The sequence below is a fragment of the Lynx rufus genome, unplaced genomic scaffold, assembly GCF_022079265.1.
Source record: "Lynx rufus isolate CCGP_SWC_20201006 ecotype Redwood Valley unplaced genomic scaffold, mLynRuf1.p SCAF_8, whole genome shotgun sequence".
In the NCBI taxonomy this organism is placed as follows: domain Eukaryota; kingdom Metazoa; phylum Chordata; class Mammalia; order Carnivora; family Felidae; genus Lynx; species Lynx rufus.
In genome coordinates this window covers 132,969,366-133,081,221 of record NW_025814896.1, presented here as the reverse complement: position 1 = coordinate 133,081,221, position 111,856 = coordinate 132,969,366, and the positions used below count along the sequence as shown (strand labels likewise).

Here is a 111,856-nt window from a genome sequence, read left to right as displayed (position 1 = left end):
AGAGAGAGAGAGAGAGAGAGAGAGAGAGAGAATCCCAAGCAGGATCTGCACTCAGCGCAGAGTCCGATGCAGGGCTTGAACCCACGGACTGTGAGGTCATGACCTGAGCTGAAATCAAGAGCTGAACGAGCAACTGGCTGAGCCCCCCAGGGGCCCCCAAAGTGTAATAGTATGTGAAACGCCTGTATATATCACCCAGCTTCAACAACACACACATGACCCATCATGTTTCATTTACACCCTCACCACTCCCTCATCCTTGGGTGATTTTGAATAATTTTGAAGCAATTCTGTGGCAATTATCTCTGCGGGCTCTAAAGTACTTGTCTGACCACCCCCTCCATCTAGACCTGGTGGCAACCCTGAGCCTTAATTCATCTCTGGGTTCTCTGGGCCCAAACCAATGCCTAGTAGGTGGCACGCTTTCAATAAGTATTCCTTAATAAAAATGAATCGATTAATTTATCACTGCTCATCCTGACCCAAAGTCCTAATTCTTTGATCCTTACATCTTGGCCTTTGGTAATATTAAAAACAGCAGATCTCTATTCCAGATGATTATGGTTTCAAACACATCCATTTAAACATCTTGTGTCTCGGAGAGCCTGGGTGGCTCAGTCGGTTGAGTGTCCAGCTTCGCCTCAGGTCCTGATCTCACGGTTTGTGGGTTCGAGCCCCACGTCGGGCTCTGTGCTGACAGCTCGGAGCCTGGAGCCTGTTTCGGATTCTGTGTCTCCCTCTCTCTCTGCTCCTCCCCCACTCGTGCTCTGTCTCTCTCTCTCTCTCTCTCTCTCTCGAAAATAAATTAAAAAACATTAAACATCTTGTGTCTCTAACAAGAAATGTCGGAGCTTAGAGTCAGGAGCCACACGCGAGGGAACACAGTGTTTTCTGCAACATAAAACAAGGTGTTCTTGGTCCTCAGTGCCAAGACCGCTCCTTCCCCACAGTCACTGGCCTGAGGGTTTGACCTGCACACTCTAGGGTTGTTTTCCACTGAGAACAGAAGGGCAAAGCTCGGTGCAGTTTCTCTGGTGTTTCTAGGATCATCTATAACACAAACACTCGGTTCCTGGGATGTGATGAATTTTGAATGAAGTGCTTATTAGATGCCTTTGCTTGGAGCTAAGAGAACGGACTCTAGAGCCAGATTGCCCGGGTCCAAATCCTGATTCTACCACTGGCTACCCAGAGAGAGCCTTGATACAGAGAGTTAATCTAATCTCTCTCTACCTCTGTTTCCCCATTTGAAAAATGAGGATAATATTAGAACCTACAGGGGCGCCTGGGTGGCTCAGTTGGTTAGGCAGCCAACTTCGGCTCAGGTCATGATCTCACAGTGTGTGAGCTCGAGCCCCACGTCGGGCTCTGTGCTGACAGCTCAGAGCCTGGAGCCTGCTTCATTTTCTGTGTCTCCCCCTCTCTCTACCCCTCCCCTGCTCACGCTCTATGTCTCTCTGTCTTTCAATAATAAATAAACGTCAAAAAAAAGTAAAGAAAAATATTAGAACCTACATCAGAGGGCTGTCGTAAAGATGAAACGAGCATAAGCCACAAATCATTGAGTCCAGGACCTCTATTTTTTACATCCTTGAAATCAGTGTGTTTTGTGTGTCATGCGTGTTTAGTTGACAGTGTTTTTTCCTCTAGTGATGCTTGAGGTAATGGTGCATCTTATCGCTAATGGGTTTTCAGATTCAATAAAATACAATACAGATAAAGCACTTGGAACAGCGCCTGACATTGTAAAAACTATGCATTAGTTATTATTACTTAGCCCTGGGAACCAAAATATTTAGAACTGTTTAAGAAAAAAGGAGCCGGGGCGCCTGGGTGGCTCAGTCGGTTGAGCGGCCGACTTCGGCTCAGGTCACGATCTCGCGGTCCGTGAGTTCAAGCCCCGCGTCGGGCTCTGTGTTGGCAGCTCGGAGCCTGGAGCCTGTTTCAGATTCTGTGTCTCCCTCTCTCTGACCCTCCCCCGTTCATGCTCTGTCTCTCTCTGTCTCAAAAATAAATAGATGTTAAAAAAATTTTTTAAAAAGAAAAATGGAGCCAAATTTAGGCTCCAAATAACTTACATGTCCTGTTATTCGTTGCCATTTCAGAAACTTGCAAGTAACGTTCAAGATCCCTCTCTCAATCTTTGCCTCCACGCCCAATCGATCCCCAAATCCTTTCCATTCTACTTGTCAGATGTCAGACCCATTCTTCTCTACTCCCACTGTTGTTGTAGGAGTTCAAACCTTCATCCTCTCTCACCTGGCCCATCGTAACCCTTTTTTCTGGTCTCTGTCTCCCACGGGAGACAAAATCATCTCTAACAGGAGAATCGGATCATACCACACTCCAACTCAGAACTCTTCAATTCTTCCCAAACCTAGAAGAACACATCTGCACACCTCTGCTGGCCTCTCTGGCCTTCCTATCGCCATACGTCATACTGCCCCTCCCCAGCCCCTCTCCCACCCAGCCCCTCACCCACTGCACTCCCCAAGCTGAATTACTTACGGCTTGAAAAGTACAAGACCCCCCCACCTCTTTATGCCTCCACATCTACTCTTCTGACTTCTTTCAACTCCCTCCCTCTACAAACCTCAGTAACTCCCATTCATTCTTCTCCATCCCCAGGAGGTCTTCAAATATCTAAGTTTCTCATCGAACATTGTATATAATCTCACTGCAGTGTTTCTTAAACCGGGGCTTACAGTTGTATTCTCAAAGAAATAGAGGGGTTTGTATTTCAATGACGGTCTTTTTAACAGCCCGACATGAGCGTATCTGATTATCTGCTTGGCCATCTCCTGAGAGTACTACCATTCAGTGTCAATGCCAAGTTTGCATTTAAGTTTACAGTTCACTGGTGCCACGTGTCACTCCTTTTATTGTCTTGCCTCAGTGATTAGAAGGGGAGGTGGCTGGTATGAAGTAACATGATAGGGACAAGTTTGAGCCAAGCAGAAGTCCGACGATGCCATGGCCTGCCGTGGGAAAGAAGGTGTTACGGTCGTTCAAACAGAGAACGGCGATGGAAAAAATCGAATCAACTCCATCAGGTAGCGGCCCGGAATGCAAAAGAATTCATGCAGCGCTACGTATTCATTTAGCAAAGTGGCAGATGGCTTTCATCAAAATGGTATCAACCACCATGTTAAATTAATTTGAATTACACTGGTGTGAACTTTTAACGTCTTGCTTGAAAATAATGCGGAAGTTTGCTTTGCTGGGTAGTGACACGAGAACTAAAACCACGATAAACTTTAGCCGGGTTTACTTGTACGTGTTCAAGCAAGACATTAAGAAGAATTACGTCTTAAATGCAACGCGGTGTCCTGCTTTGGTTCCTGGAACAGGAAGAGGGCGTTAATGGAAGAATTAGCAAAATCTGAATAAAATCTGTAGCTTAGCAAATAGTATCGTACCACGTGTTAACTTCTTAGTTTTTTTTTAAGTTTATTCATTTTTGAGAGAGAGAGACAAAGTATGAGCAGGGGAGGGGTAGAGAGAGAGGGAGACATAGAATCCAAAGCAGGCTCCAGGCTCTGAGCTGTCAGCACGGAGCCCGACGCGGGGCTCGAACTCACAAAGTGTGAGATCATGACCTGAGCTGAAGTCGGACGCTCAACCGACTGCGCCACCCAGGCGCCCATTAACTTCTTACTTTTGATGAATGTGTCGTGGCTGAGGAAGATGGTAAGAGTAGGGGGAGCTGGAGAAAGTGTATGTGGGAACTCTCTGTGGCGTATTTCCAACTTTTCCGTACACCTGACATTATTTCCAAATAAAATGTTTGTTCAGAATAACCTACGCCAAAATTGAGAGTGAGATGTCTTTTCCCCTTACCTCAATGAACATTATTTAAGGGTGAAGAATTTGTAATTTTTCATTTACTTATTCATATCTCCATAGATTCCTAAACTGCAAGACAGAGCCTCAGGTCCCTGATCCACGGAAAATGTCTCAGTTCGTGTAGATGCTACTAAGCATAGGTTGTGAGAATTAATAAGAGTAAAATCCCCATGGGGCGCCTGGCTGGCGCAGTCGGTTAAGCGGCCGACTTCAGCCAGGTCACGATCTCGCGGTCCGTGAGTTCGAGCCCCGCGTCAGGCTCTGGGCTGATGGTTCAGAGCCTGGAGCCTGTTTCTGATTCTGTGTCTCCCTCTCTCTCTGACCCTCTCCCATTCATGCTCTGTCTCTCTCTGTCTCAAAAATAAATAAACGTTAAAAAAAAATTAAAAAAAAAAAAAAGAATAAAATCCCCAAGTTCACTGCGTGGACAGGAAGTGTTCTAATTTAATATTTTACCCAAGTTTCCTCTTTTAATCTTTATCAGCACCTTATGGTGGGGGGAGGAGGGGTGGTGCCTGGGTGGCTCATTCAGTTAAGCGTCCTACCTTGGATCAGGTCAGAATCTCACGGTTTGTGGGTTTGAGCCCCGCATCAGGCTCCGTGCTGATAGCGAAGAGCCTGGAGCCTGTTTCAGATTCTGTGTCTCTCTCTGCTCCTCACCTGCTCTCACTCTCTCTCTCTCTGAAAACTAAATAAACCTTAAAAATTAAAAAAAAAAACACCTTATGGCGGAGGCAGTATAAATTTTCCAATATTACAGGGGTGCCTGGGTGGCTCAGCCGGTTGAGCTTCTGATTTCAGCTAGGGTCATGATCTCGCGGTTTGTGGGTTCAAGCCCCACATCAGGCTCTGTGCTGACAGCTCAGAGCCTGGAGCCTGCTTTGGATTCTATGTCTCTCTCTCTCTCTCTCTGCCCCTCCCCTGCTCTCACTCTCTCTCCCTCTCTCTCAAAAATAAACATTAAGAAAAAAAATTTTTTTTTAAATTTTTTCCAATATCACAAATGAAGAAGACGAGACTTAGGTTTGCAAAAAAGAAATTTACCCAAAGGTGTTAACAATTGTTCATCTCTGGAATGGGTATGTGAGTTGTTGAAAATACTGTTTTCTCAACTTTTCTGTATGTAGTATGTAGTATAAGAACAGGTGGGGGGGGGAATGGGAGAGATAGATAAATAATTCAAGATGAGAATTTTTTGTGAAGATGTCAACTCTCATCACAATAATCTATAGATTCAATGAAAGCCTAATCAAAATCCCAGCGGAGTCTTTGGGTTTGGGGTTTTGTTTTTTTCATGTTCGTTTTTGTTTTTTTTTTTAGTGGAAATTGACAACCCGATTGCAAAATATGTAAAATGTGTAGAAGTGCAGTGTTTTCTTCAAAAGACTTTGGGGAAAGGAGTGCCTGGGTGGCTCAGTCGGTTGAGCGTCTGACTCTCAATTTTGACTCAGGTCATGATCTCACAGCTCATGGGACCAAGTCCCGTGTCAGGCTCCACGATGACGGTGCAGAGCCTGCTTGTGATTCTTTCTCTCTCCCTCCTTCTCCCCCCACTCACGCTCCCTTGCTCTCCAAATAAATAAATAAGCATTTTAAAAAAGGACTTTGGGGGGAAACCACAGAGATGGCGGACTTGTACTACCTCATCTCAGGATGTACCATAGTAATCAAGATAGTTCCTAGAGTAAGAATCAGCAAACAGATCATGGAAAAGAACAGAAAACCCACTAATAAGCCCTGATTTATAGAATCGTCTGATTTTCAACAATGGCACCAAAACAAGCCAATGAGGAGAGGGAATCTTTTCAACAAACAGTGTTGGGGTAACTGGATCTCCACATGGGGAAAAATGGACTTTGAGTCCTACTTCATACCATACACATCATACAAAAGATATGAATTCAAAATAGATCATATAGCTAAACATCAAAGTTAAAACATTAGGATTTTAAAAGGAAACACAGGAGGATATCTTGTGACCTGGGGGATAGGCAGAGCTCTCTTAGGCCACAAAAAAATCTGTAATCATAAAAGAAAAGTTGATAAGTTAGACATCATCAAAACTAGAAAGTTCTGGTCGTCAAAAGACATAGTTGAAATGAATAAGCAAAATACAAGTTCGGAGGAAATGTTCACAACACATTTACCAAAAAGGATGGGTATCTAGTATATTTATGGAGCTCCTAAAATTCAATAATGAAAAAAATCTAATAAAAATATATTAGTAATGACCGATAAGCACATGAAAGTGTCCTCTATATATCTATTCCTCAGAGAAATGCAGGTTAAAACCACAATGAGCTGTCCTCCTACACATATCCAAATGGCTAAAACTAAAAATTCTGACAATACTCACTGACAAGTATCAGTGAGAATGTGGAACCACAGGAAGTTTCACACGTTGCTGGGGGGCAGGGCGGGGGAGGTGGGAATTAGTGCAATCACTTTGGGAACACCATCTAGAATTATCTACATAAGTTGAACCCGTGTAAACCCGAGGACCCAGCAATTTCACTCCTAGACACATACTCGATGCAATGTGTGCAATGTGGGGACCAAAAGACACTTACAAGAATGTTCACATCAGCATTCTTCATAATAACCCCAAATCTGAAACGAGGTCACCGGCACGCGATGTCTATGACTGACAATGAATACAGTCAATTGAGACGAACAAACCATCGCTACGCCCAAGAACACAGAATCTCACAAGCATGTAGGATGGTTCAAGGAGCATGTGAGGATAAGGAAAGGTGGGGGGAGGCAACTGATGGGGGAGATGGTCTGTCACTGTGGGCAGGTGGTGGCACTGGCCTCCGAGAGGAGGGACCTGTCACATCCTCGGAGACAAGAAAAAACAGGCGGGGGTGGGAGCAAGGGGTGTGCAGGGTGAAACATCCACAGGCTGGGAGAATTAGAAGGGATAGGTCACTTTTCTTGAAGTAAGAGGCAAGGTCATGTACACAACGAAGGCTGCAAAGCCCAAGGGAGGGATTCCCGGAGAGCGCAGATCCTAGCCTGGCTGAATCTCCTTGACAATTATGTATCGATTTACTGTCTCCCCCCCCAAGCGGGTAAGGTCCCTGAGAGCAGGGACCCGGCCTGTCTTGTTGACGACTCGGTCCCCAGCACCTGTCCTGGCCCGTGGTAGGTGCTCGGTGCATAGCTGTGGAATAAATGAAGGGGCCAGCCAGCCGAGGAAAACGTCAGGTGCCAAAGGCAGCGCGGGTCAGATTTGTGTGGCCCCTTCCAGCGCCACCTAGCGGCCAGGTGGAGATGGTGAAGAAGTTAGAGAGGAGCAAGGCAAGGGTTTGCTGAGCACCCGGGGAAGGGGGGAGAAGGAGGGGGTGATCCATGGCAAGAGCAGAGCAGGAGGGAACGAGGGTGCAGACGTGACGGAAGTTCAGACAGTCAGGCCTGGCAGGAAAAGAAGCAAAACAAGAAGGTGACAGCGCAGGAGAAGGCGGAGGTGTGCGTGTGAGCACATGTGTGTGCATGTGAGCGTGCCCGCGTGCGCGTGCCGTGCGACACGCAGTGGGAGCCGGGCAGGGGAGCGGGGAGGACCGTAGGCTGTGCTGTGTGGGCCAGTGGTATCTAAGATTTCAGAGGTGGGGCAGTTTCAGGTGATGACAAGGGGCGGGGTGTGGCCACAGGAGTGGGAGCTGAAAGACACAAAGGGAAGAGCCTTGGGGTGGGGGAGCTCCAGGAGCCTAGACGCAGGGGGTGGACGTTGTCCCTGGGGACACTCAAGCCACCCTGTCTTGGGCTGGAGAGAAATACTGCACCAAAGTCAGATGCCTGAGTTTTCTCGGAGGCAGAGGCAGGGGCCAGATGATGACGTTTCCCTTGCTCATCACTCATCACATTTCATTCATTCATTCATTCACTCATTCATTTGGGAAATACTGCTGGTTAGCCTCACCCTGCAGTGAAGCACGCAGACAAGGGTCTTTGCCTGGTGGATCTCGTCATCCCTGAGCACCTATCATAGGACACATGTCTGCTTTCTCTCGTCCCTTCCTAGGAAGGGCGGGGGGGGGGTGGTCAGCCGGATGTCAGGGTAGAGGGGCTTCTCCGCGGTCACAGTCTTGGAAGCATCTGGTGTGGCAGCAGCAGTTCCCCCACGAATGTTTTCAGGGGAGGGCCCCGGAGGGAGAACGAGGATGGTTGACATGCGGCTTGTCTACTTGCCTTGGAAGATGGCTCCCAGGATCCCTGACGCTTCAGGACCAGAGGGAGGACGCAGAGCATTCTGGAAAGAACAGAGAGAGGAGAGCAGGGTGGGAGAAAGCAGGGATGACCAGGAAGTTTGCAGGGTGCGACGGGGCTGGTCAAAGAAATGAGGGTCCCCAAGGGCCTCTCCAAGCCCATGGACACGGGGCTCAGGCTCCTACCCAGCCTGGACCACAAGGGCTTTGCCTAGAGATTTCACCCCTAGTTTTACTAACACCTTGCAAGCCCCACTTTGTAAGTTGGTGTGTGACTGTGAAGCGTTTTACTTTGCGCAGGGCTTCGGCAGGCTTCCATAAAGCAGAGACTTGTGGAAATTTCCTGCTGCTCCTCCATGCCCGTGGAGAGTCATTGTTCCTTTAGAACGTGCTCATTCAAAATTCCCCAGGATCGGGGCACCTGGGTGGCTCAGTCAGTTAAGCGTCCGACTTCGGCTCAGGGCATCATCTCGTGCTTCGCGGGTTCGAGCCCTGTGTCAGGCTCTGTGCTGACCGCTCAGAACCTGGAGCCTGCTTCCGATTCCGTGTCTCCCTCTCTCTCCACCCTGCTCCCGCCCTGCCTCTCAAAAATAAATCAACGTTAAAAAAATTTTTTTTTTATTTAAAAAGATCAAATGAAAAATTCCCTAGGGTGGTGCTGCTCAGTTTCCAAAGGAACACACCTTAAAAACCGTGACGTGTTTTAAAAAGGCGGCACGTTAGTTCATTCTATTTTATCAAATGTTGGCCGTGCGATGTTGAGATCAAGAGAGAGGTCAAGCATCCCAAGCCTGACATCCCTGACCCCGGAAGTTGAGCGCAGCGTGCATCTCGGAATGATAGTTCCGGCAATGTGTATCAACTGTGTACGAATCGAGGCTGTGTGATTCGCGGCAAGTGAACAATATATGTGTATCAAATAATTAACTATCTGATCGATAGACTTATGAAATGTAATGTTTTTCAAGAGAAACTACGAGAATCCACTTTTACGAAACAAACATTTACTGGCAACCCACTCTGTGCCAGGCACCGTGCTGGGTGTTGTTGACCCACAGAAGAGTGAGGAGTGATTCATGGCCTCCGGGGGCTCACAGCGCAGCCTTGGGGACACGTGAGTAACCAAGGGCCACAGCCTCATGCGCTGCAAACCGTCACAGAGGGATGAGAAATACCAGGCAGTATGGAAACCCAAACAGGGACCTGGAAGGGTGTCACGGGCAGGTCATGCTTGAGCAGGCTTGTTTGTTTTTAGGCTACCTTTTTTAGCATGTGGTATTTGCAGCTGCTTTATTATTTTTTTAATAGCATTATTGAAATATAATTCACATACCATACAATTCACCAGTTAAACTGTACAATTCACTGCGGTTTTTTTTTCTTTCAGTATATTCATAGAGTTGTGCAATCATCACCACAATTGGTTTACCTTTTCATCACCCCAAAAGGAAACTCCATATCCATTGTCCCTTTCCATTTTTCCCCAACCCGTCTCACCCCGCCCCTCGCCTCCCCCCTCCCCCAGCTCTAGGCAACTTCTAACCTCCTTTCTGCCCAATGGACTGGCCTACTCTAGATATTTCATATAAAGGGAATCATTTAATGCACTTTTTTTTGTGTGTGTGACTGGCTTCCTTCACTTAGCGTCATGTTTCCAAGGTCACCCACAATGAAGCCTGTGTCAACACCATATTCCTTTTCACTGCTGAATAGTACTGCACGGCATGGATATACTACATGTTGCTTTTCTCTTCATCAGCTGAGGGACACCTGGGTTCTTTCCACTTTGGGGCTATTGTGAATAATACTGTTATTAACACATATGGCCAAGTGTTTGTGTGGTCACGTGTTTTCGCTTCTTTGATATGTACATAGGGGTGGAATTGCTGAGTCATCTGGTAACTGTTCAATGTTTAAGGAGTTGCCAAACTGTTTTCCAAACTGACTGCACCTTTTTGTATTCCCGCCAGCAGTGTATGAGGGTTCCAGCTCATCTACATACTCACCAACACCAGTTTTCTTCCTTCCTCCTTCCTTCCTTTCTTTCCTTCTTTCTTTCTTTTCTTTCTTTCTTTTCTTTCTTTCTTTCTTTTTTCTTTCTTTCTTTTTTCTTTCTTTCTTTCTTTCTTTCTTTCCTTCTTCCTTTTTTCTTTCTTTCCTTCTTTCTTTCCTTCTTTCTTTTTTCTTTCTTTCTTTCTTTCCTTCTTCCTTTTTTCTTTCTTTCCTTCTTTCCTTCTTTCTTCCTTTTTTCTTTCTTTCTTTCCTTCTTTCTTTCCTTCTTTCTTCTTTCTTTCTTTCTTTCACTCTTTCTTTCTTTTTTATAACAGCCGTGGGTATGAAGTGGTACCTCATAGTGATTTTTTTTTTTGTATTTCTTTAATGACTAGTGATACTGAATACCTTTTAATATGCTCATTGGCCTTCTGTATATCTCCTTCGGAGGATGTCTACTCAGATCCATTGCCCATGGTTGTCTTTTTATCATTGCGTTCAGAAGAGCCCTTTATAAATTCTAGACACAAGTTCCCTATCGAGTATGTTTTGCAAATATTTTCTGTTGTTCTGTGGGTTGTCTTTCCATTTTCTAATGACATCCTTTGAAGCACAGAGGTTATTTTTATTTTTACTTCTCCAATTTATTTTTCTTCTGTTATTTGTGATTTTGGTGTCATATCTAAGAAACTTTTTCTTAAGCCAAGATCACAAAGATTTACTGCTATGTTTTCTTCTGAAGATTTTATGGCTTCGGCATATTCATTTAGGTCTATGATCCATTTCGAGTTAATTTCTGTAGCTGGTAATGGGGGCTTGTGGAGGCTGTCTTTTGATGCTTTTCCCTTTCTCAGAGAATTAGCAAAGTTCTCTGCTGAGGGTGGAGATGGGGGGAAGGGAAGTTGAACATAGGCGGAGAGGAGAGTTTGAATAGGTGTCTGGAAGAATGGGAGACAAAATGGATCAAGGGAGTATAGTAAATGACGGACTAGGTGTCATAAGCGGTGAAGAAGCAACCAGGAAGAGAAGGGTTAGTTTAAGTAGCTTGTTGGTACAGGTTTCTTGGCTCCCAGCTCTCTGTCTCTGATGATAAGAATATCTTCCCTTCCTCCTGATACAGGGAGGGCACCTTTCACAAGGGAGTTTTCTCACCTGTTTTTAGGAAGAAGAAGAAGAAGGGTCATAGTGTCTTTCCTGCGCCTGCTGTTTCTTAAGTCCCGTTAATTCAAAACGGTCAATAAGCCAAGTGGCATATCTTGGGGTGACATGTTCTGGGTTTCCTTCAAGATCAATCAGTGTGGTCCTGTGTTTTTCTCCAGCCACATACTGCTGTAGGATACAGGCACAGGGCTGGTGCAGAGGTAGATTTTCCCAGGGTTGGATTTGGGGCCATCAAATAAAACACAGCAAGGAAGTGTCAAGAGCACGGAGAGGGTGAGCAAGGGGGTAGATACTATATGGACTGTAAAGTTTAAGGAGGGAAGTGAGGGCATGACCGGGGGTGGGGGGTGATAGGCAATGGCGGGACCGATGGATTTTGGTCCCTGTGGGGTGGACAGGTAGGGTACTAGGAAAATAGGGTAGTAGTGTTGGGGGGGGGCAATAATCCACCTGGTAACTGAGGTAGCCATCTGTGTTCTTAACTGCCTTTATCCAAAGGAAAAAAATAAAACTGCTCATATTTCTATGACAAGCAGCAACAGAAAGGTATCTTGATATTTACATTCCAAAGAGGTGGCTCCTAAAGCCTTAAGAAAAGCCTCTCCGGGTGCTAATGTTGGCCAGAGGCTTCTGTAGCTTTAAACAGGATTTATATACGTGTCAAAAGGATAGAGGTAGGGTTTACACACACACTTTTCTCCAGCAAATGCTCTAATAGAAGGAAAGGGAGGGAGGCCGGGAAAGATTTCTTTCTCTTTGGGCAATAGGAAAAGTTCAGACCCTTTATCGTTGGCTTTTACAGTGGTCAGAGAGTGGGACACAGGGTGTTGAGACCAGTGAGGGGTCCCAGTCAGTGGTAATGACAAAGGCTAAAGACCTCAGGAGTAAAAGGCAGGAGTAAAAGGCTCCTCATGGAGTAAAAGTTGATGGCATGGACACCATCAACTGAAGGAGAAGAGTTCAAAGAAACAGGAGACTAGGGTGTGGCCAGAATCATTTCAGTATATGGTGGCCTCACGAGGTGTTAAGACATGAGTAGAGATGGAGAGAATAGGGGAGGAACTGAACGCTTCAGGAAGTAAGAGGATGTGCCTTGGGGGTCTGTAGATCATCACGGTAAGTGGAAGCGGGAGGTACGTCTAAGCTGCACTGTCCAATATGGCGGACACCCTCCATGTGTCACTGTTTAACTTAAAATTAACCCAAATTAAATAAAATGTAAAATTCCAGTCCTTAGTATAAGTAGCCACATTTCAAGTGCCCAACAGACACAGGGCTAGTGGCTACCACCTAGGGAAGGCAGCACAGTTAGAAAATGTTTCTATTCCATTGGACGCAGAAAAATTCCATTGGATGAGGCACCCAGAGATTCAAAGCTGGGGAGAGGTGTGGGGGGGGGGGGGATCGAGGAAGAAGCAGCTGGAAGTGGCAAGAAGGAGCAGAGAGGATACTTCCCACTAGAGACCCCGTGCTAGCAGGTGTGGGGTCAAAAAGAAGCCTCCACTTGAGAGAGCTCTGAGGAAAACAGCGGCCTCAGGGGAAGCCAGGTTGAGGGCAGCATAAGAAAGTGAGGGAGACGGAAAGGAGTCGGAACACCAAGGGTTTGCTGATGAGGGATGTGAGTTTCTGGGGGCACAGGTACAGGGGCTGAGCCCTTGAAGAGGGATAAGAAGATGGACAGAAGGAGGGGTGAGAAGGGAACGTTGACCTGGGGGTCTCTGGCTTCCTGTGGTGACCCAATGAACAGGGATAGAGGGATAGTGGCCTCAGGGCACAGAGTAGGGCCAGGCTGTGAGTAGAGGTGGGGAACAGGACCTCTCTCTTCACTTCCACCGACTGGAGACCTGGAGGCCTGCAAAGGGAGATTTTCTTTTTATTGTAATACAGTTTCAAAATGATAGAATAGCCCACGGAATCTCCATAGATGTAGCTATATGGTGAGACTATATGTAAAAAAAAAGAGATATACCTTTATCTGTATATATAATATATATGTTATTATTACTTTGAAGAGTTTGAGAGTAAGTTGAAGATGTTATGTCCCTTTGCTGCCCCCCATTCCAGCTCTGGAATCACCCATTCCTCCCCGGTTCCCCGCTTCCTTTTCACGGACAACGGTATTTAGAAGCCAAGGTTTGGACTATTGATGTTTTCAGTGCTTCTAGGCTCTCTCAATGAACAGAGCTAGGAAAGAATCTGTCTGTCTGTCTATCTGTCTATCTATCCATCCATCCATCCATTCATCCATCCATCCACCTTACAATCTAGGAGCTCATTACTGACACTTCCAGTCCCAATTCAGCAACACAGGGTTTCTTCTAGTTTTCTCCTTTTCCATATTTATAACTTTTTCCTTCTGTATGAGAAACGGGGTTTTGGAGTTTAAGAGCAATGGGAAGCGGTTGGAGGATTTTGAGCAGAGATGTGATGATGTGATCTGATACGTGTTATGAACCACAGCTCTGGGCTCTAAGGGGATGTGTTCATTTCCTAGGGCTGCCTTAGCAAAGTGCGACAAACTGGGGGGCTTAACACAACAGGGATTTGTTGTCTCAAGTTCTGGAACCTAGAAGCTCCAAACCAAGGTGTGAGCAGAGTCGTGCTCCCTCTGAAGTCTCTAGGGTGGACCTTGCCTTGCCTCTCCCTGCTTCTGGTGGCCCCGGCAATCCTCAGTCTCCCTTGGCTTGTAGTTGTATCACTCTAATCTCTGCCTTTGTCTTTGCCTGGTTCTCTTCCCTGTGTCTCTGTCTCCTCCCCTCTTCTTATAAGGACCCCGGTCGTTGCATTTAGAGCCGACCCTAAATCCAATATGATATCATTTTGATATCCTTAACGAATCACATCTGTGAATACATCTGCGAAGGCCCCTTTTCCAAATCAGGTCCATTCTGGGGTTCTGGGTGGACACATTTGGGAGACAAGTGTGATTCAACCACTACAGGAGACGGGAGTAAAGGGGATGAGAGCCCAGAACAGGGAGATGACAAGAAGAAAAGAGGTCAGGTGCAAGGTGCACTCTGGAGGTAGAACCTGGAGGGCACGCCTTGGACTGGTGGTGAGAAAGCTGCTTAAAGGAAGGGTTGAAGAACAGAACAGATGGAAATATTCTGCCTCGTGTTTTTAAAGATTGTAGCAAAGCTGGGAGCACCTTTTTTGGTGATAACAAATACTTGCTTAACAAGCTTTCAATGTTTATTATATGCCAGGCCTTTACTAATTTCCTCAGAGAGGTGAAAGACAATAAAATAAAATAAAATAAAATTCAATTTTTAAAAGTCGGGAAAAGGTAATTCAGGGCACATAAACTTTAGCTCTCAAGAGATAAATACGTAACTAATCATAATAAAAGGTTTAATAATACTACTACTACTAATAATAAACAAAACAATGTAGCTGATAAAAATTGCCTAAATGCCCGGCCTCCCGGAATCAAATGTGGATCACGCACTGCATTTCCAAGAACAGAGGATGGGAATCTTCAGGGGCGCCTGGGTGGCTCAGTCGGTTAAGCGTCCGACTTCGGCTCAGGTCGTGATCTCAGAGTTTGTGAGTTCAAGCCCTGCATCGGGCTCTGTGCTGACAGCTTGGAGCCTGGGGCCTGCTTCGGATTCTGTGTCTCCCTCTCTCTCTGCCCTCCCCCCCTGCTCATGCTCTGTCTCTGTCTCTCAAAAATAAACTAAAAAAAAAGTTAAAAAAATTTTAAAAGATAGGATGGGAATATTCAGATGCCCAAAAGAATATTACGAGGATCAGGAGAAAGAAATAGAAAAAGAAGGCAGTCTCTCTCTGACTTTCTGAGCTGAAGAGTTGGGCAGGGACGGGACAGGATGGGAGATTTCAGAGCTCGGAACAGGAGGCAGAAAATGTGGAGACATTATTGCGCTTTAGTAATTGATGTCTGGTGGGGTGGATGGCTGCGCATTCACCCCGATATCATTCAGGATTGTTCTTGAGTTTAAAAATGGTGTGTTTACTATTAAAAAGTTGAAAATACAAAGGTCAAAGGAAAAGAGACACATTCCTCTAATGTGTTCCTCTAATAAACACATTAGAGGAAATGTGTTTATTTCCTCTAAAAAGGGATATATATACACATGCGTGGTATTTGTCGTATTATCTCTTACAAAGTTGGAATCTTGACTACGTCGCTCACTGTCCTCTAAAACATTTTCAATGGCAGCACGATCAGACCATTATTGGTTTGCCCACCCCAACCCTCTTTGCTGGGCATCTCTGTTGTCTCCAATTTTCAATCTTGTGAGTATGATTAAATGACGGTGGAGGTCATCATGCTTTAGTGTTTGTGCTGCCGAACGAAGCAAGCACGACGTCACTCACGTTTGACATACATAGCCACTGCGTCCTCACGGCGTTATCTCTTCGTGACCTTTTCCAACCATTTAAAATTTCTAAAACAGCATAGATTTAAGAAGAGGAAAAACAACTCTCATTCAGCTTCCCCCGATCGTCCAAGCAGTCTCTGGCATTTAAGCTCCGTGCTCTAGGTGATCGAAAAAATATTCCCTGAGCATCTACTCAGCACTAAGAACGTTAAAAAAAAAAAAAAAAAAAGTGTATTTAGTTTTGAGAGAGAGACAGAGCGCGCGTGAGCAGGGGAGGGGCCGAGAGAGAGTGGGGACAGAGGATCTGAAGCGGGCTCTGCGCTGACAGCAGAGAGCCTCGAGCGGGGCTCGAACTCACAAACCATGAGATCATGACCTGAGCCCAAGTCGGAGGCCTAACGAATGACTGAGGCACCCAGGTGCCACCATTCCATTTTTATTATAACTCTCTAACTAGACCTTGGAGCCCCCATTTTATAGCAGAGGAAACTGGAGTTCGGGAAGATGGGGTACTCGGCAAGGGCACAGCTAATACACACCAGAACTGGGAGGTGAGGTCAGATCCTCTCAATTCCACAGCCAGAGCCCCACCCCCTGCGTGGCTCTTTGCTGTAGCCTCGTCCCGGAGCACTTGCTGTGCTCTGCTTCCTCCAAGGCTAACTACATCAAAGACATGTTTGAAGTGACTGAACGCATGAGTGACAAATGAGCCATGTGTTTACAAGAGGGCAGAATCGGTATCTTGCAAAAGAACCCTGTGAGGGGAAAAAGGAACTTGGAAAGGAGAGACAAAGGAAGGAAAAGACACAGAGAGTGTTGGCCGTGGCTAATACCCATGGCAACCTCGACCAATTACTTAATAGGGGCCGGTCACTGTGCCATATCATGGAGTCCCCAGGAAAACCTTAGGGGACAGGTTCCGTTTTTATCCCTGTTTTGCAGCCCACCAGAGTCAAGTTCACTCAGCTAATGAGTAGAACCGCCAGGAACATAGTCACAGATGGAATGCTAGTGACTGGTTCTTGGGACAGGGCAGTGGAGGGTGGCATAGACCTTGTTGAGCAATATGCACTCAGGGGTAGAAGAATGAAGTTCAAGTTCCAGGTCTACCATTAACTGGGCTCTTGATTAGATCACTTAACCTCCCTGGGCCTGTTTCTTCATCTGTGAAACGAGGATCATGGCATTCTTGAACGCTCATACCTCATTTTTATGCATGTATCACATCCTGCCCAGAGCTTCGTATTCAGACCGTAGGGAGCTGGGACTACTCAAACTTCTGCTTACCAAGCTGGTTTTTCTCCATCGCTGGACTGAAAACTCTCATGTATGTTTGCGCTCCCCTCACTGCCTTGCAGACACTGAAAACAACAATAACAACCGGTTAAATGGGCAAAGGAAGACTGGCGTTCTCCTTAATCGTGTGCACTTGGGCAAAGAGACCGTGAGAATTCACGGCCTTAGTTTATCCAGTGAAAGAGTGAAAGCCGTCCTGATGGCTGTCCTTGAATCACAAGGGTATTGGCTGGACGGAAGACGTAGATGAGCCCATGGGGAAATATGCTGGGCATCGCTGAGCCACTGGTATAATCGCCCACACTTAGGGTATAAAGACCTATGGGACATCTAAGACAACAGAGGGAGAGGGAAGTCAAGGGAACATTCGCTGAGCACACCACAGCTTCCAAGCCCCCTCTTTGGTGCCCCAGGCTCTCCCTCACCCACAGGACGAGCCTGAAAGGTGGACATCATTACGCACCCCCGCTCCCTGTTTTCAGATGGGAAGCCAGCAGTCGATCAAGGCTAACTAAGTAACTTACCCAATTGCCCAATTCCAAAGCCTAATCTGTTTCTCCAACACGGTACTGACGCAACAGGCTGTTCTACTTACCTTTGTCTCCACCAGAGAGCTGTCCTTCTAGAAAAACTTCCCTGCGTTCTTCTCAGAAAAGCCTAGAAAAGTCCACCTGAGCCACCTGCAGGTGGAATGGTGTGTCTGTGCTAATGGTAAGAGCATCCTATGAGGGCTGTGTCCACACTAGGCAATAAAGAGATCCCAAGGCCATCATTTGGGAGAGGCTAGAGGACAGCAGCCCAACTAGGCCAGCCTGGTCCTTCTGGTTCCCAAACTTGATGGGACTGTTCCCCCTTGTACAGACTCCAGCTGGCTCAATGCGTAACCAGTGCCAACTGCAGAAACCTTTCTGGACTAGGTAGCCAAAGCCAAATTCATAATTAGCTTGAGATTATGCCAGGCTGATAGTATTTCCTCCCTCGGCTTTATTCCCAGGAAGAGAGAGTATTCTTTATAACCTGGGTTCTTTCGGGAGTCTGTCTATGAAGCACTTTTCGTAACCAGGGGGTATTTTAAAAGCAGTGGTCAAGGCACATAAACTTGCAATCGCTTAGCTGTAGATTTCAGAGACTTTGGGAGTGTGGGGACAGGCGGAGGAACCGAACACGGGTTGTTAAATGCTGTTTCAGGCTGATGTATGGAAGGGAACGACTTTCCTTAGTGGGAGTGCTGTTGTACAGTGCTTTTGGTGGATTTCTCCTTATTTTTCTGTGTTAAAGACTGATTATAGGGAACTTGAGAGAATAACACAAGTCCATTCAAAACTGATGAGTACAGATGTTGCCTTTGAAAGCTGCAAATCAAAAGATCCCCCCCTGGGGCAACATACTGTTGTTTTCATCTCTCTCTCTCTCTCTCTCTCCCTCTTCATTCTCTCTGTTCTTTTTTTTTTTTTCCTTTTCTTTAAGATGTAAGTTGTCCAACCAGATTTCTATTTACCTTTGAAATCCAATGCATCTGACTCAAATTCTGAGCTGTAGTAAATTGCTGATGACATTGGATTATCCTTCGCTGATAAGATAGGTTTGATAATTTTTTGATCTTTAAAAAACAATCAACAGAAGGGTGCCGACCCTTATGTATAATATGTAATCTCAGTCATGCCAAAAAGTCTATGCCTGTATTTACGAATATGCATTAAAAAATAACAAAGGGGGGGGTGCTTGAGTGGCTCGGTCAGTTAAGCGTCCAACTCTTGATCTCAGCTCAGGTCTGGAGCTCAGGGTCGTGAGTTCAAGCCCCACGATGGGCTCCATGCTGGGAGGTAGTGAAGACTACCTAAAAAGAAAAAAAAAAAGGAAGAAAAAGAAGTAACAAAGAGAATGTTAACAGTGGTTATTTTGAGATCATGGAAACATAGGCAATTTTTTACTTTCTTCTTTATACTTTTCTGGTTTCCAAATCCTCTATATGCAGGATAGAATTACCTTGAGAAGCAGAAAAAAGTTAGTTGAAAAAAGTCATGCTATCTCTAGAACAGTAGTCATCAACCATTACAACTTCCGATGTTTAACAAGAAGCCCAAGCAAGATGTACAATAACCAGAAAGATTTTAGATTTTGAGTAGGAAGATTTTAAGTCAGACAAGGAACACTGGAGGCCCTCAATATTTTCTTTATCAGACGTCCGGGAGTTATTTTGTGTCTGACGTGTCTTTTATTCCACGAAACAAGCTCGTTAGAGGAAACCATACTTACAGAGAGAATGGTTCCATGAGCAAAAGTTGGGAACACCTCTAAATGTGTTGCCCAGTCTCTAAGAAGCCAGGTCAGTGGCTCTGAATGTTATCTGAAATGGAAAACATGCTTTCTTCCCCAGAGTTACAACCCCGTCCTGCAGGCTTGCTGGGAGCAAGGCAAAGGACCCTCATGCAACTGGTGGGGCAACCTTACTCTTCTCTGTACTTAGGGTTTGCCCCCAGCTCTACAATTCTGTTTTGCCTAGCTGGAAAGAATGGCATCACGGGGTCAAGTCCAAGATTGGAGACCCCAGGTTCGATGTGCAACCAGGCCACTCCTTCGCTTGGAATCACCATTTAACCTCCCTGTGCCCATGGCGTTTCCTCATCCCTTGGTTTCAGGTGTCCACCCTCGGGAAGATGTTGCAAGGACTGACTAATGCACACGAGTGTCCCAATAACGATGATGCACGGCACAGGTGTTGGGAGTTCCGAACTGCCGGTTCCAAACCCACAACAGGATTGCAGTGCGAGCATGTTGTGATCTTAGAAACCACCTTTCTGTTCCGCATCTGGGGCTTCTCGTGCCAGCATCTGGAGTGACACCTTCCCTTCCCTTCCGAAGACCCGAAAGCATTCTCGGCAATAGGATGACGGTCCCCCTAGTTTTATCTAGGAAGGCACAGTTCATTCTCCAGGAAGCCACCAAACCTTCTTCAACACCCGCCCCCCCTCCCAAAAAAAAAAAAAAAAAAAAAACCTCATTCTGAGATTTTTATCTTTCCCAGAAACCACCAAAAACATCGCCCACAGGGAAGGCTACACTAAAGTTTCCTCCATCTTGTTTTGTTTAACATTCAGACGTTAATTTCCGGGGGGGGGTCCCTTGTCTTGTTTCAAACAGCACGGATCACGACCCCACATCCTGGTACTCAGACTCTGAGTTTTAAACCCCTCCAATATCCAGGGCAGCTTTGAAGGGGGTAAGGTGAGGTGGGCGCGCCTGGCAGTGGGGAGTTTCCCTGGCAACCAGCGGCAAGCTCACGCCCACAAGCCCAGGAAGGTCTGGGCCTCTGTCCAGGTGTGCTCCAGAACACACGTGGACCTGTGGCGTTTCTTCCCACAGATCAGGCCTCTTCGCCGCGGGATTCCCGAGCCCCCGTGCTCGGTCATCGCCGGGTGGGGGCGGGAGTCCCGAGTACCTCGCGCCACCTGCTTCGCTCGGTCTGGCACGTCCCGCGCGCTCTGCTACGTTGTGCACTGCAGACCCCGCCCGAGGCTCCCCCCGGATCCCGCCCCGACCCACCTGGGCGGGGTGGGGGGCGGGGGGCGACCCAGGGCCCGGGCGGCCCGGGACGCGCGCGGGCCGCAGCCGGGCCCCCGCGGGAGGCGGGCGGCCGGGTATGCAAATGCCCGAGGGGCGGGCGGGGGCCGCCTCCCGCTCCGGATAAAAGCTCGGGGCGGGGCGCCGCGCAGAAGCCGCTGCCTCCCGGGAGCCGGCCGTGCGCTCCGGACCCGTGCCCGTCCCCAGCACGCCCGCGCGGCCGCCGGCTCCCGGTAAGAGGACGCGCGGCGGGTCGGGGACGCGGGGCGGCGGCGGGAGAGGCGGCGCCGAGACCCGGGGGACCGGGGCGGGCCGCCCCGCGCACGCGGGTCCGCCGTCCCGGGCCGCGCTTTCCCGGCGGGAGCCAGAGAACCAGCGCCTCCGCGGCGCCCTCCCCGGGGCCGGGCAGGTGGCATCTCCCCAGCTTCTGCGCCGGGCCAGTTTGTCCCCAGGCCATCGGCGGTCAAGACCGAGAGGAACTGCGTCCGTTGTGCGCGGAGTTAGGAGGGACCGGGGGGGGGGGGGGTACCTTGGAGTGGAGTGAGATGAGGGTCAAAAGGAAAAACTTTCAGGCCGGGGATCTGGCTGGCTGTCGCCTGTTTCTCCCTAGCCTTCCGGAGACGCTTCGCGAGGCGATGGGAAGGGAGGCACGGGCCGAGGGGACAGAGGTGTGGGCGTGTGCACGTTTGAATGAGCAGAACGAATCGACTTTGCGAGCGGCAGGCGCTGGACAGAAACTGCCAGGCGCTGGACAGAAACTGCCAGGCCCAGCACGATGCCCGCCTCTGCAGAGTGCACACCTGGGCTGGTGGAAGACGACTTTAGTCGTCCCCCCCGCCCCCCGCCTTTTTTTGCTTCTTATTTGAGAACGAGGGGAGCTCTTCTGAAGTCTTACTTTTAGTTTTAAGGCTAGCACCATTCTGAAGGCCGGTCAGTAAACGATCTGGGGTTTGCCCAGGCTCCTGTTGTGAAAACGCCACCTTGTCTCATTCCTGCCTTCGCTTCATCCCAGAAAGTACAATGTGGAAAGGAGGAAACCATTTCAGAAGGCCCCAGCCTGGCTGGCTGGCTGTCCACCCCCTCACCCCCCGTTTGTATTCTGATGTCAGGAGAGAGGGGAGTAAAAGGACCGGGAATCTTGCTGTCCCCATCCCTCCCCCCAACCCTTAAAACCAGTCAGAGCCACCCTAGGGATGGTTTGGGAGTCTTTGTGGAGACCTGAGGGCTTTCCAACTGAAGACTTTGCGGTCTTTCCAAGTGAAGATAAGAGCACTGCAGATCAGCAAGCACATGGGTGTCCTTGGAACTAGAGAATCTGAATTGGAAGGTCGCGGGGTGGGGGGGGGGGGACACAGAATGGGATATAGTAAAAGCAACACCTCCTGGAGAGGATTAATTCTGAGGGAAGGGAAGTGGTGAAGGAGTAGAGATATTTGACACTTCTCTCCTCCTGTTTCTGTTTGTTCATGTTGCTGTGGTTCTGGTCAGTAACTGGATAAAAGAAGTCTGGAAGCCATGTCGGAGTTTTGGTTAATTTCTGCCCCCGGCGACAAGGAAAACTTACAAGCCCTGGAGAGGATGAACACGGTAACCTCCAAGTCCAACCTGTCTTATAACACCAAATTCCCGATTCCTGACTTCAAGGTAAAGTTCCTGGGGACAGAGGAAGGACATGATGGTTTGGGGTGGGTGGGTGTCTCCTGGGAAGCCAAGGAGAAAATAAGAGGTCAAAGGCAGCAACGCTGAGGATAAGCCTGGGGGGGGGGACGATGCACAGGGAAGTCAGTGGTCTGGATGGGACTTTGTGCCACAGCCCAGAGTTAATTGTGGTTCCTATGGACTCAAAAACACAGGACAGAATGAACAGGGAGAGAAGGGTGTGGGTAGCAGTGTCTTCAAAAAAAAAAAAAGAAAAATGGGGAGAGTGTTTTCCACACCTAGGCTCTTGTGAGTTGTTGTTCTAGGATTCTTCCTGTTTTGTCTTCGACATCCAAGAAGCCCCACAATACAGTTGAAATGTACAGGCGTGGAGAGCTTCGGTCTTGATTGTGCTCTTGAACTGGAAGCAGGGTGGGAGATTCAGATGGAATCTGATGGAGAGGCAGGAAGGGAACTTAATGGTAACCGGGCCGATGGCAGAAAGACACGAGGCAGGGAAGTCTAAGGGTTCTTGCTGTGGAGAACAAAGTTAGAATCAAACAAATGTGAGAGAGGAACGAGGTGTGCAGTCTTTTTACTTCCGAAGAGTAGCCTTGTTGCAGTCCTTCCTGAGATTGTAAGCTTCCAGAGAGAAGAGGCTTGAGGCATTTTTCAATGACAGCTATGCAGATGCACTGTGGGTGCTGGAGGGATGGCCCTAACTGCCCAGCGGTAGCCGTTCTAGAAAACTGCCCTGTCCTCTTTTTCAAACCTCAGTCAGCCAGTCTACCAAAAGGGCTGCACCGTCAGCATCATTGGTGATGCGACCCTATTTGCTAGCGTTTATCGAGCAGTATGTTGGGGGCCAGGCACTTGGAACACACCATCTGGAATGTTCACAAGGCCCACGTTATAGATCAGGAAGGGCGGGGAAGGGAGACGAGGGTGGTAAATCTGGTAAGTGGCGGCACTGATTTCAGAATCCGTATGTTGCTGCCACTGTTTGCCTGGTGACCGGCGCTGTGGAGGTCGGGGAATTCAGCATCCGCTCGCCGCTTACTCTTTGTAAGGCAATGTGTTAGACTGGAGGGAACAAAGACAAGAGGCAGGACCTCTGCCAAATATGGCTTAACATCAGGTCGCTTGAAAGAGAAGCAAACTGCACTTACTAGAGGTAGCTGTGCTTCATCATTTCCTAACTGCCTTTCTTAAGGTATTTCTCAAAGTATTTTTTTTATATTAAAGTATACTTGACACGCAGTGTTAATCTTAATTGCTTTTTTTTTTTCTAAATTTTTTTTTTCCAACGTTTATTTATTTTGGGGACAGAGAGAGACAGAGCATGAACGGGGGAGGGGCAGAGAGAGAGGGAGACACAGAATCGGAAACAGGCTCCAGGCTCTGAGCCATCAGCCCAGAGCCCGACGCGGGGCTCGAACTCCCGGACTGCGAGATCGTGACCTGGCTGAAGTCGGACGCTTAACCGACTGCGCCACCCAGGCGCCCCAATCTTAATTGCTTTTTAATGTCCGATGGGGGATTGGTAATCTGAACACAGAGTCTCTCCTTCTGATTCCGGGAAGAGACCTTTCAATACAGTTTTGGGCTGCGTAATAATTTTCACATTAAGAAATAGATCTTTATAAGTAATCTGAAAAGAGAAAGACTTGCAGGAATGATGAGGCGGGGGGAGGGGAGGAAGCTGCCGCCCCCCCCCTCCCCCGCAAGATCATTGTTAATAACAGCAAAGCAGAACAGAGACAGGGATTGGTTGGACATCTTGGAGAAGAAAAGCGTTTAGAAATGGTGACTTCTTGGGGCACCTGGGTGGCTCAGTCAGTTAAGCATCCGATGTTTGATTTCAGCTCAGGTCATGATCTCAGGGTCATGAGATCGAGGCCCGTGTTGGGCTCTGCGCTGACAGCACAGAGCCTGCTTGGGATTCTCTCGCTCTCTCCACCCCTCCCCTGCTCACCCGTGTGCATTCTTTCTCTCTCTCTTAAAAAATAAATAAATAAAAACTAAAAAAAAAAAATGGTAACTTCTTTAACTTGCTTTCTGGTACATTTCCTCCTCAGCGATGGGGATTGATCATGTGACCAGCAGACTGCCACTTTAAGAAGATAATGAGCTGGGGTCCCACAATGATACAGAAGTTGCTCCTTCCTGTGGCAGGAATGTAACAGTTCATCCTGTTGGCAGTAATAATAATAATAGCTAAACTTTAAAAATGAGAAAATATCCCCAATCCGCTGATTTCTCTTAAGAGCTCTTCCCAATTTCCAGTTTGGCCGTTGACCCAGAATAACTAAGGCAAGACAGAAGTCACAGAAGTCCCTGCACTGTTGTTGAAAGTGACCTACACCTTCCCTGCCATAAAGCGCGAGCCGCTAACGTCTTTGCAACCTTTCTAGGTGGGGACCTTGGATTCCCTTGTTGGCCTCTCTGATGAGCTGGGGAAACTCGATACCTTTGCTGAAAGGTAAACAATTTCTTATTTACTGCATACAAGTGAGAATTTGATGGTGTTGTCAAAGGACACAGCGCTCTGGCTTTGCCTGAACCCGTGCTTGTCCAAACCCGATCCTAGAGGTCACATGAAGAACCAGTGTGGAGATGCCTGGGTGGCTCAGTCGGTTGAGCGTCAGACTCTTGATTTCGGCTCAGGTCATGATCTCATGGTTTGTGAGTTCGAGACCCGCAGGGGGCTCTGTGCTGGCAGTTGGGATTCTGTCTCCCGTTCTCTCTGCCCCTACCCCACTAGCTCTCTTTCTCTCTTGCAAATAAAAATAAACTTAAAAAAAATTATAAAAAAAGAGCCAGCGTGACTCTGCATGAGGGCCCCAGGTCAACAGCAACACTTGGGGTCCCTTGAATGATTGTGTTTTTTTTTTCCTGGAGGCAGCAATACTGGGGGGCTGCCTTCAAAAGGAAGAGGCTTATGACATAAGGTGCTGAAACCTTTAGAAAAATAATTGATGCGGTTTCCCCTGCGGCTTTTCCATTTTAAAGTTTTTTTGTTTGGTTTTGTTTTTGTGGTAATATTTGCTCAAAGTAAAAGATTCAAAGTACACAAGGAAGGCTATCCAATTACATTAAGCTTTCCTCTCATCTGGTTTCCTCTTTCCTGTTTCCCTCATTTCCTTCTTTTGAGGCAACATTATTATAATCTTTAGGAGCACCTTCTGGAGACAGCCTGTACATGTGCAAATACCAAAAACAGTTTTACACAAATGATAGCATATATCCTGCACCTTGCTTTTCTCACTTAATCACGTATCTTAGAGATAGAGGTGTTTTGTGTTTTTTTTAATGTTTCTTTATTTTTGAGAGAGAGAGACACAGTGTGAGCTGGGGAGGGGCAGAGAGAGAGGGAGACACAGAATCCGAAGCAGGCTTCAGACTCTGAGCCATTAGCACAGAGCCCGATGTGGGGCTCAAACCTACGAACTGCGAGATCACGACCTGAGCCGAAGTCGGACGTTTAACCGACTAAGCCACCCAGGCGCCCCGCTTAGAGATAGGTTCATGTCAGTCCACAGCTGGGTTTTTCTACTGGCTGTATTAGCATGAATAGACGTGCCCTAATTTACTTGTATTTCCCTATTGATGGAGTCTTCTGGTCTTTTGCTATTACAACCAATGCCGTCTTGATGGTCCTTTTGTCTACTTCTTTGCGCACCCGTGGGAGTGGGTCATTACAAGTTGAAATGCCGGGTCAAAGAGTATTTGCATGTTGGGGCGCCTGGGTGGCTCAGTCGGTTAAGCGTCCGACTTCGGCTCAGGTCATGATCTCACGGTCCATGAGTTCAAGCCCCGCATCAGGCTCTGTGCTGACGGCTCAGAGCCTGGAGCCTGTTTCAGATTCTGTGTCTCCCTCTCTCTCTGACCCTCCCCCGTTCATGCTCTGTCTCTCTCTGTCTCAAAAATAAATAAACGGTAAAAAAAATTAAAAAAAAAAAAGAGTATTTGCATGCAACGTTGTACACATATGCCCACATCCCTTCTCCAAGGAATTGTTCCCTATCCACACTCCCACCAAAAGTACATGAAGATATTTTAAAGTCTTCAAGGCATTTATTTATTTATTTCTGAATTGCTACAAACCCGGTACATAAGCATTAGAAAATATATATGGATCACAGAAAAGTGTGAAAACAAAAATACAGATCACCAGGAGTTATGCCATTCAGAGAAAACCACTGTGATGTTATATCGTATTTGCAGTGGGTACATCCAGTTTTTTTCTACCCGTATTATTTACGCATGCATATATGTAACAGTGACATCATGTTATATGTGTTTGTAACTTGCTCTTCTCTTCATATCTTAAACTTTGTTTGTTTTTTTTTAATTTTCTTAATGTTTATTTTTGAGACAGACAGACAGACAGATTCTAAGCAGGGGAGAGGCAGACACAGAATCCGAAGCAGGCTCCAGGCTTTGAGCTGTCGGCATGGAGTCTGATGCAGGACTCGAACTCGAAGCCACCCAGGCGCCCCATTCACATCTTATACTTTGGCTCTCGCCATTAACTCTTCCACTGTAGTGTTACGTCATCATAGAGATTTGCCATAGTTTGTTTATTTGGGTGTTTTAAAATAATAAGGGGCGCCTGGGTGGCGCAGTCGGTTAAGCGTCCGACTTCAGCCAGGTCACGATCTCGCGGTCCGTGAGTTCGAGCCCCGCGTCAGGCTCTGGGCTGATGGCTCAGAGCCTGGAGCCTGTTTCCGATTCTGTGTCTCCCTCTCTCTCTGCCCCTCCCCCGTTCATGCTCTGTCTCTCTCTGTCCCAAAAATAAATAAACGTTGAAAAAAAATAAATAAAAAAAAAATAAAATAATAATAATCCCTCGTTTGGGTGAAACTGAAAACATGTTGCTTACCAGAGGTTCTCATTTAATTGAAAAAGAATGCAGGGCCGCCGGGGTGGCTCAGTCAGTTAGTTGAGAGAACGACTCTTGATTTCGGCTCAGGTCATATCCCAGTGTTGTGGGATCAAGCCCCATGTGTGGCTCTGTGCTGAGTGTGGAGTCTGCTTAAGGTTCTCTCTCTCTCTCTCTCTCTCTCTCTCTCTCTCTCTTTCTCTCTCCCTCTCCCCCCTCTCCACTTCCCAGCTTGCATGTTCTCTCTCTCTCCCTAAAAAAAAAAAGGAAGACAAGAAAAAGAATACAGATGGAGTAGATGAGGAAAATGGTCCATGACGGCCAGGTCCTGACTAGGACACAGACCCAGAGCCAGCCCCCCACTGGATCTCACCACCTCCACGGAGGGTTTCAGATCCTCAGGGCCTGTCAACATTGCTGTTTTGTCTTTTCAGTGCAACGGTGATGTGACATGTCACCGCTTTGTTTTAACACGTTGAAAAAAAAAAATTGTTTAATTTATTTTGAGAGCAAGAGAGGCAGAGAGGGAATTCCAAGCAGGTTCCATGCTGTCCGCGCACAGCCGGACGCGGGGCTCGATCCTGTGAATGGTGAGATCGTGACCCGAGCCGGAATCGAGTCGGATGCTTAACCGACTGAGCCCCCCGGGCGCCCCGCTCCGCATTTTTATAGGAGCCCTACTGATCTTTGAGGAGTCTCAATCCGCAGATTGGTGCCGTGAGGTAGAAGTTAGGTTTTCTGCCTCTGTTGCGGCTCGTCCACGCCTTGCCTGAGAATGGAAATCAGCCTTTGTTGGTAACGGCCGCCCTTGTCCCCAAGTAGTTTGCAGCACAGAGTCTTTGAAGAAGAAAACAAACCTTTGGCTTTCTCATCTGTAAGATGGGATAGTACGGAACCTCTCTGCTTCCATAGAAGAATGAAAGGGAGTAAAATCATGTTAAATCAAATACTGTCAAATCCCAGGACAGGTTCTATGAAAAATGGACACCCCCCCCCCCCGAAAGTGGCTTGATCCCTAAATATCAACTCCTTTCTTAGGCTGCTCTCCATAGGGAGGTGGGTCTGACAGACACCATGGAGGCCAGCCCACTGCCCTAGGCTGGCCATTGCTTTCAGTTTTCTCAGCAGCCCTGACAAACCACTTCATGAGGTCCTATAGTGAGAAGTGGCAATATTGCCTTTAAGAAGAGAATTGTTTCCAGGCCTCCTGCAGAAGTGACAGCTAGTCAACATTTTTACCTTTCTAGACTTTTCTAGACCCTTCTAGATCTTTCTTTGCTACCAATTATCTGCCCTAGTGCAGGTCCTTAGCCTGTTTCTTACTCCCCAAAGCCTCCTCTAGCTCTAAAATTCTGTGATGCTGGATTTTCATTTCCACCTTCATTTCCTTTGTGTTTTGCTTTGTTTTTATTCGTGTTCTGTTCCACACCAACTGGTTGCACGGCTTGTTTGTGCGGGTGGCACAGCGTGTGTTGAAGAAATAATATGAAAGTATGTGAGCAGGCAAGGTTAAGGCTATCATCGGGAACCAGAACCTATGTGAATTAAGATGTTTTCTAAAAACAGGGCTAGGTGTGGTGAGAATTGACCACACTGTGTGTTGTTTCAGTCTTTTTCATTGTGGGTACATGTTCTCAGGAGCCTTCCTACCGGCGAGAAAGGAAAATGGTGTGATCTGAGCCCCCTTTATTTCTAGCATTTATCTGGCCCGGGGGCCAAGGTACTTTGTCTCCGGAGTTAATACTGGAGCTTGGAGTCCAATAATGGGATATACTAACTGACAGGCTTCGGGGCTTTGAAATGCCCTACCTGATTCTTTAAAGAGTCCTCGAGTGTTATTAGCTAAATAAATGCTAGCTGGGTTTGTAGCTCAGGCAGCACAAACCTGTCGGCACTGCTTCTGGCCAGGAGAACAGAGGAGGGACAAGAGTTTTCAGGGTGTATTGTTTCCATATCCTTTTATTATTTATTTACTCGGGGCACTAGAGTGTTTTTCCATGTAGCTGGAAGGCAGGTTTCACTTCCTGGCTTTTCTCTCTCCCTCTCTCCTTTTGTTTTGTTTTGTTTGTTTGTTTGATTTATTCCTCCCTGGTGACTTTGTTAATTTACTCTGTATTTACCCTGTAATTCGCAAACATTTGAGAAACCAAATGATTCCATCTTGAAAAAGGCGCCCCCCCACCCCCCATTAGCAGTTGTTTAGAGTTCTTCCCAGTGTCTTAGCTTGCTTCCCGATGCTGATTGAAATATTGCATTTCACAGATGCTTAGACGCCGTATATACCTCCTGGGTTTCTGTGGTACATTGGTGACTGTCATTCGCCACCGAGCACAGTACCTACCTGTGGTATAGCTGGTGGCTTCTCTTTACCCGTGTGGTTCCATGAAGTTGGCTGAGGGTCAGCTCAAAGATGTGGATCAAAGATTACGTATCTGAGTGTGGATGTCTGCTGAATGATGCAGATCTTAAGGAGTGGGTTCTTCTAAGGGCATTCTAGAAAGCTGGTTTTTTTTTTTGTTTTTTTTTTAACATTTATTTATTTTTGAGACAGGGAGAGACAGAGCATGAGCGGGGGAGGGTCAGAGAGAGAGGGAGACACAGAATCCGAAACAGGCTCCAGGCTCTGAGCCGTCAGCACAGAGCCCGACGCGGGGCTCGAACTCATGGACCGTGAGATCATGACTTGAGCCGAAGTCGGACGCTTAACCGACTGAGCCACCCAGGCGCCCTTGAGGGCATTCTACAGAGAAGCAAGGGGCACCTGGGTGGCTCAGTTGGTTAAGTGTCTGACTCTAGATTTCAGCTCAGGTCATAATCTCACGGTGTGCAAGTTCGAGCCCTGTGTCAGGCTCTGCGTTGACAGCTGCGAAGCCTACCTGGGATTCTGTCTCTCTCTCTCTCTCTCTCTTCTCTCTGCCCCTCCCCACTCATGCTCGCTCTCTCTCTCTCTCTCAAAATAAATAAACTTAGAAAAAAAAAACTATTTTTTAAATAAAGAGAAGCAAAATATAAGTTAAAAAATTACCCTGGCCGCATGACATTTCTTCAAATCACTGGACAAATATCAACTGAACACCTTTTAATGATCTGGACTCCTCTAGGTGTCACAGTCCTAACCGGATGTGTTCACTGTTCAGCTCTTAATGACTGTTTCCGACCTCCTCCCCCTCCTTGTAAACCCCCAGTAGTACCCACTTTTGCTGCTCAGCTCCCCCAGACTCTCCTCCCCACCCCTGCTTTCAGACGTGCTGATCTACCCTATCCTAATACAACCAGGCTCACCCCTGCGTCACAGCACTTAACCACAGCGCGCTATAACGTCCCTGAGGCTGGTCACTGGTACACGTAGCTCCCTGCACCTGTAACGTTCTAGGCCCTCAAAACCAGCTGAATGAATGAATGGAAGAAAGAATCCTGAAATATTAGAGCTGCACGGAGACCCCGAGAGAGCTAATCTAACCCCTTCATGTTCCAGATGAGGCAACGTGCCCAGAAAGATGCTCTTAGAAAGAGCTTGGATGGGCTCAGGGCAGCAGAGAAGGAATAGAGCCTTGACCCAGATTCACCAGTCAATCATCATGATGTTTTTTAAATACAACATTTAAAAATGTCTTACTCATTGACATTTCACAAAGTATTATATTTACACATTTAAAAAAATGAGGGGGCGCCTGGGTGGCTCAGTCGGTTAAGCGTCCAACTTCCGCTCAGGTCGTGATCTCATGGTTTATGGGTTCGAGCCCCACATCGGGCTCTGTGCTGACAGCTCAGAGCCTGGAGCCTGCTTCGGATTCTGTGTCTTCTTCTCTCTCTGCCCCTCCCTCGCTCATTCTCTTTCTCTCTCTCAAAAATTAACATTAATTTTTTTTTTAAATCGAATGATATAGAAAGGTACAAAAAGAAAATTCCAGTTTACCCCTGTCCTTCTCCCCAGAGGCAATCATTATGAGGATTTTGTATGGTTCCTTCCTTGGTAAAACAAAACAAAAAATACACATACGTTCATGCTCTAGCCCTAATATTTGTAAACTTTGAAGACCTTATTTTGAGGTATCTATTAAGTACAGGTTTTTAAACTTAGATATGTCCCAAGCATTTAGGACAGAACCTATCACATGGTTAGTGCAACAATCCTACTGATAATTTATTTAAGATTACGCTGAGGGGCACCTGGGTGGCTTAGTTGGTGAAGCGTCTGACTTCGGCTCAGGTCATGATCTCACGGTCCGTGGGTTCCAGCCCTGCGTGGGCTCTGTGCTGAGAGCTCAGAGCCTGGAGCCTGCTTTGGATTCTGTGTCTCCTTCTCTCTCTCTCTCTGCCCCTCTCCCCGCTTGTGCTCTGTCTCTCTCTCTCTCAAAAATAAATATTAAAAAAATTTTTTTTTAATGATAAAAAAAGAGATTACACTGAAATTATGGGAGATTAACATTCTTATCATTTTGTGTACTTCTGTGAGCACAGTACATCTTTCAATTGACTGAACTCCTTTTCTTTCGTCCTCTAGTAGAGAACTTTCATGTTTCATTCAATAAAATTCCTGCACAGTATCTCATTGATTACTTTCCTCCAAGTTTTGTTTTTTATTTAGTTCCTATTAGAAATGAAATCTTTTCTCTAAATGTTTACGATTTATAAATTGGGATTTTCATGTATTAATTTTATGGCCCACAAATGCCCTGAACTTCCTTATTGAAAGCTAAGGTAAGGTGCAAAGGAGTCTAGCTCCAGAATCCTCAATTTAAAAAAAAATTTTTTTTAATGTTATTTACTTTTGAGAGAGAGACAGAAAGACAGAGAACGAGTGGGGGAGGGGCAGAGAGAGAGGGAGACACAGAATCCAAAGCAGGCTCCAGGCTCAGCACGGCGCCTGACGCGGGGCTCGAACCCACGAACTGCGAGATCATGACCTGAGCTGAAGTTGGACGCTTAACCGACTGAGCCACCCAGGAGCCCCCAGAATCCCCCGTTTTTTTTAAAAAAAAGTTTACTTTATTTTTGAGAGAGGGAGAGACAGGCAGAGAGAGAGAGAGAGGGGCAGAGAGAGAGAATCCCAAGCCGGCTTCATGCTTGGGAAGGAGGAGTCAGTGAGGAGCCCAACACGAGGCTCGAACTCACGACCCTGGGATCATGACCTAAGCTGAAATGAAGAATCGGGCGCTCAATTGATGGTGCCCCCAGAGTCCTCATTTTTAACACAAAATTAAGATTGGTCTATTGTGTGACAGCACAGAATCACAAAGCCACATTACTGTCGGAATGATGATGGCTCCGTAAAAAGAATTCGGAAGAGTTCTCTGTTCTCCATCCTCACTACACTGTACACGTGGGGCCTTGAGCTCTTGAGAGGTGGCTAGTTTGGAATGAGATGGGTAAAGTATAAAACATCAGATTTCAAAGACTTAGTACCAAAAAAAACAAAAGGAAAATCTGAATAAACATTTTATGCTGGTTACCTGTTGAGACAACCATGTTTGGGACAGCGGGTTCCATTAAATATATTATTAAAATTAGTTTCACTGTTATTTTTTTAACACGGCTACTGGAAGATTTTAAATTACATACGTGGCTCCATTATATTTCTATTAGACAGCATTGGGCTAGAATTCTAGACAGTGCTTCTCAAACACACAGGTGAATGCCCTGGGGATCTTGGGAAAATGCAGATTCTGACTCAGTGGGTCTGGGCTGAGCCTGGGATTTAGCATTTCTTTCTTTCTTTCTTTCTTTCTTTCTTTCTTTCTTTCTTTCTTTCTATGTTTATTTTTCAGAGAGAGAGAGAGAGAGAGACAGAGTACAAGCAGAGGGGTGCAGAGAGAGGGAGATACAGAATCCTAAGCAGTCTCCAGGCTCTGAGCTGTCAGCACAGAGCCCAACACAGGGATCGAACTCACGAACCGTGAGATCATGACCCGAGCTGAAGTCGGATGCTTAACCGACTGAGCCGCCCAGGAGCCCCTGGGATTCAACATTTCTTACAAGCTCTGCAGTCATACTGTGCTGCTGGGTTGCAGACCACACTTGGCATGTCACTTCCAGACACTGAAATCAGTGGCTCTTAAACCGTCGGGTGCGTCAGACTCATCTGGAAAGTTTGCTAAGAGATAGATTCCTGGGGGCGCCTGGGCGGCTCGGCCAGTTAAGCATTCGACTTCAGCTGTAGTCATGACCTCACGGTTTGTGGGTTCAAGCCCTGCATCGGGCTCTGGGCTGACAGCTCAGAGCCTGGAGCCTGCTTCGGATTCTGTGTGTCCCTCTCTCTCTGCCCCTCCCCCACTTGCAGTCTGCCTCTCTCTCTGTCAAAAATAAACATTAAAAAGAAAGGAAGGAAGAAAGGAAGGAAGAAAGGAAGGAAGGAAGGAAAGAAGGAAGAAAGAAAGAAATAGATGACTGACTCCTCCAGAATTTCTGAGTCAGTAGGTCTAGGTGGGGCCCGAAAATCTGCATTTTCAGTGTGAAGTCAGTGCTGTTTCCATCTTCGGACATTCGAAGTGCTCTTGTGACCTCATATCTTGCTGCTTTTTCTGAGCGTTCCGCGGTTGCCTGGTTCTCTTGTTCTCATTGTATCGAGAGCACCGGGCTGAGCCTGGGATTCAGGCTCAACGTACGTGTGTGTAGAAACGACAGTTATCAATGATTTTCATACCTGCTGTGTCCACGTGTTGATACAGGGCGCGGTTTGCCGTTCTTGCCGGATGCAAAAATCTCTGACACTGGGGCCTCCGCCGAGGGCTGCACTTGATGTCCTGTGTGCCTCTGTTTGTGTTGCTTTCGGTCTTGCGTTCTCCACCACCCTGTTCTGGCAGGTGCCGTTCACGGATCGCTCGCTGGGTGCCAGGCACCGTATCAGGCACTGCTCAGTTCTCTATTTCTTGTGAAATCTTCACCACAGCCCTGCGGACGGCGTGACTAATCCTCCCGTTATAGACGAGAATATTGACGCGCACGGAGCGGAGCTGTGTGTGCAACGTCACGTGGCTGATGAGTGTCAGGCCTGAGCCCCGTGCACCTGCTTCTCTGCCTGCCCCAGCCAGAGGCTTTGGCACATGGCTCGGTTAGCTTCCCCCCTGCCTGCCCTGCCTTTATCCCTTCCTCGGGGGCCCTGCTGTGGCGATCTCTGCTTTGCCTGAGGTGGCCCAGTACCTGACAGTCCCCGCCCCCACCCCCCAGCTCCTGGGAGCTCTCACCAAACCAGAAGTCCCGCCAGCAGGGAAGGAAGGAATGCCGGCTGGCCGCTTTGTGTGCAGCAGGCCTGGGGTCAGGGTCAGCCTGAGGCAACATTGTGAAATCCACAAAATAATCCTTTGGAGGCTAACTTTAGTAGAAGGCGCTTACTTGCATCTCGGATCCTCCCCATCCTGGGACCCTAGGGCTCCACTGTCCTCCGGACCTCAGCCCAACCACGTTCACCCTGTGCTCTGAGTTGGCTCGTCACACCTTACGTGGATGGCAGCCACTTATACTCCCCTGATATTCAGGGGCTGGAGGGGCCAGTTAAAAACAATTTTTTTTAACACTTACTCATTTTTGAGAGACAGAGAGTGCAAGTTGGGGTGGGGCAGAGAGAGAGGGAGATGGAGAATCCGAAGCAGGCTCCAGGCTCTGCGCTGTCAGCACAGAGCCCGACGCGGGGCTCGAACTCGTGAACCTTGAGATCGTGACCTGAGCTGAAGCCGGACGCTCAACCGACTGAGCCACCCGGGGCCCCAACCCTGTTCGATCTTAACGCATTTCTAGGAAGTTGATCTCAAGACCAGGGACTCTAAATGGAGATTAGAAAGTTTATAATAAATTTTTTTTTTTTTTTTCTGAGCAGGTAATACATTCACATGCATCAAAGATAAAAACAATGAGAAGTCTCCCTTGCACTCTCCCCCCTGGGTGACCCCTTCCCTGGCCTCTGCTGAAGAAAGCTAGTTTTAGGAGTTGCTTCAATACATTTTCAGTGCTTCCTAATGCAAACGCAAGAAAATTCCAGTATCTATTTGTATTGTTTCCCTTTTTAAGCACAAAGTAGTACTCCACATGCGCTGGGGTGTATCTTGCTGATTTCTCACTTAGCATTATATGCTGGGAGATTTCTCCTGTGGGACCATAAAGAGCTTTCTCTCTTTTTTAAGCTAGCCAGCATTCCACATGGGGATGGTCCCATAGTTTATTGACCAGCCCCAAGGTGGGCACTGGCGTATTTACTCTGATGGGGAAGGGGGCTCTTGGCAACAGTGCCTCGGGATATAATCTCGCACCTTTACCGTTACTCTGCACGGGACAGAGTGTGCGTGTATCTGCAGGATGGATTCTCAGAGGCAGACTGCTGGGTCTGAGGGCCCTATGCTTTTGTAATTTTGACAGATGTTGCCAGATGTCTCTGGGTTGACCCTTTTGCCTTTCCACCCGCAATGAAGGACAGTCCGCATTTCCCTAACCCGTTCTCGTAAAGCGTGTTGTCAAATGCTGGGTTTTTATGAACTTGACAGTTAAGTAACGCTGCCTGGGTATAGTAGCTTTTTTTTTTTTTTAATGGCTCTATGTAGACGAATGATAAGCCATAGATAGCAAGTTTTCAAAGTGGACAATTTGATGAGTTTTGAGACACACACATCTGTGAAGCCACCGCCACAGTTAAGATAATGAACATATCCTTCCCCCCCAAAGTTTCTTTGTGCCTCTCTGTGATCAGTTTCCTTCTCAGCAGTTTGAACGCTGATATGCTTTCTGTCCCTATAAGACTGTTGGCGTCTTGTAGAACATTTGTATGAATAGAATGAGATGGTGTGTACTCTTCTTTTTTTGTTCTGGGTTTTCCATGCCACATCATTATTTGAGATTTATCCTTGTTGTCGTGTGTCTATTAACAGTCATTCTTTAACTGCTGAGTAATATTCTATTTTATGGGTAAGCCCCAATTTCTTTGTCCATTTACCTGGTGGGGGACACTTAGATGCCTTCCAGTTTGGGACTATTAAAAAGAAAGCTGTCATGAACATTCATGTAAAATCTTTGCATTGGCGTATGTTTTTTTTTTTTAATTTTTTTTTTTCAACGTTTATTTATTTTTGGGACAGAGAGAGACAGAGCATGAATGGGGGAGGGGCAGAGAGAGAGGGAGACACAGAACTGGAAACAGGCTCCAGGCTCTGAGCCATCAGCCCAGAGCCCGACGCGGGGCTCGAACTCACGGACCGTGAGATCGTGACCTGGCTGAAGTCGGACGCTTAACCGACTGCGCAGGCGCCCCGCATTGGCGTATGTTTTTAATTTCTCTTAGGTAAATACCTACCCGTTGAGGCAGCTGGGGTCCTGGGTACACACAGTGTGGGTACACACATCCCCTTTGACCCTCAAACCTTTGGATTGCTTCCTGGCCCTATGGGATGGATGTGGCTTGGAGGAAGGTCACCTGGGGACCTTCTAAAGCCTGGGGTCCCCTGTGGTCCCAGGACATGGCCCCCTTGTCATGGGCTAAGCTTACTTTTTCAGTTGCATTGAGTACTTAGAATTTTGTGGACATGGGGAATACTAAGTTGTTGTTGTTGTTTAAGGAAATGGCCATTCTTTGAAAAGATCACATTCTGGGAGAAGAGGTAGATGACTATAGAGATCATTTCAATCCCGTGTGACACGTGGACAAAGCAAAAATGGGGGAGGACCATGAGGGCTCTGAGGAGCACCGGTCCAACATCCTGCTTCACATCTTAAGGCACTTGTCCAGTCGGCCGGCATTTGCTGGGCATCTGTGCATTTTCCAGGAACCACTGTATTTTCCTTGGAGCTGGTGGTCGTACAATTCGTAATTTTTCAGAGCTCTCTTTGTTTTGGCGGAGCACCCAGATGAGGAAACCAACACTTCTGGCAGTATGATAACTGCTATGGTGGAGGGCAGTTTCTAGGGAGCCCCATGGGGGCAGCAACTACGGTCGCTTTGTTCACTAGCGCTCCCGCATAATATTGCCTGGGACATAATGGACCGTGTGTTTCTATTGAGGGCAAGAAGCAGCAGGTACTGGGTGGGGGCGTTATCCGATGCTCTCTTGTGTTTGTTAGGGGGGGTGGACTTGCCACAAGGAGGGGCACTTGGGCTGTCGTTATAAAGGGTGAGTAGCATCCAGGTGGCTCGAGATATCCCAGGTGCCTGCAGAGGAGGCTGGCGAGGGACGGGCAGTGGTGAGTGGGTGGGAAGGAGAAGACCAGACAGGCGGGAGCGTTCTTTGTGAACTCTGCTCAGAAGCTCGAACATCAATATTTGAACTTCTTGGAAAACCACGGACGTAGTTGAAATGGCCCCGTGGCACGCTAAGCTGTGTGCTTTTAGAGATCCCTCTGGTTGCCGTTGGCAGGATAGAACAGGAGGGGTCCAGACTGAGCGAGGCAAGACAACCAGAGAGGAAGCCATTGAAGGAGAGTTGGAGAAAGATGACGTGGCCCGCCTCGGACAGTGACCCAGGACAGGGCTCAGGCAGGTTTGTGGGAACTATAAAATTAGAGCGGTGATGGAAAAGGAAGGGGCAGAGCCAAGGAGCTTAGGAGAAGGTGATGACATCCAGCCTAAAGGGCCAAATCCGTCCTTGACATTCTCCTCCAGACTGGGTCTTCACCCTCAAAGCCAAGAGAAAGGCTGGGGCGTGTTCTGAAAAATTAAGATATAATTCACACACCAGAATATTCACCCCTTCGATGTGCGCTAGTCATTGGTCTCTGGTATATTTCCAAAGCAATGCAGCCGTCACCACCATCTGGTTCCAGAACCTTCTCATCATCTCAGAAGGAGCCCTGTGCCTATTCGCCACCACCCCCTCCCTCCTCCATCCCCCCAAACCACTTGCTGTATGGATTTGCCTGTTCTGGGCATCTCATGCAAATAGAAAGCCTGGGTGTTTTCTGATAAACCCCCAAGAGAAGTAACACCTTCCCTGCCGATTTACCATGAAATGTGTGTTGACGGGCCCTAGAAGGTGATTGACCGTGAGGGGAGTCCCGTAGTCAGAGTGGCTGGGAGGCCCCCAGTCTGTGGCCTTGAGTAAATGTTTTCCTGAACAGTCTATTGCTTTCTTTTCATTAAAAAAAAAAAATTATCGTAGTGCAAAGAGACAAGGAATTTAAATGAGAAGAGGGTTTTTGTTTTTTTTTTTAACATTTATTTATTATTGAGAGACAGAGAGAGACAGAGCGTGAGCGGGGGAGGGGCAGAGAGAGAGGGAGACACAGAATCCGAAGCGGGCTCCAGGCTCTGAGCTGTCGGCACAGAGCCTGACACGGGGCTCGAACCCATGGACTGTGAGATCACAACCTGAGCCGAAGTCGGACGCTTAACTGACTGAGCCACCCAGGCGCCCCCAAGAAGAGGTTTTATGAAAGAACATTGTTATTAAATCCACTTTCTTTTTTTTTTTTTTTTCAACGTTTATTTATTTTTGGGACAGAGAGAGACAGAGCATGAACGGGGGAGGGGCAGAGAGAGAGGGAGACACAGAATCGGAAACAGGCTCCAGGCTCTGAGCCATCAGCCCAGAGCCCGACGCGGGGCTCGAACTCACGGACCGCGAGATCGTGACCTGGCTGAAGTCGGACGCTTAACCGACTGCGCCACCCAGGCGCCCCAATCCACTTTCTTACTGTAAAACTGAGGTCTTATTTTTACCCCGGTCGGCTACCTCCGGGCCGTGTGACCTCAAATCAGTCCCCATCTCTCCTGGGTCTCTGAAGGCCCTTCCGACCGGGACCCCACACAATGGCAAACTAACCATTTAGTTACCGTTGTGGGCGGGCCATATTCTCGTCACCCTACCCAGGCGTGACTCTAATGTCAAGGATTTTGAATGGAGGGACGGCTTCTTTAAGTTTTTCTTTCTCGTGGTAGTAAAACACTTGGTTCATTCTGTTCTAATAACACCCTGATTAACGTCATCACGTACATCTTCAGCCACATTTCTGGCTGCCTCCTACAGCTGCATTTCCAAAAGTGGAATCCCCGGGTCGAAGGATATAGGCATATTTAAAGCGGTTTGTACATATGGCTAAGCTGTTCTCCAGTGAGGTTGCCAGGAAGTGCTGTTTCATCATACCCTTGTTAGTTTACTGCCTCGAAACACTCTTGTTGTTTACCTGGCGAAATGAAAACGAGGTGTGATTGTTTTAATGCGTGTTTCTCGGTAACCCGCAAGAGGAAGCATATTTTCAGGTGCGCGTCAGCCACTGGGTTTTGTGATTTGCGGGCTCTGGCCTTTGCGCCTTCGTCCTCTGGGGCGGGCCGCAGGTTGGACCGCTCCGGGGCCGCTGTTCACACTGTGGGCGCTGGGCCCAGCCCCGTGGGGGTGGGACCCCTGCAGTTGGGCACGGTGCCTGGGCTGCTGGGTGGATTGACTTTCTGGAAAACGCTCCAGACCTTGAACAAATCCCAGTCTCTCTTCTAAGCCAGGTGCTTAGGGGACTGCCTGGTTACCCCTCAAAGGCTGTGGGACCCCGGAGCATTTCAGTAACCCTTCAGAACAAGGGGCCTTCCTTGGCCATAGCCCCTTAGGGAGCAAATTTTCTCTGAGGGTAGACTGGTTTTTGAAGAGAACCAAAGATCATCAACGACCGTGTGGGTAAATCCAGCTGCGAATGCCACCTTGGCCAAAGCAAATTCTGTTTGAAACGAGGGCGAATTTTGCTGAATGGCTTTACAAATGGTGTGCAGAGGGGATCCCTCTAAGGATGGAATTATTGGTCCCTTATTGCAACTCCCAGTTTCTAAGAAGCAAGGTCGGAATTCAGAGCATCGTATCTCTGTGGCCAGAGCCCTCCAGAGCCCCGAGTGGGAAACCTTCTCAGAGGCCTCATTGGATCTTTATATTTATTAGAAGAAAGTCAGAGAATCACAGTCCAGTCACTTGTTCCTGATCATTGCTGCAAGGCATGTTGATTTCATTGTCCTGTGGCCACCGAGGAGGAAGCAGAGACAAAGGAGCGGGGTGAGGTGCCCAGGGGCTCTGTGAGTCACCAGCTGTGCGGAAGCTTCTGGGCCTCACTTCTCAGGGCTTCTGAGTGGCTGCAAAGGGAGGCTGGACCTATCAGAGCCCCCCGCCTCCTCCTCCGCGGGGTGTGCTTGGGGTTTTGATTATCCAGAGAGGGACACATTGGCCGCTGGTGCTCTGAGAGCAGTTCTTGCCGTGGACAGAGGCCTGCGGTAGGGGCAGGGTAGGGGGGCGGTACTAGCTGATGTCGAGGCCACCAGCAGAGGGCTCTTGGGCAAGTGCCGTGGTCTCTCTGAACCTCAGTTTCCTGAGCTCACCATGGCCTCGCCTCCTCTGTCATTGGTTTATGGAAACATACATGTACACAAAGTGCCTGAGGCCCGAGGACAGCTCACTAGAGACAAGTTATTGCTACTCTTGCTTCAAAACCCTATGGAAACTCCCTCCGACCCTCCCAGTCACCTGTTGGCCCTCAACTCCCAGGCTTGGAGTAATTCTGAAAACCAGACCAACCTCAGTCTGCGTTTGCCTGAATTATCCAGAAAACCCGGGGAAGGGGGGAAAGCCCTCTGTTCGGCTTCCCAGGGATGCACTCAGGGCCTCGGAACCTGATAACCACACTCCCTCCACAGCGAACTGGGCGGGTGAGACTCAGCCCGACTTCCCACAAGGCCAGGGGTGGGGCAGGTGGGAGCCGACCTCCGGCCGAAGGGGGGCGCCATGATGAAAACTGGGCCCACAGGGGCGCTCTGGAAGGAGGAAACACATGAAGCTTTGCTGTGCGTGTGGTTGCAGTGGGGCTACCCTTTAGGAAGATTGTCCTCTGTGCTTGGGTCCTGGGCCAGGGGCACTCCGGTGAGTGGAGATTAGTCCTCTCCTGTGTGTCCGTTGTCCATCCAAGAAGGGTCTGGAAGGGCCCTGGGGCCCTTCATGACAGCCGGTCGGGTAAGCATGGGATTTCGGGAGGAGGAGAGGAGGGAGACAGAGATCTCAGGGGTCTTTGTCCTACTGTGCTCTCAGCGCTTGAGTTATCCTGGGTCCCAAGGGCCGGAGGGAACAGCCCCCTTGGATCTCAGGGTCCGGAAATCAGCAGCGCCGAGAGGTGCCACACAGTGTTCTCAGAAAGAAAGAGCATTTTCATTGCACACCGGGCCCAGGCAGCCCTTCTTTCCCGACCTCCTCCCGCCCCTCCCCTGGGGTTCTAGCATCTGGATTCTGCCTGCCCAGCTCCTGAAGGGCGCGCCCCCCCCCCCCCCGTCAGTTCCCTACCTGCTCTGCCTCACACCTGAGTGATGCCCCCACCTCCCCGTCCCCATCTTTCTCACTTTCTCCCCTTGGCTCCCCATTTGACTGGCAAGGTTAATTTGAAAGAAATCTTAACCAGCTGAGCCCAGGCAGCATGCCCTTGAATTTAATACTTCATTTACTTATTGCTTTGTTCATTTGCACTGCCATTATTCTTGCTTTATTATTAATATATGGCTGGTAGTTTTAAAATCCGGATCCCACCTCTGCAATTCTATTCCGTAAAAGAAACCATTTCAACAATATAGTGCCAATCTTTATGGACTTTTCCATGCATACTACAAGCGTGTAGTTTTATGGCTTTTGTTTTTGTTTTTACAAAAATGGGACCATACCTATAGGTATTATTTATTATTCTTTTCCCCCTTAAAAAATGTTTTTTTTTAATGTTTATTTATTTTTGAGAGAGAGAGAGAGTGCGCAAGAGTGGGGAAGGGGCAGGGGGGAGGGTGGCAGAGAGAGAGGGAGACACAGAATCCAAAGCGGGCTCCAGGCTCTGAACTGTCAGCACAGAGCCCAGTGTGGGGCTCAAACCCGCAAACCGCGAGATCATGACCTGAACTGAAGTCAGATGCTTAACTGACTGAACCATCCAGGTGCCCCTATTTTTTTCCCCCTTTTACCCAGAGATGTACAACCTTTCATGGCAATCCATAAAAGACCTTCCTCCTTCTTTTTTTTTTTTAATGTTTATTTATTTTTGAAAGAGAGACAGAGCATGAGTGGAGGAGGGGCAGAGAGAGAGGGAGACACAGAATCCGAAGCAGGCTCCAGGCTCTGAGCTGTCAGCACAGAGCCCAACGTGGGGCTCGAACTCACGAACCACGAGATCATGACCCGAGTCGAAGTTGGATGCCCAACCAACTGAGCCACCCAGGCACCCCGCTTCCTCCTTCTTTTTTAGAGACTTCTTGGTGATCCATTTTTATCACCTGGGTCCCTTGCTGGTACCATAGAGATGTCTTTTGCATCTTTGTGTAGATGGTTTTGTGCACAGGAGCAAGATTATCAGAAGAACCAATTCCCAGAAGTGAAATTGCTGGGCAAAAGTATCTTGTGTGTTAAAAACTTTTGGTGGCTGTTCTGAAAGTACTCTGTAACTAGACTGTACCGATTAACACCTTGTATCCACAGGGCATTGGTATTCCTGTTTCCCAGAGTACTTGCCAGTACTGAAATCATAAGTCCTTTCAATATGCCACTATGATAAGTGAAAAATATTTCACAGCGAGTGAAGTTGAGCTTTTATCCTAAATGTTTATGAGCCATTTGTTGTTCCCTCCATGCCATTAGTGCTGATTAGTGATATTTTGAGTTAATTTTTATATATGGTGTGAGGTAGGGGTCCAAGTCTTTGTTCTGTTTTGAGTTAATTATTATATATTATTATATATGGTGTGAGGTAGGGCTCCAACTTCAGTCTTGTATGTGTGGATCTCCAGCTTCCCCAGCACTCTGTGTTGAAGCAGCTGTCCTTTCCCCCATTGAATGGTGTTGACATCTCTGTCAAAAATCATTTGAGGATGTTTGTGAGGGTTTATTTCTGGGGTCTCTGTTCTATTCCATTGGTCTGTTTGTTTGTCTTTATGCCAGTACCACACTGTTTTCACTACTGTAGGTTTGTAGTGAGTTTTGTAATCAGGAAGTAAAAGTCCTTCAGCTTTGTTCTTATTTTTTCAAATGTTCTCCTGCCCTTTTCTCTCTCTCCTTCTTTTAGGACTCCCACAATGCATATATCGGCTGCTGGATGGGTCCCACGGGTTCCTTAACCTCTGTTTACTTTTCTTCAATCTTTGGTCTTTCTATTCCTCAGACTTGATACTCTCTGAATCCTGTCTTCTCGTTTGATGAGTCTTTCTGCTTGAATCTGCCTGGGAGTCCCTCTAGTGGATTTTTCATTTCAGGTACTGTATTTTTCAGCACTAGAATTTTTTTTTTTTTTTCGGTGCTTTTCTTTGTTATTTTGGATTTTCTGTCTCTTTATGGATATTTCTGTTTTGCTCATAGCTTGCTTCCTTAAGGTTCATCTCATCATCTTTCAGTTCTTTGAGCATCTTTGAAACAGTTGCTTTAAAGTCGTTGTCTGGTAGATCTGCCATCATGTTATGTCCCTTCATTTCTTTCCTCTGAATGAGCAGTGCTTTCCTGCTTCTTTGTATGCCTTGTGATTTTTTTTCTTGAACACTGGACATTTGGGTCTAATGATGTGGTAACTCTGGAAATCATACCCTCCTCCTTCCCTGGATTTGCTGTTTTTTGTTTTTAGTTTTGCTTATGTTTATTTAAAGTTTTTTTTTTTTAACATTTATTCATTTTTTGAGAGACAGAGAGAGACAGTGTGAGCGGGGGAAAGACAGAGACAGAGGGAGACACAGAACCCAAAGCAGGCTCCAGGCTCTGAGCTGTCAGCACAGAGCCCGACGCAGGGCTCGAACTCACGAACCGTGAGATCGTGCCCCGAGCCGAAGTCGGACGCTTAACCAACTGAGCCACCCAGGCGCCCTGCTTGTGTTTATTTTAAATTGTTGTCTTTGTGCCAAGGATTAGCCTGACGTGTAAAGATACAGTCGCCACAGGTGTTTTCTGAGCCCTTCCCTGGATTTGAACACTCATTTTGTAATGTTTCCCATGCACACGGTTGTTTTTGAATGTCCTAGTCTTTGTGTCTGACTCCCACATGAGAAAAAGGAAAATGAAGGGAGGAGAAGGACACAGGCTCTTTAAACCCCTTGGAGGTCTCTGTAGCTGAAGGGCGAGGAGCTTGCACAGTACGGGGAGGTGCAACAACAATGATCACCCCCTCTTTGTACCTGTGATCACAATCACTGGTCGGAGCACAGGTCCTCAGTGTCTCGAGAACAGGGTCGCTTATGGCCACCCTGGCTCCCATAGACTGTGAACAAGTCATTCCAGGAACACACAGGTGCCCGCCATGCGGCTGGGAGGTGGGAAGGGGGTCGCTGCCACTGTGCTGAGAGCTGAAACTGACGCAAGTTAACCACAATTTAAGGTCTCGGCCTTCGGCAGACTCCAGACTCCCAAATGGTTACATCACAGAGACAGACACCGAGGTATCCAACACCCCAATCAGGACGACACGGTGTTTGCAGTTTGCTTTTTTAATTAAAAATACGATCTGTACATCTTCCCTTTTGGATTAGTGCACATTTTTGTCAGGTCCTCTAGAGGAGAGCTCCAGAGCGTGATATAAGCTAGGAAGGAGGAGCATGGACTCTGGAGTCATGTAGATTTGGGATCGTTTCTGCTTGGACACCTGTCACCCTGTGTAGGGCCACTTTCAGCCACGTAAGTCTTCACGTCTTCACCTTCGAAGTGAGGATGTTACCTGACTCAAAGCACTGTCTCAGCAGCTGAGTTCCTGAGATCCTTAAGAGCTCTTACAACTCGTTTTTTTTAAAAAAAGGGGAACAAGGCAGCAGAAAAACCGGCAAAGGGCTTGGGCGGGGCCGGCCACAGAAGAAACCAGGCCATTTGTAGAGTCCGTGAATCTCTGAAAAGACGGCCAGCCTCACTCATGATCAAAGAGACGCACATCACAGCAACAATGAGATAAAAATTTTCAGCTATCAGATTGGCAGAGATTAAACACTCAGGATACCTAACGTTGGCGAAGGTTCAGGGAAGCAGGCACTCTTGTCCATTGCTGGTGGGAGCGTAGACTGCCTCTGTATGTCTGGAGAGTGGCTTGGCCTGTTTGTTAAAATTATAAACGTCCGTACCCTTTATGACAGGAGTTTTTCTTTAACAACTTATTCTACCTACACAAGCGTGCGAGAGGAGTGTGTGTCGTTGCGACATGCGATCACAGGGAACCGACCCCCGTGTCCAGGAGAAGTAGTTGTGATACAGTCACGCAGCGAAATGCCACGCAAGAGACATCAGGAACGGGAAGCTCTGGTCCTGAAAACGTGTTCGTAGTGGACTGGAGCGTCGCAAAAGGGAGACATCACACAGACTCTCAGGCTCCTTCCAAGAAGACAAGCGCTCTGATTCCGTAATGCCACGGTTTCCTGGTGACTGTAGTTAATCGTCACAGCTGAGCCAGGGCCCTTTTTGTTATGTGCCGTAAGTGATCTTTCCAGCAGCTAGGCTTTATCGGACCACGTTATTCTGAGATGTTCCGTGGTCGTGTACCCGCCCGAGGGCAGGCGTGTGGCCATCCTGGTTATTGTTAAAAACTTCACACAGGCTAGAATCGGGAGCAGGCAAAAAGCCATCACCGAAATGGTGAGTGAGTTCTCTTTTTAGGTTGACCTGGAAGGAAGCGTGCGTGTTACTTAGGCGCTGAGGAGGGCTGGACCTCTTTTCATAGATTCGTGGACTCTACGAATGGCCTGTTTTCGTCTTCTGTGAATAGCGTGTTCATGCCCTTTGCTGGTTTTTGGGTTTTTTTGGGTTTTTTTTTGCTGGTCGGTTCCTCTTTTTAAAAAGAGTTCGTTTTTTTTTTTTTTTTTAATTTTTTTTTTTTTCTACGTTTATTTTTGGGACAGAGAGAGACAGAGCATGAACGGGGGAGGGGCAGAGAGAGAGGGAGACACAGAATCGGAAACAGGCTCCAGGCTCCGAGCCATCAGCCCAGAGCCTGACGCGGGGCTTGAACTCACGGACCGCGAGATCGTGACCTGGCTGAAGTCGGACGCTTAACCGACTGCGCCACCCAGGCGCCCCTAAAAAGAGTTCGTTTATTCACCCAACAAACATTTCCTGAGCAGCGGCATTGTGGTCGGGGTGAGAGTTACTGCTGCCTTCGTGTAAACTGATAATTACTTCAAAGCATCACAGAGGAGCTGTTGACGGCATTAGGATAGAAGCTTCCAGGAAGCAGGGACTCTGTTTGGTCCATGGCGTTATGAAAATGCTGGGCACACAGTTGCTTAATGTATGGAATTTGCCACATGAATGCGCAAACGAATGAATGAACGTGTTGAGCCAGTCTCTACAGATAACAGAAAGGCACTCAAATCAGGAGAATTCGAGGAGAGTCCATTGGTATAGGGACAGACACTTGTGTGGGGGCTGTAGGTGACCCACAAGGGACGGTGTACGAAGCCAGGCAGATGGGGAGGCATTGTCACAGCCCTAGGCTGCAGGGGAAGGGAGGGGAGAGGTTTCTGACCCTGTCCCCGGCCCACCCTGATGTCCCCACGAGCCCGGGGGGGAGGTGGGGCAGAGAGCCCGGAGGCGGTCCACCAGGCTGCTTCGAACACAACTGGAGACGTTTGCCACAAACTCCCCGCACCTGGAACATCACATGCGTTGCATCAGACTCCACAAATAGCCCGTGACAGGCACAGCATCATCTCCACTTTACGGCCGAGGAAACAGATTCGTTGGGTAACGACGCATTGGCAAAAGAATTCTCATTAGTTATGATTATTAGTAAGAGGCGAACTACGATTCTAGGAAATTCCCAACACATTCGTAAAGATTTGAGCCCAGGATGGGTCTCGGGGACTGTAGAAATGGCCGCGTGGCCGGGTGGCTGAGAGCCTGGGAGTCCTCAGCCGGACTGGGTGGGTGGGGCCGATTTACTTCTCTGGGCCTCATCTGTAAAATGGGATAATTAATGCCCGTCTCTAGAGTGTTTGCGGGGATCGAATGAAATAATGGTGATAGAATGTGGTGCCTGGTGTTATGGACAGAAAACCTCAAGCCACATACACCGTAGAAGAGTTAAGGCTTTGGAAACCCACCAGAATGAAAGTGCGTGTTTCCTTGGGTGGAGGAAAACGGTGGTTGTTTTTTCTGATATTTTTTCCAATTTTGACCACGAATACATGTCACTCTGCTAGGAGACCAGGTTCCTCCCTCCCTCCCTCCCTCCCTCTCTCTCTTCTTTCCTCCCTCCCTCTCTTCATTTTGTCTGGGGCCTCTCAGTGCCCTTCTGACTCAGTTTCCTGTGTTGGTCCCCAGCCCCCTGGCCTCATGCTCTGAGCGGCCAACACGGCCGGTGTCTGCAACAGCAGAAGGGCCATGTTCCCCATCTGGAGTTCAGTGACCTGATCCACGCTGCCTGCAGACGCGGCCTCCCTCATGGGAGCCAAGGGAAGGTGTGGCGGCGGCGGGGGCGGGGGGCGCCTAAGGCAGATATTTGGGTCTTCAGGGCTTTTAGACTTGGGTCCTAGTTTGGCTTGTTTTCTGATCCGACTTCTCACTGCTCAGCCTCTAGGAGCAGACACTTGCTCCTAGATACTCGATGTCTGATTAATATGTTGTCGTATTCATATGTGTGATAATCCTGCAAAATGGGCTGTACTCTGCATCCTCCGGATAAAAGGACTGAGGCACAAAGAGATGGAATAAATGAGGTCAAAATCACACGTTTGGGGGTGCCTGGCTGGCTCAGCCGGAAGAGCGTGTGACTCTTGATCTCAGGGTCATGGGTTTGAGCCCCACCTTGGGTGTGGAGATTACTAAAAAGAAAAAGGAAAAAAAAAAAAAAACACCTACAAGGGGCACCTGGCTGGCTCAGTCCGTAGAGGATGCGACTCTTGATCTCAGGTCTGTGAGTTCGAGCTCCACGTTGGACATGAAGCCTACTTAACAATTAAAAACAAAACAGGGGCCCCTGGGTGGCTTAGTCGGTTAAGCATCTGGCTTCAGCTCAGGTCGTGATCTCACGGTTCGTGAGTTCGAGCCCCGCATCGGGCTCTCTGCTGTCCATGCAGAGCCCGCTTGGGACCCTCTGTCCCCTGCTCTCTGCCCCTCCCCCGCTTGCGCCCTCGCACTCTCTCAAAAATAAAATATTAAAAAAATTAAAACCAAAACAAAGAAACGAATGACACATTTGGTAATTGGCAGAGCCGTGGGAGTTTGAGTCCTTCTGCCTTGAAATCCTGTATTTCCCTTTCTTTTTCTCATACTTTGCTTTTGGTTGGAGGGAGGAGACCTTTTTTGTTTGTTTTATTCTTTCCTGGATCCTCAAAGGTTACGTTAGTTTCAGGTATACAACAGTGATTTTGACAACCTTATGCTCTGCGAGCCCACCGTCCTTTCTCATACTTTCTGAATCCTTTGGGATCCTTGCTGGGGACTTAAACAGTTTTGATTTTCTCATTATCAAAGCAATCCTGAACTATCCTCAGTATTAATTCAGTTATCATTACGAGGATCCGAATTACCATTACGGATTATGATCGGAAATACGCGAAGTCGGAAGAACAATTTCACATGGTCACAGCCACGCTGTCTGCATCAATTCGGATCTTGGGGCTTTTTTCCACGGAAGATTATAATACATGCCTTGTTCTACATGTTAGGAGTTCTTTGTAAACCTTATTTCCAACGGATGCCTAATAATCCCTCCATTGGATATACCATCATTTACTCCAACAATCCCCCATTGTTGAATCTTCTCGTGGTTTCCGGTTCTCCACTGTCAGCAGCGGTGCTGGGGAAGAACATCTTTTCATTCAGAAAGGTGTTTTGTTTTGTTTCTGTTTGCCCTATTTCCTTAAGCTACTTTCTCAGAAGTGGAAATACGGGTTCAGAGACTGTTCACATTTTAAGTGTCTGCCTACATGTTGCCCCACGGTTCCCCAGAGGGCGGCACCCAGCGTGAGTATTCGGAGGGCACGTTCCTGCTCTAATGGTCTCTTGTTCTTTTCCCGAAGCCTCATAAAGAGGATGGCCCAGAGCGTGGTAGAAGTTATGGAAGACTCCAAGGGGAAGGTTCCGGAGAACCTCCTGGCCAACGGAGGTAGGTCGCTGGCATGTCCTTAGCCGGGGCTCTCCCAGCCGGTCCTAGCCCACCGGTGGCCCTGGCCGTGCTGAAATGTTACGAGCCCCCGCGGAGCGTCTGAGTTGACACGTCGGACAGGGCCGTGCTCGCTGTTTTGAGCCCAGCAGCACCACTGGTTTGAAGAGATGCCCCTGGGCACATCTGTGGTCCAGCGGCGGCCTTTCTAAAGCCCCAGAACCTGGCGTTTCTTACCCTGTAGAAATCTGAAGGGAGAATGGGGTCAGTGGGGGCTAACGGTTGTTTGGCCTACCCGCCACGTCTATCGGTTTGTGCTCTTATCCTGCATGGAAAATTCCATCCGTTTCCCCCACCCCTCCCACCCCTGCCCCACCCATTTATCCCTGTCGCCACACTGGAAAATGCCTTGAGGGGCTGAGGAAAGCCTCCAACTTTCAGTCTTCATTGTGCCCAGTAACTACTCGAGAGAGACCAAAACTGCTCTGTGTCCTGTGTTCGCATTTTGAACGTCCGTCCGTCTCCCCTGTGGTCCAGTAGAGACCTTCGGATTCCGGAGACATTCAGGCCCATTAATCGTGTACAGACTGAGTGCACTTAGAATGTGCACGACAGAAACTCTGAGACTTTGGGAACTTTAGAACTCGGTGCTGAAACTCCGTGGAGGTCATTAAACGTGTGGCTGTACGCGTGTGCAGGTGCTGCACGTGTTACTCTGTATTTAACACTTCTGTCACTCGTTACACATCAGTTCGTGTTCACTGTCCCCTCTTGGGAACCCCATAAAAGGCCGTGTTATTTGCTTGCTTAACTGGACAAATGGGAACGCTCGTACTCCCCAACCTGAACTTGGCTTCGTGTGTTAACGCAGTGGAATAACCGCCCTCCCCTTATTACGTTGCAGGTTTGAAGGAAAAACTGAAATGTTTAAAGAGTAGGTTATGCGTTGTTTGCCGTGAGTGTGCCTGGTGTGATGCCCGCATGCCCCTGGGAAGGTGGATTCTCCCCTGGTCGTAGGGGTGCGGTGATGGGGTCACGGGGGATTTCTCGAGCAACACCCTGGCACCTTGGTCACCGTATCCGTACGACCCATCGCCGGTTTCGTTCCTCTCCCCTCCTTCTCGTGCCTGCCCTGCCTTCCCGCCCGAGCACTGCATGCCTCCGGGAGTGGGGAGTGCCCTGGCTCTCGAGTTCAAGGCGGACTTCTGCATCTTTTGGCTCGTGGTCTTCTACTCGCTTGGATGTCTGTCCTCCGTGTCCCCTCTCCTGCCCGCCCTTGGAAGCCGGTTGCTTGGTGGACCCTGGCGGCTTAAATGTCAGGCTTAGCTTTGCGTGGCCCTGAGGGGGTTCGCTCGGCCAAGGACCCTTCTTCTCCTGAGCCTCCTGGGGGAGCCCCTGCGCCCGAACGGGCCACTCCTGGCTTCAGCGTTAGAAAGAAGGAGACCTTTGCTTTGGGTTTTCTCCAACTGGCTCAAACTGGTGGAATTAAGGCCAGCCAACCCATTCGGGATGAGCACAAATCTTTACCGATTGGCACTTCTCCAAATACCTTTCCACATGCTATCTGTTTGTTTACATGGAAATTTCTTGCTGGCGCTGATAAAAAATTATTTTGTTTCATTGATCAGCTGGACTTATTTTCCAGCAGGGGACTAGATGGAAGAGCTGACTTAAGGTAGAGAGCTCCTGTTCTGCATCAAAGCCTGGTCTTTAAAGCATGAGGATTCGAGCTCACATTACAATAGCAGTCAGGAAAAAATAAAATAAATAAGTAAATAGCAATCAGGATGCTTATATTCTACTCAGAATTCACGTCACTTAGAACTAGAGGCCATCACTCCACTATCCCCATCCCCAGTGCAGATGGCAGCTACTCTGAGGGCCGGCCACCTCTCATCTCGGGAGGAGGAAATTCAGCTTAAATTTTTTTTTTAAATGTTTTTATTTATTTTTGAGACAGAGAGAGACAGAGCATGAGCAGGGGAGGGGCGGAGAGAGAGAGGGAGACCCAGAATCCGAAGCAGGCTCCAGGCTCCGAGCTGTCAGCACAGAGCCCGACGCGGGGCTCGAACTCACGGACCTCGAGATCGTGACCTGAGCCGAAGTCAGACGCTTAACCGACTGAGCCACCCAGGCGCCCCGGAAATTCAGCTTTATTTGTTTACATAATCTGCTTCATTATCTCCAGCTCCCCCACCCCCCACCCCCGCCAGTGAATCGGGTCCCTGTGACTTCTGAGACTAGAGCTTCTAAGCCTTGTTCTGTAACCAGCCCTGTGCAAATAAAGGTCAAGGGCTCTACAGCAGTGTTCCTGCCAAGGACTCCTGACATGCACGATGTGTAACGGCTCTGAAAAGTATTGCAGTCAAGACCTCTGTTCAGACTGACTTTGGCTCAGGTTTTCCTGATATCGTTTGGGCTGGGAAACCTTTTTCTTTTTCTTCTGCAGGACACCCACGGAACTAGCTACTGACACAATTAACTGGAAGGCTCAGCGTTGCCCCCAGTAGGTGGGGTTTAAGCCATCTCCCCGCGGGAGGGGGTGGGGCAGCGCTGCCCGGCCAGCCAGCGGCCACAGCAGCCCTGGAGCGGTCAGACCTGGTCCTGGACCTTGGCAGGTCACCTGTCTGGGTCTCGGTGTTCTCACCTGTCAGTGGACTTCATCCCCTCACGGGCTCCTGGACTGGCCGCGGCATCTCGTGTTTCTGCTTGTTCTCCGCCCCCAACCGAGCTTTGAGGCTGGAAGGACAGGGATGCTTTGCATTGTAGCAGACGCGGGGCAAGCACACCACTGCCTGACGCAGACCCTAGAACGTGACGGAAGTCACAAACACCTGGAGATCTGGCCGGCTGACCGGCAGCCCCTGTGGTCACAGGTCCCTCGTTCTGCCTGCCGGGAAGGGCTTGTTTGGGTTCTGAGATGACATCACGGTCGCTCACGAGCTGCTGTTGACGGTCTGACCTCGACCTTGGCCAACAGCCCCAGCCCCGAGTTGCTCCCTTGGAGGCCAGGCCTCTCTGACCTCGGCCAGGGGAGGGGAGGCGGTTCTTCCCTGGGCAGGCAGAAGGCTGCCGTATTGGAAGGACCGGCAGACCCAAGGGGGCCGTGGCTTTCTGAGACGGAGGACCGGCCTCAGGCCGTGTTGTCACCAGAGGTGATGGGCGCGGACAGGGCGATGCTGCCCTTGGATGCGTGACCCAGGGCAGGGGGCAGCGTCTGGAGCGGGTGCTCCGGACGTGGGAAGGGAGGTGTCCGAGGAGGGGAGGTCACAGTCACATCCCAGAGGTCTCCAGAGGCCTCTGCAGGGAGGTCTGCACAGTCCCCTTATCTGCAGCCTCTTCCTTCGCGGCCACTCCCGCGTGGCTGGCAAGTCCCAGGCGCCGTGCTGGCTGCTGGGCACGTGGAGGTGACCGCTCTCCGAGGGCTCGGGGCCAAGGGGACAGCCCCGCAGTTCCACCCGCGCTGTGATGGGAACGGGACGGAGGCCGAACGCTCAGGAGCCACTCAAGGAGACGGGCAGAGTCTTGCAGGAATGGGAGGAGCTCTTCTAGAGGAAAGAGGCAACTCGTTCTCTCTGCTGTGCCATGAAGGCCTTAGAATTTGTGACCGAGCGTGGAGATGGGCGTGGTCCGAAATGTATCTCTCCCGGGCCACCCAGCTAGCGCGAGTTAGTACAGTCGCCGAGAGTTAGGAGGGAGACTCGCATATGGAACCCTCGCTCTGTGCTGGGCACTGAGACAGGCTCTGGAGACACGGAGACTGTCATCTGCCCCTCAAGGAGCCCGAAAGAGAACGGGGGGTGGGGGGGTCATGCATCGTCACGAGCGTCATGGAACAGGTGCGTGCCCGAGGCCAGGAGGAGGCGGCGTGGTCGGCGGGCTTGCAGGAGCCGGGCCCTGTCCTGATGTTGAAGGACAAGAGCAGCGGGGAGAGAGAGCGAGGGGCTGGAGGTGGCTCGGCTTGGGCAGAGGTGTGCCCGCAGGGTGCTGGAGGTGGCTGAGCGGGGAAGAGAAGGGGCACAGATCCCAAAGAACGCGTCTGCCCGGCATCTCCTGCCTGAGGCTGGCGGCGGGGGCCGGGCCATGGCTCCAGCCGGTCAGCGTGTGGCCGGCACTCGTGGCCCTCGCCAGGGCTCCACGAGTGGGATCGGCTGCCCCAGGAGGAGTCCTTCTCGACCTTCTGGTTCTGCCTCTGACTGCTCCCCACCCCCCCATAATTCAGATGTTTGTTCTGTTCCTCCCTGGCCCGCACCCTTGCACAAAATCGTTCCCTGCCGGAGTGTGGCAGTTCCCAAACCCATATTAATACCAGATTTATCCCCACATCTGTACTAGCTCGAAGTGTCATAACACAATACCACAGACTGGGGTGGGGGGGGGGCGGTGCTAACACAGCAGCCATTTATCTCCCGCAGTTCTGGAAGCTGGAAGTCCAAGGTCAAGGTGCCGGGAGGTTGGTTCCTTTGCTGCGTCCTTGGTGTGAGCCCATGGGGAGGGAGAGAGAGAGAGATCGATCTCTGGTGTCTCTCCTTATAAGGACGCTTGTCCTATCGGATCAGGGCCCCACCTTGGTGCCTCTTGTCTATTCCGGCACCGTGGGAATCTGAAGGCCATCTTCTAGGTGCGAGTGGCCCAGACGCATCAGCACGTGGTTCTTGCGCAGATGGGCCACGAGGCCCCTGCTCCCCCGCAGGGGAGCTGTGACCTGACCGTGGGCGGGCCGCGGGGGACCGTGGTCCTTCACGTGCTCCGCGGTCACCGTCTCATCTCGTAGTGGGTGTTAGTTAGGTAACTACCCTGTGCCGATCCCCTCACCTCTAAGGTGGGGAAGATAACAGTACTTAATAGGGTTGAGAGCTCGGTTGAATGAAGTAATTCCTGTGTCCTGGCCAAGGTGGGCAGTCAGCGTCCCCCACCCTCACGGCTGTCATGGGCGGCGATGGCGTCCTTATATAAGGCGCTTTCAACTTCCTGTGCGCTCATACCTCTGCCGGCAGGCCTGGGTCGCTCCTCCGAGCCCCGTTTCATTTCCACGTGCCTCCTGGGGAGTCGTCTGCGGTCATTACCAGCCTCGAACTTGCCCCTGGTTGAGCCCATCTCCTCTCCCCTCTGCCTCATGCTGCCCGGCTTAATGCATGTCCCCTCCCTCCACCTGGCCTCCTTGGCCAGGGTGTCTGCACCCTGCTGGGCCGGCCCTCCCTCTTGTGCGCCCAGAGCTGTGGCCCCTCTTAGCTGCTCCTTCTTGTCTCCCACGCCTGCACCTCTCTCCCACAAGGCCCCCAGAAGCCTCAGCATGTGCGTGCCCTTGACTGGCTGCGTAGCCGCTGGGTGCTTGGTGACCTTTTCAGCCCCGCTGTTGGAGTCGCTGTGGGGCCGATCTCTGGCACATCATGGGGGGCTCCGTAGCTGCGCCCCAGTGTCTTGCTCGCCACAGGGAGAAAGTGCAGATGCCGCCTTCCATGACCCTGCCCTGGCCCTCCTGCTCCACTGGGTTGTCCCAGAGATTCCCATGCCCCACACAGGATGTCCCCCAGGCGCCCTCCGCGAACACCCAGCGCCCTCCCCCGCTGGCCACATGGCAAACTCGGGTCACCTCCAGCTCCCTCGTGCCGCCCTCCGTGCCCTCCCTGGGAGCCAGACACCGTCTCTCCCACCCTTAGCACCCTGATACACTCTGTTGCCGCTCACTGCGGTTTGACGTTTGCCTGGCTCTCTAAGAAACTGAGCACCTTGAAATTAGGGGGTGTGGTCTGTTCCTCCCCTCAGGGTAGCGCGCTGACGTTCAGCGTAAGTGACTGACCTTCGAGCGAACAAAAGTGTCCCTTTTATCCGCCCAAGGACGTACTGGGAAGGGCAGGCGCGCACATATCCCGGGGTGAGAATCTAGCATAGGAAGGCTGGTCTTGCACAGGCTCACGGGATCCTGGGGGGCTGTGTCAGCATTGCATAGGCTGACCTGACTTACTGGCAGGAGAATGGGCTGGGTGTCTCCAGCAGCTGGCCCCCGGGAGCACTCCCTAAGTGTGCGTGGAGCTGATCTGAGAAGGAGGCGCTCGGAGGGCCGTGTGGCCTCTTTCCCTGCCCCATTTCTCAGGTCAGGAGACCGAGGTGCAGAGGGACTTAGATGCTAATGTGCTCGAGGCCCCGGGTCTCGGGATCAGCCCAGGGCCACTCAAGTGTGGCTTGTCTGACCTCAAACTCCAGAGCTCCTTCTCCGCCCGCGGCTGATTAGGGAACTAGAAACCTCCCGAGGGCGGCAGGTTCAGGTTTGTTTCTGGAGAAAGTAAGGGGAGAAGGGACACGTGGTGAGAAAACACCGACTTCGTCTACTCCCTGTACATAGACTTTTATATAAAGGACATACGGTGACCAGGGCACCCCCACCCCGGGGGGTAAAAACGGCAGTCGAAGCTTCTAGTATTTTGCCAGGGCTCGACACGCCTTCTTTAAAACAGACCACGTGTGTGGAAATCCACTCCGTCCAGGGCTTGGACGAGGGAGGCGAGAAGGCAGCTCGCCCTGAGGGCAGGCGGCACCCTAACTGGCTCTGTGGTCTTGGAGGGTTGGCTGGAGGCTCTCTGGAGTCTTATCTTGGAGGTACTTCAACACAGAACAATAACCCAGCAGGGGTGTGTGTCCTACACAGCAGGAAAAGACGGGGAATCGGCCCGGCCCTCAGAAGCTCTCCTCTTGGGAAAGCGGGATCTCCCCGCTGCAGATCTCTGGGAGAGAGTTTGGGGTACAGGATGCACCGGGTCCAGCGGCCCCGGGGCTGGTGGCGGGCTTTCCAGAGGGGCTGTGGGTGCTGCCGAGGGTCCTTGCCGAAGGCCAGCCCGCTGCCTCGGTGCCCTGCTCCCCCGGGGACAGTGTTTTCCCAGAGCCCCCAGCCTGCCCTCCAGCTTCTCTCGGTTCAAGGGGGGACGCTTGGCCCGGGGTGTGGCAACCTTGGTCTCACCAGATGGGGAGAGCCCCGCTCATTTGTTGAAATGTGTTTCTTCCAGTTGACTTGACATCCTTCGTGACCCACTTTGAGTGGGACATGGCCAGATATCCTGCGAAGCAGCCACTCGTGAGCGTCGTGGATACTCTAGCGAAGGTAAGAGAAGGGCCTTCCCGCAGGGGACGGTGAAACTTCGGTGACCGGGGATAGCTGACCATCTGGGGTGGATCTGCATTGGTGTTTGGACCCTGGTGATGCAAAGAGGAACTCTCTGGGAGGCCAGAGCCAGGAGGCTGGGTGGGGTCCCCTTCCCACCTGCCTCCTGCCAGCCCTGACCAGGCCCGGTGCCTTTCTGAGGTGTGGCCTTCCATGCCCTGGGCAAGGATAGGGGCTTTTGCGTTTCAAGGCGGGCACCTGCCCTCCCTGCACCTCCTCTGGCCCTGTCACCCGGCAGGCGGCTGCACCTTACAGGACACTCCCCTGACCTGCTCTTGAGCCACCAGTGCTGTGAGCCCGGACCCCGGTGTCCCTTTGACACACCCCTCCTGCTCTTTGCTGATGGGAGCCTAACCTCCCCACCCCCCCCCCCCCCCCGAGTGTTTACCGGACAAAAACTATCTGCTTCTGTGGAGAGTCTGGCCCAGGAGCCCTAAGTCCTGGGAGGCGTTGATGGAAGGCATCCCCAGGGGCCCAGGCTCCTGCTCTGAGGGGCCTGTGACAAAAGTGAGGCCCGTGAGCGCTGCACCCCTGATCCCACCAGCCCGGTAAGCGATGGCCCCCAGCTGTCACTTCATAAATAAAAGCCCGGTGGCACAGGTCTCTGGGACATGGTGGGGGTCTCGCGGCCTTGTTGACTCCTGCTTGTCTCGCTGAGGGTGAGCGCTGATTGTCTGTCCCCCTCCCTCCACCATAAACTGAGTCCCTGAAAGGGCAGGTCTCTTCCTGGAGTGGCCGGGAGAGAGAGTCTCAGCCAGGCCAGGAACAAAGCCTTCCTGTTGTCTCCTCAGAGCCCAGCGCCACCCAGGTGTGTCTGGGCAGGTCAGGCGGAGGAGATGGGCCCCTGGGACCCTGCGTTCTCCTCACGGCTCGCTGGTGCCCGGCCTGTGTCTCTGGGAACTCGGGTGGGGCCAGAAGGCTCCGGAATCTGGGTGCGGTTCCTTCGCCACTCTTACATCACAGAGGTCCCGGCCCCTCCTGCGACGATTGGGCAGTCGTTCTGGAAAGCCCTCTGAGGGGGGGCTGCCCAGAGCACCTGTGCCAGGTGTGGCTTCCCGGAGGTATTGTGCACGTCTGTCACCAGCCCAGAAGCACCCCGCGGTTTGTGGGGCTGGCCGCGCCCCGCGTTGCGCTAACGAGGCCAGGCTGAGCCAGGCGGGGCGCTCAGGCCACTCTCTGAGTCCTCTCGGGACAATGCTCGCTGGCCTGGCTGTCCCAGGGACGCCAGACGCTGATGAGGGCCCCCCGGAACACATCAGGGCGTCCGCTGAGAGGGGGGAGCAGAGCCGTTGCAGAGGACAGAACTCAGCTTCGCTCTAGTCCCGAGACCCTGAAGGGTGACTCCGGCAGGAGAGCAGGGGGTGGGAGGAGGGCACGGGTTTTGACAGCCCTGCCTGTGTGCCCAGAACACACGAGGCTTTTCCTTCTCGCATCCTCCGGTCTCAGGTGGGGAAGCTGGCCGAGAGGTTAGGTGATCCGGGATGGGTGTGCGGGTCTTGGCTGGGCTGTGTGTGTGTGTGTGTGTGTGTGTGTGTGTGTGTGTGTGTGTGTGTGTTTGTGTGTGTGAGAGAGAGAGAGACTCGGCTTCACAAGGAAGCCCTGGGCCGTCTCCACTGCAGGGAACCAGCTCTTTGAGGCTGGCTGGGCAGAAGCAATGAGGATTGGCTCCCTGAGGTTGTCCTGCAACAGGACCACGTGTGTGATGCCCGCAGCCCTGGTTTAGGTCTGTTCCCCCAGCGGGGGCCTAAATCTGTTAAGTAGAGACATCCTGGTCAAAGGAACTCCCTGCACAGAAAGACCCTCAGGGAGGCGAAAGCCGCTGGGCCGCTGGGCGTCGAGGAGCACTTTCTGGGTGTCCCGGCAGGTGTCCCAGCCTGGGAGGAGCCCCGTGCTGACATGGCCAGGGCCAGGCCTCCGGACCCTCCCAACAGCTGGGAACTGAGCCCACCTGCTTCCCTTAAGGGAAGAGGCTCAAGGGTGGGGAGGGCTTCGCCCCCTTCCGGTCCCGCACGCGGCACGTGGCGGCCCGTCCTGTCACCTGGGCAGGCGCCCAGCCCGGGGCTCTGTCGGTCTCCGCAGGCCGGGTCACGCCGCGGTTTCACAAAAGCCCCCAGGTGTCACCAGTGTAACACGGCAAGCGTTTATTCTTTCGCTGCGCACGCGTCCAGCCCAGGGTGGGGTGGCTCCAGGCCAACCCCCTCGGGGCGCTGGTTGCTCGTGTCTGCACCCCCCCGAAACATCCCCGGGTTCTGCGGGGCAGTCCCACGAGGCCCCCAAGGCTGCCGGCGGGCACGGCTGCCGAGCGGTGGGCAGTGCCGGCCAGCCACACGCCCGGGAGCCCCCCTCGGCCGATCGCATGCCCTCCGCGGTGCCCGTGCAGCGGCCCGTCCCCGGGGTTGCGGAGACGGGGGGGGGACCCGGCCCCGCTGGAGGAGCTCGGTCTGGTGGAGGCGGGCCTCGCCTTGGGGACTGGCCCGCTCTGCGGATTCTGTGAGCCCGCGGCCATGCCGGGGCCCCGAGCTCAGAGAGGTTCAGAACCCGACCGCCAGCTCACGGGCAGACACGCAGGGAACTGGCATCCGGTTTGGGCCTGGCCGGTTCCAAAGCCCTGCCCCCTCCCACCGTCCGTGGGTTTCCAAACGCTCTTCTGCGGGGTTTCGCTGGCTTGCGGTGAAACCAGGAGAGAAGGTAAGAGGGCAGATTTTTTTTTTTAGTTCGATTTTTTTTCTTTAAAAACATAGATATCGTTGAATTAATTTATTGTAATTAGAGAGAGAGCATGGGGACAGGGGTGGTGAGGGGCGGGACTTGATCCCACGACCCTGGGATCACCATCCGAGCCGAAGTCAAGAGTCAGACGCTCAAACAGCTGAGCCACCCAGGCCCCCTAATACATATGTATATGGTTTTAAAAATCAAGGTCTGTGCATTTGACCTGTGTCCGTTTCTTGGTTACAGTGGTGCATTAATGTTATGTAAGATGTCACTAACGGGGGAAACTGGTACGTGGGATCTCTGTGTCCTATTTTTGTAAATTTTGTAATTTCCCATGAGTCTGTCTGTCATCACCTAAAAGGAAAAGGTTTGAAAAGAGATTGTCAAAAAATTATCAATCTTATTTTGAAAGTCAAACATACCGCGATGTAAAGATCAAAACGTTGAAGGCTTGCCATGACGCGACCCCCTCCACTTCCTCTCCCATTAACTTTTGCAAGTTTATTTATTTATTTTGAGAGCAAGAGAGCACGAGTGAGTGGGGGAGGAGGAGAGAGGGAGAGAGAGAGAGAGAGAGAGAGAGAGAGAGAGAGAGAGAATCCCAAGCAGGCCCTGAGCTGTCAGCACAGAGTCTGACTCGGGGGCTTGAACTCACGGAAACTGGGAGATCACGACCTGAGCCGAAATCAAGAGTGGGACGCTTAACCGGCTGAGCCAGCCGGCTGCCCCCTCTCGCTTTGAAACGCCCTACAGGTGACCAGGGTTTAACAGCTCCAAGTGGATCCTTCCATCTATATACGAAACCTATGTGTTTCAACTCAAAACTGCTCGTGCCCTCAGATTGCCTCCGTTTCCTCGTATAATGACTCTGGGGGGGTCTTCCGGGTCACAGCGGAGTGCTGACATGTCGCATTTGTTGGAGTGGTGCCCACACGGGCACTTGTACACCGCCGGGTCGGGGGGGGGGGGTCACAGAACGTGGGGCTGAGAAGAGAGTTGGGAGGACTGTGCCATCTGTGTCGGGAGCCGTGGGGGTTGGCCCTGCACCCCACCGCGTGCCCATGTGCAGGAATCTACTGCCATCGTTTTGACGGCCGCTCGGTGCTCCATAACGTGGGGCGCCAGACTTTGTTGAACCAACTCTGTAGTCATGGACCCCACCGAGCCCTGGAGGGTGGCTGTGGTCGTTTTAACAGCTACTGTGTTTCGAGGGCTTCCGGGGAGGTGGGCCTTGGCCGGCATTTGCCTTTCGGTGTTTGGACCCCTCGGGGAGGACGCTATCACTCTGCCCGGGGACATGGGGCATCTGAGGCCAGGCAGCCAGAAAGCAGGAGAGGGAGGCCGTGGGCCCGGGCTCGTCCCGTGTCCCCTCTTTCCCCGGCCTGTCTGCCCGGCCCGCTGCCCGGCCCGGTCCGCGACTCGCTCCCTGAAACTTGAGAACAGGGGGCGTCCTTAGTGCCCAGCGGGTGACCTGCCTCCGGGCTGAAAGGAACCTTCCTACCTGCGCAGAACGGAAGGGGCTGTTGGGCCCAGCTGAGCCTGGGGACCCGGCGCTGGTCGGGGCTGAGCCATCACGTGGGTCCCCATAGAAGCCAGGTCGGGGGTCACCCTGGCTGGCCTGGCGGCCCAAGAAGGGCTTGAAATCAGAAGGTTCAGCTCACTGAGTGATCCCGGCAGAGCCACTCGTGTCTCGGGCCTCGGTACCCGCAAAGTGGGGACAGGAGTCCCTTCCCTGCTCCCCGCAGGCTGCTGGTAGGGCCAGACGATGGCACGTGTGGGAGAGCAGCAGGGGCAAAAATGTGAGGATTCCTGACACGGATTCCTAAGTGCACCGTGAACAGCGTACGGCCGTTTTGGAAAGTTTGGCCGACTCTCGAAACTCTCTTGCTTTTCTACACAGCAACTGGCACAAATCGAGACCGACCTGAAGTCCCGAACGGCCGCCTACAACACCCTGAAGACAAACCTGGAGAACCTGGAGAAGAAATCCATGTGAGTGGCCACCCTGCTGGAACCGGGCCAGGGCAGGGGCCGGGCTGGGGCAGGAGCGGGCCTTTCAGGTCACTGGGTTTGCCAGGGTCACTGTGCCCTCATCTGAGAGAGAGACGAGCCGGGCAGGCGGACACAGGGCACGCCTGCCTCTCCAGGAGGTGTGTGCAGGGAGAGGAGACGAGAGACCCTGGTGCACATCCCCGGAGGAAAGGCTCGAGCAGGGAGGGGGCCTGTGCCCGGAGAGGAATCCGATGCTGGCCCTCCCCTGCCTTCCCTTCCTCTCCCACCCTCCCCGGTTTCCCCAGAATACCTAGGCTGTGCCCCAAGATCTTTCTTTACAGAGGACCTTCCCCGCCGAGGCAGTGGGGGACCAGACTGTCAGAGCCTGGCCCTTTGTGAGAGCCCCCCAAGAGCAGTGGGCTCTGCAGCCCAGAGCAGAGCAACCCCAGGGACTCCGGTGCCTTCTCCACTCAGCTGAAGGACCACCTCGTGAGAGAGAGGAAGCAGACTGCTTGGCCCAGCAGTCACGAGGCACCAAGACGGCAGGAGGTGTCTGGAGAAAAGCATAAGCCCAGGGTCGTGAAGGCAGTAATGATCTCGTAAGGTAGTGAGCGCCCTGTTGTTGGAGGCATGTAAGAAAAAGCCAGATGAGCTCCTGCCAGGAAGTGTGGAAGTTGCTCCTGAATAGGGCTGAGTTGGCTCCCAGTCTCCCCAGATTCTGGATCTGATTCTGTTGACAGTTCTCTGCAGATACTCCAGAGAAGGGAAGTACCCGGGGGAGGTCGGAACCGGCTGTCCTCTCGTTCGGCCATTCCTCTGAGTAGCTCACCCTCTCATTTCCGCCTCTCCCTTCGGATGGCCACTGGGCCAGCCGTCTTGTGAACGAGGCAAATGGTGCCTTAGTGGAGAATGGAAAACCAAAAAGGGAGGGACGCACCTTGACTGGAAATGGCCGTTGGTGGCGGCCTGACTTTGTGTCAGAACTAAATGGGCGTCACCTGAGTTTTGCCTCCTCCTTGGCCCTACGGAGGGGTGAGGATGGGAAAAGGGCAGGGTGCCCTAAATGGTGACCTTGGCATAGGTCAGTCATGGCATTGACCATCTGCCTGCCTCATTGCATCACCGAACTGTGGGCTCCTTGAGAATTGTCTGGGGCTTAGCAAACATCTGGTGCGGCCCCTTCAGTCGACCAGTGAAGGAGCCATCCACTGAGTCACAGCAGCATTGGTCTGTCCAGAGTGTTTGCTGAGGGAAGGAGAGGGCAGGGGAGGGCAGGGGAGGGCAGGGGAGGGAAGAGAAGGGAAAGGGAGGAAAAGGGAGGGTAAGGCTGTTCTTTACCTCCTTGTCCGTTATTCCTGTCTTTTTTTTTTTTTAATTTATTTATTTTGAGAGAGAGAGTGCAAGTGGGGGAAGGGCAGAGAGAGAGAGAGAGAGAGAGAGAGAGAGAGAGAGGATCCCAAGCAGGCTCCATGCTGTCAGCACAGAGCCCAATGCAGGGCTCGAACTCACGAACCGTGAGATCAAGAGATCAAGAGTCTGATGCTCAACCGACTGAGCCCCCCAGGTGCCCCCCTTTTTCTTCTTTTGGTAAACATTTATTAAGCACCTACCATATCCTCAGGCTTTATGCCAGGCCCTAAAGATGCAAAGCAGAATAAAAGGGAACTTCTGCACTTGGAGAGCTCACAATTATTCACTCAACAAACATTTACAGAAAATCTGCTTTGTGCAGGGAGTACAGGCATAACCCAGACAGATAGGACCTGACGGGTGGGACGGTAATGTGGAAATGCCAAGGTAGGAGGTACAGGCCCTGTGCCCTCGGAGAGAGTCCTAAGGGATTTACCAGTGACGGCGCAGGTAGAAGAGGTGAGGTTGGAGGGGGGCATTGTACCTGAGGCTTTGGCCTTGGCCGAGTGCTTGAGAGCCATTCACCAGGGAGACGTCCTGTGCTGCACTGATATCCTGGCTGGGTGCTGAGGCTGCAGACAGTCTCAGTAGCTCTACCTTGGCTCGTCTGCTGATACAATAGCCTTGAACCGTGTGCTAAAAATACCACGACCTCGATGTAGACCGGGTTCCACTGGGCACGATGAAAGCTATTTCAGGTGAAGGTCCCCTGGCGGCTGGACCTGTGAGGCGTGAAAAGTGACACGGACCTCTCTCTGGTCCCTGTGTCTGCTCAGGACAGCCCGACACTCGAGTAACTCAAGCTGCCTGCCCCCCCGCCCCCCTCCCCCCGCGGTCCCCTCCTAATAGCCGGTGGCTCGCACCGGGGCAGTGCAGGCCAGGGAGGTGTTGAACTCAGCCACCCCTCGGTGACTGTGACGGGGCCTCAGGCCCTGCCAGCCACAGCAGGTCTGGCCACCAGAACTGGGGGGTCAGGGACACCCTCAGCCCAGGGTCCTGGCACTCCCGGGGGGGGGGGGTGACATCTGAGTCCTGCCTGTCTCCTGCCTGCCCTCCAGTCCCCGGGCCCGCGTGCTGGTGGGTATACGGGGTGGGGGGAGGGGGTCCGTGTGGCCCAGAAGTCCAGGCCCACGCTGCCTCCCTCCCCCTTTCTCCTGATCACACCCCCTTTGTCCCACACGGATTCAGGGGAAACCTCTTCACTCGGACGCTGAGCGATATTGTGAGCAAAGAAGACTTCGTGTTGGATTCCGAGTATCTTGTCACACTTCTGGTCATCGTGCCCAAGTAAGTGGCCCGGGAAGGTGGGTGGTGCGGGGCCTCAGCCTGTGTTGGTGACCCCGGAAGGAAACCGGCCTGCCCGACGGAGAGGAAGGGGAGCCCCCCCACGGCCTGGCCCCCGGGAGCACTAAATGGGAGTTGCATGGGCCGGCACGGGAGCAGGGGGACAGCACCTGCGGTGGGACGCAGTGACAGAAGCAGCGTGCCTGCCACATGCCTCACTCTCAACAAACCCCGGGCTGCTGTTACTCCCTTGTCCTGAGGCCAGAGAGGTCAGCTGGCTTGCCCAAGGCCACACAGGGCCGGGACTAGAAAGTTCCGACACAATCACACGGGCCCTCTGCGGGGTCCCAGGCCTTCATGGGGAGGCTGGGTCCGGGATGGGGCTGGGCAGGAGATTCTCGGTGCCCATGGCAGGGCCTCGGGGGGTGGGGGGCACTCCGGCCCAGGCCTGCTCACTCCAGTCCTTTGGGAAGAGGGGTATATAGGGTCCCAAATACTTGGGACGCCCCGAAGTTTTTAAGCAGAAATCACTGAATGATCCTGTATCCTCGCAGACCAAGCTACGCGCAATGGCAAAAAACCTACGAATCCCTCTCGGACATGGTGGTCCCTCGGTCGACTAAGTAAGTGAGACCCCAACTTGGCACCCGGCCACCAAGCGTGCCGGAAGGTGTGAGGACCCTCGGCCCGCCCCACTCGCTCTCACAAGGGTCCCTTGGCCCGGAACTCCTTTGCAGCCACACATCCGGCCCCATGCCGGACTCTCTCCATCTTTTAAAATGCGGTTTCCCTGCTCCCTCCTCCAGGAAGCCCTCTCTGGCTGCCTCCTGGCAGAGACCCCCCCCTCAGTGCACTCTGCGGTGCCTTCTCAGCCCAGGTCATTCTTCCCCGCCTGAGGGTCAAGCAAGGGCCTGGCTCTGATGGCCACAGGGCAGGAGCAGGGGAGGAAGGCATTCTCAGCGTCCGGCCTCCTGGGGTCAGGGCAGGAGTGGCCAATGAAGCCTGGGAAGGTGGCAGGAGAAGGTTCACAAACCGTGAATACCACGCATCTGGGGAGACCAGCATCTCAGGGCCGCACGCAGCAGCAGGAAAGGCTCTCACGATGCAGTACTGAGCAGGGGAAGCAAGTTCTTTTGCTTTAGCTCTAGAAACAGACACAACTAAACCACATGCGATCTGGGCACACGCAGGTGCCCAGCAGAGCCGTGGAGGTGTGTGGGCATGGGAAACGTGGCGACCTGGGGACACAGTGCGACGTGCACCCAGGGAGGGCCACGGGAGGGGGGGGGTCTGCTGTATGAGAATTGCTTTAGGTCTTAAATGGGGCGGCTGAGACACAGGTATTTGTTATTCTCTATACCTTTTCACACGTCTGAAACGGCTGGTCCTTGAAAACAATTTTTTTTAACGTTCACTTCGTTTTGAGAGAGAGAGACAGAGCATGATCAGGAGAGGGGCACAGAGAGAGAGGGAGACACAGGCTCCAGGCTCTGAACTGTCGGCACAGAGCCCGACGCGGGGCTCGAACTCACAAACCGCAAGGTCATGCCCTGAGCTGAAGTCGGACGCGTAACCGACTGAGCCTCTCAGGCGCCCCGCGAATGGTTTGTCGTTTTAAAAGATTTGGCGGGTGAGTCTTGGCCAGACATGCCAATTCACCTGCTTCCCAGGGCACCGTGGCGAGAGGGAGGGTGGCCCCTGCCCAAGTCCATCTCGGCCCGGAGGCGTCTGGCTGGGGGTACCTGCTGCAGGGCGGCTCTTCCAGGGTCACAACTCACTGGAGGTAGCAGTTAGGAGCTGAGTTGAGGGGTGCAGGGAACAGGACGGTCATAGCCTGAGGCCACAGGGGAGGCCAGAGGAACAGGCTCGGGGCAGCCACGTCTGCAGGGGCGGGGCGGGTGGGGTGGGGAGGAAGGCACACAGATGGGTGGAGGGGCTGGTCCTTGAAGTCACCCGGCTCAGCAGACGACCCCCAGCTCTTGTAACAGTGGCATTCTGTGGCCAGGTGCCAGGGGGCCCCGCCCAGAAGGCTGCCTCGGTAGGTGGCTTGGCTTCTCAGACCAGAGCCCCCAGGCCCTTCGTTGTCAGAAGGCGCCCGAGAATCCGCAGAGGTGACTCAGGAAAAGTCTCTGGAGCCTGGGGAGGCCCTTCTGGGCACCCACTCTGGGAGAGCGGAAAGGTGACCCGGCCCTGAGCGCGTCCACGAGACCTGCCTGGGCTTGGCGAAGGGCTTCAGGTCTGTGACCCAAAGACGCAGGCCCCTGGCTCTGACAACCCCTGTGTTTGGGGCGGTGCCCACGGGGGTCCCGTGTTGAGGTGTGCCTCGGGAGGCCGTCCGATTACAACATCGGACGTGAGGTGGACGTGGCGGGGTGGTTTCCCACCAACGAGCTCTGCCCTGCTTCGCTATGAGCACAGCACGTCAGAGCGAGGGCCCCCCGTCCGCACACGAGGCGACTGAGACCCGGGACTAGCGTGATCTCTTGGGCATTTCACAAACCAGAGCTGAACCGCGCATCTCCGCACAGCCAGTCTCCTGTCCTTTCCTCCCCTCGAGGGCCTGCGTTTAGATCACCTGGAGGCCCCTGAGGCCTCAGCCTGGAGGCTGAATGGCAGGAGCCCGAGAGGGGACGGGTCGCAGCAGGTGGCTGAGCCCACACGGCCAGGAGTTGGGAAATAAGGGACGTCCGGTTTCCTGCCCTCCGCTGCTGGCTGGGCCCCTGCACACGGGCCAGTGGGCTGATGGGGACGGAGCCTCACCTCTGCGGTGACCCGCCTCCCCGACGGGAGAGGACAGGGCTCTCCTAGCCCAGCTCTGACGCCGGGCCCGGCGATGAGTCCCGTGAACAGACGCTTCTCTCCCCCAGACTGATCGCCGAGGACAACGAGGGCGGCCTCTTCACGGTGACCCTGTTTCGAAAAGTGATCGACGATTTCAAAACCAAAGCCAAAGAGAACAAGTAAGGGCTGGCCTTGGGGGGTTGCTCCGGGTCTGGTCTGTCTGCACCGGAGGGGCCTCTGCTCCGACTGGAAGCTTCTTGGCAAACGCCTCTCATTTGCTTGTTTTAAGGTTCACTGTCCGTGAATTTTACTATGATGAGAAAGAGATAAAGAGGGAAAAGGAAGAGCTGAGCCGTTTGCTGTCTGATAAGAAGCAACAGTATGTGAGTAGACTTCGTGGCGGCCGGGCTCCGGGCAAGGGCGGCTCCTCCCTGGGGGCACACGGCCGTGAGGTGTGTTGGGGTTGCCAGGGTGCGTCTGGGGAAGGCAGAGGGGCCCCGAGGTGGCGCCTGAGCTGTGAGTCCGTCCGAGCTCCTGAGTCCTGGTGCTGCCCTTCCAGGAAGGGACTCCCAGCTCCGCTCTGCAGCTGAGAAACTGACGCTCTGGGGGGTCAGTGAGCACCTCCCCCAGGAAGAGGGCCCCACCTGAGCCTTCTCCGCCCCAAGGTCGGGCAGGGCAAGGTGGGGATCCCTGAGTGGAAAGTGGGCGGCTCCGTCCCCTCCGTCCCCCTGCTATTCTCAGCAGTGCGGCTCCCCGGGTGCGATGTGACACCTTCTGTCACCAGCACCTGTATTTGTGTCCCCTACGCTTCCAGCAAAGAGTGGGTGCTTGTCCCGGAGGAACTGACAACAGCCGACCTCCCGTGTGCAAGGGCAGCTGAGCTCAGGGGGGAGAAAACCAGGCTTTTAGTCTCGAAGTGTGAACAGCGTGGCCTTGGGCACCCCGCTCTGTAAGACGGGCACGCTCCCCACGTGGCATCCTCCCGCTGCAGAGCGGGCCTAAGCCAGGTGGCTCCCGGGGCCTGCCTCGGTGGAATGTCTCCGGGTCCCTTCTCTCCCATCCCCCCCCACCCCCCACCCAGGGCGGGTTCTCAGAGAAGCTTCCTAGTCAGCCTCTGGAGTAGAGAGGAGGGGAAGAATGAGTAGAATGTACTTCAGGCCTGTTGGAGGAAGACCGGTGTGTAAACATAAGGCTGTAAGTATGTGCTTGGATGATGCAAGATGTACCTCCCGTATGGCCAAGTGTTTGCCCCGAGCCTTCTCTGCTGTCAGGCCGGGGGAGTCTGCACCTCCGACGTGACCTCTCTGGGTCGGTGGCCTTTTCACAGGGACTCCGGACAAGTCAACCCCCTCAGAAGTGGCAGCAGCATGGGGGTTCCCAAAATAGGGTTCTCCCAGCCCCCCCAGACTGTCCCATCCCCCTTGAGGAGGAACAGGGGGCTGGTCCTACGGTCGTGCCCGTGCACGGTTTCGGCCCCTCCTGGCCCCGAGCACACACGTATGTGTGTGGACGTGTGTGAGCACACCAGGGGAACACGCTTTTCGGATCCCAAATCTGCCGGGCTTCTCTGGCTGAGACCCCTTCCCGAGACAAAGGGCTGAGGTGGCCCCGGGCCTGAGGCCTCAGACCTGACACGCCCAGGCAGGAAGGGTGCTCGCCAACAAGCTGGAAAACCAAAGGGTTCTTCTCCTTGACCTCAGCTCGCCCCAAACCCTCATCACCCAGGAGCGCTCGGTGGTCTCTATCATAGTTGAGCAACCCTGCTGGCCTTGGGGCCGGCCCTGGCTGGCCTCTGGTTGGGGGCTAGACTGTGGCAGCTGTCACGGTGTCCAGGAGGGAGGCCCTGCCCGCAGGACAGGTGGTCAGGTCCGTGCCTTCGGCCCCTCCCTCCGCGCTGGCACAGACCCCCGAGGATCGAGGTGATACGCAGGAGCTCGACACCTGCCACCCGGGTCTCCGGTTACCCGCCGGCGGAGGGTGCTGCTCCCCGACGCTGCCCTGGGGGCCCTTCCAGGGTCTCTCTGTGCAGGGGAAATGGAGATGCGAAGGAGACACACTAGCTCGGAAACATTTAGCTCCCTGCGAGGCTCTCGCTGGGTGCCAGTGAGCGGGGGTCAGCCGGGGTCGGCCCTACCCTGGCCGCGTAGATCCCTTCCCCCTTAGCTTGTTGGGAGGCGGGTGCGGTCGGCATCCTCCGCCGTTTTGATTACTCGCCAGCCAGAGGGGACAGGCTGGGGCCTGGGGCTTCGGCCCCCTGTGAGAGCACGGGGTGGGGGCTTCCTGTGCTTTCTGTTTGCAGAGAGGGTAAAGGAGGCTGTGTCCCAACAGCACACCCGCCGTCCGCGTGTGGCATGCTTAAGCGCACCCCGATTGCCCTGTTGCCACCGAGGCTGGACGTGGTGGGGACACGCTCCTCAGGCAGAGCCGTTTCCACGAACGCCGCCTGGAGCTGTCCCCGTCCTGTCCCCGTGGAGAGGAGGTCCTGACCGGGGCCAGGCAGGGGCGGGGGGGATGTGGGCACCGGCTCCGTCCCTGGAATATGGGGCCTGAAGACCTTAACACCCCGGTCCCATCTCGAGTCCGACCAGCACGCAATCCCGGAGGGCGGGCCGGCCTCGCCGGCCTCCCTGTGCTTTTCAGGCGATGCGAGTTATTTCTGTTTGTTGTGATGCATGTTTGCCGAAAGATTAATAAATCATTTCTGTGCCTTTAGCAAACTTCCTGTGTTGCTCTTAAAAAGGGATCATCCACCTTCCCGGACCACAAGGTTCAGGTAACCCCGCTAGGGAACCCCGATAGGCCCGCTGCGGGGCAGACGGACAGAGAGAGAGAGAGTGAGGGCGAGGGAGAGGTAAGCAGCACCCGGGAGCCCTGGGCTTCCCCCGCTCGCATGTCCTCGCCAGTGCAGGCGTCTTCTGAGAAAACAAAGCCTTGCGTTTTCTGTTACCGAAGGTGGCTTTTGAGGGCTCAAATCAAGGAGCCCAGCATCAAACGCCTTTCCTCCTCATCCGGGGGGCCTCCTTGGAGCTGCCCCCTGCCCCCGGCAGTGGATGGTGCTTGCTGGCCAGGGTGCCCCCCGCCCTGTCTGGAGGTGGCTGGAGCTGGTGACGGGGACAGGTGCTGGTGGTCGGGCGGCTCGGCTCTCCTCCCCTGACTGCCCTGGCTGGACCCACCCCTGACCTTGGTGGGCACTTGGAGGTGCCTTTGCTGCAAGACTCGAAGCTCCCTCTCCCCGAGGAGCGGCCACAGCGGCATTAGTGGCAGCTGTCGTGGCCGAGTGAGGCGGGCTCCTCGGGGGGGGGGGGGGGGCCCTGGAAGCGGCGGCTGGTGGATGACGCCAGGACCCCGGGGCAGCGCCTCCCTGGGAGGCGGGCCCCTTCGCAGCACAGCGTCAGAGGGAAGCCTGCGGGCTGCCTGCTGACAGCCCTGAGGTCAGGGGCTGCCCAGCCCCTGCAGCCCGGTCTGCGGTGGCCCCGCGCATGCGCCGGGTGGCTGGCCCGCGGCGCTTCCCCGGCCCCCCCCGCCGCCCCGGGGCGGCCCGGCCGACGAGGTCCCGGCCCTCGTCCAACCACCTCGCTGCTTCCGCTGGCCGCCGGGCATCTCTTCGCCGCTCGGGGCTTGCCCTGTCAAAACCCACGTCCTCCTCGGCCTCGCGTGGGCGGAGTGGCCAGCGGGCGTCACCGGCTCTCCTGTCTCTGCAGGGCCCGCTGCTGCGCTGGCTCAAGGTGAACTTCAGCGAAGCCTTCATTGCCTGGATCCACATCAAGGCCCTGAGGGTGTTTGTGGAGTCCGTGCTCAGGTGCGTGGAGGAGGCGCCCAGCCCGGGGTGGGGCAGCGAGCTCTGGGGGCCCCCTGGGCTGCCGCCTGCCCCTTCCGTCCCCCGCCCCCCCCCCCCCCCAGTCTCCTCTGGGACCTGCCGGGCCCTCCCATCCTCTCCGCGCGCTCCTCCTGGCTCTTGGCAACATGTTTAGGATCTCCTGAGTCACACGAGCCTTCCCTCGGCCCTGCGGGCCCTGCTGTCCTGTGCTCCGCGTCCCGTTCCTGCCAGACTCGGGGCGGGTGTCCTGCTCTCCGCGGCAGGCTCCGCCCCGCCCCGTGCACCTGCCGGGGCCTGGCGACTCCTAGAGGAAACACCAGCACGGTCTCAGTCCTTGACCTCTGAGCCCAAGGCGGCACAAAAAAACGAAAGCCCTGAACCAAACCGAACTGACGACAACCAAAATTTGGCCTTGTTTGTTTTTTTCACCAAAGTGAAAACAATTACCGTGGGAGATTTGGGAACTGTAGGTAAGCACGACCAATGAATAAAAAAATCACCTGTGATTTTAACGCCGGGAGAAAACTCTGCTGGGCTAGTGTGCAGGTGTGAACCTTAGGAGTTTTTGTTCCTTTGTGTTTTGCTTCTTTTTTTTATTCTAGTTTACAGATATGCATATTTTTTTTTTACTAAATTTTTGCAAAAATGGAATCAAGCAGTATTTTTTAAAGCCTGTTTTTCTGCCACGTTTTGAACACGTGCAGTGACATGAGCTATGTGGGGAGGGGGGATCTTGGTAGCATCACACACGGCTGGCTGTACCCTTTTTCTGGAAGCTTCCACCCCTGCTTCTTGGCCCCCTCTGGCCCTCTGACCCTCTGGAGTGCTCTCCCCAGCCCCTCCCCTGCCTGCAAGGTGGGCGCCCCCCCCCATCCCTTCCCAGCCATCCACCTGGAGGCCTGTTCCGTACTTTCCCTTTCGAGTCTGCGCCTCCTACCTCGTCCTGTCCGCCTCTCACCTCACGCGGGCTTCCCCTGGACATCTGGCTCATCTTCCCTCCTGACCCCTTCCCCCGGCTGCCCCGTCAACGCCCGTGGGCTCACGTCTTTCCTGTTTCCAGACCTCAAGCCTCAGGGCGGGCTCAGATGCCTCTGCTCCCTCACCCTCGCCTCCTACGCCCACTCCTGCACCCCACGACGCTTCTGGTGGGCCCCCTGGCTTGCCCCTGCTTTCTCTCTTCCCTCCGTCCCGGCCTCGCCTGGCCGGGCCAGCTCTCGCCACGGGCTCTCACTTGGTTCTGTGCCTCCGGTTCATCCTCCACGCGGCGGCCAGTGTGGTTTTGTCCAAGCACAATATGGCGGCTGCCAGGATCCGACCGTGGCTCCTCTCGTGGTCATCCACCCCCACCCATCTCCGAGGCCTGGAGTGGCGCGGACTGTGGCATTGGGCCGCGGGGCGTAGACGAGCAAACCTGGAGTGTGCCAGCCACCTGTGGTGTAGACGGGGCCCGAGACTGACCCTGCTGGCCTCGAAAATCAGTGGTTCTCAGGCTCACTACAGTGCGGATGCCCGTTTGCTCGAGAGAGGTAGAGATGGATGTCCTTAAGTTGGATGAAACAGGATTTCTCCTGAAAGTATATGTAAAAGTAATTCTTTACAAGACTCAATGTAGGATTTTTTTTTTTTTTTTTACTGTGTCTGTATTTTTCCGGAATACGGTTGTATACATGAGCACTGTTTGAAAAATTCAAGTTCAGAAATACATACTGTGGAAACAGTTCCCAGTCCCCACTGCCCATAGATAATCACGGTTAATGGTTTCGAGACTCTTCTTTCCCCCCAAATGGGATCGTTTAGCGTCCTGCGTCTTGCTGTCTTCATCTGCTCTGAATCAGTCTCTTCAGCACGGGTGAAGCTACCTGATCCTTTTTTAATGGCTTTTTCATATTCTATCCTGCGGACAGATCGTAATCCGGGAAAACAGAGGCTGAACACGTTTGCTGGGGCACACAGACGGTGAAGTTCACCTGCTTGCCAGTTCCTTTGACCCCCTGTTGGTCTTTGCCCCGCCCCCCCCCCCCCCAGTTGGCTCTTGGCCGCTGTCTCCCTCTTCTCCGAGCTGTTTTGTACTTCCCGCCTGGGGGGGAGGGAGGGGCCGACGCGCTCTCTGCCTCTGTCACCCTGCTCAGAGTCGGACAGATGTGAAATGGACATCTTCCAGACACTTCCAGATGTGAAATGTTCGTGGACTCCATAAAGTCAAAGTGAAGTAGACTCAGCCCTCAGTTGAGGGAGAGCTGGTTGACCCTCAGGGCGCAGTGAACCGGGGGCTGCCAGGCATAGAGTGGAGGGGCCAGCCAGGAAGCTAGTCAGTCTGGATCTCAGTGGGGAACAGAGGTTACGGAATCCTGACGGCGGCTGCGTGGCCGTGATCGTCTAGGGAGAGCCCTGCAGAGGGAAGGTACTGAAAGGGCACCTCGGGGAACCCCAATATTTAGAGTGGAGGAGAGAAGCCCATGGGGAAGTCAGGCAGAAGGAGGGAGTGGCTGACGAGTCAAAGGGAGGAGAAGCTTAAGGGTTTAGGTATCCCCGTGAAAAGGGTCACGAGGTCATCGGTGGGACAAGCTCGAGTGTGGTGGCCGGATGACTGGGTGACATGGGACACTGGGCACTCTCAAGTTTGGAATGAGAGCCCAAGGGGGCTGAGGGTGTTTCTTACAAAGGAGGGCAGGATGGCGAGATGTTACAGGGAAGGGGACAGCGGTTAGATGATGCTGGCGCCCCTGTGGCACAGAGGTCTCGGTGTGGGGGCCTCATGTCAGGGCTCCCCGCCGGGTGACCTCGGCAGTCAGGGAGGAGGAGGGTCCTCTACTGAGCGGAGCAAGAAGGAGCAGCGTGGGGGCGGCCTTGTGGAGAATGAGCGCTGACCGGGCTGTTCCGGAAGGCGTGTTCTGAGCAGAATAGAGAAGGTGTTCATTGACATCGATCCAGAGGGAGGGTCAGCAGGGAAAGGGCTGGAAGGATCTGGGAAGAACGTGGGAAGCCCCAAAGTTGAGAGAGTGGGCTGAGAAAGGGGCCCAGGGCTTGGAGGCTTGATGGGGGGGGGGGGGGGGGACGAGGAGCAGTCAGTCAACATTCACGAAGTGTTGGAGTGCCGGCCGCCCTCCAGGTCTGGGGACACAGTAGACTGTGCACAAAACAGACCCGTGCCTCTGCCCCGATGGGAGCTCGCGAGCTGGGAAAGACAGGACAGCTGGGACACAGGGGTCCTCGTTCGGGGAGGGTAAGCGAGCTCCCAGGGAACCTGCAGTGACTGGCGGAACGACCGGGTCGGACGACAGAGCGCGGTGGCACCATGGTCTGGGAGCTGGAATGCGCGTCCTTAACGTACGTGTTGCCTGGGGTGTGTGGTCAGCAGGTGGAGACAGCGGTGTCGGTGAGGCCGAGGGTGTGGAGTGGGTTTCTGGAAAGCACTGGGAGTTGCGGGAGGGAGTCAGGAGGGGGGCTGCTCGCTCAGCTAAGATGGCCACGGCCCCTCCACTCACTCCCCCGGGGGGTACCGGAGCTTTGTGGTAAGGGGGCACACGGAGATGAGGCCATCGGCTGGGCCATTCCCCTCGCCCGTGACCCAGCCCACGCGCCGCCACCCGTCTGCACCCGCCAGCTTCTCTGGCTCTTGCCTCCTGGAAAGACCATTTAGGCGGGGCTCGGACGTCGGGGTCCTGCCGGCCCAGCATCCTGGAAACGCACAGGACTAAGCAGGTGTTAGGCTCGGTGTGTGGCGAAGGCAGCGGCACCGTGGGCACGGCCTCCTTCACGTACGCTTTGCTTCCCGCCCGCAGATCCAGCAGACCTCCGCGTTTTGGTGCGCGCCGCACCGTTATCCAGAAATGGCCGGTTAGCCTGTTCTGGCACATTCCCCTCCAGAAAAATCCAGTCACCAGTCTCACCTCTGACCCTAAATATTTCATTCCACTGAGTTTTACTGTCTTAAGCGGTGTCAGCTGAAGCTTTTTTCTTCTTACTAGAACCGCCTGTTTCTCGTCAGGGTTGTTTTCCCCACGTTTCCATCTGGGGTAACTTATGCGCACATTTTGTCTGTCTGGGAAGGTACGGACTTCCGGTGAATTTCCAGGCGGTGCTCCTCCAGCCTCACAAGAAGTCCTCCACCAAACGTTTAAGGGAGGTTCTGAACTCTGTCTTCAGACATCTGGATCAAGTAGCGGCTGCAAGCGTGCTGGATGTAGGTATACGATCCAGAAGCGGCTGGGGTTCTGTGCTAAGGTCAGCCTCCCCACCTGGGAACTTGCCAGATCCCGAAACTGCCTGTTACGAAGATGTACATTTCACCAATGCGAAAGTCTAACAAGGAAGAGGCTGTGTGTGTGTGTGCGTGTGTGCGTGGCGAGGGTGCGCTGCGCGGGGCAGAAGATACCGTCACGGCCCGGAGAGCCTCCTCAAAAACAAAGACGGGACAGCGAACTGCCTTCTGCACCTAGAGCGACAGCGCCGCGTCCTCTTTTGCAGGCGTCTGTCGACATCCCGGGACTGCAGCTCGGCAACCAAGACTACTTTCCTTACGTCTATTTCCACATCGACCTCAGCCTGCTCGACTAGGAGCCGCTGGCCCCACGAGCCTTCCCGTCCGTGCGGACTCCGCAGACGCCGCTCTTTCCCTCGGCCGCGGAACCCCGCGGAACTTAGAGTTTGAGAGAAATTGCTCACAAAAGTTAGTTACAGTTGTATTTATTTTTTTTTAAGTTACAATAAAGAAATGCCCCGTCCTTTGAATGGTCTTTTATGTTCGAACGTAATTCAAAGCCTCACTTTACATAAATGGGGACTGCCTAGAAATTGGTCACCTGCTGTTTTAATTTTGTGTCTCAACGGATCTCTTGGGACGGCTTGGGAAGAACATTAAAAATCTTGAGCTGACCGTATAACCAGCTAGATTTCCTAAGTCAGTGGGGATGGCCCAAAGACAAAATGTTGGGCACGAAATGTCGTTCTCAACGGACAACCCACTGTTTTTCATCCTTCTTTCCGTAAACTCGCCTTACGTTTCACATTCCACGGATGGCACCTGGCCTTGCGGGACACACGTAAAAATCCGTATTGTGGCAGGCGTCCAGATGGTGTCCTTGGAATCACAAGTATTTTATAGGGAGGAAAGACATCAGGGTCATCCCTTCATGGTATCAATTTACTGGCTAAATTTACTGAATTTATGATGTGGACACTAATTTCATACGTATATTGGCATTGTCCAAAATATTATTTTATTTTTTAATGGAAAAAAGCCATCAATATTCAAATGAAAGAATCACATTAAAAAACTTATATATAAGAAACAGCCTCCAAGAACATTCAAGCAGCAGTCAGAGAGAGGGAGGGAAAAATATTTCAACAGCCCATCAGTTTTCTCCAAAATATTACTTGACAGAATACAACCCAATTCACCGGCTACAACAATTCATAGAATTTTTCATTGTTTTCTTGAGATGCAAAAGTTCACTGTTGCAGTGTTTTCAAATGACCCATCAAGTGCTACTTCTTGGTTAAAAAGGCCACTGGTAGATTCATCTGATCGTGAAGAATGTTCCTTCACTGCTGGGGAAATCTGCTCCCAAGAAAAGAAAACTGAAGTCTGTGCCAGGCCTCTCACAGCTCATCCTTTTCCAAATCGTCCAGCTCCACGTCACTGAGGTCAATGTCGTCTTCCACGGGAAGCTGGGAAACAAAGCCACTCGTTAGGCCCTGCAGGGAGAGCTGGGAGAGCTCGCGGGCTCACGGCGGAGGAGCAAGGTAGCTTCTAGAGACACCCCAGGTCACAGAGCCGGTTCTGCCCTAACCTGGCTCCTGCTTTTAGCTTTGCCTATCATTTTACAGCCGGGAAAAGCCGAGAACTTAGGTGAGGTAGGATTTTAACAGATCACCTACCTCTTTAACACCGACAGCTACTTAGCTCATCGTTTTGAGGGGGGAGGGGCAGAAGTGTGCCAGAATCCACGATAATTCCAAAGTTGTAATTTTGTGCTTCTCAGATACAAAGTAAATGGATTCCGGGTGAAATGCTCCATTTAGCAGTAATCATCAGGAATGAAACCTCATTCCTGAAATTTATCTTGGTTGTCTGTCAAGACTCTGTCACGCAGCCCTGAAAGGCTCGCGAGGTTATGGCACTTCTGACACCACACCACGGATGGAAAGGACTCGGCCTACAAACAGCAAAGGCGCCCTGGGCCGGGGAAAGTGAGGAGAGGCGGGACAAGCACCCCGGTGAGGAGTCCCGCACGCGCGTGGCCTCCAGCCCTGGGGACTCACCTCGCCATCCTTGCCGTCCCAAGGCTCTCTGGTGCTGATGGCGGGGAAGGCCCCACCTCCCACAGGTGCTGTGGATCCGCGCCCAAAAGAGAGCTCCCTGAGGGGACAGTGACCAAAGCAAGGACATACCGATGAAGACACGATGTGTTAAAACAATGACTCGCCTGCTAAGTTTCTGCACAGGTGCCTCTCACGTCTTGCTCCCGCACAGTACTATCCGTTCAAGTAAGGACGACAACGTAACCAGGCATGAAATGACTAAGGTCTTGGCATCAGATAAAGCTAGTTACTACTACTAATTAAGAAAAATAAACTTATTTTGCTAGAATACAAATTTAAGTACGCAAAACCTATCAACATTCACGTAGAACACAGGCAAAACGTTTGATGAACAAAATTGTAGACTAACCCCCAAAACACTTTATGAAAGATGGCATCTTAAAACGAAAATTCGGTTTCCTTCCCCAGACTTCCAATAGCGAGCAGAAGCACTTAACACCAGCCCACAGGCAGATCTAGAGGTGATGGTGGCAATCCTCATCTCAAACTTTTAAGACACAGAAGAAAGAGTTCTATGGTGACAGGGCGTATTAGGTCTTGCCTTTGACCAATTCTGATAAACATTTCATTAGAAAGATGTAGAGGCAACTGCCAGACTGGGAGCAAGCCTTCTTTAAAAAGTTTCCAGATGGTGAAGGGTGCTTGGACTACAGGGAAGAGAGGAAAAGAGACAGGAGTGGAAGTGTCCCACGTGTGTTTGACGGTTCTTTGGCTCGGTGGAAAAGGGGGGAATTCTATCCACTGCCTTTGGCTACCCTGCATTTTTTATGACGTGTTATCAGTGGTTCTCAACGGAGCGAGTTTCTCCCTAGGGGACATGTGACAATGCCTGGAGACATTTTTACGATCACAACTGTGTGTGTATGCGGACAGTGTGCAACTGGCATCTAGAGGACAGGTACTAAACACCCGGTAACACACAGGACAAACTTCTGGCCCACGATGTCACAAGTGCCAACATCGAGAAACCCTGATGTCCGAAGAGGAGTTACGTTCAGAAAACCGATTATCCACACGCTCTAGAGCCGCGCTCCACCGCCATCGGCTGAGCTCTAAGTGTAACACAGGGCAGGACGCTGGCCTCCACGCCGATGCGCGTGCAGAGTCAAGAGGTACTGGGCACGGCGAGTCAGACCTGTGTCTCTCGTAGTCCATCAAAAACCTACACCAGAATGGCTCCATTTGCCGTGAGGGGGCACAGGCCAACCCAAGCTCTGGCTGACATAAGAAATACAAACCCATGCAAGTAATCAAAGGCAAGCCAGTGGTTCTACTTCTTACTAGTTTGGGACCCTTAATCCGATTATTCATCTCTGAACATCAGTCTCTTCATCAAGAAGATGCCGAGATGTAGGGAGTCGGTGCCCAGAAAGCAGCTACCTTCCTACTTTTTTTCTTTAATTAAAAAAAATTTTTTTAATGTTTATTTTAGAGACAGAGCATGAGTGGAGGAGGGTAGAGAAAGAGAGGGAGACACAGAATCCGAAGCAGGCTCCAGGCTCTGAGCTGTCAGCACAGAGCCCGTCACGGGGCTCAAACTCACGAGCTGTGAGATCATGACCTGAGCCGAAGTCAGCCGCCCAACCGACTGAGCCACCCAGGTGCCCCAACATTCCTACTTAATGTCCTCAGCAGCAGCAAACAGAAGGACTAATGGAAAGACACCAGGCCTCCTTTAAAGTGGAACAAAATTCTTCTTTTCTAATGTTTATGTATTTTTTGAGACAGAGAGAAAGAGAAAAACACAGGATCTGAAGCAGGCTCCAGGCTCTGAGCTGTCAGCACAGAGCCCGATGCAGGACTCGAACTCATGAACCATGAGACCATGACCTGAGCTGAAGTCAGATGCTCAACCGACTGAGCCACCCAGGCGCCCCAAAAGGGAACAAAATTCTAAGGGAACTATGCCTTGAGGGCAGGGTTCGATTGTTTAAAAAAAAAAAAAAAAGCGTTTTAACAGCTCAGTCCCGCTCCTCCCCTGCGCCCCCATTCTCTTTGCAGGGCTAAATGCTATCGTGTCTTATCAAAGAGCCCCGAGAAACACGGCTGCTGCTTCAAACAATGAACTTCTGTGAAACTCGAGTCCTTTCTTCACTTCCGGCTGCATCACGCACAATGACGTACTCGTGTGTTTGGCTGCTACACCGAAAGGAACACTTCAATAACACGCCTGCAGGGAGAGGTATGGGAATCACGAACACTCGTCTTGGGTTGACTGTAGCTGTGAGTTACTGCCAATGTATTCATCACAGTCCGTCTCAGCTTCAGGTCTGTGGTTTTCAAGCGCACACGTTGGTGGACGTGGACACCAACTCCCTGGCGGGCCTGGCACCGTCTACCGGCGGCAGCCCCCTCACCCCTCACCGGCGACGAGCTGCGCGCGCGTCCAGTCTCGTCAGAAAACAAGGCGCGCGGGACTAGAGACAAGTATACTGTCGCCCACTGTGTCTCCTTTCGACCCATTACTGCGTCCTCTTCCCCACTGGTAACTGGGTGGGTTCTGAGGTTCTCTGCTGCCTTTAAGGCACGAAGTTGGAGAACCAGTGGCCTGTACGATCTCCAGCGCAACAGCGATGGTCTCAAGTTGACAATACGCTATTGTCCGCAGCTTTCCCGCGAACCAGCCACCTCCTCCGTACTAAGACACAAAACACACGACAAAGAACAACAAACCAGAGAAGGGAAACTGGCTGAAAAGAAATGTGAATAAAATCAAAGCCGCAGTTAGACCTGCCATTTCCAGTGAGTCCACAGGCTCAACCTCGTGGTTACTGATCCCCCTCAAACATTTCTTACGATTTTCTCACAAATTTCTTACGATTTGTGACATTGGAATCAGCTGCTGAAGAAGGATGACATTTGATGAGCACAGCTGACCCCTGCACGTGGGGTGAGCCATACAAGTCCACTCGCAGAATTTTACAGTAACGTGAGTGTATTTTCTATCATTTTCTTAATAACATTTATTGTAAGAATGCAGTAGATGGTACATAAACCATACAAAAAACGTACTATTTACCAAGAGCTAACAATCAGCCAGGCCCTGTAGTAGTAAGCAGAGAGAAGGTCTGTGAGAGATGTGCCTGTGAGACCCAGTTAGGAGGACGAGGCATGAACCAAATTACCGCACACCTGAGAATTAGCACAGTGTCGATGCCTCGTATTTACCTGAAAGATGATCAAATCAATTTTTGGAGGAGTTGAATGGCCGGGCAGGACAGAGAGCTCTATCAACTGGATTTTGAGTTTCAGAACCTATTATGTTGTTTGCACGTTGCTGGAATCACTTCAGAAGTACACGTTCTACCGCTACCGGCCAGAAACGGAAGGCGCGTTAGCTGAGGTGAGAGGCACAAAGCATGCTGGGGGGGCGGAGGGCTGCTACCAGCCCAGAGGAGACTTGCATGAGATCAGAGAGCTCGATGCAATGGCGCAACAGCAAGGTGGCCTCTTCCCCTACAGAATGCTTCCACGGAAAAGAACAAAAGCGCAAACACCTAATTCCCCGGAATGCCAAATGCACACTAACTCCACGCACTGCCTGGTCTACGTAAACCTAGCTTTGAACCCACGCCACGCAGAACCAAGCCACAGAACAAAAACAACTCAAGGAGGCAAGAGATTACCTGAGAAACTCGTTAATGCCTTGCTCGCTGAAAGATCCTTTCAGAAGAGCAAATTTCATCTTGCGTGCGTTGATGGCTGCCATGGCAGGGTACCCGAAGCCTCCGATCCCCAACGCGTTTTCAAGTTCAGATTGGGCCCCAGCTTCTGTCCACAGCCACCTAGAAAAACAGGCTTGTTTTAGGGTGAAGAGCCCTTTCAAAGTAGTTAGAATCGAATCAGCGGATACTAAAAAAACAAAAACGGATTACATTCCCAACATTTTATGGAATGAAATGGATGTAGAAACAGAAATAAAATACAAAAATAACGTATTCTGGATGTTCCCTACGCTCTACCTCCAGAAGTCTCCCAAATCTATATACGGTTTGCTCCCAGCCTCCAAAATACTGTCCACTAAACCTGCTGGGTTTTCTGTCTCTATTACCTGAAATCCTACTAATATCATTTAGACAACTGGGCACGTTCGCCAGTAGGATAACTTCTTCTTAAGACTTACTGGTGTATCATTATTCAATCCCTGTAACAATGCTCAGCCACAGTTCTTACTCAACTTCTACGACGGTGAAGGAGAAGGATGCCAGAATGCGGTGCTCTGTAGGCACACCACACTTTGTTGAACTAATGGGAGGGGGCACAAGGTCACTTGAGGGGGACAGCAATGGATAGAGGACGAGAAACAAAAAGTTAAATCGGAAAGAAGCAGACATACTTTGTTTTAAAAGCACACCTGTATCTGGGGTGCCTGGGTGGCTCAGTTGGTTAAGAGTCCGACTCGACTGTGGCTCAGGTAATGCCCTCACAGTTCGTGAGATCGAGCCCCGAGCTGGGCTCCGTGAATTCTCTCTCTCCCTCTCCCTGCCCCTCTCCCACTCATGCGTGTGCTCTCAAAATAAACTTAAAAAAAAAATAAAATAAAATGATTCTTATGAGAAAAGGTACTGTGGCACAGACAGGTAAAAGACTTGCATTACTTTTTTTCCTTTTGAGGGACGAAGAGACACAGCACAAGGTGGGGAGGGGCAGAGAGAGAGGGAGACACAGAACCCGAAGCAGACTCCAGGCTCTGAGCTGTCAGCACAGGGCCCGACGCGGGGCTCGAACCCACGAAGATCATGACCTGAGCCGGAGTCAGACGCTTAACTGACTGAGCCGCCCAGGCACCCTGAACCAGACAGTATCCGGGTAGCACTATGCTCTCCTGTCCAAATCATACTGAGAAAATAAGTTCAGCAACTTACCCCCACATTTTCTTTTTGTATTTGTCTGCCAACTTAAGAAGAACTTCTAAGTACGAGTTTCTGCCAGCAGCTCCTAATTTAAACAGAAAATTTTGAAAAGGTAAAAATAAAAGAATCCGAAACATTCATCAGCTTAGAAAGCGTTCTCAGAGCAGGCAGCACAGAGCAGTCACGGCGAAGGGCGCCCCTGTTCGCCGTACCCGTGTCCAGGATGTGGGGCAGCACGGCCACGACACACAGCTGGTGCTCCTCACAGGTCTTCTTAGCGATGTCCTCGTCGATGATCTGTGGGCCCAGAGCACAAGGGGTGGTTGGAAGGCCACGGACACAAAACCCAAAGGTGAGCCTGACGACAGAGACTCGGCATCATCACGTTCAATGAAGAGCAAAGACTTCAAGAGACAGAGCGACTCCCCCTGACACTCCAGGTTCGCGCTATGGCACCACGGACAGCTGGCCTTCGGGGTCTGTCCCCGGGCCATCCCGGTGCTGACTCGGCACCTGCCGACACACGTGGGCTCCAAAAGCAGACAGCCTCGGAGGACCCTGGCTCTGACAATCACCTAGCTAGACAGACACATGTGTATTATATATTTATGGGGATCTGAGGCTCTCTGTGCCTCTGTTTCCTCACATAAAATGAGATAAAAACAGTATTTGCCTCTAGGCATTCATGTGCGAACTGAAAGGAAAATATACGTAAGAGCAGAGTGATGCTGTCACACCGTCACATGACTAGGTGCTCCACAAACAGCAGCTGCGGCTGAGACAACGGGGAGGGAGTGGCCAGGCGCATTCTATTTTTAAAAAGCTTGGCACACTCGTCCTCCTAGTGTAAGGATTGTAGTACTAAAATTATGAAAAGCAGCAGTTTATCAGGCAGGTTTTCCCCACTTGAAAGTCCAATAATACTTTAAAGAGAGCATTTTAAAAGAGAAGGGACAAAGTCCATTTGGAAACACCAAAGGAGTGTCATTACTGTGTGAGAGCCTCCCCCATAAGACATGGTCGGTTCTGATCACGAGTGACGGAAGCGGTTTACCTCAAGCAGCTCAGGAGGTGGGGCATTGTCAGAAAACAAATCCAGGGCCCGGGAGACAATGTCAGATCGCGTCCGCCCCCCATCGTAATCCACAGGAGATTCCCCCTTCTGAAATATCTTGATTGTAGGAAATCCCCTAATCTATTAAAAAAGACAAGAGTATAAAATCAAACTAATATTTAATAAGGAATAATCTTTACGGGTTCTAAGGCTGCCTTATAGGTAATTTAATAGAATAATATTCCCAGGCTGCGTCAGTGATCAGGGAGGATACACAGAGGTCTGTTGATCAGGCAGTTTTAACAGCCTGCCCACCAGGCTTAGCGGAGTATTATTCAAACCTTCCATATGTACTGAATACAACGTTATCTGCTCTAGAACAAGCAGACCAACTTCAAAAGCACTAGTAGTGACTTGTAAGAGCCTGAGCAAGCTGAAAATTCACATGCAGCACACAGCAGAAACAGTGAGATATTGGACTTGAGAGAGAGAGAGAGAGAGAGAGAGAGAGAGAGAGGGAGAGAGTGAGTCAGTCCTGAGTTCAAGACTCGTTAGTTTTAACAATAAAGTAATTTAGTTCCATTACAAAATGGCCAAACATCTCCCCTCCTACCACACAGGGAAGCCCGGATACCCTTTGAAGTCACAGCTGAAAACAGCGTGTACTCCTCAAAGACGTTCGCCATCTGGACACTCACCCCATACCGGCCGGCTAGAACCTGGTTAACCGTGGCGTCCACAGCCGCGAGCTTCACTTTTCCTTTGGTTTGCTCTTTTACCTCTGTGGCTGCAGCAGCCCATTCTGGCTCAAGACTATGGAAAGATATTTGCACTTTAAAAGTGTGTTTTAACCGTCAGCACGAACACTTTAACCGAGACGCGCATCTCTGCCCAATCCAGTCACACCGCGCTTGGAAACCACCGTGCGTAGCTTTGCGTACAATGTGATGCTGTCTTTTCACATTCACTTCCCAGGTCTCGGTCACTCCCTCCCCCACGCTAGGTCCCCGTTAATCTTTGAAGCTGTGACAGAAGAAACTCGGCACCAGTGCCAATGTTTAACATTCACTCGGCGTCAGAGCCTTCCTGGAGGAGATCTTGGAGACTGACCTGCCGTCTGGGTCAGCTTTTTCAGAGCCAGCTAGGTGAATATATTAAAAGCACTGGGACTCAAAATACTTGGTAAAAAGCCCTTACTTTTTGCAGTGTCCACACCAAGGAGCGTAAAATTCAACCATCCAAACGTCTTCACTATCAAGGACATTCTTATCGAAGCTGTCGTCCGTCAGCTCAATTACATCCTTCTTACTCGAACTCTCACCTCTACCCTGTCGCATGTGACATTAAACATTTAGTTACACTTGGCCAGAAAGAACGCTATTCTTATTCTAAATAGATAACAGACAATGATCTCTTCCACATCTTAACGAAGTCTGGAGTTCTTCTTTCTAGTGAAAACCATTCTACTCCACTTGGGGTCATTCCTTAATATTATTATCACTTGTCAAACAGTGTTTACTTTCAATCACCAGCACCTCCAGTGTAAGCTATGAATATTCCGGAACTCTCTCGCCTGCTGTTGGGCTAAGAGAAACCCCCACACGGCTCACAGAATCACCCAATTCTACTCTAGTTCCGGCTGGGCACAGCTGCTTCCTCATCCCAGGTTGTTAAACGTAACCAGTTACTACCTTTCCATAGAGAAAGTCTCTACCATTCAAGAGAGCTAAAAGTAACATTTAATTCTTTATTTTCAAAGAGTGTTCTTGAGTAGCAAACTCAAGTGTTCTTGAGGAGCAGTTTCACTATACTGCTTTCGGATGCCTGGGCCAAAAGCCAAGAGCATGGAATCTTCGGGTAAATTCTACATCTGTATAAAGAAGCTACTTTTACTGGTCTCTGTAAGAGTGAAGGGCCATTTTACCTTCATTTGTAAGAATTTAATGCCTTTTCACAAGAACATTTGGTTAACTTCACATCTCCTACATGGGCATCTAAAATACCAATCCATGGAACAGGAATTTTTCTCTTCTTCCCTGTCCACTGAGATTGAATTTTCCAAAATTTCAGGCTGATTGCCAGATATAGGCCAAGAGGTCGTTCAGATTTCATCCCTCTTTGTCCCCAAGCCGATCTGGTCTCTCTCTCCCCACTCTGGAACTACAAATGCCAAAGGGTCCCAGAGCCTGGCTTCCTGGTCTGAAGCTCTTTCTCGAGAGGTCTACAAACTCTTCCCTTTCAGTGCTGGGCCGAGGAAGCCCATCTTGTGGCCTGATTCTTGGCCTATAGTGGTGGCCAGATGCTCTGGGACTAGAGACTTCTGAGGAGGCCAAATCAACAAGCTAGGTGGCTCATTCCCTCTGGCATGAGCTGACCCAACCTTGTTATATCTTTTAACTGAAAGTTCACTAATTTAAAACATTAGTAGTAACTACAAAAAAAACCCAAAAAAACAAAAATAACCCGCCCAAGAACTATCCTCTACAAAGAGTCCATATTGTGGCATCAAACTCATCACACACATTCAAAGTTGACATCACACAGTCTTACTTGTTTTCCAGAACCATATCCACCACCCCTCCCCCCAAGGCGATCCTTCACGAGCTGGCGCAGAGCACTGAGAGCAGCATCTACAATGGCTTCACCAGTTCTGCCACCTACAGAAGACAAAGGACAATCAGACGAATGGGTGGTGGGGGCCGTGTGCCTATAATGACACGACCTAAAGACGTGGCCCTTTACATTTGTCAGATTTCTGTCAGCTTTATCTGATGTTTGAACAGACCCAACAACACATGGGTATTTAACACAGAGTCAAGTTCTCCCTGTAATACACACCGCACTTGACTTTTCCCTTGGAAAACCAAATCCTCTCCTTCAGTTTTAGTTTATTAAACACAAACATCCTGTTCACCTACTAATGCCATCCGCAAATGAGAGAAACTCACAAATGTCTACTGAACGTGTAACATGTATGCAGATGAATAAGCCTATTATCTAGTTAAAAAAAAAAGCAGGGGACATTTCTAAATACAAATTACATCAAGGAAAATACAGGAAAACTATTTTTTCTTTTCTTCCTTCCTTCCTCTTTCTATTTTATTTTTGATCTACTTCTCTCCCTTTCTATTTTTTTATTTTTGAGAGAGAATGAGGGTGCATGGGGGCAGGGCAGAGACAAAGGGAGACACAGAATCCGAAGCAGGCTCCAGGCTCCGAGCTGTCAGCACAGAGCCCAATTCGGAGCTCAAACTCACAGACCTCGAGATCATGACCTGAGCTGAAGCTGGATGCTTAACCAACTGACCTACCCGGGCTCCCCAGAAGAAACTATTTCTATGATGACAAGCAGAAAAAACTGTAGAAAAAGTAGGATATGAAACGTCTGAAGCCAAGTAACTGGAAAGCAATCCAGGCGCCTTCTTTCTATCTTGCTTACAATACTTGGGCTGTTTTAGGTTCTTTAGTTGAATTCTCTCCTAATCTAAGAAGTAACAAACACTGTACTGAAACTCAATAATGACAACAGCCTTTAGAAGTTTAACCAAAAAACTATACACTCGAGAAAAAGTCAGGGGGGCTATTAAGGTATGAAAAACGTACGAATAATATGGGCCACGCTATCTTTAGCGTTCAAAGGGAAAACTCTAATAAAATGTCTGTAGAAAATTCCATGTATTTTTTAAATAGTTTCTTACCAAACTGCCAAGGAAGATAGAAAAACACCTGAGCACACTTTTAGCCCTGACATTAGAAAGAAAATATAGTAGAGCAACACGCAGTATATGTTCAGATGGTGTGGGACCGCGGCCCCAGCTGACATCACCACGTGTGTCACTTCCTAATACAGAAGGGCCAAGACCTCCATCCTCGGAACCGGTGCCCCTACCACCAATCTACTTGGAAATATGCCAAATCAAGAAATATACTAGGAGGGGCGCCTGGGTGGCTCAGGTTAGGTGTCTGACTCTTGATTCTGGCTCAGGTCATGATCTCGCTGTTTGTGGGAATGAGCCAGTGAGGGGCCTTGCTTGGGATTCTCTCTCCCCCTCTCTCTGCCCCTCCCCCACTCGCAAACTCTCTCGCTCTCTCTCTCTCACTCTCTCAAAATAAAAAAAAGAAAACAAATGTACTAGGAAAAAAGAGGTTTTGCGCTCTAGACCAAGAGGTGGCAAACTCTTTGTAAAGTGGCAAACACAAACGATTTTGAGGGGTGCGGGCCACCCAGTCTGCTGCAGCGACTCACTTCTGCCCCTTCAGTGTGACAGCAGCTACACACGACATGAAACTAGGTGTGACTGTTTTGAAAACCTTTATTTACAAAAACAAACAGGCCCTTGCTCCTATTTTTTACCTACTTGTTCAAATTAAAATTCCAACCAGGGGAATAGAGTAGTTAGGAAAAGTCCTTACCCTGATAATCTTCTGGTCTGTTTTTGTTGGATCCAAAAATCTTAATGGTAGGAAATCCCTGAACACCATACTGACCTCCTAGGGACTGGTGTTTATCTGCGTCAACTGCGCCAACTTTTACAACATCCTGTGAAAATGTAAGAGTTTTATCAATTTTTCTTTTCCACTGGAGCAGATTCCACAAAGATCCATCACTGAACTCATGTAGACTCCAAGATGATACAGGGCAAGGTTAGGTTTACAGACAGATTTAATGAGACCTGTAGCCTGGGAAGTCACACCTACGTGGAATGACGGGAGAAATGGACAGAGCTCTGGAGGGGACTCTGCAGCACCAAGAATTAGTGAGACCACGAGGATTATGTCATTAATCCGGAAAACTGACTCAATAAAAATAGACAACGTAAAAATTACACGTGTTAGTGTACTATCCCTTTGCTCCCTACATGCTTTCGGCACCAGAACAAGGTTTTTGAGCTCCAACATGCAAATGAACTTCCGGCGGCACGTTAAGCCTGGCTGCGTTCTTACTTATTATACACACACAGGTGAATGAATGTGGGCATCTTGGAAACTTACTTTTAGCGCAGTTGCTACTTTCTTCCATTCTGGTGTTAACCTCTGGCAGTGGCCACACCTTTTAGGAGATAAAAGCACAAATAAGGCAACGGTTCAAGTCTTCGATCCTCAATTCAAAAATACTCTACCAACACTCTACTGAGGGACACGCACAGGGGTAGGTGCTGGCAGGGAACACATGCGCTAGTGAAACATGATCGGTGACGTGAAGGAACTCGCCATTTTAGGATTCTACTATCACTCTTCTTCATATACTCATTTTAAAAGTTTCCAAGCCACTGGTTTTTTTTTTTTAATTTTTAACATTTATTCATTTTTGAAAGAGAGAGAGAGAGACAGAGTGTGAATGGGGGAGGGGCAGAGAGAGAGGGAGACACAGAATCCGAAGCAGGCTGCAGGCTCCGAGCTGTCAGCACAGAGCCCGACGTGGGGCTCGAACTCAAACCGTGAGATCGTGACCTGAGCTGAAGTCGGCCACTGAACTGACTGAGCCACCCAGGTGCCCCCCCAACTGTTTAAATTATGTTTAAAGAGTTTAAACAAACCATCATTTGTAACTCTATCCCTGGGTAGGAACTTTAGCATTCATCTGGTCAAGTGTGTCCCAATGTGTGGTCTGAGTTGTAAGCCTAGGCAAAAGGCAGACTCTTAGGCTGCATGAAATCCAAACACCTAGAGAAGGGGTTCAGGAACCCACATCTTAGTAAGTTCAACCAGTGATTTTTAAGCCCATTAAGATTTCATATTCCCTGATCTAGTCCAACCTTTTCATTTTACAGATGAAGCATCTGAATTAGAGCCTAAATCTCAATGCTCTTTGGCTCCCACAGCAGCACGTGGGGTTAAAAATGTACACGTAATCCCAATTTTATATGCCTAGCAAGCTGAAAAGTATTCAATACCACAAGATGGTGATAAAAGAACAGGAGCGAGCAAGAGACAAAGAAGAAAAGAAAATCCTTCACGTTACAGTATTTGAAATAAATTGTGAGACATAACACACACAGACAGTGCTTTTAAAAGTTATATATACAAAAACCTGGTACGTTCATACCATTTATCAAGGTTGCAGTTATACTGTTCATTTTCAATATTGAGTAACATCCACTGCATGAAGATACTAAAGCTAGTTTATCCATAGGTGATTAGTTGTTTCTTTAACAAAGTCAAGTCTCCTAATTCAGTTTTTAAGAACCTAATGAGTAAATGCCAGGTGCCCAGACCAAGAGGAGCCCTTCATACAGGATTTCATTCCGTCAGCACATCACTGAAGACAGGCCTTGCTATTTTCCTCTTACAGATGAGGAGACAGGGGCTGAGGAGTTAAGAAACCTACCCAGTATCACAAGTCATCTGGTCACAGAGCTGCTGCATAGGTCTATGTGGCTCCAGGTCCCACATTCTTCATCCCTGTATACTGGTGGCCCCTTCCATAGGGGCCTAACCTTAATCCAGTATTTTAAAGGTCAGGATCTTCTGAGAAATGTCCTGTGATGCTGGTTTACATACTTACATATAGTAGTTTTTTGCAGTTCAGGTGAGCTACTTAGAAGTCTGGGGGTCAAAATTTTATAGGACTTTATGCCTCTTTCAATGAGTTTATTCTATGAAAGGACTCCTATTGGAGACGTCAGAGTCCATACTCCTTCAATTTCAATATTAAGCGTAGTAAAGACCGACAGAAATGCCGCGCGAGTCGAGGTACAGCACACCTCTGACCCAAAGGTTCTTCCCCTGCAGTCCAGACCCCGAAGGACTGGTGTATAAAAATTCAGGGGCTCTAGGAACTTTTGGTGGGGGTAAAAACACCTCTATTTCACTTTTTGTTTTTTGTTTTTTAATGTTTTTAAGAGAGAGAGAGAGAGAGAGCCAGAGGAAGAGAGAGAGAATCTTAAGCAGGCTCCGCACTCAGCGCTCTTTCCCATGACCTTGGGATTAAGACCTGAGCTGAAATTCAGAGTCGGATGCTCAACCGACTGAGCCACCCAGGCCCCCCCTATTTCACTAACTTGTAAATGAAATGCAGACTTCCCTTCAATTATAAACATTAACAACACACCATGAGCACTTGTGACTTTGTCACAAATGAAAACTCAGCCCCTTTCAGATCGCTACTACAGTTTAACTTCATTTCTGTCCATTGCTATTTCAAAATTATGATGTCTAGGTGTTACATCTGCTGCTGGAGCTTGGTATTTACTGCCCCAGTAAAAGAGTACTACATAATATAATCACATCAAAATTTGTTTTAGTATTTTGTGAATGTTATTTCAATGTTTTAGGTTCCCTTTGTGATCCTATATGCTTTACTCCATAGATGGAAAAGGAACATCTTTATTCTGGAAAGAACTCAAAGCCTTCACCAAGCTGCCAAGTCTGAGCACAAGAAGAGGTTAAAGGCACCTGCTCTAATGACACCTCCTCTTACCCAAAACACTGGGAGGCCCAAGCGCCATGTCACAAGAACAATTAACTACAGGATCCAGATCCAGCCTTCTCAATTATGCTGTTTGATTCCATTTTGCAATGAGGTATATTCTCTCATATCGAAGCTTCCCAAAACAATGTAAATTACTCATGCCATAAATGATAAAAAAAAAAAAAAAATCACACTTGCAAAAACTGCATACAAAGGCATTCAACAATATAACAGTTCGTACATTTACAATTCGTACATTCCACACAGAATCCTCATTTGGATTTGACAAACACAAAACAAAGAGAAGCTTTAAAAAAAAATGGTGAAGGGGGCGCCTGGGTGGCGCAGTCGGTTAAGCGTCCGACTTCAGCGCAGGTCATGATCTCACAGTTTGTGAGTTCGAGCCCCGCATCGGGCTCTGTGCTGACAGCTCGGAGCCTGGAGCCTGCTTCACATTCTGTGTCTCCCTCTCTCTCTGCCCCTTCCCTGCTCATGCTCTGTCTCCCTCTGTCTCAAAAATAAATAAACATTAAAAAAAAAAAAAACGATGAAGGCATTAGGATGAACAGTATTCACAAAGTGGTAACATAAATTTTTAAGCAGAGGGTATTACCTTAATTTGCTACACTGAACATTAAGCCAAACAGTCCACAAGGACCGGCATTGAGTTTCCAAAACTGTTTCATGGTCTTGCAGAGAAAAAATTAAAGCAATAAAAGGAAACCTCTCATCAGGCATACTCTGAAGTGCACCCACTCAGGTAAGAAGAATTTGTAATAACTTCATACACTACCTCCTATGTGAGCTTAGGGGACATCGCTCACATCTAAAAGGATGATCGGGATCTCAGATCACTGTACAATTGATCTGCAGATACAGCTGGCTGGGGCTCAGGCCTCCCCGGACCTGAGTGCCCACGGCCCCGCTGGTTTATAGAAGTAACAGCTTCGGGTACCTTTTGCAGTTTCCATTAACCAGTCTCTGCACTTCTACTCGTTGCGTTTTTGTTTTGTTTGCATTATACGTTTAACTCCATAAACAATTAGTGCAATACCGTATTTTGACTATATATAGTTGTGACCGTTAATTTCAATGAAAATTCTATCTTTACTCCACAAGGGTTTTCTTCCAGCAATGCATGTAAGTCAAGAGAGGAATTTTTAAATTAAATCAGATTGTTAAAATTCTGTATTTCTAGAAGCCACTCTCTTCTTCAAGAAGCAGAATGGAATCAATCACTAGCTTTTCCCTTTCCTGTGCCCAATATTCTTTCAGCATAAAGGAGTTTCCCTTCCATCAAGACCCTACTTACCTCATTACAGAGATATATCTTCTTAAAATTATAAGAAAATACTTCTTTCTTCTTTCTTGCAACAATTAGCTACTTCAACCTTTGTCCCCCCAATGGACTCAATCTCCATGGCCTTTAACAGACAACACTTTGTGGAATCCCCCATTTTCCTCTCTACTTCTTTGAAACAAGCAGTAAACTAGACAAACTAGATGACTAAATAAAATCACATTTTTATATAATATTCCTAATTTTATAAAGTACCACAAATAATCCACAAGTGCTTTATACTTACCATGGAGCATAGAACTCTACAAGCCACAGACTATCACTTTGAATAACTTCTCGGTTGAAATTTGATGGAGTTAATTCAATTACATCGTCACTAGAGGAATAGAGACCATTCACTGCTAGAAAGAAGGTACAGCTTATTAGACCTGCAGTAAAAGACAAAAAGCACACCATTAATGACAGGGTTCAAGCTCTGGCAGGAAACGTCTTCTTGAATTGCCCAAGGTTCTTCACACAGGAGGATGGCCTGGGTCAGGTCCTTTCTAACCCCCCAGTGCCCATCCCCCTTGTGGCTGTGGCAGCCCCTGGAATTTCACTGCCACCGGTGCAGCACAGAGCAAGCAGGAAAGAGATCCACACTGTCATCTCTTGAGCTGCAATCGAAAAAGATCTCTAACTTAGGTGCTTTTTACGTATTAACATTTTCATTCTTCACAATCACCTCGTGAAGTAATAGTATTCGTGCCATTTTATGGGCGAAGACACCGAAAAACTGGGAGGCTACCCTGTGACCCCGAGTAATCCACACAGCATTTATTTTTTGTGTTATTCAGTTGCAATATTAGCACACTACCTTTTTTTAACGTCTATTTATTTATGAGCAAGAGAGAGCACGGGCGGGGGAGGGGCAGAGAGAGAAGGGAACAGAGGATCCGAAGTGGACTCCACGCTGACAGCACTGAGCCTGATGTGGGGCTCGAACTCATGAACCCCAAGATCATGACCTGAGCCAAAGGTGAACGCCCAACTGACTGAGCCACCCAGGCGCCCGAGTACAGTATCTTTATTAAACTTTCTTTGAAGGAAAAATTAATTGTCTTGTCTACTAAACTGGGACTCTATCAAGGGCAATACTTGTTTTTATAAATATTTTTATTTCTACTCACACTATGTATGGCAGTCACCAGACACTTGCAATGCTGCTGGATGAACTTACGAAGAATTTTCATGTAAATGTTACAAAAGAAGGATGGAGTGTTATTGTCTTATTAACAGCATAGTTTAGCCACACTGTGGCCCAAATGCGTTTTTGTTGGCTACTGTAGGAACTTAAAACGTAATTGTTAACAATTATATAGGAAAACAAGTTCTGGATGGACTTAGAAATATCTTAAAAACTAGGGGCGCCTGGGTGGCTGGCTCAGTCGGTTGAGCGTCCGACTTCGGCTCAGGTCATGACTCAGGTCGGTCTGTGGGTTCGAGCCCCGCGTCGGGCTCTGTGCGGACAGCTCAGAGCCTGGAGCCTGCTTCAGATCCTGCGTCTCCCTCTCTCTCTGCCCCTCCCCCACTCTCACTTTGTCTCACTCTGTCTCTCAAAAATAAATAAATATAAAAAAAAGAAATATCTTAAAAACTCAAAACGTTTTTGAATTGGTAGTACTATCAAAATTCCAATTCTGCCTTTAAACATATGATTTCTTTATGTTTTCTAATTGCATTGTCTAAGACCTCCAGAACAATGCTAAGTAATGGACTGTTCTTGACTTTAGTATTTTCTCATTTGCTGGCTTTTGAGTTGAAACAGATAAACTTTAGGATATTAAAGAAATTTCTACCTATTTCTTTTTAGCATCTGTGAAGATGATCATATAACTTCTTTCTTTTAATCTACTGATGCAACAAATGATGGGGCGGACCTGTGTCCTAAGGCAGCGGACGGGTATGCCATTGTGGTCACGTGCTCATATGCTTATTCTGTAGACGGAATTTGGAAGATTTCAAATGGAACCTTTTTGTATAACCCAATGGTAAATTTCTTCTGGAAGGAATGTACACCAGTGTTAACTGTTCTGTTGCTAAATATTTCACCTTATGCTTACGGAACCGCTTTCAAATGACTCCAAATACACTGGACCACTTGGGTTTTCACAGCATTACTAACTAAGAGTAGGAATCGCCCCTCGTTTGTAAATAAGGAAACCAAGGCACTTGTAGGGACCCATCTGCTGTCTCTAGCTTCTATTTCCAAGCTCTTCCCATTAAACCATGTTGTCTTTTAGAGCTCAGGATAAAATGGTTCAGTGTGTCAGGGGCATGAATAAGCAACATAATTCTATTTTTCAAGAACACTGCATTTGATTTATAGACGTGGCTAATAATGTAGGAACTTTATATGAAATAAAACTGTGGACTTTGGTAAGGGGGACATGAAACCACTAAAAGGCTATCCTGCAGGGGGTATGACCAGATTTGCTTTCTAGAAAGGGCGTTTTGGCTGCAATGTGGACAGCAGATGGGGGAACTATCAGGAGAGTGGGGTCACACCTAAACTCAGGGGAAGATGGAATGGCCAGCAGTAACACCCGCTGCTGGGAGGTCAAGTAGGAGACTGAAAATGACCTGGTGGATTTCATGACAGAGGATCCCCAGAGCCCAGGATGGCTGAGGTGGAGGAGTGAAAACAGGCAGCAGCCAATCTGCAAAAGACTGGAGACAGTAGGAGGGAACAAGTTCACGAAAAGGGAACTCTGTAACAAGTTTCACTATAAAGAGCGCAAGAGAGCAAACAAATGTGGGGCAGAAGGAAGGTTTCTTTTTAAAGACGAGAGTGATCTGAGCTTGAAGGGAAAAAAATATGTGGAGTGGGAGAGGCTAAAGATAAAGTAGAGGAATAATGAAACAGAACGCCTGGAATCTGAATCCGGAAGGGAGGGAACCCAGAGTCAGTGGCAGGGGTAGCCTGGGGCAGGATGGCCCCCTTCTCCACTTTGAGAGGTGGGAGAGAGTGCAGGTGGATGGAGGTCAGGCCAACCAAACTGGGGTTGCCTTAATAACTGCCGCTGTCCAACATGCTAACCGCTCACCACACGGAGTGAAGGTATACAAAGTGCTAAATTCTGAAGACTTGGTAGGGGAAAAAAAAAAAAAAAGTACCTCATTAATATTTTTGATATTGGTTACATGCTACAATGATATTTGAGAGACAGTGGGGAATAAATATGTTAAAATTAATGCCACCTGTTTCTTTTTGCGTTTTGAAATGTGGCTACGAGACTATTTAAAATTAGATATAAAATTTGCATATCTCTGCTGGATTGTGCTGCTTGATAATGTTTTTGTTGCTGCAGTAAAGGTTAAGTGGAGTTTGACACATTTAACGAATCAAGTAAATTAAGAACAAGCAGAGACCATCCTAATTCTGAATAAGCTTACAAGTTAAGACTGGGCCTGGAAAATCCTCCATGCAGATCTACTTTCTAAAGTGTATTTTTTGTAAAAAATCAACATAAATCAATACTTGTTCAATACACTGAGCTCAATGTGAAAGTTTCAAAAATGGAAAAGCAAAAGAAAACCCATGAACAGTCCCACTAGAACGGGCAATTAATATTTTGGTGATATTCATATGGACTTCTCTGTGCTATTCGGAAGTCTAAAACTATTATTATATTTATATGCATGTGATCTTACTATACATTCCTTTTTGTAGCCTTTTTTCCCCACTCAAAATAAGTTTTCTACATAATTATGGATTACTATTTACCCCCCGTATAACCATTTTTAATGGCTATATCACATTGCCCATTCACCACTAACAGAATTTCTTTCCAATTTTTCACTATTAACAGGCCAATGCTGAAAATCCTTACACTCTTCCCCCCTTCAGATAAATATGAGTATTTCCTTAAGAAATAATCTTACAAAGGGATTGGGGGTATAGTATAGCTAACATTTTGATCTATGTATCTATCCAACTACCCTCCAGAAACTGACATGTTAACTGAGAATAACACTTAAATGACACTACACACCAGGCAGTGCGTAAACACTTAGGATATATTAACTCATTTTAAGAACTCTATGTGGTGTATGTATCATCATGCCCATTTTTAGACCTGGAAATGGAGACACAGAAAGGGTAACTTGCCTAAGGCCACATAATTAGAAAGAGAGAGAACACGGTTATGCAACCCACATTTTAAACCAAAGGACTGGAGACTGCATTAGTATAATCCCAAGGAGGGTCATTAGTTAGATTGTGGCAGGAGAATTAGGTTCACTGCATTCCCTTGCCAATCCGGGACAGCAGGCTGGAGTCACCAAAGGGAAGGACCATGACTTCACCTCAGGAATGTGCTTCCTTTACATACAAAGATGGTCGTGGCTACTGACACTCAGTATAACATGGACTTGGGCTGCTTCTTTTTTTTTTTTTCTCTGGTAACAGTGCTAGGCTTTTTGTCTTTAAAATTTTTTTTAATGTTTTTATTCATTTCTGAGGGAGACAGAGTGCTAGCAGGGGAGGGGCAGAGAGAGAGGGAGACACAGAATCCGAAGCAGGCTCCAGGCTCCGAGCCATCAGCACAGAGCCTGATGCGGGGCTCGAACTCACAAACCACGAGATCACGACCTGAGCGGAAGTCGGACGCTAAACCAACTGAGCCACCCAGGCACCCCGACTTTTTGTCTTTAAGTTTTGCTGAATTCTCACGAGAGCCCCCCCCCCACCTTCCTTATAAATGGCTCTCTAGTGGGAATGTCTTGATGATAAAGATTTGAGACTTACATTCCTTAGAAGGCAATATGACCACACAGGGCTGGGAAAAAAAATCGAACCATACTACTCAGAAAAACAGATTAAAAGATGTTAACTACCCCCTATGAAAACCCTCAAGAAGACAAACAAAACACTCCGGGCCACTTAAGATGATAAACTGGGTCAATGCCGACTAATAGCGTTCTGTTTCTAAAATTCACATGGCTGTTCCACTCACTGATAATGAGCACCAATGGGAAATGGGAACATCCAAGTGTCTAGAATCTATGTGAGCAGATGGTTTTGCCATCTGTGGCTCCCCATTATTCCTCCACAGTAGTTAAGGATGTCATAAATCCACATCAGTAGCATCTCTGTCCCACACCTGCCACCAAGAGTACACGATCCCACAGCACTCATCTAGAAACCAAGAGGGCTCCCCAAAAGGTCTGACTCCATTTATGCAAATAAATGATAGAATCACAGACTCTTTCCGCGCCCGGTATGAATTCACCCGAGGGACACTGAACAGAGACTAGAATCTTTTCCCCTCCTCTACATTCTCTCTGTACTACAGCAAATATTTACATCTTGTTTACTCTCTTGAGACCCATGTGAACTCGTGCATCCTGAGAACCACCCAGAGGGGGAGGACGAGCCCAGAGTGGTTAAGTCACTAGCTCGCCGTCACACGGCTAGGAAATGCGGGGCAGGGCCGGCTGGGGCTCAAACTCTGCGGTCTGGATTCAGGGCGTTCAGGTAAGGAAGGTTAAGAGCGCCTCGGCGGGGACCAAGGCGAGCCAGAAAGGGGTCGGGATCCTCAACCCCACTCACTGCACAGTTTCTAAAACAGGGATTTACATAATTCATGGTGGTCTGCGTCCCATTTAGTTTTTTAGAAGTTCGCTCACACTTGAAGCGCTTTGGGAAGGCACCGTTCCCTTTCTAAAGCAAACTCTTCGGCCTTTTCCAGGGCTCGGTTTTGATATTTCAGTTTTTCTCAATTAGTGGGAACGGCATTAAACAAGTGGTGAGGACGAGCTGCAGGGTGAGGACCCGGCGGCCGTGCCGTCTACACGCCAGGGTGAGGAGGGCGGGCCCAGGACAAGGGACCCCTGACCCCAACCCTCTCAGGTCGCCCCCGGCTCCACCTCCGCCAGGGATCGAGTCCTAGCTGCTCGGCACGGCTCGAACGCAGCTCCCGGCCCTCACCCTCGCCCGGCCCGCCGCCGCCCCCCTCGGCCCGGGGCTCCCAGTGGTTCTCAGGATGCACCACCCCGGGACTCCCCGACCCCGTCGCGCTCGCTCCCCGGGGTGGGCTGCGGGAGCCCCGCCGCGCAGCCTCCCCTCCACACGCGCCCCGAGACCGGCAGGGCCCCGCACCCCCGCGCGAGGGGCGGCCCCGACCGCATCCCCCACCCCAGCCCTGGCCCCGCGAGGCCGCCCGCCCGCCCTGCCCCGGGCCTCCCCGGCGGTCCCCCGGGACGAGGAGGCCCGCGCCTACCCAGCACGAGGCGAGCCATGCCGAGCTCCCGGGCCGCCGCGCAGTCCCACCGTCGCCTCAGCTCCGCGCGCCGCGCCCCCGCCGCCCCACGTCCCGCCCTCGGCCCGTGAGGCAGGCGCCGGGCGGTGCGGCGGGGACGGGCCGGAAGGCGCTCGCCAAGCCGTGGCCGCGGCCCATTGGTTCCAGCAGGCTTCGCTCATTCGCGTGACCAATGGGAGGCGGCCGGGTAGAGGTTACCGGTTTGATTTTTTTATGGAGGGCGGAGCGAGCGGCGGAAGGAGGGGCTTGCTGGGGGCGGGGCGGACCACCCTTTCCTTCCTCCGTGGCTCTCGGATTCCCCCAGCCCGAAGCGGGCTGTCGGTACTTTCCCCCGTAGAGTCCAGTATTTGGTTCTTCTTATCTTAAGGGTCTTTATTCTCTCTTTCCCTCCCTTGCCTCTAACGAGCCCCTTTCCAGCCTTCACTCATCCCCTGCCCCCCCTGCTCTCCACCCCTTATCCTCTTTGTCCCCCAGAGAGGATAACTTTCTTTGGGCGCTCAGTACATGTATGACCTTATTAAATGACACTTTAATTTGTCCTGTGCCTTGATGGTCATTCAATCATACTGTGCGTACTGTGCCTACCATAATTCAACACTTATTTGTTTGGTTGAATTACTTTAGTTAGAAGTTCCCACGTCCAGGGCATCTGACTCCAAAACTTTTTTTCACTGATAGGACCTTGTTCTGTAGAAGCCCTTGGGGCTTAAGCTTCAGAGCTCCTCAGAGGGTTTCCTTCCTCACCCTGGGAGGGGCCTTTGCAATGTGATCAGTGATACGTGTTTTGTAAAATTTGCAAAAGTAAAATATTTTAAGCGTAGCAGGCTAAGATATGGCATCTTTCCACCCAGGTTTCCCCTCCTGTGTTTGGATTGGCCTTGAGCATTTTGTTTTCGTATTCGTACTGGTTTATTTCTCTGTAGTGCTGGATGCGTGAGACAGCTCTGCTTCTGGCGGAAGGATTTGGGAGTCACTACAGTGGAAGCCAGGAGTGGTGATGGCCTGTAGGGAGCGCTTCCTGGAGGAAGTGGCCCTAGAGCTGAGTCTGAAACGTTTGCTAGGCAAACAGGAGAGTCATCCATGCACAGGAAGCAAAGGGAGTGAAGAAGCTCCCTCAGGGTGAACTGACACCAAGCAGAGGAAGCTGGCAGCAAATGCCAGATGATGGGGTGGTGCTGGGGGGCTGTGTGGAGAAATCGTGAGACATCCAGACCATTTGTGGGCTGGGCCCTGTGGATCCCCGATTTTTGATTCTCTGAGAGATCTCTTTGGGTTTACTGATGGCACTGTAAAATCTAGGGTTTGGTGTGTCAGGATAGTCAGTGGTGGCATCTAAAGCAAACAGCCCAGGGGCGCCTGGGTGGCGCAGTCGGTTAAGCGTCCAACTTCAGCCAGGTCACGATCTCGCGGTCCGTGAGTTCGAGCCCCGCGTCAGGCTCTGGGCTGATGGCTCAGAGCCTGGAGCCTGTTTCCGATTCTGTGTCTCCCTCTCTCTCTGCCCCTTCCCCGTTCATGCTCTGTCTCTCTGTGTCCCAAAAATAAATAAAAACGTCGAAAAAAAAAATCTAAAGCAAACAGCCCTAAAATCTGGGTGGCTTATCCCATAATGTTTTATTTCTTGCTCTCGCTGGAAAGGAGCTTTCCATGGGTGACTCAGGAATTCTGGCTTCTCCCATCGTACAATGCCACCATCTTCTAAAACATGCACTCTCAGCATGGGAGATGTTACCCCCAAGAGGGCAAAATTGGTTCTTGGGGGATAGCAGTGAAAAAATCTTAGCTATTACAAGGGCCACAATACATAAACGGATATACAGTGTATCTGTGTTTTCCAAATTTCATGGGAGAGAGGAATTTAGGAAAAGATATCTAAAAAGTCTCCTTAGGGGCATGATAAGGAAAAAACAAAGAAAGAAAGAAAGAAAGAAAGAAAGAAAGAAAGAAAGAAAGAAAGCAAGCTGAGAAACGCTGTTCTAGAACAGGATTGTTCAATGGAAATATGTCAGCTACGACATATGAAAATGGAAAATTTCTAGTAGCCACATTAAAAAGGTAAAAAAGAACACCCTAAACTAATATACCATTGCATGTTAACTGAACTGGCATTAAAATTAAAAAATTTTAAAAAGTAAAAACAAAACTAACAAAAGTAAAACCAAAGAGATTAAATCTAATAATATAGTTTAACCCAAAATATTCCAAATGTTACCATTTCACCATGTAATTATATAAAAATGGTTAATGAGCTGTTTTACCTTCCCCCACCCCCATGCCAATTCTTTGAAACCCAGAGTCTATTCTGTACTTAGGGCACATCTTAAGTTAGACTGGCCACATTTCACGTGGTCAATAGCCACACAGAGCTAGTAGCTATCTGTTGGACAGCACAGTTCTAGAACCTCCTTAGAGTCCTTGATTGGTTCTTCCTCCTGAGTGACTGAGGAGCAAGGTGGGACTAAGGGAGACTGCACAGGTAGTTCTGGCCAGGCCTGGTAGTGTCCTTCCACTCACATTCCATTGGCTAGAGCCAGCCAATGGCCCCAACTTAACTGCAAGGGAGGCTGGGAAATAGTGTTCTGTCTCCAAGAAGAGAAACTGCATTGGTGAGGTTCAAGACAATCTCTGCTGCAGTACGTGCTCTGGCCTCCAAATATCCATGTTTACTTCTTCTCCACATGTGGAACACATTTAGTCTCTCCCCAAAGGAGTCCACCCAATGTGTATCACTATAGCCAGCTCGAGGCCCTGGATGTCTGGGTGAAGTGTTGACTCCCCCCCACCAGGTCAGGGCGTGAGTCCACATGGTGTAGAGCTCATGAACTGAAAAGAAGAGCTATTCTCCCACCCCCAAACTCAGAATATATGATGTGGGGACAGAGCAGGAGAATCGTAATCAATATTACCTTTCAGAAAGGAGAAAAGTAGGAGATACACTGCGGTGCATGGTTCAGGGCAATTCTGAAATCCCTCATGGGTGGACACCGTAAGGCTCCCACATGGAGGAAAGACAGCCCCTCGATTAGGTTCTGATTCTGTTCTCTGGGAGGAACTCTGTGGTCTGCTCCACTCTTTGGGAGGCTTCCCCTGGTGATTCGTCTCCTACCCATCTCTCCTTGGGGGGGGGGGTTCCTCTAGCCAAAACCTGTCTCTTGCCTAGGAAAGATTGGGAGTCAAAGGGTTTTGTTTTGTTTTGTTTTGTTACCTCTGCCTTAGTGACTTAATGTGAAATTTCTTATCTCCTGGTGCTGCAGGTTAGAAGTGCAACACAGGTCTCCCTGGGCTGTAGGCAAGGGTTGGTCCCGGCTGGGCTCCTTCCTGGAGGCTCCGGAAGCACATCCGCTTCCTTGGCTTTCCAGCTTCTAGAACTTCCTGCCTTCCTTGCCTTGTGGCCCCTCCTCCATCTGCAAAGCCACCGATTATGGCCGGCTGGGTCCTTCTCACGTCCCATCTCTCTGTTCTCTCCCTCCTGCTTCCCCCCTCCACTTTTAAGGGCCCTTGTTGATTCCAAGGGCCCATCCAAATAATTCAGGATAATCTCCCTATTAACTTAATCAGCAGCCCTTCATTCCTTCTGCAACCTGAATTCCCCTTTGACGTGTAATGTCGCACTCAGTGAATGTGTTGAGTGAAGGAACCAATGACCCTACATGGCAGGTGTTATCACAACCCTTTTATGTGTCAGGCGGGGCTCAGGGAGGTGAACAAAGGCACCCAAGCTCGCAGAGCCGCGGATCTTAGCACCGGTGATGGTCAGGATGGGCTAGGTTATCCTGTAGTACACAAGGCCTCATCTTGTGTACAAACAAGGGGTTTGTTCTCCCATGCCGCCTGTCTCTCGCGGGCTGGCCACGGCTCTGCTCCATGGCACCTTTGCTCTGGGACCCAAGTAAGGGAACAGCCTCAATAGGGACGTTGCTGTTGTCACGGCAGAGGGGAAAGGAGCCTCTGGCACGACCCCACCACACAGGCTCTTCAATCTTCTGCTTAGAAGTGGCACTCCTCACTCACTCCTACCCACTCCTACCCACACACCCATACCTATGATTTGAACCAACCGGAACTCAGGAGTTGAGCTAGCGGGGACTGTCTTAGCCTGCTCAGGCGGCCACAACAGAACGCCACAGATGGGGCCACTTAAACCACAGAATCGTACGGTCCCACGGTTCTGGGGGCTGGAGGTCCAAGATCATGGTGCCGGACGCTTTCTCCTGAGGCCTCTCTTGCCTTGCGGACGGCCGTTGTTGCACCGTGTCCTCCCGTGGTGAGGAGCCTCCCCGGGACACGAACATCACTGGTGTCTCTCGCTCTCCTCGTAAGGACGCCAGTTGTATCGGATTAGGGCGCCACCCTTATGACCTTGTTTGACCTGAATTATCTCCATCAAGGCCCTATCTCCGAATATATAGTCCCACGGAGTGGGGCGGCGGGGGTGGAGGGGTGGTGGTCAGGGCTTCAACATGTGAATTTTGAGGGGACACTAGTTGGTGACAGTGATGTGTCACTTTCTCTTACGGAAGAACATCGTGGGGAGGGGAAGTGGAACGTTTGGCAGGAAATATATATAAGCCACCACAGATCCTAACCCAGCCTCTCTGATGCCAAAGTCCAGCAGGCGGATGGTGAGCTCACTGAAGGAGAGAGGCCTCGCTTTCTCCTCTCTATCCTCTGAGCGGCCTGGTCGGTGGCTGCTAACGACTCATCACATGCACTCAGATGTGCACACGGTTATTATTTTATTGGGATGGTAATTAACCCCCGTGACGCTCCCGGCCACCACCGAGGGAGCGCTCCTGGGTGGCGGGTTTACATGGATCGTGTCACCGCCGTCTGGCCGCCATCCCGTGATGAGCAACAGTTGGGTCCCAGTTCTCAGTCAGGAGGCAGAATCAGGAAGGTTGAGTGATGTGTGCGAAGGACACACAGGTGATAAGAACAGTAGAAGTTTCCCCCCAAGTCCGTCTGCCTCCAGGCCATGCACCGCACTCCATGAGGTTACCCTGCCTCTCCTCTTGGGGGAACCCACTGCTCTAGGACAGTCTGGTCGCCTGGGCACCGCCTCCGTGGCCCCCACGTCTGGTTCTCCCTGGCGCCCCAGCCTCATCCCTGGCTTCCCCACTCGGTCCCCTGGCTTCCAGAACTCTCACACCTTCCCGACGTTCTACGTACGGCTGGCTCCGCTGGGGATGTCCTTCCTCCTGCCCGGTTGCTTGACTATTCTACACATTCCTCCAGACTAACTCAGCTCAGAGATTATTCTTCACCTCATACCCGCTAGGATGGCTATGATTTGAAAAATGGAGGGGCCCCTGGGTGGCTCAGTCCACCCAGCGGCCCACTTCGGCTCAGGTCATGATCTCGCGGTTCGTGAGTTCGAGCCCCACGTTGGGCTCCCGCCTGTCACTGCAGAGCCCGCTTTGGACCCTCAGTCTCCCTTTCTCTCTGCTGTTCTCTGCTCACAGTCTCTCTCTCTCTCTCTCTCAAAAATAAATAAACATTGAAGAAGAAAAAAAGAATCAAAAGCTGGGGCTTAGACAGGTCAATGTTCACTCCAGCATTAGTCTTAGGACTCAAAAAGTGAAGACTATACCGTTGTCCGCGGATGGATGAATGGATAAACAAAATGTGGTACATCCATACATCGGAATATTATTCAGCCTTACAAACGAGTGAAATTCGGACGCACGCGATAATATGGATGAATCTCGAAAGCATACATGCTAACGTATATACAATATGTTATGTGTATGAAATACACCAGACACAAAAGGACAAATAGTATATGCCTTAGTCAAATCCATATGGACAAAAATTAGAAAAGAAGTTTCCAGAGCCTGGGGAGGGAGTCACGGGGAACTGTTGTGTAATGGGGACAGAGTTTTTGTTTGGCAAGATGAAACAGCTCTAGAGACAGCTGGCGGTCATGGCTGGACAACAATGTGAATGTACTTACTGCCACTGAATTGTGTACGGGAAAAGTTAAAGTGGTAACTTTTCTTCCATGTGAGTTTTTCCACCATAATCACATGCAGATAGAAGGTATTCCGGGGGCGCCTGGGTGGCTCAGTGGGTTGGGCGTCCAACTTCAGTTCAGGTCATGATCTCACAGCTCTTGAGTTCGAGCCCCATGTCTGGCTCTGGGCTGACAGCTCAGAGCCTGGAGCCTGGTTGGATTCTGGGTCTCCTTCTCTCTCTGCCCCAACCCCGCTCACACTGTCTTTCTTTCTCCTTCAAAATTAAATAAACATTAAAAAAAAAGAAGAAGAAGAAGGTATTCTGCTGGGCTTCTGGTGTGTGTGTGCCTGTGGGGGGATGTCTCCGGATCAGTATAATGTACTAGTATGTTCTGTGCTTCTCTGTTGGCCAAGTGCCCCCCAGGGGTCAGCAATGGCGCCTGGGACGGTACCTGACATAATTAGGCCGCTAATATGTGTTTTGTTTTAGCGAAAAAAGAAGCGAGTGACCCTTAGTCTGGTGCATTTCTGGGAGCTTGCCCATGTACAGCCTGTTCCACGAAGCTGAGCACCTCGGGGGAGCTCAAGTTCACTGAGTAGCCTCTGGAAAACGGGCAGCGCTCTGGTATAGGCAGCAGGGAGTAACAATCTCGCCTGCTTCTCCAAGAGCAGCAGGCAAATTGGGACAGAGAGCACACGTCGTGGAAGGCCACCTTTCTCAGAAGGGCGTCCTAGCAGGACTGCTGTCCGGACACTGGGCCTGGAGAGGCTGGGTCCGCCTTCCAGCTGGGAAGACCACAAACTCCGCGCTCCTCGCAGCCAGATGGCTGTGATGGCCGCAGGGGCCCCCTGGCGGCGAAGTGAGGCAGTGCCCCGGAACCTGGAGGGCGGGGAGAAGAGGGCGCCCCCTGCAGGTGACAGGGATCAAATCCGCGATAATCACCTATTGGAGGGGGAGTGTGTTAAGTACAGGGGTCCAGAGGCTTCCACGCCGCGATTTTGGATGGACTGCTTAAGAGCCTTATGAATGTACCACCATTGATTTCCCTGGTCCTCTTTGTTGGCCATTTTATTGGTTTCCCTTTTATTTTTGCTACTATGAGTGAGGCTGTGCTGACCACGGTACTAAATTACGGTTATAAGTAACAACTGACTTAAATGGAGTAGGGAGCCGTAGGGTGAGGGCAGGAGCCGTCCCACCCGGCCGAGGGAGGGCATGTGCCTGCCTTCAGGGAGGGACTGGAGAAAGAGAGCCATGTCTCCCCCTGCCCTGCGCGCCCCCCCCGCCCCCCATCTCTCCATTCATCTACCTTGTTCTCTCTTCTGCTGGGTTCCCATGGTGGAAGGTGGCTGCTATGGTGGTCGCTAAGACAATGGAAAGGCATGGTCTCACGGTCCTGGGGGCCAGAAGTCTGAATCAAGAACCCTTAGGGTAGTGCTCCCTCTGAGACTGCAGGGGAGTCCTCTCTCGCCTTTTTTGGCTCCTGGCGGTGTTCTGGTGCTCCGTGAAGGTGCCTCGCTCCCATCTCTGCCTCCGTGACTCACACGGCCTCCTCCCCATGTCTGGGTATCTCCTCTTCTTGAAAGGTCTCCCGTTGTATTGCATCGAGGGCCCACCCTACTCCAGTATGACCCCATCTTAACTCATTACACCTGCAAAGACCCCCGTTCCCAAATAAAGCCACGTTCTGAGGTAGCTGGGGGTTTGAATTTCAACATAATCCTTCTGGGGGACGCAACTCCATCCAGAACAGCCACAGCGTAGCTTTTAAGTTTTGACATCTTTCCATTTAAGGGACCAGCTGAGAATAAACTCACATTTGGAAGTCAAATTCCAACTTCCTGGGGACAGAATCCTGATAGGTGCAGGTCATGTGCCCAGGCCCGTCCGTCATACCTGGAGGGGCACGACTGCCGAGACCAACCCTTGGGACGGAGAGAGGAGGGCAGTGTCCAGGCCAACAAGAGAGGCCGTTGGTGTCTACCAAAGACATCCTGGAATATTGATTTATATTATTTTTAAAATTTAGTTAGTTATTTTTAATTTTTGTTCCAATATAGTTAACCAACAGTGTTATATTAGTTTCAGGGGTTCAGTATAATGATTCAACAGTCCTGTTCATTACTCAGTGCCATTAATCACCATCGCGCTCATTAATCCCCATCGCCTATTTCCCCCATCTCCCCATTCACCTCCCCTCTGGTGACCATCTGTTTGTTCTTAATAGTTAAGAGTCTGTTTCATGGCATCTCCCTCCCTCTCTTTTATTCCCTTTGTTTTGTTTCTTAAATTCCACATCTGTGAAATCATATGCTATTTGTCTCTCTCCGACTGGCTTCTTTCACTCAGCATTACGCTCTCTAGCTCCGTCCACATCATTGCAAATGGCAAGATTTCGTTCCTTTTTATGGCTAAGTAATATTCCACGGGAGGCACGCTACAACATCTGTACCCATTCATCTACTGACGGACACTTGGGCTGTTTCTGTATCTTGGCTATTGTAAATAATGCGGCAGTAAATAGAGGAGTGCACGTATCCCTTTGAATGAGTGCTTTTGTGTTTTTTGGGTAAATACGCACTATTTACAATTACTGGATTGCAGGGCAGTTCTATTTTTAACTTTTTGAGGAAGCTCCACGCTGATTTCCACAGTGGCTGCGCCAGTTTGCATTCCCACCAACAGTACAAGGGACTATTGATGTTTAAAAATTGCGTCTCTTGACTATTTCCTTAGGTTTCACTCTTAGTGACTCACAAGGCCATCTACTTCCCCATGCGTTATTATTAAAAATTTCAAACATATAGGACTACTGAAAGAATTTTTCAGTGAACGTTCATAAACCCACCATCCAAGTTCTACAATGTTTTGCTGTCTTTGCCATATTTCACCACTACGTGCCTACCCACGATCATTTTAGGAATCTTGATCCAGATATATCTTTTTAATTTTATTTTTTTATGTTTATTCATTTTTGAGAGAGAGCATGAGCGGGGGAGGGGCAGAGAGCGAGGGAGACACAGAGTCCGAAGCAGGCTCCAGGCTCTGAGCTGTCAGCACAGAGCCCGTCACGGGGCTCGAACTCACGAATGGCGAGATCGTGACCTGCGCTGAAGTCGGAAGCTTAACCGACTGAGCCCCCCAGGCATCCCTATCTTCCAGATATCTTACGTCAATTTATAGTTCGATCAGCGGCATTTGAGAGTGATCACAACAGTTCATGTCTAAGTTTCTCCAAGGAATGTATTTCCAAGTGTGGGGATTTTTGACACTGGCCACGGCTGGGGTAGTATCTGTAGGCTCGCTCACTCGTGTCTGGAAGTTGACGCTGACTCTTGGCGGGGACCTCAGCTGGAGTTGTCGGCTGGAACCCCTACCTTGCCCAGTGGTCTCTACATGGGCTAGTTGGGGGGGGTCCCTTTCAGGTCTGGAAGCTGGGCCCAAGAGTGAGCCCCCCAGGATTACAGGTAGAGACTGAAGCTGCCGTTGGCTGAGCAGTGATAGAACCCAGACTCAGGGGAAGGGGTGTAGACCCACCTCTCAAGACCCACCTCGCAATGAGAAGAGTATCAAAGAATTTTATGGCCATGTTTTATCATTTTTTAAATGCTTATTTATTTTTGAGAGGCGGGAGGGGCAGAGAGAGAGGGAGACAGGATCCCAAGCTGGCTCCGTGCTGACAGCCCGACGTGGGGCTCGAACTCACGAACCGTGAGATCACCACCTGAGCCGAAATCGGATGCTTAACCGACAGAGCCACCCAGGCGCCCCTTTTGGGCGCGTTTTAGAAGTGACTTCAGAGCTTTATTTTATTAAGGAGCTGGAAATTTAGTCACAGGCTGGAATTGCTCTTTTCTCACGTTTCCGCTGTTGAAATTCTGCTCATCCTTCACATCCCTGCTGAAACCTGTTTTCCTCTCCGTTGAAATGATCTTGCTTCCCGTGTCTCTACCATTGCCCTGTAGGCAAGTGGAGAGCAGGAGTTAGTCCATCCATATTCACTGCTCCTGCGGCCAGACAGAACGTCCCCTACAAGGCAAGCACCCCAATAAATGAGTGTTGGATAAACGAATGCTAGCTGACAACCTGAAGGGGTAGAGGGAAAAGGAAGAGGGTGCAGGGAAGGCCAGGTCCCCACATGCGGGCGTCCTCTGGCCGCGCAGTCGGGTGTTGCCTCTTATTCAGCAATATCTGAATCGATGTGAACCAGACATCCAGAAAAATGGAAGCATTGTTGGATAACCCGGCACTTTTCCCTCTGCAGGGCGGTAAGTATTTCTGTGGCTTTAAAGTTCCTAGCTGAGGGCAATAATAAATGATTTTTAGTGTGGGTCAGCAAACAGAGATAACTGGGCTTATGTTCCTTATCTGGAAATCCTTCCTAAAGGGGCATTTCATGGAGCAATGCTGTCCCCACCCTCTACACCATGTAACAAGTCAAACAGGCAGCTCAGGTGTCACCCCAGTGGCTTTTGATAACACGTCCTGGACTGGCTTTGCGTTGCTAAACAATTTGCAAGGTTCCTAGGCAAAGCTAAAGCCAAAGGAACGGCCACTTTACAAGACCAGTGCCCTGCCCCTTGAGCCGTAGGGGCTCAAGGCCACTGTTCAAGTGCAATGTGGGGTAGGCCTTCTTTATTACACGTTGCTCTTGTACCAAGTCTCAGGAGACTGGTGGTGAACAGAGCGTCCTGAGCACAGACAGCCGGGTGGTGGGTGGGTGGGGGGTTCCCTTTCCCAGTCTCTCTTGGTGGCTCGTCTCTAGCTGGAGCTCTACTATAGGCCATGGGAAGTTTTTATGCCCTGCATCCCATAACTTGTCTGGGGCTGGTCTTAGAATACTCCAGGGTCTTGGCATGGCTTATGCTCATCCGGTCTGGGACAAGACCACAGTGGATAGCACGCTGTGACGCCTTTCTGCAGAGTAGAGGTGGTCTGAATAAGTCACCTTGTTGAGTTTTTCCTTGGGTTTCAGAGGTTAAAGGTTTGATGCTAAATGGAAGTTAAGGGGCTTCTTGGCTGATTGAAGTCTCCCGGGTCCCTTCTGGGCCACCTACAACCCAGAGCCCGGTGTGATGGAGACCCCCCCCTCCCCCCCACAGGATCGCTGGCTCCCACAGCCTCAGGAACATTCCACATCCCTCCTCCCTTCCTGGTTGAGCAGTTCGGTTCCATCCTGCTCCTGCAAGCTCTCAGTCCCCAGCCTCCCAGACCTGATCCCGCCTGCGACTTGGCCAAAAGCCATCAGACCAAGGATGTTGACTTTCTGCTCTCCAAACACAAGATCCTGTGGCTACCAGGACCTGTCCTCATTAGCAGGCTCCTTGGTCATTAACCTTTTTTTTTTTTCCTTTTCACAGAATCATCACCAAATCTTGCTAAATTTGAAGCATCACTAGCATTTCTCCTCTCCTTCCACAGAGATCCTGACCTGGCCGGGGTTTCAGCATTTCAGACCTCAACTATTACAACAGCCCCCTGCTTCACCTTCTTTTGGTTCTCTTCCATTCCATCCTTCTCTCCAGAACTTTCTAGAACACCCCGGAGGTTGAGAGAGGCCCGGGCCCCTTCCTTATTTTATTTTTTGACATACTAGAAAACAAAGACAAGTCAAAACAGGGTTGCAAGGTTATGATGCATTACACGTGTTTGCTTTTCACAGAATTAATGCTTTAGATTTAAAAAATGTAATGCTATTCAGTTGGGCTACTCACAAGCTAAGGTCTAAGGCCACGTGTGTTTTCCCTCTGAGCAGTGTCCCCACCTGTGCCCCTCGGGAGGTTGAGGGACTCCTCTTCCCAGCTCTGCCTGCATCACGTGCGGCTGACTTCGTACCACCACCAGGCGGAGAACGGCTCATCGTGTCCGGCCCCCTCCAGTGCTCCGTGAGCTACTTGAAGACGAGGACCACCGCTCGGTCACGTCTACGTTCTCAGCTTCTCGCAGACGCCCAGGGAAATGCATGAATGAGCGTTCCAGCGAATAAATGTAAAAATGAATGAAATGCCACACGGTGCTCTGCGGATCAGTGCTCCGTTGGTTTGGGGCTAGATGCTTTTGTTTCAGCTGGTGGAACTTGGTGAATCTGGGAGACTGCCACAGTTGCGGCCAGAGGCCCAAATCCTCCGACTCTGCCGGCGGCACGAGGTTATGGCTCCGGAGTGGAATCACGAGGGCCACCAGGTGGCGCTAAGTCCCCGTGCTGGACAGCTGCAAGCCACATCTTCTAGTAGGGCCCCGGGAGCCCCTTCCAAGAGACCCAAGATTATTGAAGATTGTATTCTGCAAGGTGCATCCGTGAGGTCACTCTAAAACCCCAAGCGTAGCCCACGGAGGAAAAGAAATTTTGTAAAAGATATCTAAATTCGGTTGAAGGGAGAAATTAGTCCAAAAGGAGTCCAAATGGGGCAGAACTGCGAGACTGTTCTTACGAGTCCTCTGGTCACCCCTGCTCCAGCCGCCGAGGCCCCAGAGAGGGCGCGCCTGTGCCCCCGGACACACAGGAAGTCTGCCTTCACAGAACAGACTAGAACCCAGGTCCACTACCCAGAGTTACCTTGGTGGGCTGGCTGTTCAAGAGGCAAACAGGTCGGCCGGCCTGGTCTCCTCCGGGCACGGACCGCTCATAGGAACTCTTCGCGGGAATATCTACTGCTCCCCGACCGGAGCTCTCGGCCACAAGTCTTCTAGTCGGTAGTGACTCCTTGCTCCACAGGCACCCTCCTCTCACTGTCCCTGAGCTGGGGAGGGGGCTCCTTCCCTCCCTGCTTAACTCGGGAGTCCTTCTGGAAGTGAAAGGAACACCGCTCTGCTCCCAGTCCTTGCTGAAACCACCCCTCGCACCCATTCCTTTCTTTCTGGGATCCCTTGTGCTTACGGTCAGCTTGGGTCAGTTTCACACTCGACACCCGCAGCCAGAGGTGACACCCGATGCTATAGGGCCAGGTGTTAGACTTGCAGCAGGACAGGCTTCGCGTTGATTGGCTCTGGGACCACTCACGCCCCGCCCACTTAGCCTTCCCCCACCCCCTTCCCCAGGCCAGGGCCTCGGCTTTGACGGCCTCCAGGGGCCCCGCTTACATTGTAACCTACGTAAGTGGCACCCACTTGGCTTGTGGGAACCCCGGGCCTGGCTGGTCCCCGAGGGCTATGCCACCTCTGCAGAGCTACTCAGTTTGCTAAGTTACACGGCACTGGTCATGTTGCCTGCGGAGAAGGTGCCCGGGTCTTCTGCACGGAAAGCCGGTGCATTGTGGCTCTAGCCTCTCAACTTCCAGCCGCACATTCTGTGTTTTGTCCGACGGCGCCATACAAAAGGCGGGGATGGATCCTCGTCGGGCCTCTCCACAGCCCGGATGGGATGCATCGCCAGGTACTGATTCAGGTACAATAAGTGGCCTGCGGCCCAGCCTCCCGGTGGTCAGAAGGGGCAGATGTCGGCTTGGCCTCCAGGCCCAGTCTGGCCCAGGCTGACTCCAGCTGTGGGAGGGACGCTGGGATTCAGGGTCTCCTCTCCTCTAGCACTTAACTCTCCCCTCCTTCGGTCCCACTGCTGGCTACAGCTGCCACCAGCTTCTTTGGAATTCCTGGGACCAGGATGGCCTGGAGGCAGGTTCTCGGGGCTCCTTCTCTGCTACTGTTTTTCCCAGCTTGTACGCACCCCACCTCCACTGGGGGGTGTCAATCAGTCCTACACAGCACAGACACAGACAAGGGGAGTAGCCCCAGGACCTCAGAAACCCTCGGAGGACTCATTCTCTGACTTTGGCCAACAGTCGGCTCAGAATATTTCTGAGCCCCTTCTCAGAACTTTCCCGAATGCCGGTATACTTGGTACAGGTCTTCTAAGCCCCTTGAATTGGGACACAGCAGCTCTGAGTACCAGGGCCCCGGGACAGCAGCTCTGAGAACCAGGGCCCCGGGACAACAGCTCTGAGTACCAGGGCCCTGGGACAGCAGCTATCATCTGCTAATAGGAGCTGCGGGCTCTCATCATAGAGAATCTTTCCTTTCTCCCAGGCCTTGCCACTGCGTCTCTCCATTCTCCTTATCATTTGCTGATGCCATAAGGAAATGGAATTCTAAAATAAATTCCTCTCTCCCCCCCAACCCCCAGACTTCTGAAGAAGATTTAAGCCTCGCGTTACAAATTTTCTAAATAGTGTTGCAAAATCCCAACAGCTTAAACAGCGTGCAAAGTGCAGATCTGAAGAAAAATCCCCAATGAATTTGTATCTTTTCTCTGGTGGAATAGCTGCATGATTTCGAAGGAAGGCAGCCACTCAATCTCCACTCAGGCTCTACTTCTGGGCAGAGATTAAAAAGGTAAAAATCTCGAGCTGGATCAAAGGGAAGCTCTATTTCTATGTGGGCCACGGATGCTGCCCACAGCACTGTGCTTTGGAGAGAAATAGACTCTCAGTGCAAAGGGAACATTCTGGAACCTTCTAGACTTGTGTGCCTCTTCCTCTAAGAGGCTTCCCTCCCTTCCTGGGGCAGGTACAGACCTCTGGCAGGCACCAACCGGTGGTACTTCCCCATGTGACCACTTGCCCCTCTGGTCTGAGACCCCTGGGGAGGGGCTGGGGGGCTCTTGTTGGGCC

At 50.7% G+C, this 111,856-nt stretch overlaps 2 protein-coding genes across 3 annotated transcripts; one reads left to right on the top strand and one right to left on the bottom strand.

Annotated features, from left to right (window-relative positions):
• Positions 1-21,901: 21,901 nt before the first annotated feature.
• Positions 21,902-74,781, top strand: ATP6V1C2 (ATPase H+ transporting V1 subunit C2). Of its 2 annotated transcripts, XM_047068462.1 has the most exons (13): positions 21,902-22,051; positions 24,460-24,527; positions 48,820-48,905; positions 55,904-55,998; positions 60,674-60,765; positions 63,364-63,462; positions 64,014-64,082; positions 66,327-66,419; positions 66,530-66,623; positions 68,954-69,091; positions 69,942-70,039; positions 74,108-74,240; positions 74,525-74,703. In XM_047068462.1, the coding sequence occupies exons 1-13, from the start codon at positions 21,923-21,925 to the stop codon at positions 74,612-74,614; spliced, it is 1,284 nt and encodes a 427-aa protein (XP_046924418.1). In that variant the 5' UTR covers positions 21,902-21,922; the 3' UTR covers positions 74,615-74,703. The 2 variants fall into 2 exon arrangements, with proteins under 2 accessions (XP_046924418.1, XP_046924417.1); XM_047068461.1 differs by lacking the exon at positions 68,954-69,091 and having other exon boundaries at positions 74,525-74,781.
• Positions 74,782-75,253: 472 nt separating this feature from the next.
• Positions 75,254-97,354, bottom strand: PDIA6 (protein disulfide isomerase family A member 6). The gene is made up of 13 exons (XM_047068459.1): positions 97,263-97,354; positions 91,286-91,427; positions 87,281-87,338; positions 86,702-86,828; positions 84,839-84,945; positions 83,486-83,616; positions 82,987-83,101; positions 82,289-82,429; positions 81,447-81,531; positions 81,247-81,319; positions 80,008-80,166; positions 76,322-76,418; positions 75,254-75,727 (listed from the first exon to the last, which is right to left on the bottom strand). Exons 1-13 carry the CDS (start codon positions 97,279-97,281, stop codon positions 75,659-75,661), a joined length of 1,323 nt encoding a protein of 440 aa, XP_046924415.1. The 5' UTR covers positions 97,282-97,354; the 3' UTR covers positions 75,254-75,658.
• Positions 97,355-111,856: the final 14,502 nt, after the last annotated feature.

Bases quoted from the DNA above. Each gene is read 5' to 3' on its own strand.
- PDIA6 (XM_047068459.1), bottom strand. The intron at 83,617-84,838 runs GTAAGACTGTGT...CACATGCGACAG, and splicing joins GATATGGTTCTGGAAAACAA to GGTAGAGGTGAGAGTTCGAG. The intron at 81,320-81,446 runs GTACGGCGAACA...TGTTTAAATTAG, and splicing joins GCCCCACATCCTGGACACGG to GAGCTGCTGGCAGAAACTCG.
- ATP6V1C2 (XM_047068462.1), top strand. From the start codon at position 21,923: ATGTCGGAGTTTTGGTTAATTTCTGCCCCCGGCGACAAGGAAAACTTA. The intron at 70,040-74,107 runs GTGCGTGGAGGA...CTGTCTGGGAAG, and splicing joins TTTGTGGAGTCCGTGCTCAG to GTACGGACTTCCGGTGAATT. The intron at 74,241-74,524 runs GTAGGTATACGA...CCTCTTTTGCAG, and splicing joins CGGCTGCAAGCGTGCTGGAT to GCGTCTGTCGACATCCCGGG.